The 144179-nt window shown below is 38.4% G+C and overlaps 1 non-coding gene across 1 annotated transcript; it reads left to right on the top strand.

Moving 5' to 3' along the window:
• Positions 1–33395: 33395 nt before the first annotated feature.
• On the top strand, positions 33396–33514 carry LOC120859950. Its single transcript, XR_005720197.1, has one exon. It is a non-coding gene; the product is annotated as a small nucleolar RNA SNORA51 (small nucleolar RNA).
• Positions 33515–144179: the final 110665 nt, after the last annotated feature.

Below are 144179 nucleotides of genomic sequence, written 5' to 3'. Positions count from 1 at the left end.
CCAGGGACCCAAATCCTGCCTATTCAAACCTACTTGTTGGTATTTTTTTTTTTCCCTGCATGGACAGACCTCCCAGAATTCTGACCTCATGCATACTGACTGAATTCCTGTCTATAATGATCCACCCGCAGAATTGGTTGACCTACCCCATTCTGACTGTTAATTCCCAGAATTAACTCTGAAACCTTTGTACCACCTCTTAAAATGAACCCCCACTGCGATTCTCTTCTTTTCTGAGCAGCTCTCTTTGGCAAGATCAAATTTTCCAACCCCCACAACTTCCACTAGCCAATCGACTTTTTAAAAAATTTTTATCCACATGCAAAGGCTCTAATGCATGCTTAGAGCCAAAGACAAAGAGGGAAAACAAAACAAAATAACAACACACTCATAGACACAGCTTTTGGGGGTTGTATTTATAACACGTTGTCTTGGTCCAAGAGTGCTAAATGATCATTTCTACAGGAATGCCTTATCTGTTCATTAAAATTAAAATAGCTATTTTATAACTTTTTATTATATAAATTATATACATTATAATTTATCTTGTATTTTTATATTATAGACTTACTAAATACAAATGCATTTATTTCAAATAATTTAGGTAAATTATTTTAATAGGTTAAATTTTCACTTCATTTTAAAGTATGGATACTATTTGTATTAATCTCCTTTGAAATTTATCCTGAGAAGATTCAAAGTCACAACATGAAGATTCTGTATCACCAGGTAGGGTCTCCTTCAAAATCCTTCTGAACACTTCTCAGGAACACAGAGCATGTCTCAATTTAGCAGCAGGAACTGGGCAATCTCAGCTATTATTAGAATCTTCTCCACAGTTGCCAAAGAGGTACTGAAAGTGAAAAAGTGAAAGTAAGAAAGTTAAAAAAGAAACTAAGAGAGAGAAGGAAGGAAAGAAAGAAATGAAAGACAATATGGCTTTCTTAGTTCAGTTCAGTTGCTCAGTCATGTCCAAATCTTTGTGACCCCATGGCCTGCAGCATGCCAGTCCTCCCTGTCCATCACCAACTCCCAGGGCTTACTCAAACTCATGCCCATCGAGTCGGTGATGCCATCCAAGCATCTCATCCTCTGTCATCCCCTTCTCCTCCCACCTTCAATCTTTCCCAGCTTCAGGGCCTTTTCAAATGAGTCAGTTTTTGCATCAGGTGCCCAAAGTATTGGAGTTTCCACTTCAACATCAATCCTTCCAATGGATATTCAGGACTGATTTCCTTTAGGATTGACTGGTTGTATCTCCTTGCAGTCCAAAGAACTCTTAAGAGTCTTCAACATCACAATTCAAAAGCATCGATTTTTCGGCACTCAGCTTTCTTTACTTACATCCATACATGACTACTGGAAAAGCCATAGCTCTTACTAGATAGACCTTTGTTGGTAAAGTAATGTCTCTGCTTTTGAATATGATGTCTAGGTTAGTCATAGCTTTTCTTCCAAGGAGCAAGTGTCTTTTTATTTCATGGCAGCAGTCACCATGTGCAGTGATTTGAGAGCCTCAAAAAATAAAGTCTGTCACTGTTTCCATTGTTTCCTCATCTATTTGCCATGAAGTGATGGGACTGGATGCCATGATCTTAGTTTTGTGAATGTAGAATTTAAGCCAGCTTTTTCACTCTCCTCTTTCACTTTCATCAAGAGGCTCTTTAGTTCTTTGCTTTATGCCATAAGGGTGGTGTCATCTGCATATTTGAAGTTATTGATATTTCTCCCAGCTATCTTGATTCCAGCTGGTGCTTCATCTAGCTTGGCATTTCTCATGATGTACTCTGCATTTAAGCTAAATAAGCAGAGTGACCATATACAGCCTTGACGTACTCCTTTCCAGATTTAGAACCAGTCTGTTGTTCCATGTCCAGTTTTAAGTGTTTCTTGACGTGCATACAGATTTCTCAAGAGGTATTCCCATCTCTTTCAGACTTTTCCACAGTTGCTTTCTACAGATGCTTTAAATGAAAACAAGAAATGGTTCCAAATCTATTAGGAGGATAGAAAAATTTCTAAAGCAGCTACTACTTGGTAGTTTAAAATATGATGTATATAAAGTAAGTAATAAATCATACCATATGTTACTTTGTATTTTATTTACTAGAATAGGAGTCTGCAAGCTTTTCTGTAAAAGGACAGATGGTAAATATTTTAGACTTCATGGGTTGATCATACTGGTTGCAATCAACTTTGCAACTAATCAACTATGCTGTTGTAACATGAGAGTAACCATGGACAATATGTAAGCAAATGAAAGTGGCAGTGTTCCAATAAAACTTTATTTACAAAACAGAATTGGCCAGTACATGGGACATAGTTTGCTAATTCCCAGTACAGACTGTAAAATCATTTGATTATATTGTGAAATAGATCATTTGACATATGATATAATAAATATTTTCACAGGAAACATCATGTAAAATACTGAATCATGTATAATTAGCTTTAGAAGGAATGGGGATTATCCTATTTCAGGAAACAATTTTGACTGGTCAGTGCTATGTACCCTTTGAGTTTTGGCTGTTTCCTCAGTGGTAGAGTAGATTAACGGAGAAGGCAATGGCACCCCACTCTAGTACTCTTGCCTGGAAAATCCCATGGGTGGAGGAGCCTGGTAGGCGGCAGTCCATGGGGTTGCTAAGAGTCGGACAGGACTGAGTGACTTCACTTTCACTTTTCACTTTCCTGCACTGGAGAAGAAATGGCAACCCAGTCCAGTGTTCTTGCCTGGAGAATCCCAGGGACAGGGAAGCCTGGTGGGCTGCCATCTACGGGGTCGCACAGAGTCGGGCACGACTGAAGTGACTTAGCAGCAGCAGCAGCATCTGCCCACCAGGCTCCTCCGTCCATGGGATTCTCCAGGCAAGAGTACTGGAGTGGGGCGCTGTTGCCCTCTCCAAGCAGCAGCAGCAGAGTTGATTAAATCCAAAGCAAGTTCTTTCAAAGTAAGTTAATTAATAAATAAATGTGCTGTTTTATTGAAGAACAGTGCACAATTTCACTTGTTTCTTTTCTTTAACATTTAAATTACCTATGTGATTTAATTACCAAATTAAGTGGATAACAATTAGAGGCATTTTTAGTTTTTAATGGTCTATTTCCTATCTGCATTTGCTTTTCTCCATTTTAAGCAGAATAAATTAATTAAGCAGAGCTCAATGGACTGAATGTTAACAAGAAAAGCATCTGTGATCATCACACAATACAACTGAATTACCAATACAACTTGCAATTTCGCTTCTGTTGCTCAGTGAAGTCGCTCAGTCATGTCCAACTCTTTGTGACCCCATGGACTGTAGCCCACCAGACTCTTCCATCCATGGGATTTTCCAGGCAAGAATATTGGAATGGGTTGCCATTTCCTTTCCAGGGGATCTTTCCCACCTAGGGGTCGAACCCAAGTCTCCAGCATTGCAGGCAGATGCTTTTACCTTCTGAGCCACCAGGGAAGCTCTTGTTACTCAATAGTCCTCAGTTTTTATGGCACATTCGTTTAATTGTGTGTCTTCCTTAGGACCCCTGAGGTGTCTCTCAAACAACCTTAAGTAAGGTTATATATGCAAAACCTCCAGCATTCACTCCCAAAGTATTAAATGAAAGAAATTGACTCCTTAAGAATGTACAAGCATTCAGATCATAGATCATGAAAACATTAAGTTTTCCAGAATATCAAACAGATGTGATACATATGGACTCCCTAGGTGGCACTAGCAGTAAAAAACCTGCCTGTCAATGTACTTCATGGCAAATAGATGGGAGAAAAAAAACTGGAAACAGAAACAAACTTTATTTTCTTGGGCTCCAAAATCACTGCAGATAGTGACTGCAGCCATGAAATTAAAAGATGCTTGTTCTTTGGAAAGAAAGCTATGACAAACCTAGGCAACATATTAAAAAGCAGAGACATCACTTTGCTGACAAAGGTTCATATAGTCAAAGCTATGGTTTTCCCAGTAGTCATGTACAGATATGAGAGTTGGACCTTTAAAGAAGGCAGAGTGCTGAAGAATGGATGCTTTTGAACTGTGGGACTGGAGAAGACTCTTGAGAGTCCCTTGGACTGCAAGGAGATCAAATCAGTCCATCCTAAAGGAGATCAACCTTGAGTATTCACTGGAAGGACTGATGCTAAAGCTGAAGCTCCAATCCTTTGGCTATCTGATGTGAAGTACTGACTCATTGGAAAAGACCCGGATGCTGGGAAGGATTTCAATCAGAAGGAGAAGAGGATGACAGAGTATGAGATGATTGGATGGTGTCATAGAATCAATGGACATGAGTTTGAGCAAACTCTGGGTGATAGTGAAACACAGGGAAGCCTGTTTTGATGCAGTCCATGGGGTGGTAGAGAGTCAGACAAAATTGAGTGACTGAACAATAACAACAAAAATTGTCTGGGTTACTTCACTTAATATGTAATTTCTAGGCCAATTTATGTTGCCGCAAATGGAAGTATTTCATTTTTTTTTTCCTGAGTAATATTCCATTGTGTATGTGTACTTCTTTATCTATTCATCTGTCAATAAACATTTAGGTAGTTTCCATGACTCAGCTATTGTAAATAGTGCAGCTATGAATATTGAGGGGTGTGTATATATATAATTTTGAATTAGAGGGTTTTTTTCCCAAATATATACCCAAGATCGAGATTGTTGGATCATATGGTAACTCTATTTTCAGTCTTTTAAGAAATTTCCATATTGTTCTCCATAGTGGCTGCACCAATTTACATTTCCACCAACAATGTGGGGAGGATGTCCCTTTATTTTAGCACATTATACTTTCACAAAAAAAAGTCTAGTTGCCTCATATCTCTCACTAGAGCTTCAAATTTCAAATATGTATAAGAAATCTTGTTTTTTTTCCCAGACATGAAGAGGAAAAAATTCATTAATTCTCATTTTTAGTTTTCTGTTTTTTTTTTTTTTCAATTACCAACAAATAATCACCAGTAATCATCAGCTCTCTATGTTGCCCAAACTAATGACTTGAGGACTCTGAAAGTATGCAAGTCCTGTTGGATAGTTTGGTCACAAAGTCACTTGGCATCAGCGTTGTATGTACTGTCTTTATCAGTGCTCAGTAGTATGTCCAAAATGCTTTATAAACTATGTGTACTTCCCCACTGCAGATGTCACAAACTTGTTCCAGAGTGCTCTTTCTCAGTCACGTCCTATCCTTTGCTACCCTGTGGACTGTAGCTAGGGTGCTCTGTCCATGGGATTTTTCATGCAGGAATATTGAAGTGGGTTACCATTTCCTCCTCCCAGTGATCTTCCCGACCCAGGGATCAAACCTGCGTCTCCTGTATCTCCTGCATCACAGGCACACCCTTTACCTGCTGAGCCATCAAGGAACTTGCTCCAGGTGACTAGAAACTTTCATTACAGGGCTCCTTTCGGAGTTTGCCAGAGACTTCACATAACATCTTTTTGTCTGAAATTATAGAGACCTCTAGAAGCATGGGGTCTACTGGATCATATGGTCTTATATGCAGAGCTCCTTATAGTGTCCACCAAGCCATATCTTTCTCTGCACTGCCACTTACAACTAGAGACCTTCCACATCACTTGATAAATGGGTTGGAGTAATGTCCCTAAATGTGGCCTTGAAGTCTGTCAACTTTGCACATCTGTTTTAGTGGAAAGAGATGCAAAGTTCAATAACTTGTCCTTGATGTTAAAAGGTGTATCACTGTCTTCAAAGTCTGATTTCCAAACAACAGGAGTCTAAAATAACACCAATATAGTAGGCTGACTGCTTTAGAATTTGTTTTTCATCCTCTGGAGTGCACATTTCCTTCCAAAGCAACCAGAATTGATATCACCTCCTATCAGTTCCAATCAACATGATGTCATCAATACTGTAGACCAATGAGGGTTCTGCAGAATGTCTAGATGGACCAAGGCATTTTAGGGCTCTATATTGTGACCAAGACTGGGAGATTTAATAGCACTGGAGCAAGACAGTGGGTGTCTGCCTGATTGCTAAGCTGCTACAGTCCTTATCAAACTCTTTTCGATCCCATGGACTGTAGTCCATTAGGCTCCTCTGTCCATGGGATTCTCCTGGCAAGAACACTGGAGTGGGTTGCAGTTTTGTCCTCCAGGGGATCTTCCCAACCCAGGGATCGAAGCTGCATCTCCTGCATTTCAGGTGGACTATTTACCATCTGAACCACTAGGGAATCCCAAGACAGTGGATAAACACCATTAATTATTAGTTGTGAATTATTTCTAATCTGCTTTCCAGTGACTTTGAAAAGAATGCATTCATTGTATCAATAGCCACACCAGAGGCTGTATGAATCTGCTTTAATAAAGATACTGCAGCTGACACAAAACATTGATTTGGAATACTACTTAATTAAATCGCAATGGTAGTTATCATTCTAGTTGTGAGAAACATGATGTAGGATGAATGATGGGGTAGGGTGTTGATATAGCCCATAAGGAGGGAAAGCAGGGAATAGAAGACTATAAGAAGGATTTGTCAATAGTACTTTTAACAGGTTGTGGTGGAGGGTTTCTTGGGAGCCTGGCTGTGATTGTAAAAGTCCCCAGCAGAAAGAAGCATTCCTCTTTAGCTATGGCAGAGCTCTACATAAAACCTCCTAGAAAGGCATTGGTATATGCAGAAGTCTAGGGAATAATAAAATCAAAATGAGCCTCCTACTCTCAGGGAACTGACTAGTTCACAAGGAGATGAAGTGTATTCTATCAGAAATTATGAGATAAAAGTGTGGAAATAGCAGCAAAATAAAGTGTGTGTTTTATTTAACAGAGAGAATGATCAGCATGAGTCATAAGAGACAAGAAGGCAGTGAGGGAGGGGAGGATTGCTTAAGTTGACTGTATATATGTTAGTTTTATCATCGACATTTGATAAGGGAGAGCAAAGGAAATGAAGTTTAAAAAAATGTGCTTTACACTCTTTGACCATGGAAAAGTAATTTAATTGCTCCGAGTCTCCATTTCCTTTTCTGTGAACAAAGAGTTTGACACATGGCTTAACTCAGGTTCCAAAAACAGAGCCTAATATGAAGATTACACACTAATGTTTTGGGGTCTGGGATGAGGGGTGGGAGGCACCATGTGAGAACCACAGGAGTAAGGGATGAAGAAAGACATGGCAGAAAAGGAAGGAAATCTATAAAAGGTGGTAAATTGTTGAATTGGCCAAAGCTTTAAAAGAGAAATATTTGTGGCTTAGACATGAAAAATATCAATAACCTCAGATATGCAGATGACACCACCGTTATGGCATAAAGTGAAGAGGAATTAAAGGGTCTCTTGATAAAGGTGAAAGAGTAGAATGAAAAAGCTGGCTTAAAATTCAACATTCAGAAAACTAAGATCTTGGCATTGGTCACATCACTTCATGGCAAATAGCCGGGAAACAATGGGAACAATGACAGACTTTATTTTCTTAGGCTCCAAAACCATTGCAGATGGTGACTGCAGCCATAAAATGAAAAGACCCTTGCTCCTGGGAAGAAAAGCTATGACAAACTTATACTATGTATTAAAAACTAGAGACATTACCTTACTGACAAAGGTTCATATAGTCAAAGCTATGACCTTTCCAGTAGTCATGTATGGATATGACAGTTGGACTCTAAATAAGGCTAAGCACCAAAGAATTGATGCTTTTGAACTGTAGTATTGGAGAAGACTTGATAATCCCTTAGACTGCAAGGAGATCAAACCAGTCAATCGTAAAGGAAATCAACCCTGAATATTATTCATTAGAAGGACTGACACTGAAGCTGATACTCCAATACTTTGGCCACCTGATGCAAAGAGCTGACTCATTGGAAAAGACTTTAATGTTGGGAAAGATGGAAGGCAGGAGGAGAAGGGGACAACAGAGGATGAGATTTTTGGATAGCATCACTGACTCAATGGACATGAGTTTGAACAAGCTCCAGGAAGTAGTGAAGGACAGTGAAGTCTTTGCTGTGGTCCATGGGATGGCAAAGAATCAGACAGGACTAAGAGAACAAGAACAAGAACAGGACTTGAAGTGTTTCTCCAGGAAGGTCATATCTATAGTTTTCAGAACACAATGTGGTTAAAAAAGGGGGCCAGGACTTCCCTGTGGTTCAGTGGTTAAGAATTGGTCTTGCAATGCATGGGACATTCCTGGTCTGGGAAGATTCCACATCCATGGGGTAACTAAGCCCATGCACCACAACTACTGAGCCTGCACTCTAAAGCTCATGAGACACAACTACTAAACCCCTGAGCCCTAGAGCCTATGCTCCACAATGAGAGAAGCCACCACAGTGAGAAGTCTGCACACTTGAGGAAGCCCGCACACAGCAACAAAGACCCAGCACAGCCAAAAATAAATAATTTTTTTTAAAGAAAAAGAACATATCAGCTGGCTCATTCCAATTTTTTCCAAACTAGTGAAAGTTTACACCGAAGGCTGCTAATGTCTCTTACACTGTTAGGTTCTCAATCCCAGTCTCTTTTAGCTGCCACTAGGGAAGTCAGATCTCACACTCCATGGGTTTTTCTGAGCCTAGAAATGAATAAAAGTAGTGCAGCCAGCGTGGTGCAGTGGGGTCAGACTGGGGTCCCAGCCTCAGTGTGGCTTCCATGTCATTAAGAACAGTGTGAACAGCAAAGAACAGTCTCACTCCCGGGCATGAGGAGTCAGGCACAGAATTAGAAGGCAGACACTGATAACAGATGTCTTGGTCATGACAGGAGCCATGAGAAGCTGGGAGCTGACTTACACTGGGTCAGATACAAATGAAATGATGTCTACGGCTTTTACCAATTTTAGGATTCTACAGCCATATGGGTCTCTGGAATGAAATCCCAGAGCACCCAATAATTAATTGAGAGGATTCCATAATTACAGAATAGCCCATTAATTTCCATTGGAAACATTCCAATGAATAGCAAGAGTTTGTGATGCTTTTTTTTTTTTTTTTCTGTAGTAATGTCTGAGTCCACGAAATCAAGAAGTGAAATATGGAATCGTGTGCTTTAAAAAAACATGTGCTACAGAGGCAAATCTGGCCTCAGTCCTGAATTCCATAGACAGTCCCTTATTGCTAACAGCTGTGCTGGTTTGGGTTTACACAGCAGCCCCACATTCTCCTATATGTGAAGTAGCTAACACGTAGAAATGACTTTCTTGGATCTGCTCAATGTATTTTTCATGAAAAGGTGACTGATTGCACTCCTTCTGCAAAAAAAAAAAAAAAAAAAGTACCGTGTTTAAATGAATGAGAGCTTGAGAACGTTTGATAATATTTTTAGTTTTATAATCTTGTTCTAAACAGTCTTTATGGCTACATGCAAATTCTCAGTTCTAATGAATTTCAGAAAGCTAGTACTCTTGCCTGGAAAATCCCATGGATGGAGGAGCCTGGTGGGCTGCAGTCCATGGGGTCACTAAGAGTCGGATATAACTGAGCGACTTCACTTTCACTTTTCACTTTCATGCATTGGAGAAAGAAATGGCAACCCACTCCGGTGTTCTTGCCTGGAGAATCCCAGAGACGGGGGAGCCTGGTGGGCTGCTGTCTATGGGGTCGCACAGAGTCGGACACGACTGAAGCAACTTAGCAGCAGCAGCAGCAGCAGTCCATTTAAAGATTAAGTGGGGAGAATAGAAATAAATTGAGTAAATATGGTTAATGCCCTCCTTGTTCCCTTGGTTGCTTTTGGTAGTGTGCACAAATAATTGATGTAATAGTCTATGCTTCTGCATGTCAGGGAGAGGAAAACATGACCACCAAAGGCTCCTGTATCTGTTTGCTTCACTCAGTTCTTCCTGGATGAAAAGGGGTGGAAGAAATAGCCCTGTTGTAGATGTCTGTGAATTGCACCTCCAAGATGTGCAGTGCACAACATAGGTAGCCTTTTGGGCAGTCTTACAAAGAAATGTGCCAGTCCCTGTGGCCAACATTATGTCTATGATAGAGATCACTCTGCAAGTGAGGTGATTGGTAGCTAGAAAAATACTGAATGATTTGTTCACTAAAAAGCGAGAATAGTAAATATCTTGTCTTCTGATTCTTGTTCTAGTATTATCTTTTGACTAAACCCTCAGAGAAAAGGAAGTTTAGTGTAATATCATGTATGAATATGATATGCAGTAGAGATGAACACAAATACTGACTAAAATATGACTTTAGACAGCAAGTTGTCCTCTTTCAGGCTACAGTGCAGGCTCAGTCCAGCTACCATTAGGGACAAACAAGACTCCTTCACTTCAGAGAGGAAATTTTATTTCAAGAAGAGGGTGTATTCTGTATTTATTGTTCAACTATCCTTTTGGCGTATATTAATTTTATATCCCTGGGACTATAGTGCAGATTAGTTTTTTGTTGATGTTAGAATTTACAGTCAATCTGAATTTTAGAAATATGAAAGAACTAACAAAACATAAAACAGAAGAAAGAAAGATAGAGGGTAATCCAGTTCAATTTAATCAGTAAAATGACCCTTTCATTAAAGCATTTACCTTAGGAGAGCTTGAAACCATTAATACCAATAATAATCAGGAAGGCTAAAAGCCAAAATAAATCAAGTGGTCTTTTATTACATGGCATGGATCTAAGTGCTCACATATATTATTTTATTCAGTCTTTTTTGAGAAAACAGTGAGGTAGAAACTATCATCCCTTCTTAATAAATGAGACATGAAAGCAAAAAGCTGTGCATGTGTGTGATGGAGGCATAGGGTAGGGGGTTGGAAGAGTCATTTCTATTAATATTTAACCTACCTGTATTGAATCTCTACCATAATACACAGCAACTATATGTTTATTGCTGTAGGGAACAAAGATAAATGAGACATAGTCCCCAGCTCAAGATATTTGCCGTCTAGGGGATTAGAGAGGCATGTACATAATTACAGGATTGTGGACGTAACTTATTCATATTCTCAAAATCTCCCTTTATTATGGAAAATGGATGATCCAATATATAGAAACTAAATGAACTGTAGTTATGGCTGATGATGGTTAAAATCATAAGTAAAATTAATGAACCCATTAAAAGCAAGCCTTCAAGAAAATTCCACTGGTGTGTCAAATAAAAGCATATTAATAACTCCCCTTGACTCACCACACACACAAAAAAAGAAATGGAAACAAAAAGTAAAATTGAGATGCTATTTTTTTTTTCAGTAATCTCTCATTCCATTACCCAAACAAAGTTATTAAACAAATGGAAAGTAGACTTAAAGAGGGTTTTGGAAGGTATTAGCTTCAGAAAAACCAGTTCAGTCACCACACTGCCATATCATGTATCCTCTAAAAGGTGTGGGTTTGAAGCTGATGGCTGATCATGATCACAAAGCAACCTTGTTTGAATGACAAGACACTCAAGTCTCAAAGAGGAGACCAAGAAGAAAATGGCTTCAGGGCGAACTCTACATTCCATTAGAACATTTAGAGTTACACAGCTCCCAGCTTAGAACTGCATCTAAGCGTAGGATATTGCTAGCTTCTTAAATATCTGGGAAAATCTTGGCATTGTGGGATCAGGGCATTTATAACTCCTTGACAGTTGGATAAGAATCTGTCCAATGTGAATGGATCATCAGCAGTCCCAACCATCTTGTTGCACTAGCTCATTGCTTTTGACATTTACAGAGGGTGACCAAACTTTGCAGCATTTTAAACTGAATGATTTTAAAACTGTTTGACTATTTGGGAGAAATCAGCAGCTCATGTTGGTAAAAAAAAATTGGAGAACATGGAAATGAGATTGTGATATGACTAGGCAAGAGCAAGATCATTCTCTCTTTAGGGAAGAGAAAAATTGGCAAACTCTTTAATTGCTTCAGCTAGTGTATGCTCTCATAGCTATACTTTTTATGCAATTAGCTTGAATAATTAAAGTATACATGCTTTATTTACATAATCTCATTCATGACTGAGTCAGCTGAAGTTCATTATAGTTAAAAGCAAGTAGCAGGAATGGAATTGCTATTTTAAAGTAGTGATTCTCAGTCTCTGTTTTCTGGGTTAGAGGCCTCAGGATCCCCTGGAAATTTGTGAGAAATTAACACCTGGCTCCCATGATGGCTCAGCTGTAAAGAATCCACCTGCGGATTCAGGAGATGTGGGTTGGTTCCCCAGGTCAGGAAGATGCCCTGGAGCAGGAATGGCAATCCACTCCAGTATTCTTGCCTGGGAAGTCCCATGGACAGAGGAGCCTGGGGGACTGTAGACCTGGGGTCCCAAAAGAGTCAGACATGACTTAGCAACTAAACAAAAACGCAGCAGGTCCTAACCAAGACCTACTGCTTCCGAAACTCTGGGGATGGGGTTAGCAATCTGCTTGAACAAGCGCTATTAGGTGGTCTCGATTGGGGTATGCTGAAGTTTGAGAACCACAGTTAGTGCTCTCAAAAACCAGAAGGGGTAAGCCACTTTGTGTAACTGGCTTGCAAAATACAATTAAATGGTTTAAGCCATTGGCTTCCTGGAATCTGGGCCCCAGTTAAAAGCACTCACATTCACATTTTGTAAATCTCTATTATGGTCAAACAAATTATGTTTGCTGGTCAAACATAATTGTAGGCTGAATTTGACCCACTGACCCTTAGTTGGCAGCTTTGGTTTTAAAGACATAAGTATTTAGCAACACAATTTTAGAAAAGGTTTACAATTTTAAAGCAGGTTTATCACAATTTACATGATGAAAAATATTTTCCTTACAGTTTACCATCTTGGAAGTTTATCTCATACCTCAAAACTTTTGGAGTTGTAGATGCTCAACTGATATTTAAACTGGTTGCCTGGTCTGATGATGATAAAAAAAATAGAGGAAGTTATGTCTCCCAAGGATCAATGACTATAGGTATGTGTGTAGTTGGTCCAACCAGGATGGGCTGTATAATATTTTAAAGGCAGTAGAAAATTGGACCAAAAAAAAAAAAAAAAAAAAGCTGTGTTCTCCATAGCCCAAGCAAAGTTCACATAAAAGACACAAGTTTAGAAAATAATTATTAAGAATTTCAAGATGGTAACAGAAGAATAGAGCTCTACTGATCATGGGACCTGTGTGACAACACAAATGGTGTGCCTATAGAGTCAGACCTACCTGGATCCAGTGCTATTTCTTTTTTTTTTTTTTTTCCCTGTGGATACTATTTGTCTATTTTACCGAAAAATGAATAGGCAAAATCGGCTCAGGTGGTTAAGAATCTGCCTGCAAAGCAGGAGACCCGAGTTCAAACTCTGGGTCAGGAAGATCCCCTGGAGAATGGCAAACCACTCCAGTATTCTTGCCTTGAGAATTCCATGTACAGAGGAGTCTGGAGGGCTACAGTCCATGGGGTCGCAAGTAATCAAACACAACTGAGTGACTAACACTTATCCTTACTTAAGGACAGGTTGTAGGAAGATAAACTAAAATAGATCAGTTTTATACTATGGATGGGCTTCCCTGGTGGCTCAGCTGGTAAAGAATCTGCCTATAATGTGGGAGACCTGGATTTGATCCCTGGGTTGGGAAGATACTCTGGAAAAGGGAACGCCACCCACTCCAGTATCCTGACCTGGAGAATTCCATAAACAGTATAGTCCATGGGGTAACAAAGAGTCAGACACTACTGAGCAACTTTCACTTTCTCTCACTTTCATACTATGGGATACGTGAATGGGTTTGTTGAACCTTGAAAAGAACTATAAAAATAGAATAGAACATTAAAAAAGTACTGTAATTGATCTTAACATTTACTTCCAATAAGATTTTGCTCTTAGTTATATTTATATGTGGATGATCTTAAGTTGAAAGTTTCATAAGGACAAGAATTTTCTTATTCTTAATTACTTCTATGACATGATTGATATCAATCTATAATGCATTATACTGAGAATGACATTTGATAACCACATCTTCCAAATGAATAAATTAAGCATTTTGGAAGCTTATACAAACTCTTTCAAGTGACATGGATACTGCAGACATCACTGATGGAGTCAATGCATCTTCCAGATTTCCTAAATTATTCCCCAAGTATAGCTTCTGGGAAGAAAACAATGTCAACTGACCACCTCAGATTTAAGCAAAGTAGGTATTTGCCTACTTAGTGAGGTGTAGAGGAACACGGCTCAGAGACTTTCTTTCATGTTAGTGTGAGACATAGCTTTGCATATTGCCTGAAATTTCTTTCCTCGTAGAGCCACTAACTTAATCAAGGCATTACACTGTCAACAAATACATGCTCTTGACTTCATCCTGTGTCAAGGCAGAACATTACTCCAGAACTGAGCAAACTGCAGATTTCACAATAGCACCTTCTTATCCTTGGAGCAAAATCCAAACATCTTATGATGTTTCCAGGACATTTTTTAAAAGTAGGTTCCTCCCTACCTTTCCATCCCATTTCACATCATTCTACCACTTGCAGATTGTTCTCTGGACACACTGTCCTGGAACAGGTGGAGCCTTGTTCTCCCTGACTTTTCACCCAATGACTTTTATTTGACCTTCAAACTGAACCAGAAAAATTTCTCAGAGAGGCCTCTCTTCAACTTTTCTTTCTAATATGCTAATGCTAATATCCCACCATAGGGACCAACCCTCATCGCACTCCATCAGCTCCACAGCAGGCTCCTTTTTAGTAATCACTGCAATCAGTGACCCTCTCTCATTTTTATACTTAGTTATTTATTTAGATTGTTTATCATCTCTAGTATATAAACTTCTTTAAAGCAAGGACCCACTGTCTTGTATATCTCCAAATCCTTAATGCCTATAACAGTGTCTGACTCAGAGCACATAATAAATATATAGTGACAAGTACTGAGTGAAATATACAAGAAGTATATTTGAGTAGATCTTGGGAAGGGGTACTAGAAAAAGAAGATAGGGGACAGGGAATCATGGATAGAAAAGCTAGAGGGAAGGAGACATACTGAAACTACATATAATTAGTTGAGGATGAACTATAAGAAGGTCCTGATGCAGGAATAGGGAGCTAGCAGATCCTAGAGTTTCAGGAAAGAAGGAACAGCAGAAAAGGAAATTGAAAGGGAATGAAAATGCTTGATCCCCCTTACAATAGTTTTGTGAGTAGAGTTTTATTAAAATCTGACAACATTGGGATTTCTCTGGCTATCCGGTGGTTAGGAGTCCTCATGTCCACTGCAGGGGCAGGGGTTCAGTCCCTGGTCTGTGAATTAAGATCCCACAAGCCACATGACATGCCCCCTCAAAATAAGCTGACAAAATTTATGAGAAAGTATTCCCAAAATACTCTCATTCTAAGAGTGCTGGTAATTTACTTTCTTAAGATCCGTGCAAAGCAAGCAATATCCTATTCTGAAGACTGGAAAACTAAAAACTTGATGTGCTGACTGAGGTTTGTAAATCACCAAAATCAGGTTTTCACTGAGGCTCATAGATCTAGAAAGCTTTAGCAGTTTGGGCTTGGAGTTATTTTCCAAAAGAAGATACTTGGTCAGCATTACATTTTCAAAGTAAAAACCATTCTTCATCTACCTCCTTTACGCTCAATTGCAACTTTTTAAAAGTACTTTGAGGAGAAGTTTTCCTTGTTTAGTCACAACTTGGAAGAATTTTATTTTTAGTTTTGACCTAAATCAAATAATGTTGAACCATAGCATTTTTTTTAAGGAAGAGGGGGAAGGGAGCAATAATTTTCCCTATTTTAAGAAACCTGAACTCTATTTGCACTCAGAAAAACAACACTCTCAATAACCTGAACATGTGAACTTCAAAACTTGGCAGTGTGGGAGAGTCTGAATTAAGGAAAAAAAGCAACCAAAGCCAAATCCGTTGAAAACCTGTCTCATACTTTTAAAATCACCCAGATCTAAATAGAATAAAAGAATGTCTTGCCGTGAGAGGGGCCACAATTTCTTTCATTAAAAAATTTTATCTCCTTTTATGATGGTTCAGTGAATGGTAATGTAACTAGAAGGTTTGGTTTAGGATGCCACAACAATGATGATATAAATCAGAGCACTAGTTAAAGTGCCAGACAGCACTCACCAAAAGTCAGTCTTCAGTGATGTTCTCCATCATCCTTTCCCATGAGCAACAGGTGATAATTCAGAAATCATTTTAAAGTTATTTTGAATCCAAAGTCTGACTTCAAGTGTCAAGTTCTTAAAATTATCACTGCATTGATTGACATTTGGAAAAAAACCTACTCAAAGTATATGCTATTTATTATCTCAGGGTTAGGACTTCTTCTAGGAATCAGTTTTTTTTTTTTAAGTTTCTCATTGTTTTGATAGTTTATAAATGAATACTCTACATCAGTTCAGTTCAGTTCAGTTGCTCAGCCGTGTCCGACTCTTTGAGACCCCATGAATCGCAGCATGCCAGGCCTCCCTGTTCATCACCAACTCCCGGAGTTCACTCAGACTCACGTCCATCAAGTCTGTGATGCCATCCAGCCATCTCATCCTCGGTCGTCCCCTTCTCCTCCTGCCCGCAATCCCTCCCAGCATCAGTCTTTTCCAATGAGTCAACTCTTCTCATGAGGACGCCATAACTGTAAATAGCAAAAGAATTAAGATAACTTATAGTCGCATATCATGAGCAAGCACTCCCTCCTAGGTCACTAAGAATAGAATAGGTTACTGCAATTTGTTGAACTAAACTGAATACATTTTACAAAACATCTTATAATTAACATGAGACAGTGTTCCTTTTCGTGGTTGACAGTATACTTATTGTGAGTCTCTATAAGTTCTTCACAGGCTGATACAATAGCAAAATTATTAGCAATTCAGGCTTTAGCATTAAATAAAAGAGTTTTGAGTCTCAACTGTACTACTTGCTATGTGAATTTGGGAAGATTACTCTAGAAGCCTAGATTTCTTTATCTGAAAATCAGGATGATATAATCCTTAAATCCTGAAAATCTGAAAAAATAAGAAATGTTATGAAGTGCTTAACATACATTCTAGCAAACGATAGAATACTTGCACAGTAATGGTGACAATAGTAAGAAGTGATTGAAGCAGTATTACATGGTAGTAGCAGCAATGGTGGAAGGAGAAACGCTTGTCATATCATTAACTATAATACATGTTATAATTACAGAACAATCTAGATTTTCATCACAGTTGCACTATTTAAGGTAACTCATTTTGAATATTTCAGGGATGTCATTTGACTAAAGTAAACTGTACGTTTAAAAGGCATTGTAGGTGTTTTTGGTATCCTGGTCTGTTGACCATGTCTCACTATAAGCTTATTGCTTTTCTGATTCATAAGAAATAATTCTCTGCCATACCCTGTTAACAAAACAGTTTCCAAAAGAAATAAGAAAAGTATGCATTATCTCATGTAAGAGATATAAGGATGAATAAAATATAGCCCCTACTATCAAGAGAAGTTCAAGCCATAGAGTATAGTGTGATAAAGAATTACAGATACAAAGGAAAATTACAAATCAATGTGTGTTAAATGAGAAACACAAAATGCAACAGAGTTAAAAGGGAAAAAAATAGACTTATTTGGTGGAATCAAGAAAGAATGAAGGAGTCAAATGTGGGGTGCATTTTGAAAGATTGAACAAAGAAAAAGAAATAACACGCTGGGAGACAAACCTCCGTGGGTCTCTGGCTTTTCTCCATGTCTCTTGGACACTGGTTGCTTTTGTTCCAGACCACCCCTGTAATTCAGATGGTAAAGAATTTGCCTGCAATGCAGGAGACCCGGATTCGAGCCCCAGGTTGGGAGGATCCCCTAGAGAAGGGAATGGCAACCCACTCCAGTTTTCTTATCTGGAGAATCCCATGAACAGAGGACCCTGGTGGGCTACAGTCCACGGAGTCACAAAGAGTCAGACACGACTGAGTGACTAACACTGCTACCTCTTTTCTCTCCAAGAGATAAGTATACAAATAACGTTGAGGGATACAGTGTGGAGCACAAGACAGGTTTGTTTGCTTCCCAATAAAATAAAGATAATGTTTCCCACTGTGGCAAAGTTCAGACAGGTTTGCTTTCCGCACATTACAAGAGATTTGGGTGTTCCAGACTTAGAGTTCTTCAGGCATAGTGCAAATCTACTGTGTATGCAGCAAACTAAACTTAATAGTAAATAGAAAATTATTATTAGAAAATTAATCAACCTAAATCTTGTCACATAAAGGTTATATCTGATATAAGAACAAATGGGAATGTAAGGAATGTGTTATCATTTAGTAAATCAATGTATAAACTTCAAGTTGCATTATTTTCTTTCTACATTCTAATTATTTGAATTTAAGCTATTTTTAATAACTGATAAATAACTTAAAAATACTTTGAAGGTATAATTTTATATACTAAAAGTTCTTCTTAAAATTATATTTGCTTATAAAACAAATTGATAAGCTATCACTGCACATGGTAAAACAAACATTTATTTGGTCAAACAAAATATATGTGTATATATATATATATGTTTATATGTGTATAACTATATGTTTATATATGTGTGTGTGTGTGTATATATATATATATATATATAGACATGGAGAGAGACTTTGGTAAAACAACATATATATATATACACACACACAGTATGTCTCTGTGTGTATTATAACCAAACAGTAATTTAGCCTTCAGTTCAGTTCATTTCAGTCGCTCAGTCGTGTCCGACAGTTTGCAACCCCATGAATCGCAGCACGCCAGGCTTCCCTGTCCATCACCAACTCCCAGAGTTCACTCAACTCCTGTCTATTGAGTTCGTAATGCCATCCTGCCATCTCATCCTCTGTCGTCCCCTTCTCCTCCTGCCCCCAATCCCTCCCAGCATCAGAGTCTTTTCCAATGAGTCAACTCTTTGCATGAGGTGGCCAAAGTATTGGAGCTTTAGCATCATTCCTTCCAAAGAAATCCCAGGGCTGATCTCCTTCAGAATGGACTGTTGGATCTCCTTGCAGTCCAAGGGACTCTCAAGAGTCTTTTCCATCACCACAGTTCAAAAGCATCAATTCTTCGGCACTCAGCTTTCTTCACAGTCCAACTCTCACATCCATACATGACCACAGGAAAAATCATAGCCTTGACTAGACAGACCTTAGTCGGCAAAGTAATGTCTCTGATTTTGAATATGCTGTCTAGGTTGGTCATAACTTTCCTTCCAAGGAGTAAGTGTCTTTTAATTTCATGGCTGCAAGCACCATCTGAAGTGATTTTGGAGCTCAAAAAAATAAAGTCTGACATTGTTTCCACTGTTTCCCCATCTATTTCCCATGAAGTGATGGCACCAGATGCCATGATCTTTGTTTTCTGAATGTTGAGCTTTAAGCCAACTTTTTCACTCTCCTCTTTCACTTTCATCAAGAAAGTGAAAGCTTTTTAGCTCCTCTTCACTTTCTGCCATAAGGGTGGTGTCATCTGCATATCTGAGGTTATTGATATTTCTCCCAGCAATCTTGACTCCAGCTTGTGTTTCTTCCAGTCCAGCGTTTCTCATGATGTACTCTGCATATAAGTTAAATAAGCAGGGTGACAATATACAGCCTTGATGTACTCCTTTTCCTATTTGGAACCAGTCTGTTGTTCCATGTCCAGTTCTAACTGTTGCCTCCTGACCTGCATATAGGTTTCTCAAGAGGCAGATCAGGTGGTCTGGTATTGCCCTCTCTTTCAGAATTTTCCACAGTTTATTGTGATCCACATAGTCAAAGGCTTTAGCATAGTCAATAAAGCAGAAATAGATGGTTTTCTGGAACTCTCTTGCTTTCGTGATGATCCAACAGATGTTGGCAATTTGATCTCTGGTTCCTCTGCCTTTTCTAAAACAGGATTGAACATCTGGGAGTTCACGGTTCACATATTGCTGAAGCCTGGCTTGGAGAATTTTGAGCATTGCTTTACTAGTGTGTGAGATGAGTGCAATTGTGCGGTAGTTTGAGCATTCTTTGGCATTGCCTTTCTTTGGGATTGGAATGAAAACTGACCTTTTCCAGTCCTGTGGCCACTGCTGAGTTTTCCAAACTTGCTGGCATTATCAGTGCAGCACTTTCACAGCATCACCTTTCAAGATTTGAATTAGCTTAACTGGAATTCCATCACCTCCCACTAGCTTTGTTCATAGTGGTGATTTCTAAGGCCCACTTGACCTCACATTCCAGGATGTCTGGCTCTAGGTGAGTGATCACACCATCATGATTATCTGGGTCATGAAGATCTCTTTTGTACAGTTCTTCTGTATATTCTTGCCACCTCTTAATATCTTCTGCTTCTGTTGGGTCCATACCATATTAAGCCCATCTTTGCATGAAATGTTCCCTTGGTATCTCTAATTTTCTTGAAGAGATCTCTAGTCTTTCCCATTCTGTTGTTTTCCTCTATTTCTTTTCATTGATTGCTGAGGAAGTCTTTCTTATCTCTCTTTGCTATTCTTTGGAACTCTGCATTCAGATGCTTATATTTTTCCTTTTCTCCTTTGCTTTTTGCTTCTCTTCTTTTCACAGCTATTTGTAAGGCCTTCCCAGACAGTCATTTTGCTTTTTTGTATTTCTTTTCCATGGGGATGTTCTTGATCCCTGTCTCCTGTACAATGTCACGAACTTCAGTCCATAGTTCATCAGGCACTCTAATTGTGTTCTGAATCTAAAGTCAAAGTTCTTTGGAACTAACAGAGATGGATGACAGACATTTCAGTTTAACAACATCAAAGGGGCCCCTTGGTAGAATTACAACAAGGAAGGTGGGAGAGAGGAATGAATGGAATGAAAAGAGGGGAGGTCTTTGACTGTCTGTCTACCCTAGTCTACATAGTTCCCTGAGCAGTTAGTTACTAGAGGAAGCTGTCAGACACCGTTGACATCTCATTCTTAAGAAGACATGAGAAAATAGTAACAAAGGCATTACTGCCAGCAGCTGCCAAAGTGTTTATTTCCCAAGATATCTTAATCGCACTCTCTTTAATGACTGGTGCTTTTTATTGTCAGTCTTTTTTAAACCATATTTATTCAGCATGACTCTGAGACTGTGTCCATGGTAGTCTGGGGGAAACTCAAGGGATCTTTTTTGCATTGCCTGGTAAGCTGTTTAGCCAGGAGTCACAAAATTCAAGTAATGATTATTACAATCTGTACCTGCAGTCTGCAGTTTCCTCAGTAAGTGATATTTTCATTTTCCAATCTTCTAAGCTAAGATCATGAGGCACTTCAAGATGGCTGTATAGAAAGATCCTGAACTCACCTCCTTTCACAGAGACAACAAACATAGTCATGCATGAAACAAATCCCTTTGAAAAAAACTGAGCATCTAGCACTTGCTATAAAAGTAAGGACAAAAGGGCCACATGGAGATGTGTAGAAGAAGCAGAGACACATACTTATCAACCCCGTCTCTCCCAGAGTAGCAACTCACAATCTTGAGGGATGTCAAAAATAAACAACTACATACATACAAAAAATGGAGCTTCTTACACACCACCCACCTGAATGCCTGGGACCTGCACCTGAGAGATGAGCCCTCAAAGTGTCTGGCTTTGAAAACCAATGGATATGCTGTTCAGAAGAAACAAAAGGTTATCATGAACGAAGATTTTGCATTTAAAGTGCTCATAGAGACCCATTTGTCCTGGGACCCAGTTTGAAAAGAGCCTAGACTTTATGTGAAGGAGAGTCAGTTACTAACAAAGCATCTGCCAGAGGGTCAGAAATCTCCCGCATTACTCTCCAGAAACAACACTGACAGATGCAGTTAGTATGGGCTCCCTCAGCATTGCTGGCACTGAGGCTGGTGGAGGCCATCTTTTCCTTCTCACTCTGACTTGATTCCAGTGGTGAGTGAACATCCCCTGTCCCCTGCCCACACCACTTGCACCTGGCGCTGCTAGACGCAGACGGAGGGCAGCCTGCCCCCACCATGCCACCAGAACCAGTGGGCAAAGAGATTTGACCTGCCCCATGCCATGCACAAAACCCTGTCAAACCCAACAGGCACACACAGGGGACGAACCTTGAGCTCAGGTCAATAGCAGGAGTAAGATTCTGGACCTCATGGGGCTGAAATAAGTGGAGAGGTAGTTTGAGAGACAACCAAAACCATGGCACGGATAAACACCAAAGCTCATCTCCTACAAAGGGCTACCCCTCTAAGACAGGGAAAGAGGATTGGAGGACTGCTTTTTCCATAATAAATACACACACACAACCACGGAGAGTCAAACAAAATAGGAAAACAGAAGAAAATGTCCCAAATGAAGAAATAAGATAAGACCACAAGGAAAAAAGAAACAATGAAATGGAAATAAATAATTTACCTGATAAGAACTTCAAAATGTTGGTCATAACGTTCATGGAATCAAGGAGAATAATGGAGGTATACAATGAGAAATTCAACAAAGAAACAGAAAATATAAGAAAGTTCCAAACAGAACTCACAGAGCTAAAGAATACAATAACTGAACTGAAAAATACACTAAAAGACATTTATAGCAAACTAGATAATGCAGAAACGGGGATCGTCACTTGGAAGACAGTGACTTCTGTCAGTCAGTCACTTGGAAGTCACTTGGATCAGTCACCTGGAAGGCAAGGTAGTGGATATCACCCAAACAGAACAGCAAAAAGGACAAAAAGAATTCTTAAAAGTGAGGGGAGTTGAAGAGAGCTTTGGAACATCAAGTATACTAACCTTCTCATTACAAGGGTCCTAGAAGGAGACAAGAGAGACAAAGGGGGAAAAGATATATTTGAAGAAATTAGAAAAAAATTCTTTAACCCCAGGAAAGAAACATAGACATTCAGGTGCAGGAAGCACAGTGTGTCCCACACAAGACAAACCCCAAGACATCCACATCAAAGCCCATTATCATTAAGATGTCGAATTTTAAAAATAAGGAGAGAATCTTAAAAGAACCAAATGAAAAACAACTAGCTGTGTTCAAAGGAACCCCCATAAAATCATCTCCTGATTCTTTAGTTGCAACTTTGCAGGACTGGAGTGATATATTCAAAGTGTTGAAAGAAAACTGCCAACAAGGAATACTCTACCTGGCAAGATTATCACTCAGATTTGAAGGAGAGATAAAAGAGCTTCCCAGAAATCAAAAGCTTAGGGAGTTAATCTCCACCAAACCAGCCTTATAAGAAAGTTTAAAGGGATTTCTTTTCAGCTGAAAAGGCTGTATCTAGAAATAAGAAGATATGTAAAAGAAAATGCCTTACTGTGAAAGGCAAATATATAGTAAGCATAGTGGTACAACCACTTTAAACACTACTTATGAAGGATAAAAGTAGTAAAAATCAACTATAACTATAATAATTAGTTACGTTGCTATTTATTCACTAAGTCATATCCAACTTTTTTTGACCCCATGAACTGTAGCCTGCCAGGCCTCTCTGTCCATGGGATTCTCCAGGCAAGAATACTGGAGTGGATTGCCATTTCCTTCTCCAGGGGATCTTCCTGACCCAGGGATTGAACTCAAGTCTCCTGCATTGGCAGGTGGATTCTTTACCATTGAACCACCAGGGTGGGTGTGTGCTTAGCCAGCAGGAAAGCCATAATAATTAAGGAACACCAAAAAAATGTTAATGTAAAATATGACATCAAAAAATAAAATGAGAGAGTAAAAATGAAGATCAAAATAAAATTTTGTTCATTTTAGGTGATTTTAATATGTCATTTCCTGTACCTGGAATATTTTTTTTCAGAGAGCCCATATCAGAGAGGTCTTGCTAATCACAAGTATAACCCAGCATCTGAACTGTCAATTTAACTTTCCCTCTTCCCATTTACCTGTTCTACTTTTCTCTATGTTTCTTATGACATTGGACAGACATTTATTCATGTCCTTATCCATTTAATGCCTATCATCTAACTCCACAAAAGAGAGTAAACATCATGATATCACAGATTTTATTTTCTATCAAACCCTAGAACAGTGCCAGGTACAGGAATAGCCAGAAAGATTTTACTGAAAATAAATTAGGAATAAATATATAATTTAAGCAAGATTTAAGGGAGTGGATGAAAGTGAAAGTGAAGTCGCTCAGTCGTGTCCGACTCTTTGCGACCCCTTGGACTGTAGCCCATCAGATTCCTCCATCCATGGGATTCTCTAGGCAAGAATACTGGAGTGGGTTGCCGTTTCCTTTTCCAGGGGAATCTTCCCGACCCAGGGATCGAACCCAAGTCTCCTGCATTGCGGGCAGGCTCTTTAACCACTGAGCCACCATAGCCATTCCATTCTCCAGGGCATCTTCTTGAACCAGAGATCAAACCTGGGTCTTCTGCCTTGCAGGCAGATTCTTCACCATCTAAGCCACCAGGGAAGCCCTTTTCTTTCACATAATTTAAGCAAGAGTTAAAGAAACAAAATTGTAGTATACTTATTTAAGGGGATATCTACTCAGCACTTTCATTTTTCTGAAAACTGTTTTGCTCCTTCATATTTCACCTCTCTTTGAATCTATCCTTATGTTTCTTTGGGGATTCCCTCACAACTCATTTGATAAAGAATCTGTCTGCCACGCAGGAGACCCCCGTTTGAGTCCTGGGTCAGGAGATCCAGGAGAAGGAAATGGAAGCCCACTCCAGTATTCTTGCCTAGGAAATCCCATGGACAGAGGAGCCTGGTGGGATACAGTCCATGCGGCCGTGAGAGTCGGACATGACTGAGTGACTAAACCACCACCCTACGTTTCCTACCAACGCTCACATGTGTAATTAGTTCCCTAGCTCTTGTCCATAACAGCTTTGTGGCCTAGTGGTAAAGAACCTGTCTCCGATGCAGGAGATGTAGGAGACTGGGTTTGATCCCTGGGTCAGGAATATCCCCTGGAGGAGGATATGACAATCCACTCCAGTGTTCTTGCCTGGAGAATCCCATGGACAGAGAGGCCTGGCGGGCTACAGTACATGGGGTTACAAAGAGTCAAACATGGCTGAAGCAACTTAGCACATACGCACAGCGATCATTGTCTGACCCAAGATGGTCAGTCTCTTTCTCCAATATTCCACACCTGGACATAATTGATTGATTAGAAATGAGTATCTGTCCTGTGTTAGAATTTTTAGGAACAGTAGCAAGTTGAGTCTTTTTTTCCTTATGTGGTTAAAGTTTAGATAGTTAAGGCTCCTGTTGATGGCTTATTTTATTCAGAAAGATAGCCAGTTTTGGGAAAACACAAGCTAAAATCTAAAGACCATAATGCAAAATGGTGGACTCTTAAGTCAAAATCCAGAATCCTGATTTCCTGAGTAGTTCCTCAAGCAATAAAAACAGTTTTCAACAAATTCAGGGAAGAAATAAATTAGCACTTAATTCTTGAGCTGAAAAATATTAAACCATGACTTCATTTTTAGTGTTGCTTCCAGCATTTGTCTCTTTAGACGTAAGAGCAATGCATCTATTTTAACATGGGTGTGATTTTTCTACAACTTCACCATTAGTTATAGCTTGAGGTCAGAAGAATTAGTTCTATTCTCTATGGGAATATCAAGGCTGCGTATTTTATTGTCGTTGAGAAAAGAACAGCAGCTGATGTAACTAACTAAATGCAAACATAGTGAGGCACATTTCATTTCATAGTGATCAAGTTATTCGTGGAATTTTATGTAATCATATCCTGACTTAACGGCTGAAAGAAGTGGATAAAAATGACCATTATCTTTATTTGGAACAAAACAATAATAGTATCAGTGGTCCTAGAGCCTAGTATCCAACTCCTGGAGAAATTAAACTGTAACTTACTTTTCAGTGCAGGATACAGGATGCTTGGGGCTGGTGCACTGGGATGACCCAGAGAGATGGTATGAGGAGGGAGGTGGGAGGGGAGTTCAGGATTGGGAACTCGTGTACACCCGTGGAGGATTCATGTTGATGTATGACAAAACCAATACAGTATTGTAAAGTAAAATAAAGTAAAAAAAATTTTTTTAACTTAAAAATTAAAATTTAAAAAAAAATGTCAAAATGGGCAGTAGAATTTAAAAAAATAAAATCATTCTTAACAGCAGAGAAAGATGTCTCGATGCAAAATTTTTCCATTTCATAACTTTGTCAGAGCCAATCCATTGTGTCATAACCACTGTCAGAATTATATTCTTCCTACCTATTTTTACTTTTTAATTTCCCTTCATAGGTGTTGAATCTACATGAACAACAGTTAATTATCTCCAACCATTATGTATGTTTGAACAGCTTAGTTGCTCTCCCTTTTCAACTCGTCTGTGCATAGTTTTAAGAGTTTAATGGGGCTTCCCTGCTGGCTCAGTGGTAAAGGACCCACCTGCCAAGCAGGAGACACAGGTTTGATCCTTGGATTGGGAAGATCCCCTGGAGAAGGAAATGGCAACCCACTCCAGTATTCTTGCCTGGGAAATCCCATGGACAGAGGAACCTGGGAGCTACACTCCATGAGACTGCAAAAGAGTTGGACATGACTTACCAACTAAACAACAACAAACATGAGTTGAACAATGTTCTTTAAATTTTTATCCCTTGAAGTCCTAGCTTCTAGGACACCCGAGTATGACCTTATTTGGATATAAGGTCTTTATAGACGTAATGAATTTAAAATAAGGGCAGTAAGTTGGGTCTTCAACCAATATAATTGACGGCCTTTTCAGTTCAGTTCAGTCACTCAGTCGTGTCCGACTCTTTGTGACCCCATGAATCGCAGCACACCAGGCCTCCCTGTTCATCACCATCTCCCGGAGTTCACTCAGACTCATGTCCATCGAGTCCGTGATGCCATCCAGCCATCTCATCCTTGGTTGTCCCCTTCTCCTCCTGCCCCCAATCCCTCCCAGCATCAGAGACTTTTCCAATGAGTCAACTCTTCTCATGTGGTGGCCAAAGTACTGGAGTTTCAGTTTTAAGAAGAGGAAATTTGGGGACTTGCCTGGTGGTCCAGTGGTTAATATTCTGTGCTGCTGATGCAGGGGCTGTGGGTTCAATCCCTGGTCAGTGAACTAAGACCCTACATGCTGGGCAGCATGTCCAAAAAGGTTAAAAAAAAAAAGAAAGGGAAATTTAGATATAGAAATGTAGAGAGGGAAGACAATGTAAAGATACACAGAGAAGATAGCCATCTACAAGCCAAGGAGAGAGGCATGGAACAGATTCCTTTTCAAAGCTCTCAAAAGGAACCAAACCTACTAATTCCCTTGATCTCAGACCACTAGCCTCCATAATTATTTCTATTGCTTAAACCAATTAGTTTGTGGCATTTTGCTATGGCAGCATTAATAAAGTAAAACATATGATTAATCTTCTTATCCTTCAAGCGCAAAGGAAGTGTTCATAGCTCAGTTTGTCTGACTGTGATTCCACAGACTATATCCTGCATATAACCTGCCAGGCTCCTCTGTCCATGGGATTTCCCAGGCGGGAATACTAGAGTGGGTAACCATTCTCTTCTCCAGGGGATCTTCCTGACCCAGGGATCGAACCTGGTCGCCTGCATTGCAGGCAGATTCTTTACCACTTGAGTCACCAAGGAAGCCCTAAATTTTGGCAGCACTGCACAACATGCTGGAATTGTGCAGAGATTAAACCTGAGATCCCTGCACTGGGAGTGCAGAGTCTTAACCACTGGACCAGCAAGGAAAACACCATCTCAGCTCTTTATCCTAAGCATGTTCATAGATTCAGCTATGTGTCTTCCTACATGTGCTCTCAGGTCTATGTACAAACCTTTCATATTCTCTGTAACAACTCCATCATCTGGCCCCTGAGAACCTATTTAGTCTGCTATGTGCCACATTCCATTCTTTCTCACTACCATGTTCCAGCTGTACCAAACTACTATACTTTTCATTCCACAAATGGTCGCGACTCTTGTGCCTCCAACTTTTCACTCATGCCCTTTCCTCTGCTATGACTCACTTCTAGTCCCTCTCATTATCCTCTTGCTCTTTTCGCTAACTGAATTTTAATAATCATTTGGTCTCAGCTTATACACCTTCCTCTTGGAAATTTTCTCTGATGTCTAATTGCGACCTCATGGGCTGCAGCCCACGAGGCTCCTCTGTCTCTAGGATTTTTCAGGCGAGAATACTGGAGTGTGTTGCCATTTCCTTCTCCAGCAATAACTAGCTTACATATCTACTGTTACCAAAGCACAAAAAATTATCTTTAAGATAACACTATTTCCTTGTTTTTGCCTCTCAAAAGATGTAAACCTCCTTGTAGCTAGGAATGTGTTCTGTCATGTTATTTCTGTGATCTAAAATAATACTAGGCTAGCAGCACATAATAGACACTCACTTTCTAAAGCAGGTACACCTTTGTAAAACCCTACCAAACTATTCCAGGTTTTACTATTCTGAATCCATTGTAATTTAAGTATTATTATATTTGTGTACTTGGTCAAAGACTTGTAAAGCATCTCACTTTTCATATGCCATTGTTAGTCAAACATTTAGTTTACCTGCCTAACTCTACGTAACAGTTTTATGAGAAAATAGTGTCTCACCTTTTCCATATTTTGTTGCACAGTTCTCAGTGTATTATAAATATTCAAGATATTCACAAAGTAACGATCACAGAGTAACGATCTCATAAAGAAAAGTAAGTTTCTGTCTTGGTATTAGAGCTGAAAGCACCTTGGAATGACTTCTGTTTAGACCCATTCTAGCAAAACTTAAAAACACACATCAAAGGGATAAAACAAATCTGCAAGCACTTGAACTATCTACCAAAACAAAAGTCACACTCTTTAAGAAACATTAAAAAAATTTCAGACACTCAACCATCCGATTTCACAATAGTCAACATCTAATCAAAAAGCCCCAAACATTCCAAGAAGCAGGGAGATACTCCCACAGCTAGGAGAAAAATCAATCCAGATAAATGTGGATGCAGAGATATCTTAACAACCACATTTTCTAGTTTCTCTATTTGGTCCTGGGGCCTTGCTGACCCTGGAGGGACGCCCCCTCTGGGAGTCAGCCACTTCCTAAAGATAGTAAAAGACTCATCTTGAAACACAGCTTTCACATGCAAACTAGCAAATCCTGAGTCCACATACAAACCAGCTTCTTTCTCAGGCTCTCTCAGTTCAGTTCAGTTCAGTCACTCAGTTGTTTCTGACTCTTTGCAACCCCATGGGCTACAGCACACCATGCCTCTCTGTCCATCACCAACACCCAGAGTTTGCTCAAACTCATGTCCATTGAGTCAGTGATGCCATCCAACCATCTTGTCCTCTGCTGTCCCCTTCTCCTCCTGGTTTAAATCTTTCCCAGCATCAGGGTCTTTTCAAATGAGTCAGTTCTTTGCATCAGGTGGCCAAAGTATTGGAGTTTCAGGTTAAGCATCAGTCTTTCCAATGAACACCCAGGACTGATTTCCTTCAGAATGGACTGGTTGGATCTCTCTGCAGTCCAAGGAACTCTCAAGAGTCTTCTCCAACACCACAGTTCAAAAGCATCAATTCTTTGGTGCTCAGCTTTCTTTATAGTCCACCTCTCACATCCATACATGACCACTGGAAAAATCATAGTTTTGACTAGATGGACCTTTGTTGGCAAAAGGCTCTCTCAGGGCCTCTATTTCACTGCTGAAATAAAAAACTCAGGGCCAGGTATGCACCAAAACTAGCTTAAATTATTCAACCTTGCCATGCTCAAGCATTCTTACACCTCTTCCACCATGCTTTCCTACAGAAACCACAATAAAAGTCCCCATGTTTTCCCCTCATTCTCTGTGTCCTGTGACTGACCCAGTGAGGCCCCTCATGGAATGGGATGCACCTTTTCCTCTTGAGACTGTGACTACAGCAAACTCTCTTTTCAATGACAGCTGTCTTCTGATTCAATGGCCTCGTCATAACTGTAAAATTATATTAAAAACATGTGTATGGAATCTAGAAAAGAGGTACTGATGAACCTGTTTTCAAGGCAGGACTAGAGATGTAGACAGAGAGAACAGACTTGTGGAGCTGGGGCTGGGGGGAAGAAGGTGGGATGAATTGAGAGAGCAGTGTTAAAGCACATACGTAGCATATGTAAAATAGCTAGCTAGTGGGAAGCTGCTGTATAACACAGGGAGCTCAGCCTGATGCTCTGTGATACCCTAGATGGGTGGGATGGCAGGATGCGAGGAAGGCTCAAAAAGGAGGATACTGATGTATATTTAAGGCGGATTCATGTTGCTATACAGCAGAAACCAACACAACGTTGTGAAGCAATTATACTACAATTAACAAAAAAAGAATTTGAATTTTAAAACAACATCAGAGATAATGTATTTAGCAGTCAAGCATGTCCAAAAACCTTTTATAATGATATTCAAGTACTCTACTATTAAAAAAAAAAAATGATGAGAAGAAAAGAGGAGAAAAGCTGAGACTTAAAAGGTGGAAATAGTAATAAAATCCATCCAAAATGAAATGCAGAGAGAAAAGGCTAATAAAAATGAATGACTTAAGGACTTTGGGAACAATATTAAGTGGTTTAACATCTGTGTAATAAAACTGCCTCAAAGAGGAAAGAACCAGAAAAATATTTAAAGAAATAATAGCCATCTTTTTTTCTAAATTTACTGAAAACTAACAACCGACATTTCCAAGAACATCAACAAACACTAAGCAGGGTAAACATACATGCACAGAAAAAAGAAGAAGAAATTGCTATGCAAGCCTGAAGACTTTTTTCTGTGTTCATGTACAAATGCATTCTGCACAGAGAAAGAGAGAAGGGAGAAAGGAAGGGAAAACCACTGAGTCATCTTATCAAATTACTGAGAACAATTATAAAGAGTAAATTTTAAAAGAATTCAGAGAGAAAGGACACATTACCTTCACATGAATAAGCATGAAAATAATTGCATTCTTCTCAACAGATATTAATGAAGCTAAGAATTGCATTTTTAACATCGAGAAAGTAAAACCGTGTCAGCTTAGAATTCTATATCCTATCTCCCACACTGATAGAAAAGTCAGGCCTCCTAAAACTTACCTGGAAGAGATCCTTTGACTTCAAGGTAAGTAGAAAAAGAAAGAATAAAAAAAGTTTTTAAAAACAAGAAAGCAAATAGACAAGTAATATAGTTGGGCTTCCCTGGTGGCTCAGATGGTAGAGAATCTGCCTGCAATGCAGGTGACCCAGGTTCGATTCCTGGGTCAGGAAGATCCCCTGGAGAAAGGAATGGCTACCTACCCCAGTATTCTTGCCTGGAGAATTCAATAGACAGAGTAGCCTGGAGGGCTACAATCCATGTGGTAGCAAAAAGTTGGACACAACTGAGCAACTAACATTTTCACTGATATAATACTAGTTCCCTAGTCTCTGTATCATCAACTAATTTACCTAAGAAGTGGGTGGAGCTCTTTTATTACAAGTATAGTCTTTACACCAGCAACAAATTAGCTGAAGCATCAACTTTGGTAAATGCTACTACTACTACTACTACTAAGTCGCTTCAGTCGTGTCCGACTCTGTGCGACCCCATGGACTGCAGCCCACAAGGCTCCTCCATCCATGAGATTTTCCAGGCAAGAGTACTGGTAAATGCTAGATCATCCCAATTTATGACTATATTGCATGCCATCAGTTTTTGTTAGAAAAAAATGCCAAGATGTCATAAAACAACTAGTTGGAAAATAAAACAACATATAATTCAATAAAGACACCAGGCAAATGCTTGGTCATGCAAGTCAAACCTTTACCAAATATCAGATTGTTATTATTTCTTAGCAAGAAATAGATCAGCTTGAAAAATTACTATATATCCTATTTCTCTCAAAACTGTGTTTAAAATAATGCCTACATATTATTTATATTAGGTATCAATAACATAATGCTTCTGCAAACCAAAGATACATACACTCATAAACATACTGTGTTAAGTACTGAGGAGGGCTAGGTTAAAACAAGAATGCCTGAGTCAGATTGCTTGTGTTCCATTTCTGTTCCACAGTTACATAGCTCCATGACCTTGCCAAGTTACCTAACTTCTTTGAGCCTTACTTTTCTTGTATGTAAAGTATTAATAATAATAACACATATTTATATTATTTTGAAGTTAAAATTGATATAAGTATTTCATGTACTATAGTTAGCCCATAGCAAGTATGCAATTAATATTAACTACTACTATTACTCTTGAGAGTTCCTTGGACAGCAAGGATAACAAACCAGTCAATCCTAAAGGAAATCAACCCTGAATATTTATTGGAAGGACTGATAGTGAAGCTGAAGCTCCCATAATTTGGCCACCTGATGAGAAGAGCCAACTCACTGGAAAGACCCTGATGCTGGGAAAGATTGAGGGCAAGAGGAAAAGGGGGTGACAGAGGATGAGATGGTTTGATGGCATCACTGACTCAATGGACATGAGTTTGAGCAAGCTCAGGGAGACAGTGAAGGCCAGGGAAGCCTGCCATGCTGCAGTCCATAGATTCACAAAGAGTCGAACCTGACTTAGTGACTGAACAACAACTACTATTACTGCTGTATTGCTGCTACTACCACATTACTGGGCTTCCCTCCTAGCTCAGTTGGTAAAGAATCTGCCTGCAGCACAGGAGACACTGGTTCAATTCCTGGGTTGGGAAGATCCACTGGAGAAGGGATAGACTACCCACTCCAGTATGCTTGGGCTTCCCTTGTGGCTCAGCTGGTAAAGAATCTGCCTGCCATGTGGGAGACCTGGGTTTGATCCCTGAGTTGGGAAGATCCCCTGGAGAAGGGAAAGTCTACCCATTCCAGTATTCTGGCTTGGAGAATTCCATGGACTGTATAATCCATGGGGTCGCCAAGAGTCAGACACAACTGAGCGACTTTCACTCACTCACCACAATTACTGTTATCACCACTATTAATACTGGTACCTGGTAAAGGGCATGGCAACCCACTCCAGTATTCTTGCCTGAAGAATCCCATGGACAGAGGAGCTTGGAGGGCTGCAGTCCATGGGATCACAAAAAGTCAAACACAACTGAAGCGACTTAACACACAAACACAATACTGGCAAGTGTGGAACTCACTTTTTCCTTTTGGAATGCTGGAGGATATTTAGGATTTTTTTTTTTCCAGTTTTCCAGAACCTTTTCAATGTCCACATTTTTGTAAAAAACTTGATCAAGTCATATATTATTTATTCTAAATCTAAGACTTTTATCTGTTTAAAGCACCAGAGATATTTGTTTATTCAGTATTTCTTTATCTTGAGTTTGTGCTCATTCCAATCTATTTCCTTCTGCAGATTATTCTTATCAGATAATTTACAAGAAAAATGAGACTAAATCAGCCCTTTTTTTAATCCCTCAATGTTACATTACTGAATATAATGTTTATTCTTTTCTAGTTCATTATATTGTTTTAATGGAAAAAATATGGTCTGTATGACCCTGCTCTATTGGGTTATGTCCCCCTTTTGACCATCTTAGCATATATTTAGTAATTTTGTAACATTCTTTGCTATTTGTATTCTATTACTTTTTCTTTTAAGTAATACCTTGAGGCTTCCCAGTGTTTACCACAGGCTGTTTGCTTACAATGACTGTACAAAAAGGGCAGAATAAATCTATTCTATAAACCAGGTCCTCTGCCTGGTCAGTGTTGTGAATAGGAAGACATAGAAATGAAGCAGACAACTAATAGTAATGTCTATAATTTATTTTTTTCTACATATGAAACTTGGTATTCTGGTAAGTTCTCATTTTATTCTCACTAAACCCTAAAATGTAGATAAAAGTATATCCTCTCCTTCTTAGAAAGATAGGGCATGGCTATCCTTTCCAGTATTCTTGCCTGAATAATTCTGTGGACAGGGGAGGCTGGTGGGCTATAGACCTTGGGGTCGCAAAGAGTTGGACACCATAGAGTAACTAATACTTTCACTTTCACCCACAGGCATTGAGAGGTTAACTTGACAGTATCTCCCATGAGTGAATGCAATAATTAGCATTTAAACTTAGACAGCCTGGTTCCAAAGTCTAAACATGTTATGTTATTTTATTTCTATAACTTCATTATAGAGATACCATTTATAAATATTCATCTCCCTTTATTTTAGAATTGATAATATCTGTGATTAGAATTAGAACATTTTAAAGTTTACCTCTCCTCTTGAAACATTTTCTCTTTCAGAATTTCAAGCTATGAAATTAATTTATTCTGAGCACTTTAAAACCTATCTTCTTGAAGACAGCAGCTCACATTGGACTCTTCCTTCCAGCCCTTTGCTATTACAAGCAGTAAAGTAAAATGATGGGACTTCCCTGGTGGTCCAGTGGTTAAGACTGTGCTTCCAATATAGCGCACACAGGTTTGATCCCTGGTCTGGAAACTAAGATCCTATATGCCTCATTGTGTGGCAATAAATAAATAAATAATAAAATGCGATAGCAGTAGCATAGATTAAAAAATAAAGTAAATAAAATAGCAAGGTGTCTTCTCCCCAAGTTCATAATTTTCCAACCAGGAACTAATTAGTAACTTCCTGTTGATGAGAATCATATAAATTGATGTAATTATTCTAATTCTTTCTGGTTTTTTCAAACAGGTTGGAAAATGAAGTTTTTCAAAAAATTGAAGTTTTCAACCTCTTTGCATTTAGTGGCAAGAGATTTGTGCAAATAAGCTTCCCTGAGGCTCCTTTTTAAGAATTCTAATTCATTTTATATCCAATAATGTCTCCTTCATTTCTGTTAGTTGGCTAGAAATCCAAAGTGAAGTCTTACATCTATTCTCTTTCTCTCTCCTTTTTGTCTGGACATGTCACACTTTATTTGTCTTAAAGTCATGTTTTATGTGATTCTATGCAGGTGTGTGTGTGTATGTGTGTGTGCTTTGTCATGTTTGACTCTTTGCAACCCCATGGACTATATCCCGCCAAGCTCCTCTGTCCATGGAAGTTTCCAGGCAAGAATCCTGGAGTGAGTTGCCATTTCTTCCTCCAGGGGATCTTCCTGACCCAGAGATCGAACCGGTGTCTCTTGCATTTCCTGCATCAGCAGCAGACTCTTTACAGGAATGATTGGAAAAGACCATTCCTCTTGGATAAACAGGCCTTAGATGAACCTTAGACCCTAGATCATCTTCAGCCTGTGGACTCTTCAGCAAAATGCAATCTTCCCATTTTTGAAAGTTAATAGATACTTATCCACTATAGTGATTCAAAATCTGTGCTAAGCATTTTACACATATTATTTCATTTAGCCTTCACAACCATACAAACAAGATTCTATAATCATTTGAAAGTAAGGAAACTGATGTAACAACCTTGTAGTTACTGGTTGGGACTCTGACAACTTATCTGGTTCTAAGTCCAATTTTTTCCCCTTTAAACAATACTTTTTTCCCAGGTTTGTTGTCCATCCAGTGAAGGACTCTCAGCCCTACTAGTCAATGAATCTAAGAAGTCAGTAATCAAAAGAACCAGATACCCAGAATAGAAACCTTTATTGAAACTGGTGACCTAGGATCTATCTTTGAGAACACATCAGCCAAAAATGAGAGCAGGGAAGAAAATATATGGCCTGAGTGGTAGGCAAGTAAGTAATCTTACTTCCTTGGAAAGATGGTGAAAAAAGAGAGAAGTGAGAACAGGGAAAGAAAATAGCAAATATTTGGGTAAAGTGAAATAAATGCTATGTAAAGAAACTGCCAGTGAGAAGGGGAATTTGTATTGATTTGCAAAGCAAATAGGAAAGGTGGGAAAGATCGGTAAAATTCATAGCAATTAAGCAGTTATTAAACCAGGGACCTTTGATGAAGACAGAAAAATTGACACATAAGATATTAGTGAAGTTGGATTTTTCTCTCCTAGTCGAATTCCATCTCTTGGGATAACAATTGGTGGTATAACCTACAACCACAATGTTGTAGCATTTTCAATATCAATTGCTTTTCTAAAACAAGAATAAATTGCCTTCTATTTTCTATAAAAGCATTATATTTTTCCTTTTTTATATGGATTTCATATTTTTGCTTATTAACAGTTCTACTGTCTGCAGACCAAATGATTTTGGGGATGTTAGGATAAGGAATTAAAATTAAAATATGCTTTTGAAAGTTATATTTGTCCAAAAGTAATCATTGTGTACTATTCAACTTACAGTAATTCTGAAGGACTTCCCTAACTTCTATCTAGATAATTCCATAATTACAGTAAGAAAAGCAGCAAAGTGGGCAAGAGTTGGCTCCCTGTTTTCCCTCAGATGATGTTTAAAGGATACTGTATTGTCATCATCGATAGTAATAAAGAAATAATTTGCTTGCAGTATTTTCTTATTGTCCTTTTTTATTATCAGTTGAACTAAAAGAATCAATTATCAAAAAGCAACAGAACCTCTGGAAGCGAAGTCTACAAGATCCTCATGCTTTTTCATAAGTCTGGAATGTCAGAGTAAAGTCAGATAGATAGGGGGATGGCGGAGGGGGACACTGGATGGCCTATAAACAGAAACCTCCTGCAAAGAAAGTCTAGTAGTTTTCCACTCATCTTTGAACCCTAGTAGAGGTAAGCAGACAGAAAAAAAAAAAAGTAAGTCTTAAACATTTGAAGAATAAACTCTGAACTTCAAAGAATACAGCCTAACTTATTAAAGAGAATGATTAAGAAGAAGGGAAAAAAAGTGAATATGCTCATTGAAGACAATAAATTTTTATTTTTAAAATGGTATTTATAAAGCAATACTGCAAATAATTTACAGCTTCTGAATCCCCCTCCATCACATGATATTTATAATAAAAAAAATAAGAATTACAGATGTTTATTAAGGAAAATTATGCAATCACATATTCCAGTCTTAGGCAATCTTTTATCTGTTGTTTTACCATTTCTCATAAATCCACAGGTATTACAATACACATGCTATTTTAACGTGACTCCGTTTTGAAATCACAGTTGATCTTCCCAGTTCCATTAGCAGCTAAAGAAAAAACATGCCATACCTAAAAATCTAATTCAAAGTATCAGTATTAAATCCATTATGGGACATTATAAAATGAACTCAATGCTTCAGTAGATAAATTTACTTATCCAAGCCGAGAGAGTATTCAGTTCAGTTCAGTTCAGTTCAGTCGCTCAGTCGTGTCCAACTCTTTGCGACCCCATGAATTGCAGCAAGCCAGGCCTCCCTGTCCATCACCAACTCCCAGAGTTCACTCAAATTCATGTCCATTGAGTCGGTGATGCCATCCAGCCACCTCATCCTCTGTCGTCCCCTTCTCCTCCTGCCCCCAATCCCTCCCAGCATCAGAGTCTTTTCCAATGAGTAAACTCTTTGCATGAGGTGGCCAAAGTACTGGAGTTTCAGCTTTAGCATCATTCCTTCCAAAGAACACCCAGGACTGATCCTTTAGAATGCACTGGTTGGATCTCCTTGCAGTCCAAGGGACTCTCAAGAGTCTTCTCCAACACCACAGTTCAAAAGCATCAATTCTTCAGCACTCAGCTTTCTTCACAGTCCAACTCTCACATGACTAGTGGAAAAACCATAGCTTTGACTAGACGGACCTTTGTTGGCAAAGTAATGTCTCTGCTTTTCAATATGGTATCTGGGTTGGTCATAACTTTCCTTCTAAGGAGTAAGCATCTTTTAATTTCATGTCTACAATCACCATCTGCAGTGGTAAATATAAATTGTCTTTGTATTAATTATTTATTTGTTAAGGGCCAACCACATATTGCAGTTGGTAAAGAACCCACCTGCAATGCAGGAGACCCTGGTTTGATTCCTGTGTTGGAAAGATCTGCTGAAGAAGGGATAGGCTACCCACTCCAGTGTTCTTGGGCTTCCCTTATGGCTCAGCTGGCAAAGAATCCACGTGCAATGCAGGAGACCTGGGTTCAATCCCTGGGTTAGGAAGAACCCCTGGAGAAGGGAAAGGTTACCCACTGCAGTATTCAGTTTATTTGTTAAATTATCATTTTTATTATCATACCATTCTTCAAGAAGGAACTTGGAAAATCAACTTCCTCACCAATGTTCTTTACCTATGAAAGACAGAAGAATGATGAAGGCTTAAAATATTCTGAGATCAAAAGCTATTGCCCATATCTGTGACTTTCTCAAATGGAGATATTTTCCTTTCTGAAATCCATTTCTAAAGAGTAGTAATCAAGTTTTCTAATAGCCAGATAGAAGCAAGATTCAAAAAAAAAAAAAATCTACAAAAGCACCAAGGAAAATACCTATTTGTAAACTGTAGCTACTCATTTCAAATCCAGTTAATTTTTAAGAATTCATCAGCCCAGTTTCCAGCCTTAGACAGTTTAGTTGAGAAGGTATTGAATGAAGACTTCCCAGTGTGATTCTATTGATTTTAGCACCACTTGAAAAATTGGGAATACAAATTCCCAGACAGCATGCCAGGCCTACCAAGTCAGAATCTCTTATAGTAAGATCCAGAAATTTGTATATTAACAAACTTTCCCTGTGATTCTTATGTGTTTGTGTGTATGTGTTTGTGTTAGTCACTCAGTTCAGTTCAGTTCAGTTGCTCAGTCCTGTCAGACTCTTTGTGACCACATGAACCACAGCACACCAGGTCTCCCTGTCCATTACCAACTCCCAGAGTTTAAACAAACTCATGTCCATTGAATCGGTGATGCCATCCAACCATCTCATCCTCTGTCATCCCCTTCTCCTCCTCCCTTCACTCCTTCCCAGTATCAGGGTCTTTTCAAATGAGTCAGCTCTTCGCATCAGGTGGCCAAAGTATTGGAGTTTCAGCTTCAACATCAGTCCTTCCAATCAACACCCAGGACTGATCTCCTTGAGGATGTACTGATTGGATCTCCTTGTAGTCCAAGGGCCTCTCAAGACTCTTCTCCAACACCATAGTTCAAAAGCATCAATTCTTCAGTGCTCAGCTTTCTTTATATTCCAATTCTCACATCCATACATGACTACTGGAAAAAGTCATTCAGTCATGTCCAACTCTTTGAGACCCAATGAACTGTAGTCTGCCAGTTTCCTCTGTCCATGGGATTCTCCAGGCAAGAATACTGGAATGGGTAGCCATTGCCTTTCCCAGGTGGTCTTCCCAACCAAGGGATCAAACTCAAGTCTTCTGCATTACAGGCAGCTTCTTTATCGTCTGAGCTGCCAGGGAAGCCAATGATTTTAGAGCTATGTGAAGTCAGAAAGATGAAATACTGAAAACAAAGGAACTAGCAATATAAACCGTCTTCTAATATTATTTTTCACTTTATCCAACCATGTCTTTAAGTTCTCTCTTATTACAGATGGCTTGTATAAATACCTGTGTTTTAGCAGCTGCGTGGTAATCTCTTGATGACAGGAAATTCCCAATTAGCTGAAAATTGTTTTTCAGGAAGCAATGTTTGTTTGTTAAATGGCAGTGGTGATCAAGATGATAACAATCCATCTTCTTATATTGTTATGTGGCTTCTGAAATTCTTCATTTAAAATGAATCACTGGTCTGTGTAGCCATGAGGCTAAAACAATACATCCCAGAAGTACCAGTTGTCTGCCTCTTGTCCGGGTTGCTTTTGAATGACAGACAGAGACAATTTGGCCCACAAAGTAAAACATATTTATTATCTGGCTCTCTGGAGAAAAAGCTTACTAACTCCACCAAATCTAACATATCCAAGAACAAACTCTCTAATTACATTTTCATAGTTTTTCCTCTTAAGAGAAAAACAAAAGTACATTCCTAACCTAGAGTACACTGATATAAGATTTGGATTCCAGGAGAATGAGATTAAATTCCCCAAGCAAGATCCTTGCTATTTATAACAGACCTGGGTGGATTCTAATAACCATGCCCTATTCTATTTTAATGACATAAGTAATTTAGGGACCAACACTTGGTGGTCAGGTCCTATTCATTCCTAAGAGGACTGTTGATATTTTGATAAAAAATAGACATTCCCACTGTAGAAACTACTCAGCCTGAATAAAAATGCAGTTTCCAGCATCATTAAACTGTGTTTATCCTCTATTAAAGAATGCTCTGAACTTGCAAATAGCCATGCTGGATTTGATAGATATCTGCTTCCAAATTCTCCTAAGACCTTATAAATATGTCAACAAAGATTGTGGTTTTTTTTTCCCCCAAAAGATCATGCACCCACAAAAATAAAAAGTAATGGCAAAGATTAAATGATTAAACAGCAGCAAAATTTGAGAAGTGGGAAAACTCATGGGCAAATCCTAACTGAATTAATAGGCCACAGAAAATGGACACCTAAGGCAGTTATGTGAAATCCTTCAGCAAGCCCAGTTCCAGAAAGCCTCAGAAGCTGAAGACACCAGATGGGAGGAAAATCTCAGGACGATAGCTACAAGTTAGAATTTTATTTGAAATTTCCTGCTATCCTAGAACCATAGTATTTATTATTTCTTTTGAAATATATAATATATATTAGTCTATAGATCACTAGTTACATCTAAAGATATTCACATGATCATGCAAGAAATACCTAACCATATTTCTGATGATTATTTCTAGGCCTATCCTTTTATAACTTTTACAGGTAATGACATGCATATTTCATCAGAAAAATAACATCCCACTGAAATTCAGGGACTACACAGTGTGAAAATTCAAATATATTATGTATTTCTTAAAACTCATATCTTTAAATTGTATTTTAAAACATAATTGTATTTTAAATCTTTTGTTTGCTTTTCTCTGATGATATTGAGCATCTTGTTTATGTGCTAATCAGGCACATACGTTCTTTGATCAGGTATACGTTCTTTGGAAAAATGTCTATTCAAGTCTTCTGTCCAGTTTTAATCTAGTTGACTGTTTTGTTGTTGTTGTTGTTGTTGTTGTTTTATTTTGGACTGTATTAGCTGTTTATATATTTTGAAAATTAACTCCTTATAGGTCATATCATTTGCCAATATTTTCTCCCAATCAATCAGTAGGTTGTCTTTTGGTTTTGTTGATGACTTTGCTGTGCAAAAACTTTTCAGTTTAAATAGGTCTCATCTGTTTCTTTTTGTTTTTACTTTTGTTCCTATAGGAGACAGATCCAAAAGAATATCGCCTCACACCTGTCAGAATGGTTATCATCAAAGAGTCTACAAATAACAAACATTAGCAAAGAGGCAGAGAAAAGGACTCCTAGTACTCTGTTGGTGGGGATGTAAATTGGTTCAGCTACTATAGAAAACTGTGGGGGTTCCTCAAGAAACTAAATATAGAACTACCATTGTTGCCATCATGTTCAGTTGCTAAGTCATGTCTGACTCTTTGCAACCCCATGGACTGCAGCCCACCAGGCCTCCCTGTCCCTCACCATCTCCCGGAGTTAGGCTCATTTCCACTCAATCGGTGATACTATCATATGATCCAGCATACCATGTGATCCAGCAGTTCCACTCCTTGGTAAACATCAAAAGGAAAAAAAAAACTAATTAGAAAAGATACATGTACCCCAGTACTCACAGTGTGATTATTTAAAATAACTTGGCTATGGAATCAACCTAGGTAAAAGTTCATCAACAGATGAATGGGTAAAAAAGTTGCTGCATGTCTATAATTACATATATATTTATTTTTAGCAATAAAAAATGAACAGACCCACAGATACAGGTAACAAACTAGTGATTACTAGTAGGGGAAGGGACAGGATCAAGTTAGGGGCAGAGGATTAAGAGGTACAAACTACTGTTTATAAAATAAATACACAATGAAGATACATTGTTCAGCAAGGGAAATACAGAAATTAATTTGTAATAATTTAAATGAAGCATTGTCTGCAAAAATATTGAATCAGTATGCTGTATGCTCAAATTTAATATTGTAAATTCATTATACTGCAAAAAATCAATATAAAATATAATGTGTATATCAAATTGTCTGATATTGCAAAGGGAACATGATATTTAGCAGTGGAACAATACTAGGAAACTGCTTCTTGCTTAGAGATGATTCTGAAAATGTTGTTCAATCACTTCAGCTGTATCCAATTCTTTGCAAACCCATGCTACAGTCATAGCATGCCAATCTCCTCTGTCCTTCACTATCCTGGAGTTTGCAAAAATTTATGTCCATTGAGTCTGTGATTCTATCTAACCATTTCATCCTCTGCCAGGTCCTTTTTCTTGCCTTCAATCTTTCCCAGCATCAGGGTCTTTTCCAGTGAGTCAGCTCTTTGCATCAGGTGGCCAAAGTATTGGAACTTCACCGTCAGCAACAGTCCTTCCAATGGACATTCAGGTTGATTTCCTTTAGGATTGACTGGTTTGATCTCCTTGCTGTTCAAGAGGCTCAAGAGTTTTCTCGAACACCACAGCTTGAAACAATCAATTCTTCAGTGCTCAGCCTTCTTCATGGTCCAACTCTCACATCCATATGTGACTACAGGATAAACCATAGTTTTGACTATATGGACCTTTGTCAGCAAAATGATGTCTCTACTTTTTAATATGCTGTCTGTTTCTGAAAATATAGACTCCTTATTTAATTATGGATCTTATTTTCCCATATCCACTAAATGAGTCTTAAGACATCCTTAATTTCTATCTGTCTTCTTTGGTGACACAAAAAACATGTTGAGTTACTTCAGAAGCATATCCGTTTCCTTAACTTCATCATTCTAGTTACTTCTGTATTTGGTCTGCACCCCTTCCTGTTTTCTGATCACTTCAATTAATATTTTATCATTTAAATTTTATGAAACAGATATCAAATTTTACTTCACATTCATAGAGTTGATAGAGGAGTGGAGAGCTAGAAAGAAAAGATGCTTCACTAAGAGTTTTCTCATGCTCCTTGAAGGTAATGATCATACAAGGGTATATATAAGAAAGTTAAAGAAAATTAACTACTGTTCATGTAGGTCTGTACTTTTTATTCAGACCATGGGTAATACTATAGGGTGACCAATTTCTCATAGATATAGTGATAAGGGAAACATATACAAAACAAGATATCAGATACAGCTTCAGAATTTTCTACCATTCATGAACTCCTCCTTTAACAGCTAATTATTGCATCCTTGAGGGCTTCCCTGGTAGTTTAAATATACTTTTAAAGACACAACTTTATAAGTTGTGTGGTGATTTGGAAAAAAAAATCTCTGAATAAATCAGTCAAAGGCCAGTTAAAATGTGACATGAACTGAGTTAACTAAGAAGGGATCTAATATATTGATATTAGTGGAAAAAAAAAAAGAGAGAACACAATTCAGGATCTCTCATGATTACTACAGAGAATAAAATTGTTTAATGGGCAGGAATTCCAGGTTTCTGGGAGGATGCAGCATTTAAGAAAAGTCCCAGTCATGAAACATATCTGTGAAATGAGCAGTCTTCCAATTAGTACAACACCAGCAGCAGTAAGAAATAAAACACAGCATTTCAATGGCTTAACATAATGGAAATGTAACGGGTTGGCTCCAATGTTCATTTGTATTTTTCCATGACATCTTTCAGAAAACCTAAACAACATTTTTTAGTCAATCAAACGTTACTGTTTCACATAATATACCAATGCATGTATTCCTAGGGCTTCCCTTGTGGCTCAGCTGGTAAAGAATGTGCCTGCAATGCGCGAGATCTGGGTTTGATCCCTGGGTTGGGCTTCCCTGGTGGCTCAGGGGGTGAAGAGTTTGCCTGCAATGCAGGAAGCCCAGGTTCGATCCCTGGGTCCAGAAGATCCCCTGCAGAAGGGAATGGCAACCCACTCCAGTATTCTTGCTTGAAGAATCCCATGGACTGAGGAGCCTGGTAGGCTACAGTTCACGGGGTCACAAAGAGAAGAACACGACTGAGCAACTTCCTTTAAGTATTCCTCAGTTGTACGCTTCTGCTCCAGCTTCTTTTTAGGTTGCTAGCTGATTTTCAATGATTGACTTCTCAAATTGTCTTGTGCATGAAAAACAGTCAAGGAGTAAGAAAGAAAATGTGGACCCTCATACTAGAAATCACACACTTATTTCTGCTCACATTCCATCCATGACCCTGCCAAAATGCAAGTGAGCCTAGGGAATAAAGTCCTTGGGCAAGAAGCTGTTCCCTACTATCAGCTCTATATCAGGGGCTGGAGACTTACAGTCTTGGGCCACATCCAACCTGCTGCCTTTTTTTTTTTTTTTTTTTTTAATGTGTCCTGCAAGTTAAGAATGTGTTTTGCATTTTTAAATAGTTGTTGTATAAGTACCTACACTGTGTTCTGTCTTTTGCCCCTTGGCCTGCAAAGTATCAAATATTTACCAGTTGGATCTTGACAGGAAAATTTGCTGACTCTTTCTTACACTACAGGAAAAAAAATAACACTGACTTGGGCGTTTAGTCCTTCTAAGCTTTGCATTCTCTCTCAGGGAACCACATTGTGTGTGATCCAGATATGACATCCAGCTCAAGGTAGGTACTATCTCTACCTTCTGGTTCACATAGGGCTGCTCCTGATCTAGAAAATCATAACGGGCAAGTTGTTATCTCACCTCTCCTCATTTCTTCATGACCAACATACAATGATGATGTGAGATTAGCACAATAACCATTTTCATCTATGACAAGGAAAAACAGGAGACTTAACAGCAACATACAGAGAAATAATGAAAAGCCTCCTGTAGGTATTAACGTCCTAGTGCTGGAAGCATTTCCTTAAGTAGACCCTGGGGAATGTCCTTGTCCTTGTCCTTGTCTCACAGCTCTTAGCTCTGACTTCTGGAAGATTCTTCCTAAGCATTATTCTCCATGGCCACATCTGAAGTAGACATTAGGAAGCAGTGCCTTTCTAGTGGGCTTCTCAGATTTCCTAACTTACAACCTTCTCATGCAGTTTTGAAGCCTAAGTCTTGGTTTAAAATCTCCAATATTTAATGATTTCTTTCATTTGGGCTCATGGCTTCTTCATATTACAGTTCCTTTCAAAAGACTGAGAGTCTCTGAATTAAGGTTGCCAGATAAAATACAGGATGCCCAGTGAAATTAGAATTTCAGATAAACAACCTAACATAAGTGCGCTCCCTGTAGTAGTTTCTATAATAAATATAATATGTATTTGGTGTATACTTGTTCTAAAATATTATTTGCTATTTATCTGAAATTCTAATTTAGCTGAGTATTTTACATTTTCATTTTTAAATCTGGCAACCCTATCCTGAATTCTTCACATTCATGTTTCAATAATAAGTCCCAACATTCTTTCTAGATACTACCCCCAAACCTGACTCATTCATTGGTTTCTTAGACCCAAGAGTTCTTCCTTCACATCTGTGGGGGCCATATTGCCACTGTACCAATAGGATGGAAGAGAAGATCCACAATTCACAATGATCTTTGATGTAGTGCTGAGTCTTAATGGGTCCTTAAAACTAAAAGATGTTTATGTCTGTAAACATTGGGTGATGGAGGCTTCTGAACCCATACAGAGGGACCCTACCTTCTTGAACAATTTTTATTCTCTTCTAAGTATACTCAGCCAAATCAATTATAACTTGAGCTCATCTCCTTCTAAACTGCTAAACTCAGCAAATGACAGCCAACATAAGCTGTTAACAGCTGACTTTCCCATTTTCTCCCCTATAGACTTAGTCAACAAGTAGTTGGTGTTCCAAGGTATTACAGGCAAAATTTTACAGAATGTTTTCAGTATTTTCCCATTACGAGATATGGTTCCTTTGGCAACATAAGTTCTCTCTTTGATTGCTGCCTGATTGCTAAGTCAATACCATATTTTAGGTTTTTATTAAAACAACACCCACCAAATATAGCAATTTTTATATAGTTTAAGAGTAATGTCAGCTGCTTTACAAATGAACCATACAATCTCAGTGGTTTGACCCAGAAAAGCTATTTCTCAATTAAGTAACAGTCCCCTAAAGATGCTTTATCAAGAGGACTATGAAGAAAGTACCTCTGCCTAAGAATTAATGCTTTTGAATTGTGGTGTTGAAGAAGACTCTTGAGAGTCCCTTGGACTGCAAGGAGATCCAACCAGTCCATCCTAAAGGAAATCAGTCCTGAATATTCATTGGAAGGACTGGTGCTGAAGCTGAAACTCCCATACTTTGGCCACCTGATGCGAAGAACTGACTTTGAAAAAGCCCCTGATGCTGGAAAAGATTGAAGGCGGGAGAAGGGGATGATAGAGGATGAGATGGTTGGATGGCATCACCAGCTTGATGAACATGAGTTTGAGCAAGCTCCAGGAGTTGGTGATGGACAGGGAAGCCTGGAGTGCTGCAGTCCATGGGGGTCGCAAAGAGTCAGACACGACTGAGTGACTAAACTGAAATGAACCTCTGCTCCATTCACTCAGTTAGGGTTTCAGGTAGATAAAGATACATGATCTTCAGTAAGATGTTGGCTTGGGCTTTGGCACCCAAGATGCAGAAAGGAAGAACCAAAGGAGAAGGTACATGTGCTTTTTCCATCTTTGATCAAGAAAAAGCACACTAGCATACTGTGACAAGGAGAAAGAACCAAATGCCCTGCGTAGATGCAAGAGGACTGAGACATGTAGACCCTGATTAGGCAACTGTGAGTGGAGATATGAAATTTTGATGGATACCTGATCATTTAAGCTACAAATGTATCTTCTCATCTCATCCCAAACAGTCATACACAATGGAAACATCTATTGAATGCCTGTTATTTGCAAAGTACTGCAGTGAATGCTAAAAAAAAAAAAAAAAATCAAAGAAAAACAAAATCGATGGTCCATGCTGGACACTAGTTATATGCTGTGTTAGTTTGTTGGTACCACTATAAAAATACCACAGACTGGGTGGCTTAATCAACAGAAATTTATTTTCTTACAGTTCTGGAACCTAGAAGTCCAAGATCAAGTTGTCCAAGGTTAGTTTCCTCTGAGGTCCGTGGGAGAAGGATCTTTTCCAGGTCTCTCTCCTTGCCTTGCGGATGGCCATCTTCCCCATGTTTCTTTACATGGTCTTCCTTCTGTGCACATGTTCGAATTCCCTCTTCTTGAAAGCCCATCAGTCATGTTTGGCTTGTGGCCCACTCTTCAGGCCCTTTAAAGACGCTGTCTCCAAATACAGCAACATTCTGAGGTACACGGTATTAGGAATTCAACATACTTTGGGAGGAAACACATGTCTTAAAAAATATATTTCATTACTTTATTTTTTTATTCCTTTTCCTACATGGAATGACTTACAAGAATTATTCCTCCAAGTTCAACATCTTGTGATGGTTGACTTTATGTGTTAACTTAACCGGGCTAAGGGCTGCTCAGAGAGTTGGTAAAACAAGATTTCTGGGAGTGTCTGTGAGGGGGTCTGTCTCTGGAAAAGACCTCTCTGCTTGAGCTGAGATATGAGCTGAGATATCCATCCAACTTCTTGGGCCCTCTTTTTCTCCACAGGTCCCTAACTAATACACTTCTAAAGTTATTATCTTTTTAATTAGAGGGAAAAAAAATTTCTTAGAGAAGAGAGGAATAACATTCCTAGATAAGAATAATTAAACTACAGTTAACTTAGAGAAAAAATAAATAAAACCAACAATAATGTAAGTTACTCTCTCTGTACCTTTAAGGATTAAAAAAAAAGAAACTGTTAAAACAGTGCAGTGTCAAAGAACAAAGTTTGACTTTTCAATAGAGAAAAAATACAATAAATAATATACTAAAGTTACTTTGTTTAACAGGACTAATTTTATTTCTTTTAATTTGTAGTTTATGTAAAGAGCAGACTTTCTAAGACTTTATCATGAATAAGTACTTCTAATGAGTAGAATATCTCTTCACGTTAAATATCTCCTTGTGTTAAACATTTCAGATATGGAAGAGGCTCCAGATTGTGTGAACTTTTTGTGGTCTTGAGTTCCAGGATAGCTATTACATATAGTCATTATAATAATTATACAAAAATCACTTTTTAAAACTTAAATAGGATTACAAAGACCATACAACCAATGTGTAAACAATTTGAAAGCAGAGAAATCAGACTTAGAATCCATGACTACATTTGAAGTTCCCTCAGATATAACGTAATTTAATTACAATTAATCCTTAAGTCTTTCCAGAAGAGTGATAAAGAACTCTCACGCCAAGTGGGAAGAAACATCTGGGAAAGAAATGTAGAGAAAACTCTACCGTCTAAAATTAAAATGTAAAAACACGCCTGCTGACTCTTACAAAAATCCACTGTGATTGTCTCACAGTAATGAGGGCATGCATCTTACTTTGTTGTTGGTTTTTTTTTTTTCCTAGTCTTCTTAATAAGTCTACCCACTTCCCATCATCTGTTTCCGTTTTACGTCCCTGGCCATACATATCCACATTTCTGAGCTGACCCTTAGGTGTAGGTGTCAGATCTGTGGCCATAAAATAATTTCCCTGTGGCTGAAACAATCCTGCCTACATAGGGAGGAAAGGCACAATTTTGGTCCATGTAAAATAATCTCTACTGTGCAAGGCTATTTGGCTCAATCTCTATAATCCATGAGAACAACTAAACAAAAACAACAGAGCAGTAGCTGACACGGCTCACTTTACATGCTGCAGTATTTATTTCATCAAATTCTTTAACAAAATCCTCTTTCTGCAGGGCATTGTTTTAACCAATGAATATAGAGTGAGATGTTTTCTCTGAGCTAATAGGAAATTGACCCAGCAGTGAACTATAGCAAGAACTTGATTTGGCACATAGAAAAGAAATTTTCTGACCACTCAGCCAGAATCCATCATTTCATTGCCAGATTTTAAAAAAAGGATCCTAAGAGTTACACAGGTGCTGCTGGTAGACTAATTATAGGTGCCAAGTCAAGTGAGTCTTCTTTGGCATCAAGCTGGTTCAATTTTATGATGCCTTGACTCAGTTATAAAAATACACCCTTCCATTAGCAGGAATGTTACACAAAATGTACAGCTCAGTGCTGTATGGAGTTTAATTCACCTGAAGTTTACCAGTCAACTTTGCACCTTCCCAATTAGGTAACAATAACATTGTCCAGAGATCTACAGATAAATCCACCTTCATAAAACTGCCATCAGACTAAATGAGGGCTTCTCAACCTCATCACTCTTGACATTTATGGTCCAGATAACTCTTTGTTGCAAAGCACTCCACTGCTCATTAAAAGATATTTAGCAGCATCCCTGGACTCTATCTGGGGCTTCCAATGGTTCAGAGGGTAAAGAATCTGTCTGCAATGCAGGAGAAATAGGCAATGCCAGTTAGATCCCTGGATTGGGAAGATCCGTGGAGGAGAAAAATGGCAACCCAATCTAGTATTCTTGCTTGGAGAATCCCATGGACTGAGGAGCCTGGTAGGCTATAGTCCATGGGATCACAAAGAGTCAGACACGACTGACACATGCACCCATTGGTCTCTATCTAGCCAACAGATGCAAGTCTTGTACTTCCAACTGAGACAATAAAAAATGACTCCAGATATTGCTAATTGACTCTGGGGGCAGGGGGTAGGAGGGAAAACCACTCTCATTAAGAATTATTTATCTAACTGTGAAGTTGGGATTAGCATATTCACACAGTTATATATAGATCACCAACAAGGACCTCCTGTACAGCACAGGGAACTGTACTCAACATTTTTTAATAGCTACAAGTGAAAAGAATCTGAAAAAGAATATATATGTATTATATATATATTATATATAATATTCATTTATAAAACTGAATCTCTGTGCTGTATACTGGAAACTAACAATGTTATAAATCAACTATGGTGGTGGTGGCAGTTTAGTCACTAAGTCGTGTCTGACTCTTTGTGACCGCATGGACTGTAGCCTGCCAGGCTCCTCTGTCCATGGGATTCTCCAGGCAAGAATACTGAAGTGGGTTGCCATTTCCTTCTCCAGGTTTCTTCCTGACCCAAGGATGGAACCTGGGTCTCCTGCATTATAGATAGCAAAGTGAACTATACTTAAAAAAAAATCCCCCAAAACATGGTAAAAGCCCATTCATACAAAATAGGCTTACTACACAGGAATCTCTACATAGTGTCTGGGGCCCAATGGAAAATAACCATCTGGGCCCCTTTCTCAAAAACATTAAGAATTCTAACATGGCCACAGCAAAGCTTTAAACTAAGCATTGAATCTTTCCAAGCACAAGGTCTTACATGACTACATAAGTCATAAACTCATGAAACTGGCTCTGAGGCTACATTATTCCACCCTGTTCCTTGAGATCCCAATGCTAATAACACACGTTTGTACAGTTGTAACTTACAGAGACCTGGCTCACAGTTGTTTTCCACATGCTTCTCCTTTGTACTAATACGTATAATATTAGATAGCTTCTTCACCACCACCTTCATTCTACCACCTTAATGTCCACATTCATACTGTTTACCACCTTCCCAGGTACTAACCTCTTTACTTTTCCCCCCATTTCTTCATTTATGTGGTTACTGGAACTGGACAAGAGCATTTACCTTTACGACTAGTTCTCCTTCATCCATCAGTCCACGGCCAACTTTCCACCCAATACCGAAGAGTCAGGCTGTCTTGGGCAACTTCTTATCCTCACTCCATGTCCACCCACCTCCCACAAAACGCTATGCACATCCCTACATCCCTACCACAGCCCTGCCCCTGAGGACTCCAAAATAACTGACCCCAATCAGCTTGATGAACACAATTCCATAATGGTGACTATTTTGTATTAACCAAAACTACCACTTGTTAAGTTCTTTCTGAAGTGGTAAACTATAGACTTGAAATACTATTATATCAGCATTTTGCAGGTGAAGAAATCAAGGATTTGCACAGTTTAATAGGAAAACTAAAGCTTGCCTAAGATCACACAGTAAAGCATAGGATCTGAAGTCATGTTTACTTAACTCCAAACCTTGAACTTAACCACTGTCTTACTTCCCCTTAACATTTCTCTTGATTACTGAGTATGTTTTATTATGATTCCTCCTATCTGTTAGCTGTAAAGATGTGTGTCAAAACAAAAGGGAGACTATCAGAAAATTTTTGGCTTAGTATTAGTAGTGATTATTCAACAGGAAGAAAATATAGTATCAGGCAAGCCTGACACTGATGTTTTATTATTTTATCACACTTGTCAAAATAGGAAACAAAGCTGAGTAATCCCCAAACTGGCTTTTTTGAAGATATCAGCACTTTTTAACACAAAACTTTGCTTCTGTTTCACAATGGATCAACATTAGTAGTTGCTTTCCAAGTATATGTTATTATCAGCTCACTCAGAAATATAAAAATAATTTAAAAAGTGAAATATATTTGATTTCACTTTTGTACTACAGTAATCACAGTTTCTAAGATATAATTTCCTATGTATTTGTTCTTAAGTATTATCCTATATTTTCACACTCACATCTAGAACTTTTCTTGATAATTTTATCTCAAAAGTTTTACACTGTTAATGAAGCATTTTTCCTTCTGAGACATACATGTATTAACTTTATACTAAAATTTATTTCCTTGTTTATAGGTGACTGGCATTTTAGAAATCTGTTCTGTTTAAATAAATTTCTGTACCCTGAACGGCTATGCCTCCAGTCTTTTGCAGTAAATGCTGATCACTAAATTTAGCCATTGTGAAATAATCCCACGAGAAAAGAAGGGAAAGTGTAGAATAATATAATAATGAACATCTTTGTATTTTTTTCAGTGTATTGAATCTGCCACAGCCATCTGTAGGTCACAGGCCCTGCATGGGAAAAACGCTCCATGGTTCAAGAATGTGTGAGAAAGTAAAGCCATTCAACATTCAACGTCAGAAGAGTCATTTGTTTCGTGCATATAGCCATTCCAAAGTCTTGAGAAGTCAGGAAAAATCTAAGAGGAAAAGAAATTCTTTTGTCAATTGAAATGGCTAAAATATGAGGAGCGTCTCTAAGCACTGGACGAAAGATGTCCGTCCATGGATCTCACCACTGTGGCAAAATGCGGAATTGTATATACACAGAAATGAAAGTTGGGAGATAGCTGAGCAAGGACTATAACATGGGGTCTGGATAAATTTTTATAAATAATGAAAATGTGGTCTTATATATTACTATTCACAGGACCAAAAAGCATGAGAAAGGAAAAAGATAAAGTAATCAAAAGCCATTTATTAACATTTTAAATATTCATATAGAGTTTAAATGCAGAAGGAAAACTTCAGTATTACTCTCATGGTAGGTGTTTTAGGCCATTCATTTTTCTATGAGTTTTATCAACTTCCCTTTTTCAGAAATTGTTGAGATTGTTAACATCTCCTTTTGAGCCAATTTCTCATTTCTTCAGCTTATTAACTGCATTTTAGTTTACATAGCTCAACCATTCTGAAAAAGTAAATAAAAAATTAAAAACTCTCTTTCTTTTCTTCCCTTCATACTTTTACAATCAAATTTCTACAAAGAATATGTGTATTATCACTTTTATACCCATTTTCTCCTCAACCAATTGAAATCTGGTATTTGTCTCCATCATTTCATATGTATCAAATTCTTTCTAGTTCTTAACAATTTTGTATTATTTATATTTTTTATAAAGACTTTAGCTGCGGTCCCCTAGATGTCAAACTTGGCTCTGATACTTGCTTTCTGTGAGATGGTAAACAAATTATGTAATTTCCAAATAAATAAATGGGATCTAATTAAAATTAAAAGCTTCTGCACAACAAAGGAAACTATAAGAAAGGTGAAAAGACAGCCTTCGGAATGGGAGAAAATAATAGCAAATGAAGCAATTGACAAACAACTAATCTCAAAAATACACAAGCAACTCCTGCAGCTCAATTCCAGAAAAATAAACGACCCAATCAAAAAAATGGGCCAGAGAAATAAATAGACATTTCTCCAAAGAAAACATACAGATGGCTAACAAACACATGAAAAGATGCTCAACATCACTCATTATCAGAGAAATGCAAATCAAAGCCACAATGAGGTACCATTTCACACCAGTCAGAATGGCTGCGATCCAAAAGTCTACAAGCAATAAATGCGGGAGAGGATGTGGAGAAAAGGGAACCCTCTTACACTGTTGGTGGGAATGCAAACTAGTACAGTCACTATGGAAAACAGTGTGGAGATTCCTTAAAAAACTGAAAATAGAACTGCCTTATGACCCAGCAATCCCACTGCTGGGCATACACACCGAGGAAACCAGGATTGAAAGAGACACGTGTACCCCAATGTTCATCGCAGCACTGTTTATAATAGCCAGGACATGGAAGCAACCTAGTTGTCCATCAGCAGATGGATGGATAAGAAAGCTGTCGTACATATACACAATGGAGTATTACGCAGCCATTAAAAAGAATACATTTGAATCAGTTCTAATGAGGTGGATGAAACTGGAGCCTATTATACAGAGTGAAGTAAGCCAGAAAGAAAAACACCAATACGGTATACTAATGCATATATATGTAATTTAGAAAGATGGTAATGATAACCCTATATGTGAGACAGCAAAAGAGACACAGATGTATAGAACAGTCTTTTTGACTCTGTGGGAGAGGGAGAGGGTGGGATGATTAGGGAGAATGGCATTGAAACGTATAATATCACATAAGAAATGAATCGCCAGTCTAGGTTCAATGCAAGATACAGGATGCTTGGGGCTGGTGCACTGGGATGACCCAGAGAGATGGTATGGGGAGGGAAGTTGGGGGGGGTGGTTCAGGATTGGGAACATGTGTACACCCGTGGCGGATTCATGTTGATGTATGGCAAAACCAACACAGTATTGTAAAGTAAAATAAAGTAAAAAAAAAAAAACAGTGATAATAAACAACCAAGATGGTTATGTAGATTCAACAAGGCAGCGTGAGCAAAACAATCATCACAGTCATGACACAAAATTGCAATGATTACTGATGGCTTTGTTAATATTATTAACGCAATTAATAGATTACTAATAATTATTACTTTTGAAACACCCTTGCTCCTCGAGTTCTAGGACAGTAACCTTCCTGCTTTATTTCCTGTTTTATCATCTCCTTTGTCACCTCCCTTTTGCTCACTCTTAAAATATTAGGATTGCCAGGCCTCTGACCCTGAGTATTTCTTTTACACTCTGCATGCTCTCCCTGGCTCCATCTATTCCATAGATTTCAACTACTTCCTCAGTACTGATGATTCTCCAATTAATACCCCTGCCATAGTTTTTCTTCTGAGGTCTGGTTCTACATATAAACAGACCAATGGAATCTTCACCTCATTGTCCATGAGTTCCTTACAAATCCTCCTAACCCTCTGCCTAATAAAAGATAACTCATTGTCCCTAGTCACCATTACAGAGAAAGCCATGATCATTCCTCTAGTCACTCCAACTAGAAAGATGGTCTGGAGGAGTAACAGTCATCCAGGATTCCTCTCTTGCCGGCAAGCCCCCAAACCCATAAATTACCCCAGTCATCTGTCATCCCTTTGACAGCTCATTCCTCCTCCCCATCCTGCTGCCTGAATTCAGCCTTTCATCAACTTTATCCAGACAAATGGGAGTTCCTTCACCTGTCTCCCCATCTCTGATCTGAATTCCAATGGCACTCCTTCTCTCTTGCTGCCAGAGTTAATTTCCTAAAACCCAAATCAGATCACAGAATTTGATGTGACACCTAATTATTAATAAATATTGTTACATATCTTCTCATTCCACAAGACGGTATAGCACTTAAAGCCCTGGCCTGGGCTTTGTTAATGTGTCCTCCCTTATTCCTTGCAACCTTTCAGCTCAAAGATGATCTCATCTGTGACACTTGTTTATCTTTATAGGCTTGTGCTCAGTTGCTCAGTTGTGTCTGACTCTTTGCGACCCCATGGAGCATAAGTCATCAGGCTTCTCTGTCCATGGGATTTCCCATGCAAGAATACTCGATTGGGTTGCCATTTCCTTTTCCAGGAGATCTTTCCAACCTAGGGATCTAACCCATGTCTACTGTGTCTCCCACAATGGCAAGAGAATTCTTTACCACTCTGCCACCCTTGATAGACTCAGAACTGCTCAGATGTCCCATATTCCCCAGCTGAGATTGACATGGCTAATAGCCTTCAGAATCTTGGCTGTAACCCTTCCAGCTATTTGACTTTAAACAAGTTAGTTTTTTTTTAGGTCTCATAATTTTATATGCTTTTTTTATTCAGTTACTATTATGCCATAAGCATTTCCCGCTTTTTTTTTTAATTTTTATTTTTACTTTATTTTGCTTTGCAATACTGTATTGGTTTTGCCATACATTGACATGAATCAGCCACGGGTGTACATGAATTAGTTTCAATCTCTGTTTTTTAGTCCTCGTTTGTAGAATTACTATAATTATACCACTTACTTCATAAAGTTGCTCTGAGGTGCAAATAGCATAACTCATATTAAAGGATTAGCACAGTATGTAGCGCTTTAAATAACTCACCAAATGTTAATTATGATGAATACAATAATGGCTTGCATATGCATCTTTCCACCAGAGGATTACTTGTGTATTCTGTGCAATTTAAACACTCCCTGGCACATAATTTCAATTCATTATGTTTGTTGAGTATATGAAAGAAACTGATAATTGAATGAACCACAATTTTAAGTCAGTAAGCAGAAATCAAATATTTGGTCAGTGCCCAAGAAATCTTTCATGTACTTTGCTATTGACTGTTAAGATTTATTTAAAATTTTAGCATTTATCTAGTTTCCCTGCCTCTCTGACTTAAACTAGGAACTTGAAAATGTGCCATAGAAATTGGGTAACCATCATCCTTTCCTCAAGTAGAAATATTGGTGACAAGATGAGGATTTAAAGAAGACTCACCAAATGTTAGGAGTCTTACTTACAAAATAAGTATTAGTCAAGATTCTCCAAAGAAACAAAATCAATAGGAGATAAATATAAACATACATATTTATATATACAGAGGGGGAGAAAATGACTTGATCATTTGTTTCAAGGAATTGGCTCATGCAATTATGGAGACTGGTAAGTCCAAAATCTGTGTGGCAACCTGGCAAGCTTGAAACCTAGGAAAGTGCTCACAGTGCAGTTCAAGTCTGCAGACTGTCTACTGGCAGATGATCAGAAGGACTCTAATAGGGGAGTTCCATGGCTTTCTCCTCACAGATGAGAATATTCAAGCTAAGAGTGATCACAAAGCTAGTTAGCAACAGAGCTGCAATGCAGTCTCTCATCTCCCCGATTATTAAACCAAGTCACTGCCATCAAACCATACTGAAGCTCTCCAGTGACTATACACTCTCCTGGAGAGAAAACTAGAAGGAAATAAACATTCGCAAATAGCTTTCTGAAAATAAAGAGACATGAATTTGAGTCTTTTTGTATTTTCTTTGTTCCTAAATGAATAACCACAAAGAACAAGCTATTTCTGGCATGTCCATGGCAAATAGACGGGGGAAAAGGGGTAACAGTGGCAGATTTTATTTTTAGGGGGTCCAAATCACTGTGGAACATGACTGCAGCCATGAAAATTAAAAGTCGCTTACTCCTTGAAAGGAAAGCTATGACAAACCTAGACAGAGTATTAAAAAGCAGAGAACATCATTTTGCTTACAAAGATCCATGGAATCAAAACTGTGGTTCTCCAGTAGTCATGTATGGATGTGAGAGTTGGACCATAAAGAAGGCTGAGGGCTGAAGAACTGATGCTTTTGAACTGTGATGGTAGAGTCCCTAGGACAGCAAGATCAAACCAGTAAACCCTAAAGGAAATCAACTCTCAATATTTTTGGAAGGATTGATCTGAAGCTGAAGCTCCAATACTTTGGCCACCTGATGCAAAGAGCTGACTCATTGGAAAAACCCTGATGTTGGGAAAGATTAAGGGTAGGAAGAGAAAGGGCAACAGAGGATGAGATAGCTGGATGGCATCACCAACTCAATGGACGCTCTGGGAGATAATGAAGGACAGGGAAGCCTGGTGTGCTATAGTCCATGGAGTCACAGAGTCAGACATGACTTAGCAACTCAACAACAACAACTTTTAGTAATGGCTTTAAACCACACTGTGCAAAGCAGTTTATTCCCTAAATCAGTCTGCCTTTCAACCAAGTCAAACATTTCTGTCTCTGCCGGGGCTTCTATATGATTTGGAAACAAGAGTTGGAAGGGAATGTTTTGACTTACCTCTTACATAGGATGAGCTTCCCTTGTGGCTCAGCTTGTAAATAATCGACCTGCAATGCATGAGACCTGGGCTTGATCCCTGGGTTGGGAAAAAACCCCTGGAGAAGGGAAAGCCTACCCATTCCAGTATTCTGACCTAGAGAATTCCATGGACTGTATAGTCCACGGGGTCACAAAGAGTTGGACACCATTGAGTGAGTTTCACTTTCACTTCAAATAGGATAATTCATCTCTGCCCAAGATATTCTTGTCTCTTTCCTTGTACTATTTTATCCTTAATATTCTAGCCAGATGAATGTCCTCTTCAAAATCGTTCATCTCTTTGTTGATTTGGAGGAAGGATTGTGTTAGGTTTAAAAATGAGATGAAAAAAAGAATTCAGCCCACTGAAGCTAACAGAAAACCAGAGACAACTACCTTTATTAAAATATTAGTCTTTCTTGCAAAACCTTCTGTCTTGCTGTTAATGAACTCTGTAGTTAGGATTGTTTCTCAGCCTCTCAGCATCTGATTGATACTAGAGATAACAAAATGAAACAAGCATGTAGGTCCAGATGAGAAAAATAAAAAAGACACAGTAAGCATTTAGCTGTCGTCACCAACTTTTAGCCATAATTTGGAAATTTATGCTGGGAGTTGGAGGGATATAAACCTAAGATTCTTTCTCAGAGACTTTAAAGAGTCTATTTACATCACAGTGGACAAGGTAAACCAGAATGAAATGGGCCACCCAGGAGATGAGTAGTCAGGTTCTGTATCACCATTGAAATAATTAGTTAAGTGTTAGCATTTCATTAAAGTGAGGATATTTGCTTCATTAAGCAGCATATGATGCTTATGACAATGAACAAGTATACCTGGCAACTTCCAATCATGGTGGCATAGCATTAGACCCAGCAGCCTGTCACACAGATAAAACAGCAAAATCAACAGGGAAGCAAGTTCTAGAAAGTCTTAATTCCTGGAGGTACCTCATTTCTCTCAGTGCGTGCATCCTAAGTAGCTTCAGTTGTATCCGACTCCATGTGACTATATGGACTGCAGCCCACCAGGCTCCTCTGTCCATGGGGTTCTCCAGGCAAGAATACTAGAGTGGATTGTCATGCCCTTCTCCAGGAGATCTTGCTGACCATGGGATCAAACCCGTGTCTCTTACATCTCCTGCACTGGCAGGCAGGTTCTTTACCACTAGCACCACCTGGGAAGCCCTCTCTCAGTAGTTGTACAGAAAGCTTTAGCAAGATCTCATTCAATCAACTATGTAAAATAGTTGTGTTCAGAGAATAAGGCTTTTAGGGTTTAAATGACTCATCCAGTTTTGCTCTTTAAAATAAACATTTATGGAAACAAGTTTGTTGATATTCATTGACAAGCACAAAATAAAAGATACGATCTATAGGAACTCTACAGGTTCAGAGACTAAACTCGGAAAAGAAAATGACTAAGAGATTTCAAAAACAAGATTCTACTTTAGAATGAGGGAAGGCAGCAGTTACTTCTCTTTAAGGAGAACTTGGAAACTGTGAGCAGGGAAGCCCAGATGCTGGGAAATGCCCTCTGGGCTGCAACTCCACTTCTTTTTAGGTATGTGAGCTACCAAAGAGCAACAACAATGCATTTCCAAATGTTTCAGGGTATTTTTAGTTTAAAAGCATAGAATATTTTTTCTGCCTGTCATAGTAAGTATTGAGTGATCAGTGACTTGGTACTATATAAATGCTAGGGAATGCAAGGCGAAGTAAGGGTGCCCATGTCCTACCTCCCAGGACACCGGGCAGAAAAGATATGTCTTCCAGAAATAGACACTCAGTCAAAATTTGACAAGTCACTAGGTCAAAACTTTGACAAATGTGATGGTGTATCTGTTCCTAAATACTTGCTCCTTAGTTTCCCGTTAAGAACTTTGAATTCACGTGGTGGGATAAGTAGATAGACAGGGAGATAGATAGATAGATAGACAGACAGATATGTATTCAAATGTATATTGTCATTCAAAATATTGCCGCTTGAGATTGTATGTTTTTTATGATAGTGTCTACTCACCACACATTGGGAACTCTTCTTGGGGAATTGCCTCCCAAACAAATTTATTAGTCACAAAGCATGCCTTCTCTTCACAAATGTAAGTTTTGACCAAAAACAATAGCATTATCCAAAATGAATTGGTAATTTAGTTTATCAAGCTTGGTTACAATCAACTTTTCTACGTTAAAGGAAAATCGACTCCACTCTTGAAGAACAAAATATCTTCTTGTTGAGAATATCCAAGAGTGCTATGAAAGGCAAATCTGAAGTGGGAATTTGTACACAGTTTAATTCTTTTAGCAAGTGGCAGAAGTATCAATGAAGGAAATGTAACATCTCTCAAAATTAGTACTCTGAAAAAAATTATCACATTATAGTTCAGGGATTTAAAGCATATGTAGAATTTCGGGCAAATTCTTTTCTATCCTGAACCTTAATTTCTTCATCAGTAAAGTGGAAATAGTTGCACTTACCTCTCATTTTATCTCATGTGAGTACTGAATGAGGATATTAGTGGTTTATGATGCCTCACACCTACAAAGTATTCAGCAGTGCTCTTTATTATCATTTGATAATAGGTACCTTGCAGCAGGCTTATTAAAAATACCCTGTTACTTTATAGTCATGCATGCTTGTGTGTTAAGTCACTTCTGTCATGTCTGATTCTTTGTGACCCTGTGGGCTGCAGCCCACCATGCTCCTCTGTCCTTGTGACTTTCCAGGCAAGAATACTAGAGTGGGTTACCATGGCCTCCTTCAGGGGATCTTCCCAACTCAGGGATTGAACCCACATTTCTTACATCTCCTATGTTGGCAAGTGGATTCTTTACCACTAGCACCACCTGGAAAGCCCCACTTTATAGTCATACTTCCCATAGATTCCCTGGTGGCTCAGCTGGTAAAGAATCTGCCTGCAATGCAGGAGATCTGGGTTCAATCCCTGGGTTGGGGAGATCCCCTAGAGAAGAGAAAGACTACCCACTCCGGTATTCTGGCCTAGAGAATTCCATGGACTTTTTAGTTCATGGGGTCGCAAAGAGTCAGACACGACTGAATGACTTTCACTTTCCCATAGATTATGTATCAAAATTTGTACAAATTAGAAACTCTGAAATAAGCCCATATAAGGCACATTCAGTTATTTAAAAATATTTTAAAAACTGAGCAAAATGTTTTGGTCCCCATCTGTGGAAGTTTGAGAGTTAAACCATGGCTCTCCCTAAAATATGAGACTGAGGCTTATCACCAGGTTGGGACTTTGTTCTGGCAGGCACTAGCACAGACTCTGAGTTGAACTTTGTCTATAGAGTTTGTCCTGATGTAACTGTGTCTGTATGTTCTAACTGCACAGTGGTCCCACTCATGCGAGCCCAAACACTTTGTTAATTAATTGTATTTATTCATGTACATTGTTTTGCTTCCCAGGTGGCTCAGTGATAAATCTGCCTGCCAATGCAGGAGATGCGGGTTCCATCCCTGGGTCAGGAAGATCCTTTGGAGGAAGAAATGGCAACCCACTGCAGTACTCTTGCCTGGAAAGTCCCATGGACACAGGAGCCTGGCAGGCTACAGTCCATGTGGTGGCAAAGAGTTGGACAACTGAGCATGTAAGGGCAAGCTGAGAGGCGCGCGCGCACACACACACACACACACACACACACACACACACATGCACATTGAGTCATTTAAAGCTCTAAGAATTCTATAAGATTGGTTTTGAGAAAGAGTAGAGGATTAATATTTTCCAGAGAATATGGAAAATATCCTTTAATAGATAAATTTTACATTTACATCAGTGGTGGCTAATGTTATGTGTTAACATGACTAGGTCATAGGAGTGCTCAGATGTTTAGCTAAGCATTATTTCTGCATGCATCTGTGAGGCTGTTTCTGGATAAGATTAACATTTAAATTGGAAGGCTGTGTAAAGCAGACTTCCTTCTTAAAGTGGGTGAAGCCTGAATAGAACAAAAAGGTAAAGGAAATGAAAATCCATTCTCTGCCTGACTGATGAGATGGGACATCAGTCTTCTCCTGCCCTCAAACTGGGACTTATACCATCAGCACTCCTGGTTCTCAGGCCTGCAGACTGGGACTGAAACAGCACCTTGAGTCTCTAGCATGGAGATGTCAGATTGTGGGACTTCTCAGCCTCCCTAACTATGGAAGCCAATTCCTTACAATAAATCTCTTTATATATATTTATAATCCTAATGGTTCTGTTTCTCTAGGGAACTCTGACTAATAGCACGTCTGTGCCTCTAAATAGCATGTTTAAATGCTACACTTTAGATGTTTTCAACTAGTTGCCTTTCCGTTAAAAATAAAGATTGACTTTGTTCACATTCATTCATCTGATAAACCCACCACACAAACACTTTGCCCCATCAATCCATAAGAATTATATTGTAGTTTAGACCAATAAATACTATATTGTCTATCTTAAGCTGAGCAATGTAGACAGTAATTATTTTTTCCTTCTGAAAAACATTTTTCTTTTCCTGAAGTTTATATTTGCCTTCTTTTTCTTTGTTTGTTTAGTTTACTCCCTTCTTATCTTTGATTTATTTCTAGATGCTGTCCCAAACATATAAATCTCTCAGTATGGTGCATTTAAACACATTAAGCATCCTAAAAATTTAACCTTAAAAAGTTCTTTCTCAGCTCATTCTGATGTGCTCCAAATAGAAAGTGGTTGATGTAGGACTGTGTAAAGCTGGAGTCTTAGGACTTCTTCCTGGGAATTCCCACTGCCTCCCTCTTGTGTTAGACTATGACTTCCTGTTTCTTGGTTTCGTCCCTGACTTTAGCAGAACACAAAGTCTTGAAAAGTTTCATGGCTGTGGAAGACTGTTTTTGAGTTCTTGCGTATCTTAAATTATCTTGTCCTTAAGCTTACCTTGGATATTCACTCTAAATGGTATAAACGTTTCACTGTACATCATTTTTGCAAGGAGTTTTGAAAGTATTTCTCCAATGTCTTCTGATTCCCAACTTTTTATTAAGAACTTTGATACCTTCTGATACTTCATTTGTTGCATAAAATGTTCTTTCTGGAAGCTTCTAGAGAATTTTCTTTGCCTCAACTTCTCTAAAGTTTCACAATTGTGGTTCTTGGTCTGGGTTTATGTTTATTGTGTGGGACACTTGGTGATCCCTTGTGATTAGGAAACCTCTGTTCTTTTGTGCTGAAATTATTTTTGAAATATATTTCTTTGATAATTTTCTCCAATTTTCTCCAATTTATCATTCTGAAACTTCTATCATTTGGATGTTGGACGTCCTAAACTGATCATATAATTTTCCTATTCTTTTCAATCCTAATTTCTATTGGTTATTTTGCTCTTATTTCTACATATCTTCAATGTTATCTTTCAACTCATCTACTGAGCTTTTCATTTCTACTGTCGTGTTTTTAACTTCCAAGATCTCCTTTATATTTTCTGAAATGCTTCACAGTGTATGTTTCCTGACCTGTGTTTGGTGATCTCTCTTGGAATCCTAATCATATTTCTGAGATGTTATTCTACTATACAGCTCATTAACTGCTTGTCCTCCTTATTCCTTTTTCCAGAATTGCATCCCTATTGACTGATATCCCTTTCTATGTGTCTTTGCCAGTCCATTGTTTTACAACAAATTATTTGACTGCCATTCTGTTAAGATTTGTAAAGTACTCCAGGCCAATTTACACATTCATTCCTCCAGTTTTCACTAACTCTTTTTTTTTTAATTTATTTATTTTTTTTAATTTTACTTTACAATTCTGTATTGGTTTTGCCATACATTGATATGAATCCACCACAGGTGTACATGCGTCCCCAAACATGAACCCCCCTCCCACCCCCCTCCCCACAACATCTCTCTGGGTCATCCCCGTGTACCAGCCCCAAGCATGCCGTATCCTGCATCGGACATAGACTGGCGATTCGATTCTTACCTGATATTATACATGTTTCAATGCCATTCTCCCAAATCATCTCACCCTCTCCCTCTCCCTCTGAGTCCACAAGTCCGCTATACATGTCTGTGTCTTTTTTGCTGTCCTGCATACAGGGTCATCATTGCCATCTTTCTAAATTCCATATATATGTGTTAGTATACTATATTGGTGTTTTTCTTTCTGGCTTACTTCACTCTGTATAATAGGCTCCAGTTTCATCCATCTCATCAGAACTGATTCAAATGTATTCTTTTTAACAGCTGAGTAATACTCCATTGTGTATATGTACCACAGCTTTCTTATCCATTCATCTGCTGATGGACATCTAGGTTGTTTCCAAGTCCTGGCTATTATAAACAGTGCTGCGATGAACATTGGGGTACCTTATGACCCAGCAATCCCACTGCTGGGCATACACACTGAGGAAACCAGAATTGAAAGAGACACATGTACCCCAATGTTCACTAACTCTTATACATTTGTCTCAAAAACCCTTCTCAACTCTCATGGTTCAGAATTTAAATTCATATTCATCTCCAGTATAATTAGGTTAAAGCCATTTATTTGGTACTCTTGTTCTTCTTTCTTCAGGTACTGAATCCCCACTACATAGCTGAGTGCATGATCTATTTTTCTTTCTCTTTTCTTGTTCAGTTTGTACATTCAAATATCTAGACTTTTTTCAGAGTGCTCTTTCAAAGGCATGTTTCCATTTGAAAATGTTCCTTGTTTCCCTGTTATATATACTATGCCAGTGCTATCTAGTAGAAATTTAATGTGAGCCACAAATGTGAGCCACATTTGTAACGTAAAAATTTTAGAAACCACATAAAAGAAACTAAAAAGAACAGATAAACATAACTTTAGCTTGTATATTTTTGAGATTAGTCCTTTGTCAGTTGCTTCATTTGCTATTATTTTCTCCCATTCTGAAGGCTGTCTTTTCACCTTGCTTATAGTTTCTTTGGTGTGCAGAAGCTTTTACTTTTAATTAGGTACCATTTATTTTTGCTTTTATTTCCAGCATTCTGGGGGGTGTATCATAGAGGATCCTGCTGTGATTTATGTCAGAGAGTGTTTTGCCTATGTTCTCCTCTAGGAGTTTTATAGTTTCCAGTCGTACGTTTAGATATTTAATCTATTTTAAGTTTATTTCTGTGGATGGTGTTAGAAAGTGTTCTAGTTTCATTCTTTTACAAGTGGTTGACCAGTTTTCCCAGCACCACTTGTTAAAGAGATTGTCTTTTCTCCATTGTATCTTCTTGCCTCCTTTGTCAAAAATAAAGTGTCCGTAGGTGTGTGGATTTATCTCTGGGCTTTTTATTTTGTTCCATTGGTCTATATTTCTATCTTTGTGCCAGTACCATACTGTCTTAATGACTGTGGCTTTGTAGTAGAGCCTGAAGTCAGGCAGGTTGATTCCTCCAGTTCCATTCTTCTTTCTCAAGATTGCTTTGGCTATTTGAGATGTTTTGTATTTCCATACAAATTGTGAATTTATTTATTCTAGCTCTGTGAAAAATACTGTTGGTAGCTTGATAGGGATTGCACTGAATCTATAGATTGCTTTGGGTAGTATACTCATTTTCCAAGCAATTCCTGCCACTAAATTCCAGAAAAATAAACGACCCAATCAAAAAATGGGCCAGAGAACTAAACAAGCATTTCTCCAAAGAAGACATACAGATGGCTAACAAACACATGAAAAGATGCTCAACATCATTCATTATCAGAGAAATGCAAATCAAAGCCACAGTGAGATATCATTTCACGCTAGTCACAATGGCTGCGATCCAAAAGTCTACAAACAATAAATGCTGGAGAGGGTGTGGAGAAAAGGGAACCCTCTTACACTGTTGATGGGAATGCAAACTAGTACAGCCACTATGGAAAACAGTGTGGAGATTCGTTAAAAAACTGGAAATAGAACTGCCTTATGACCCAGCAATCCCACTGCTGGGCATACACACCAAGGAAACCAGGATTGAAAGAGACACGTGTACCCCAATGTTCATCACAGCACTGTTTATAATAGCCAGGACATGGAAGCAACCTAGATGTCCATCAGCAGATGAATGGATAAGAAAGCTGTGGTACATATACACAATGGAGTATTATGCAGCCATTAAAAAGAATACATTTGAATCAGTTCTAATGAGGTGGATGAAACTGGAGCCTATTATACAGAGTGAAGTAAGCCAGAAAGAAAAATACCAATACAATATACTAACGCATATATATGGAATTTAGAAAGATGGTAACGATAACCCTGTATGCGAGATAGCAAAAGAGACACAAATGTGTAGAACAGTCTTTTTGACTCTGTGGGAGAGGGAGAGGGTGGGTTGATTTGGGAGAATGGCATTGAAACATGTATAATATCATATAAGAAATGAATCACCAGTCTAGGTTTGATACATGATACAGGATGCTTGGGGCTGGTGCACTGGGATGACCCAGAGGGATGGTATTGGGAGAGAAGGGGGGGGGGTTCATGATGGGGAACACATGTATACCTGTAGTGGATTCATGTTGATTTATGGCAAAACCAATACAATATTGTAAAGTAATTAACCTTCAACTAAAATAAATAAATTTATTTAAAAAAATAATTTTAGCAATGAAATTTATTTAATTCAATATACCCTGAATTTTTAACATGTAATCAAAATTAAAATAATTAATAAGATATTTTGCATTCTTTGTGTGTGTGTTAGCTCTTCAAAATCGAATGTGTATTTTATATGTATTGTGTCCTTCAACTTGGGCCAACTGTATTTTAATTCTCAATAAACACATGACTAATGTGTACTATATTGGACAGCATAGTTCTAGGCACTGGCAGTATAAAATCTAATAAATCATGACACCTGCACAAAATAACCAAAGTCAAATAAGTCAGATACACAAGAAAAAAAAAACAAGGAAAACACTGTGTAATAGTTGCAGTGTTAGGGACTTGTCCAGAAAACCATCTAAATGAGATTGTAATTGCAGCAAAAGCATTCTTGAACAAGGGATGTATCCTACGAGTGCTAAAACTAACTTTTCATTTCAGTTCAGTCATTCAGTCGTGTCTGACTCTTTGCGACCCCATGAAGCGCAGCACGCCAGGCCTCCCTGTCCATCACCAACTCCCGGAGTTCACTCAGACTCATGTCAGTGATGCCATCAGTCATCTCATCCTCTGTCGTCCCCTTCTCCTCCTGCCCCCAATCCCATCCAGGATCAGAGTCTTTTCCAGTGAGTCAACTCTTCGCATGAGGTGGCCAAAGTATTGGAGTTTCATCTTTAGCATCATTCCTTCCAAAGAACACCCAGGACTGATCTCCTTTATAATAGACTGGTTGGATCTCCTTGCAGTCCAAGGGACTATCAAGAGTCTTCTCCAACAACACAGATCCAAAGAATCAGTTCTCCGGCGCTCAGCTTTCTTCACAGTCCAACTCTCACATCCATACATGACTACTGGAAAAACCATAGCCTTGACTAGATGGACCTTTGTTGGCATAGTAATGTCTCCGCTTTTTAACATGCTATCTAGGTTGGTCATAACTTTCCTTCCAAGGAGTAAACGTCTTTTAACTTCATGGCTACAGTCACCATCTGCAGTGATTTTGGAGCCCCAAAAAATAAAGTCTGACACTGTTTCCTCTGTTTCCCCATCTATTTGCCATGAAGTGATGGAACCAGATGCCATGATCTTAGTTTTCTGAATGTTGAGCTTTAAGCCAACTTTTTCACTCTCCACTTTCATTTTCATCAAGAGGCTTTTTAGTTCTTCTTCACTTTCTGCCATAAGGGTGGTGTTATCTGCATATCTGAGGTTATTGATATTTCTCCCAGCAATCTTGATTCCAGCTTGTGCTTCTTCCAGCCCAGTGTTTCTCATGATGTACTCTGCATACAAGTTAAATAAGCAGGGTGACAGTATACAGCCTTGACGTACTCCTTTTCCTATTTGGAACCAGTCTGTTGTTCCATGTCCAGTTCTAACTGTTGCCTCCTGACCTGCATATAGATTTCTCAGAAGGCAGGTCAGGTGGTCTGGTATTCTCATCTCTTTCAGAATTTTCCACAGTTTATTGTGATCCACACAGTCAAAGGCTTTGGCATAGTCAATAAAGCAGAAATAGATGTTTTTCTGGAACTGTCTTGTTTTTTTGATGATCCAGCGTATGTTGGCAATTTGATCTCTGGTTCCTTTGCCTTTTTTAAAACCAGCTTGAATATCTGGGAGTTCACAGTTCACCTATTCTTGAAGCCTGGCTGGGAGAATTTTGAGCATTACTGTACTAGCATGTGAGATAAGTGCAACTGTATGTTAGTTTGAGCATTCTTTGGCATTGCCTTTCTTTGGGATTGGAATGAAAACTGACCTTTTCCAGTCCTGTGGCCACTATGAGTTTTCCAAATTTGTTGGCATATTGAGTGCAGCACTTTCACAGCATTATCTTTCAGGATTTGAAATAGCTCAACTGGAATTCCATCACCTCCACTAACTTTCTTCATAGTGATGCTTTCTAAGGCCCACTTGACTTCACATTCCAGGATGTCTAGCTCTAGGTGAGTGATCACACCATCGTGATTATCTGGGTCATGAAGATCTTTTTTGTACAGATCTTCTGTGTATTCTTGCCACCTCTTCTTAATATCTTCTGCTTCTGTTAGGTCCATACCATTTCTGTCCTTTACTGAGCCCATCTATGCATGAAATGTTCCCTTGGTATCTCTAATTTTCTTGAAGAGGTCTCTAGTCTTTCCCATTCTGTTCTTTTCCTCTATTTCTTTGCATTGATCACTTAGGAAGTCTTTCTTATCTCTTCTTGCTATTCTTTGGGACTCTGCATTCAGATGATTATATCTTTCCTCTTCTCCTTTGCTTTTCACCTCTCTCCTTTTCACAGCTATTTGTAAGCCCTCCCCAGACAGTCATTTTGCTTTTTTGCATTTCTTTTCCATGGGGATGGTCTTGATCCCATCTCCTGTACAATGTCATTAACCTCCATCCATAGTTCATCAGGCACTCTATCTATCAGATCTAGTCCCTTAAATCTATTTCTCACTCCCACTGTATAATCATAAGGGATTTTATTTAGATCATACCTGAATGGTCTAGTAGTTTTCCCTACTTTCTTCAATTTAAGTCTGAATTTGGCAATAAGGAGCTCATGATCTGAGTCACAGTCAGCTCCTGGTATTGTTTTTGCTGACTGTATAGAGTTTCCCCATATTTGGCTACAAAGAATATAATCAATCTGATTTTGGTTTTGACCATCTGTTGATGTCCATGTGTAGAGTCTTCTGTTGTCTTGTTGGAAGAGGGTGTTTGCTATGACCAGTGCATTATCTTGGCAAAACGCTATTAGTCTTTGCCCTGCTTCATTCCATATTCCAAGGCCAAATTTGCCTGTTTCTCCAGGTGTTTCTTGACTTCCTACTTTTCCATTCCAGTCCCCTATAATGAAAAGGACATCTTTTTGGGGTGTTAGTTCTAGAAGGTCTTGTAGGTCTTCATAGAACTATTCAACTTCAGCTTCCTCAGCATTTCTGGTTGGGACATAGACTTGGATTACTGTGATATTGAATGGTTTGCCTTGGAAATGAACAGAGATCATTCTGTCATTTTTGAGATTGCATCCAAGTACTGTATTTCAGACTCTTTTGTTGATATTATTATAATAGTAAAGGGTACCTGAAGGACATAATGTGGGAGAATCAATCAATGAGAAATTTCATCAGCATTGCAGGCTAGTGTAATAGTTTGAAATTTAGCTTGAAATTATAGAGAATAAATAATTTTAAAAGTGGGAAATTTATGATTAAATGCATGATTGTGAAAATATTCTAATTGTGCAATACAAAACACCATGAGAAAAGGGCCGGATTGGAAGGCAGGAAATCAGATAAGAATCTTGGCTGGTAGGCAAGCAAGAGATTGCATGAGACTGAATTGAAATAATGATTGTACTAGTGGAAGGTGAAGCAGACTGGAGATTTTTGAGCAAGGTAGACTCATAATTTAGTAACTGTTTGAATGGGGTCGGAGGAGGGAGTGAGGACATTATTATCACACTTCATGTCTGCTTTGGGAGGGAGGAGGATGGCTTCATACATCAACACATGAATTACAAGAGCAGAAAAAAGTTACCAATGATGTGCTGTCTTTGGAGAATGATTTCCTGTTGGAAAATCCAGTAGAAATGCCCATTACTAACTAAAAGTGGATCTGGAATTAGGCAGAAATACAGAAAGATAACCATGTCAGTAGCCAGTACACACAAACAAGAATTTTCAGTGGCCTAAAATAAGCTAGGATCTCACGCACAATATGGATGTTTTCAAATAGATGAAAAGTGAATTGAAATCAAAGGAAACCATATAAGAGTCTTCAACACAAACATTAGACTCAGTATGCAAAAATATAGACATGAAACATTTTCCCAATGACTTGCATGTATATTTTACTTGGCAAGACATTAAATTTTCCATGTTAACAATATAGTAGATAAGTTTGTTAAATAAACCAAACAGACAGCCAAAGTCCTACTATTAAATTTTCTCAAAAGATGATTTAAAATCTATTTGTATAGTTTACCAACTTGTGTTCAGAGCAAGATTATATAGCTGAGCAAGGGGAAGATTTGTCTCCACTAGTCACCTCGTGTTAGCTTTGTGTGCCTCTGTGCTGTGTTTACACTTGACAATTCAACACCAAATAAAAGCGTTCTTTTCATCCAAACACCACATACATGAGATATTAGAAAACAATTTGGTTGGGCTCTTCCAAGCACAGTCCAGTTTGTTAATGCTTCAAGCAAAGAGGTCACTTGGGGCATGATGAAATAAGCCTGTAGTTGAGAAATCCGAATTTACATGTCTCTTGTGTGCAATTATATGTATACAATAGGCTTGTCACACTGAAGAGGAATTAGAAAACAATATGACAACATATGATCATCTAAACCATTATGGGAAAGAAAAAACAAAAGAAAGCAAAGGGAGCTGGGTTTTAGACCCCCAAACTGAACAGTCGAGCCGTGACCTGCTTGGAAATGTTCAGACCTTTCATGGAGAACTTATTAAAGCATGAAATTAGCCTAGAAATGACACCTTGCAAAGAAAGAAGGGAAGAGCAGAGTAAAAGCCAGCTACCTCCTTTCTTCCCCCAAAGGTATGGGTTATACCAAGCTGAGGAGGAGAGTTCCATGTCCCATGCTTCCGGATTAGTTCATGGTATGGACTAAAACATGATCCTGTGAAAGTGCTACACTCAATATTCCAGCAAATTTGGAAATCTCAGCAGTGGCCACAGGACTAGAAAAGGTCAGTTTTCATTCCAATCACAAAGAAAGGCAATGCCAAAGAATGTTCAAACTACTGCACTATTGAACTCATCTCACACACTAGTAAAGTAATGCTCCAAACTCTCCAAGCCAGGCTTCAGCAATACGTGAAACATGAACTCCCAGATGTTCAAGCTGGTTTTAGAAAAGGCAAAGGAACCAGAGATCAAATTGCCAACATGTACTGGATCATCAAAAAAGCAAGACAGTTCCAGAAAAACATCTATTTCTGCTTTATTGACTATGCCAAAGCCTTTGACTGTGTGGATCACAACAAACTGTGGAAAATTCTTAAAGAGATGGGAATACCAGACCACCTGACCTGCATTCTGAGAAATCTGTATGCAGGTCAAGAAGCAACAGTTAGAACTGGACATGGAACAACAGACTGGTTCCAAATAGGAAAAGGAGTACATCAAGGTTCTATATCGTCACCCTGCTTATTTAACTTATATGCAGAGTACATCGTGAGACATGCTGGGCTGGAGGAAGCACAAGCTGGAATCAAGATTGCCAGGAGAAATATCAATAACCTCAGATATCCAGATGACACCACCCTTATGGCAGAAAGTGAAGACGAACTTAAGAGGAACTTAAGTGAAAGAGGAGAGTGAAAAAGTAGGCTTAAAGCTCAACATCCAGAAAACTAAGATCATGGCAACTGGTCCTATCACTTTATGGCAAATAGATAGGGAAACAGTGTAATCAGTGGAAGACTTTATTTTGGGGGTCCCTCAAATTACTGCAGATGGTGACTGAAGCCATGAATTTAAAAGACGCTTCCTCCTTGGAAGAAAAGCTATGACCAACCTAGACAGCATACTATAAAGCAGAGACATTACTTTGCCAACAAAGGTCTGTCTAGTCAAAGCTATGTTTTTCCAGTAGTCATGTATGGATGAGAGAGTTGGCCTCTAAAGAAAGCTGAGCACCGAAGAATTGATGCTTTCGAACTGTGGTGTTAGAGAAGACTCCTGAGTATCCCTTGGACTGCAAGGAGATCCAACCAGTCCATCCTAAAGGAGATCGGTCCTGGGTGTTCATTGGAAAGACTGATGTTGAAGCTGAAACTCCAATACTTTGGCCACCTGATGTGAAGAACTGACTCATTTGAAAACACCCTAATGCTGGGAAAGTTTGAAGGTGGGAGAAGAGGGGGACAACAGAGGATGAGATGGTAGGATGGCATCACTGACTCAATGCATGTGATATAAGCTCTGAGAATTGGTGATGGACAGGGAGGCCTGGCATGCTGCAGTCCATGGGGTCACAAAGAGTCAGACAGGACTGAACAACTGAACTGAACTGAACTGAACTGAATGCCAAAGGGAAACCTGAAAGCATCCATTGTCTTGACATCACATACTATTGAAGCTGGAAAGACTTTAGAACCATTTGGTCCAAAGCCACCACATTACAACTGAAGTCTACAGAATTTGTGTTCTTGCCAAAATTTACATAGTCAGTTCATGACAGAGGCAGGCAAAAGACCTGGTGTACTTAATCTTATTGCTCCTTTGGCTACTTTCTTTCCAGAAATAGGTTTCCCATATGTAAAAAATAAATCTTCCAGCATCTCAAATGATTTTATTTATAAACTAATATCCGGAAATATCATTCAAAAAGTCCATTCATGTACCTGGTGAAAGCTCAGTTCAGTTCAGTCGCTCAGTCATGTCTGACTCTTTGAGACTCCATGAATCGCAGCACGCCATGCCTCCCTGTCCATCACCAACTCCCAGAGTTACTCAAACTCATGTCCATTGAATCAGTGATGCCATCCAGCCATCTCATCCTCTATCATCCCCTTCTCCTCCTGCCTCCAATCCCTCCCAGCATCAGAGTCTTTTCCAATGAGACAACCCTTCGCATGAGGTGGCCAAAGTATTGGAGTTTCAGCTTTAGCATCAGTCCTTCCAAAGAAATCCCAGGACTGATCTCCTTTAGGATGGATTGGTTGGATCTCCTTGCAGTCCAAGTGACTCTCAAGTGTCTTCTCCAACACCACAGTTCAAAAGCATCAATTCTTCGGTGCTCAGCTTTCCTTATAGTCCAACTCTCACATCCATACTTGACTACTGGAGAAACCATAGCCTTGACTAGATGGACCTTTGTTGGCAAAGTAATGTCTCTGCTTCTGAATATACTATCTAGGTTGGTCATAACTTCCCTTCCAAGGAGAGGGAAATGGTCAAAATACAATTGCTTCTGGAATAAGGTGGGTATACATACAGTAACAGAACAAAACAGCACCTTAAATGTAAAGATCACACTTGTTCAATCTGGTGATTATACCTTCTTGCTGTGGTGCTTATTAATCTGGTTTCACCTAATCTTGTTAGTTCTAAAATTAAGGGCAAAAAATAATTACTTTCATTTGGTTTTTAAATAAATAGGAGCAAAAGGGAGGAAATGATTCATTATAAAAGACAGTCATTATTCCTTGGCAAATTCATTCGGTAAATTTTGCCACCATATCTCTATCACTTTATTCCATCCCAGGCTCCATGGACCTCGATTGCTGCTAAGTTGCCCCAAGAATATAATTTTCTTCATGTCAGTCCAACTGTACTTCGCTCCTGTTCCTGGCACTGATTCTTGGAACAGAGTGAAACTAAAGCTTTCTTAAGATATTTGACATTGAGAATACACTCTAACACCTTGGGGTTAGCATTTATCCAAACCATTGGGTCTCAAAGGGATAAATGATATTATTCCTGAAGAAGTCCTGACAACAGTCACTGGAATAGGAAGGGAAGAAAACTGCCCTCATATATTTCAGACCTAACACATATGTGTGTGCTCAGTCGCTTCAGTAATATCTGGACTCTTTGTGACCTGTAGCTCACCAGGCTCCTCTGTCCATGGGATTCTCTAGGCAAGAATACTGGAGTGGGTTGCCATTCTCTCCTCCAGGAGATCTTCCCAACCCAGGCATCAAACCCACATCCCCTGCATCTCCTGCATTGCAGGCAGATTCTTTACCACTAAGCCACTGGGGAAGCCCACATATGGAGCATTGCATTCAGTTGAGATTCAGTTGATCTTGAACAAAACATAGTCCAGCAAAATGAACCCATTTTTCTGTTTGTTGATAATCCTAACTGTAAGTTTACAATCTTGACCTCTGAAACATGCATTAGCCATTTTTTTCTTAAGTTACCTAGTTGCTACCACCTATATAAGTAACAGTATTATAATGTGATTCATATCCACTATAAAAACAAACCTTTTAAAGATGGTGAAATGGAAGGCTATAAAGTGCTGTGCTTCTAGATGATATGGCTGAACTTTCAAAATAATCCTAGACCTGCCACCTCTGGAGTCTTTATTAAGCAGATAATAATTTTTCTTTTACTTTTGTCTGTGTCCACTTTTACTGTTTTACTTTGAATCTGAAAATATTCTTATTTGACACAGGGTATAGATGATAAATAAATGTAATATAATTCTTGGATATTATACATAAATACTTTGTATTTAAAATTTCACATGGATTATTCTTTTTCTATAGCATCAGAAGGTCTAAGGATAAAGGGGAGAGTTTAGAAAATTATTTGTTTGGCTGGTATGGCATGCTCTCCAGGCTTGACAAATGTTTGAAGATTACTCTTTATCTCATAGAAACATCTGCAAATTCTTTGGAGACTCCTTTGCCTGCTGCTGCTGTTGCTAAATTGCTTCAGTCTTGTCCGACTCTGTGTGACCCCATAGACGTCAGCCCACCAGGCTCCCCTGTCCCTGGGATTCTCCAGGCTAGAACACTTGAGTAGGTTGTCATTTCCTTCTCCAATACTTGAAAGTGAAAAGTGAAAGTGAAGTCAATCAGTCGTGTCCAACTCTTAGCAACCCCATGAACATCCAATTATAACTTCTCTGGTATAAGCAGGGCTGATGGGATCTCAGCTCTAGTTTAATCGCAGCATACTTTACACAGAACTCTCTATTGGGAGAGATTCTCTTTAGAAGAGACAGCTGCTTTGGGACTGGTTTTGGACCGCACTTAATTAATGGAAAACACGCACTAACCCTTAGCCATGCTCCCAGCGGACAGTGAAGTTTCCCACTGAGTCTATTACAGGATCCCTGATATTCTCAGGAAAATATCAGGCACAAATGTGCCAAGTCCTCCAGCTTTATACCCCTCAGGATCTCTGAGCAATGCTACTGAAGCCATTCACATTATACTTTACTTCAGTGGTAAAGGCCTGGACTTTCAGTTTTGTGAATCAGGTGGGACTCAGCTCTCCCACAGCCTTTTCAACAAACCCTCCTTACAAACTCTATCCTTCAAGTCAAGAAATCAAAATCTTTTCACACCAAGAATTTGGGGAGTTAATTGATTTTGATTACTAGACATATTGTAAATATTAACAATCTTGGGGATATGAAAGTAAATCTTTAGTAAATGGAATAATGTTATGATGAAGAAGAGAGACAGCATTCCAGAAAAAATAGGGGAAATGATATTCGTATCTTAAAATGAGATATAGCAAGCTAACAGATATGGATTAACATATAGGCGCCACTATGTGTAAAATAGATAGCTAGTGGGAACCTGTTGTACAGCACAGGGATCTCAGCTCGGTCCTCTGTGATGACCTAGATGGGTAGGATGGGGTATTGAGTGGGGTAGAAGTCCAAGAGGGAAGGGATACATGTATACCTATAGTTGATATACTTTGTCATATACGGAAAATAACACAACATTGTAAAGCAGCTATACTCCAATTAAAACAGAAACAAAAACTGGAGACATAATAGTACAAAGCTAACCACTTGAGAAACACAAAATAAAAATAATACAGCTCTCAATATCTGGAGTAAAAAACACAAGATGAGTAAGGTTTTTGAACTAAATCATCATCATGTATAGAGATCAATACCACACTGGAAAAGAAATTTCCAATTGGTGTAGGGAGGAAGGAGGTTGGTGCTGTGATTCATACCCCTCTACATTATGGAATGGCTTATGTATATGTATTAATTTGATAAAGCATAACCTTTAGAAAACAGACATAAATGCTTGCTGAATGGATGGAGATTATTTTCTTTTGTGATTACAAATGCATAAAGTAATCTAAACAAATGAGCAAAATTTCATCATTTTAGAGGTAAACCACTAAAAGTAAAAAAATAAAATAGAGCAACTTACTCAATGAGAGTTATACTTGTTACATTATTATTATGTAAAAATTCAAGTATATTAGGCAAAAACTAAAAATTTAAAGTAGACTTCATAAAACAGTATTATTCATTCATATGTATATGTATTCATTAAATGCATCACTCTAATAATACCACATCTTAGGATTTAACTTAAAGTTGAGTACAGCTTTTTGGAGTCGTTTAATCAAATTCCGGATATAAGTGGAAGCACATGGAGATATAGAACATGCTGAAATCGTTGATGAGACAAATCTGCATTTTCATCTTCTGGAAATACTGAAAAACTGCAGGATGATAGGCCTGATGGAGGTGGGGAATTGGGACTTACCAGAGGGAAACCAAGGCCATCTCTGTCTTAAAGAACCAACAAACACAGCTCCAAGATTTGCTGCTGAATCCTGATCTACCAACAAGATATTTCTCTTTTTTTAAATATTAAAGTGTGTTTTCTAGAAAAAAAATTATATTGTTTCCATATTCCCTGCTCTTTCTAACCAAAATCCCAGCCAACCCATTTTCTCATTGAAATGTTTTCCTGTGAAAAAAGAGAGAAATGATGATTGTGAGGCACATATATTCTTTTGACAAAATCATATGTCTTACCTTAAACATGGAAGAAAATTGCAGTGCGGGCGGGACTCCTCGTGCTGGCAGTGTATGAACAATTTCAAATTACTGGGAATAATATCTATAGGATCACTCTCCCAGCAGGAGTGGGACGGGAAGTCCAGTGGCTCACTCCACACATCCTCTGGTTCTTTCACATCCCAACAAAGGTAGAGTCAATGTCTTGGTTGACCACGAGTCCTCAAAGCATCATCTCAGTACACTTTTTCTTTAGACTTAAAACTGATACAAAATACTGAGGCTACATTACAGTCCATAAAATTTACTTTTATTAAGATTAGGTTTTCTTTCTCCTCAAACCAAAACAAGTCATACATCTCCTAAAAGTCTCTGTATACATCGGGAATGGGGTTCGTGTTTTCACTGAAAAAAGGAATAGATTGGTTTTCCATGGAAGACTGGGAAATCTAGTCCCAGAAGTTTTGCTAGAATGAGGTAACTTTACTACCTGGATTCCAAAAGCTGAGCATCCATTTTAGGAAGTGCAGTAAGGAAGAACTTTTGGAAAGTTCTCTGAACACTTAGGAGGCTGTCTTATTCTTCTTGTGTATCTTCAGCAGTACCATCAAGAGTGCTGAATTCACAAAAATTGCTCAAAAAAACACTTCATTGATTAAGACGCATATAAAAGTCATAAGGTTAATGCAATTTTATGATTAATATTTTATAAAATTGATATTTACTCATGTATCAGATGCATTCTATGAATAGAACAATGTTGACATATAATGCATATTTTAGGTATATAACTAGATGCAAAATTTCCTGTCAGAAGAAGTCTACTGATCTGTCTTATCTCTTCATACAGAGTAATGTTTTGAGCAGCATTCTTACTTAATGTGAAGTAGTCAGTGATATAACTGTCTGGATATATATCTTAGTCTTGAACTTATGACTTTTCTCTGGGTTACTTCTAATTTAATGTATTGAAACATATGCGCCCTTCCCATACAGCTGAAATTTCCCCCAACAAGGGGCCACTGTGAGAATCTGAACGTGTTAGTTTAATGCAGTAGCCATAGAACTAATCATGATGTGATTTCAGAAGTGAACTCCCAAGACAGGATAAGAAAAAGACTCCGAGGTTTGAGTTTTCCTTTTATTCTAACATAAATCAAGTGACTGAGCATTGTATTGCAATTCCCCTCAAACTAAATTTATTTTGGAATGGAGACAAAACAAGGATGTCTTAGGAACTGAAGGACATTTTCCATTATACTCTGAATATATGTAAACAATTCTCTTTGGAATGAGACTGAAAAATCTATGTGTTTTCTTGCCTAGCCTTAGGGAGCTTTTTCATTGAAATGGTTTGCTACTACATAGAAAATAACCAAAACAAATTAGCCTCAGGGAACAAAAGAAGCCATGTAACGAACTCAAGTGAGGAGTAATGAGATCTCATAGACAGCAATTCCTTAAAAGGAGCTTTCAAAATCCCTTTGTTCTAGGTTTATCAGCACTGGGAGCTTAATTTCATGAAGTTTTAGAGAGGAGGAAAATTGTAGCACTACTCTGCTAAGTTCAGATCTCTTAATCCTTCTAAATTGCTCTGTCTTGTTTAGAAGATCTCCTTACAACCATCATAGTACAAGTGTAAACACAAGAGCTCTCAGATCCTTCTCTGTGCTTCAGTTCTGCCAGACATCATTCATGTCTCATTTTACAGGCAAAACCTTAGTACCACCGCAAGCTTCTTTAAAAAACCAAACCCTAACGCAAGGCGCATGTACAAATCTTTGCATGTCTGGGTTTCCCTATAAGGGCATTGGGTTTTATTCCAGTCACAATTCTTGTTTATAGCTCACTGAATTTATAGCCATCCTCTTAAACATCTGCAGTCATCATTTTTTTTTCTCTTTTTTTCTAAGGAAATCACAACTCTCTCTATAGGACATAAAGCAGGTATTTTCTCCTATTAAACCTGAAAAGGAGATGTTCTTTCTGTGTGTGTTTTTTTTTTTTTTTTTTTTTTTACCACTGAACTAAGTAAAACTTAAGCCTCCAAAGCTGTCAAGAGAATTAGGATAAGGCACTTGCCACTAGATCTTTAATATTTCTGGAAATTTCCATCAACTCCAAGTCAGGAAAACAGGGTCCTGAACCCACACTTTTATTAATATGCTGTGTGACTGACAGCAAATCTCTTCATTTTCCTCGTGCTCCTTAGAAACACAGACCTTGAATGCCAGGAGGAACTTTAGGGTTTCATGTAAAACACAGCTCAGAGAGAGGGTCCCTTATCCCAAAATGTGAATTCAGCCTCCCACAGGGAAAGCACGGGCACTTCTCTCCCGATCTTCTAATTTCACAGTGTGTTTACAGTCTGTCCACTATGCCATGAGCCAGTTTCCTCAGCCAAGGCTTAATGACAGGTTTCCTATCACACAAAATATTTGACCTGGAAGTCTATCGAAAGAACATTCAGTGGAACCCAGATGGAAGCTGTTGCATGTCTCAAACTTAGTAATGGCCACAAAATGCAAGATTAAGTGCTCATTTAAGAGTTACTTTCCAATTTTTATAATCATATATTGTTGTTAAGAAACAGATCATCTTACACATTCTCATCATTGACAGGAATCTATAATGCATGTATTCCATATATATTCCTTACATATATGGAATTGCTGTGAACTGAATTGTGGATTGTGCCTCCCTTCATTCATATACTGAAGTCCTAATCCCCGATATGATTGTATTTGGAGACTGGGTCTTTAAGAAGGAATGAAGATTAAACAAAGTCATATGGGTAGGGCCCTAATCCAATAGATCTAGTGGCCTTATGAGAAGCAAAACAATCTCTCCCTCTCTAATTCTCTCTCTCTCCACACTCAGAGACAATGAAAAGGAACATGAGGATGAAACAAGTTGGCAGCCATGAGCAAGCCAGGAAGGGAGTTCTCATAAGAAACTGAATCCACAGAACTTGATCTTTGATTTATAGCCTCCAGTACTGTGAGAAAATAAATTGTTTAAACCATTCACTCTGTGTAATTTTGCTATAACAGAGTAAGAGGACTAATATGCTACTTCAGAGGAGACTACAGAAAAATGTAATTTAAGAATTATATTTTTGATAGATTGAAAAATTGATCAGTTGGAAAATTCAAACCTCTGCTGAAAAGAATTTGGAAATATCTAAAAGATCAGCTGTATAGGTCCTTTCCATGTCACTTCCTGATACATCTAGGTTTTAGAGTTTACCAACATGATAAAGAGCTGACTCGTTGGGAAAGACCCTGATGTTGGGAAAGATTGAAGGCAAAAGGAGAAGGGAGTGGCAGAGGATGAGACTGTTAGATAGCATTACTGACTCAGTGGACAAGAATTTGAGCAAACTCTGGGAAATAATAAAGGATAGGGAAGTCTGATGTGCTGCAGTCCATGGGGTCTCAAAGAGTTGAACGTGACTTAGTGACTGAATAACAACAACAACAAATATGACATTCAGTATGATAATAGCAAAGATCACACAGTCCAATCAGATTCTTAGAATCATGGTTACATTTAGCAGAAAAACTCAGCATGCTTTATTCTAGAGCTATCAAAAATGTGGTTGTTGTATTGTCATTCTTTCTTCCAAAAATATAGCAGTGTGGGAGAGAGAGCAAAGAAGCTCATTCTTTCATCATTAAAAGAGCAACAATATCCTTAAATAAAAAAATTTTCTTTTGTTGAGTCACCTCCTCCTACTAGTGAACGCTGGACTGGTCCCTAGTTGGAGCTGGTGATAGGAGACCACAATACTCAAGCCCTTTCACCCAGTACCAAGCATTTTAATAGATGAAACAGCCTGAGTAGTAATTATTTTCAAGGAGTTCCTTTCCTCTTCCTCTCAAGCTTTAAGTTTCCAGTGTAATTTCTTTCCCATACTGTTTTTTTTTTTTTTTCTTTTTAGCTGCCAGAAAATCCAAGTTCTTTCTCAAAGATTAGACTATCAGCCAGTGATTTTTCTTTGTTGAAAGGACAAGCTTTCTAACAAAGGAGGTGCCTTTCAGGTAAAACAAAATGTCTTAAAGCACTGGATCCCAAGGCCAAGGTATTTACAAACTTCATAAAGCTAAGCAAGCTTGTAAACTGTTTTACCACAGATGTTAGTACTAATTTCAGTCTTTCTTCTTGGAAAAAAAAAAAGAGAATGAGAAAAGAAAAAATCCTCTTATCCCTCCCTGGCCCTCCCAAGAAAAAGCTATGCTATCAATAGCAAGTTTCTCTAATTTAAAATGCAATGGATTTCTTTACCATTTACTTACTACAAAAACTGAAAAAATTTTGCATCAAATAAATTGACTAATCTTCATATTTACGCTCCAGTGATTAAGCTCTTGATTATTTTCATCAGTTTAAATTGTGTAGTAAAATCTAACAAAAATGGGAAAATGTGGGCAATTTAGAACCTCCTCAATATTTTTCCCATGTATTTATTGCAACCACAAAAATGTTAAAGGATTTTTTCTTTCATATCAGGAAGCACATGCTATTAAATTAATACATATCAAAAGACATTCTCTCTCCACTGTTTATTGCCTTGCCTGGAGTAGATTTGGAAGAGAACCATGGAGCATTAAGAAAAAATTAAAGAGGAAACATGGTATTCTTGCCAATTTCCTTTGCCCAGTTCTAACAGAAGATGGTTCATTCAAAGTCCTATCTCAGAAAGGCAGAGATATCTGCTACAGTGGAGTCTTACAACCCATGACTCCTTTGATATGATGCATGACTTTCTCTCCAGTCCCTGTCAGCCTCCTTAGTCTCCATTGCCCTATCCCAGTCACAAAGCCATCCCTTATCTTTCCATCTGAGCATCACTTTTTGCCTCCCTCTCCTAAAACCAAACTAAGACTTATACAATGCAAACCCTTCACTCCTACTTAGCCAACTTTCTCTAAACTATTTTGCATGGTAACTTGAACTTCCAGCTCCAAATCTCTCCCTTAATCTCATCTCTTTCCCCCTTCTCAAATTCTATCCTTTCACCAACAGTACTCCTTTCTCAGACAGACTCTCACTCATAGGCCCATAACTGCCTCAGACACTCAGTTCCAAATTTGAGTAACTCATTTCCATTTCCATCCCTGACAGAACTTTCTCATTCTTTAAGCCCTCCCATTTCTTGAAAGATTGCAAGAACCTCAGGGCTGTCTGTTTTTCACCTGTTTATTCCCAAGTCCTACTTGTGTCCTCTCAGCCCCTTACAACTAGGGCCATAGCTCTGTCCTGCTGTGATTTCCTCCAAGCCAAAATATGTTGTTTAAGTTCAGTTCAGTCGCTCAGTCTTGTCTGACTCTTTGTGACCCCATGGACTGCAGCACACCAGGCCTCCCTGTCCATCACCAACTCCCAGAGTTCACTCAAACTCATGTCCATTGAGTCAGTGATGCCATCCAACCATCTGATCCTCTGTTTTACGTTTTTCCTCCTTCCCTCAATCTTTCCCAGCATCAGGGTCTTTTCTAATGAGAGACTAAGCACAGGCAGCGGTGGTGGCCCCACGTCCAAGGTCAGGGGCAGCGGCCTAGAGTGCCAGGCTGCGACTGCGCAGGAACGGCCTAGAGGAGCTACCCCACGTCCGAGGTCAGGGGCAGCGGCTGGGAGGAGCAACCCACATCCAAGGAGTGGTGGCTGCCCGGGTGCAGGAGGGCCTAGAGAAGCCATACCACGGTGAAGGTCAGGAAGGGCGGCGGGAGGCGATACCCCTCATCCAAGGTAAGGAGCAGCTGTTGTGCTTTGCTGGAGCAGCCATGAAGAGATACCCCCACGCCCAAGGTAAGAGAAACCCAAGTAAGATGGTAGGCATTGCAAGAGGGCATCAGAGGGCAGACACACTGAAACCATACTCACAGAAATCTAGTCAATCTAATCACACTAGACCACAGCCTTGTCTAACTCAATGAAACTAAGCCATGCCCGTGGGGCAACCCAAGATGGGCGGGTCATGGTGGAGAGGTCTGACAGAATGTGGTCCACTGGAGAAGGGAATGGCAAACCACTTCAGTATTCTTGCCTTGAGAACCCCATGAACAGTATGAAAGGGCAAATGATAGGATACTGAAAGAGGTACTCCCCAGGTCAGTAGGTGCCCAATATGCTACTGGAGGTCAGTGGAGAAATAACTCCAGAAAGAATGAAGGGATGGAGCCAAAGCAAAAACAATACCCAGCTGTGGATGTGACTGGTGATAGAAGCAAGGTCCGATGCTGTAAAGAGCAATATTGCATAGGACCCTCGAATGTAGGGTCCGTGAATCAAGGCAAATTGGAGGTGGTCAAACAGGAGATGCCAAGAGTGAATGTGAACATTTTAGGAATCAGCGAACTAAAATGGACTGGAATGGGTGAATTTAACTCAGATGACCATTATATCTACTACTGTGGGCAGGAATCGCTCGGAAGAAATGGAGTAGCCATCATGGTCAACAAAAGAGAGCGAAATGCAGTACTTGGATGCAATCTCAAAAACGACAGAATGATCTCTGTTCGTTTCCAAAGCAAACCATTCAGTATCACAGTAATCCAAGTCTATGCCCCAACCAGTAATGCTGAAGAAGCTGAAGTTGAACGGTTCTATGAAGACCTACAAGACCTTCTAGAACTAACACCCAAAAAAAGATGTCCTTTTCATTATAGGGGACTGGAATGGAAAAGTAGGAAGTCAAGAAACACCTGGAGTAACAGGCAAATTTGGCCTTGGAATGCAGAATGAAGCAGGGCAGTCTTGCCAAGAAAATGCACTGGTCATAGCAAACACCCTCTTCCAACAACACAAGAGAAGACTCTACACATGGACATCACCAGATGGTCAACACTGAAATCAGATTGATTATATTCTTTGCAGCCAAAGATAGAGAAGCTGTATACAGTCAACAAAAACAAGACCAGGAGCTGACTGTGGCTCAGACCATGCACTCCTTATTACCAAATTCAGACTTTAAATTGAAGAAAGCAGGGAAAACCTCTAGATCATTCAGGTATGACCTAAATCAAATCCCTTATGATTATACAGTGGAAGTGAGAAATAGATTTCAGGGCCTAGATCTGATAGATAGAGTGCCTGATGAACTATGGAATGAGATTTCTGACATTGTACAGGAGACAGGGATCAAGACCATCCCCATGGAAAAGAAATACAAAAAAGCAAAATGGCTGTCTGGGGAGATCTCACAAATAGCTGTGAAAAGAACAAAAGCAAAAAGCCAAGGAGAAAAGGAAATATATAAGCATCTGAATGCAGAGTCCCAAAGAATAGCAAGAAGAGATAAGAAAGCTTTCTTCAGCGATCAATGCAAAGAAATAGAGGAAAACAACAGAATGGGAAAGACTAGAGATCTCTTCAAGAAAATTAGAGATACCAAGGGAACATTTCATGCAAAGATGGGCTTGATAAAGGACAGAAATGGCATGAACATAACAGAAGCAGAAGATATTAAGAATAGATGGCAAGAATACACAAAAGAACTGTACAAAAAGGATCTTCACGACCCAGATAATCACGATGGTGTGATCACTCATCTAAAGTCAGACATTTGGAATGTGAAGTCAAGTGGGCCTTAGAAAGCATCACTATGAACAAAGCTAGTGGAGGTGATGGAATTCCAGTGGAGCTATTTCAAATCTTGAAAGATGATGCTGTGAAAGTGCTGCAGTCAATATGCCAGCAAGTTTGGAAAACTCAGCAGTGGCCACAGGACTGGAAAAGGTCAGTTCTCATTCCAATCCCAAAGAAAGGCAATGCCAAAGAATGCTCAAACTACCGCACAATTGCACTCATCTCACACGCTACTAAAGTAACGCTCAAAATTCTCCAAGCCAGGCTTCAGCAATAAGTGAATCATGAACTTCCAGATGTTCAAGCTGGTTTTAGAAAAGGCAGAGGAACCAGAGATCAAATTGCCAACATCTGCTGGATCATGGAAAAAGCAAGAGAGTTCCAGAAAAACATCTATTTCTGCTTTATTGACTATGCCTAAGCCTTTCACTGTGTGGATCACAATAAACGGTGGAAAATTCTGAAAGAGGTGGAAATACCAGACCACCTAACCTGCCTCTTGAGAAATCTGTATGCAGGTCAGGAAGCAACAGTTAGAACTGAACATGGAACAACAGACTCGTTCCAAATAGGAAAAGGATTACGTCAAGGCTGTTTATTGTTAACCTGCTTATTTAACTTATTTTCAGAGTACATCATGAGAAACGCTGGACTGGAAGAAACAGAAGGTGGAATCAAGATTGCCAAGAGAAATATCAATAACCTCAGATATGCAGATAACACCAACCTTATGGCAGAAACTGAAGAATAACTAAAAAGCCTCTTGATGAAAGTGAAAGAAGAGAGTGAAAAAGTTGGCTTAAAGCTCAACATTCAGAAAACGAAGATCATGACATCCGGTCCCATCACTCATGAGAAATAGATGGAGAAACAGTGGAAACAGTGTCAGACTTTATTTTTGGGGGCTCCAAAATCACTGCAGATGGTGATTGCTGCCATGAAATTAAAAGACATTTACTCCTTGGAAGGAAAGTTATGACCAACCTAGACAACATATTCAAAAGCAGAGACATTACTTTGCCGACTAAGGTCCATCTAGTCAAGGCTATGGTTTTTCCATTGGTCATGTATGGATGTGAGAGTTGGACTGTGAAGAAGGCTGAGCGCCGAAGAATTGATGCTTTTGAACTGTGGTGTTGTAGAAGACTCTTGAGAGTCCCTTGGACTGCAAGGAGATCCAGCCAGTCCAAGATCACCCCTGGGATTTCTTTGGAAGGAATGATGCTAAAGCTGAAACTCCAGTACTCTGGCCACCTGATGCAAAGAGTTGATTCATTGGAAAAGACTCTGATGCTTGGAGGGATTGTGGGCAGCAGAAGGGGACGACCGAGGATGAGATGGCTGGATGGCATCACTGACTCGATGGACGTGAGTCTGAGTAAACTCCGGGAGTTGGTGATGGACAGGGAGGCCTGGGGTGCTGCGATTCATGGGGTCGCAAAGAATCGGACACGACTGAGCAACTGAACTGAACTGAACTGAGACTCTTTACATCAGGTGGCTAAAGTATTGCAGCTTCAGCTTCAGCATCAGTGCTTCCATGAATGTTCAGGACTGATCTTTAGGATGGACTGATTGGATCTCCTTGCAGTCCAAGGGACTCTCAAGAGTCTTCTCCAACACCACAGTTCAAAACCATGAATTCTGTGCTCAGCTTTCTTTATAGTCCAACTTTCACATCCATACATGACAACTGGAAAAACCATAACTTTGACTAGACAGAGCTTTGTTGGCAAATTCTTTAAAGACAGGATTGTCATTGTTATTCAGTCCCTCAGTCGTGTCCAACTCTTTGTGACTTCACGGACTAAAGCACGCCAGGCTTCCCTGTCCTTCACCATCTCCCAGTGCTTGCTTAAACTCTTGTCCATTGAGTCAGTGATGCCATCCAAGAGTCTCTGTTATCCTCTGTCATTCCCTTCTCCTACTGCCTTCAATCTTTTCCAGCATCAGAGTCTTTTGTAATGAGTCAAGACTTCGCATCAGATGGCCAAATTATTGGAGCATCAGCTTCAGCATCAGTCCTTCCAATGAATATTCAGGGTTGATTCCCTTTAGGATTGACTGGTTTGATCTCCTTGCAGTCCAAGGGACTCTCAGGAATCTTCTCAAACACCACAGTTAAAAAGCATCAATTAGTTGGTGCTCAGCTTTTTTTTTTATTATAAATTTATTTATTTTAATTGGAGGTTAATTACTTTGCAATGTTGTTTTGCCATAAATCAACATGAATCCACCACAGCTATACACGTGTTCCCCATCCTGAACCCCTCTCCCACCTCCCTCCCTGTACCATCGCTCTGGGTCATCCCAGTGCACCAGCCCCAAGCATTCTGTATCATGCATCGGACCTGGACTGGCGATTCATTTCATATATGATATTATACACGTTTCAATGTCATTCTCCCAAATCATCCTGCCCTCTCCCTCTCCCACAGAGTCCAAAAAACTGTTCTATACTTCTGTATCTCTTTTGCTGTCTCACATACAAGGTTATCATTGCCACTTTTCTAAATTCCATATATATGCCTTAGTATACTATATTGGTGTTTTTCTTTCTGGCTTACTTCACTCTGTATAATCAGCTCCAGTTTCATCCACCTCATTAGAACTGATTCAAATGTATTCTTTTTAATGGCTGAGTAATACTCCATTGTGTATATGTACCACAGCTTTCTTATCCATTCATCTGCTGTTATACACAGTGCTGCAATGAACATTAGGGGTACACGTGTCTCTTTCAATTCTGGTTTCTTCAGTGTATATGCCCAGCAGTGCGATTGCTGGGTCATAAGGCAGTTCTATTTCCAGTTTTTTAAGGAATCTCCACACTGTTCTCCATAGTGGCTGTACTAGTTTGCATTCCCACCAACAGTGTAAGAGGGTTCTCTTTTCTCCACACCCTCTCCAGCATTTATTGCTTGTAAACTTTTGGATTGCAGCCATTCTGACTGGCATGCAATGGTACCTCATTGCAGTTTTGATTTTCATTTCTCTGATAATGAGTGATGTTGAGCATCTTTTCATGTGTTTGTTAGCCATCTGTATGTCTTCTTGGGAGAAATGTCTATTTAGTTCTTTGGCCCATTTTTTGATTGCATCTTTTATTTTTCTCGAATTGAGCTGCAGGTGTTGCTTGTATATTTTTGAGATTAGTTGTTTGTCAGTTGTTTCATTTGCTATTATTTTCTCCCATTCTGAAGGCTGTCTTTTCACCTTGCTTATAGTTTCCTTTGTTGTGCAGAAACTTTTAAGTTTAATTAGGTCCCATTTGTTTATTTTTGCTTTTATTTCCAGTATTCTGGGAGGTGGGTCATTGAGGATCCTGCTGTGATTTATGTCAGAGAGTGTTTTGCCTATATTCTCCTATAGGAGTTTTATAGTTTCTGGTCTTACATTTAGACCTTTAATCCATTTTGAGTTTATTTTTGTGAATAGTGTTAGAAAGTGTTCTAGTTTCATTCTTTTACAAGTGGTTGACCAGTTTTTCCAGCACCACTTGTTAAAGATATAGTCTTTAATCCATTGTAATTTCTTGCCTCCTTTGTCAAAGATAAGGTGTCCATAGGTGCATGGATTTATCTCTGGGCTTTCTGTTTTGTTCCATTGATATATATTTCTGTCTTTGTGCCAATACCATACTGTCTTGATGACTGTGGCTTTGTAGTAGAGCCTGAAGTCAGGCAGGTTGATTCCTCCAGTTCCATTCTTCTTTCTCAAGATTGCTTTGGCTATTTGAGTTTTTTTGTATTTCCATACAAATTGTGAAATTATTTGTTCTAGCTCTGTGAAAAATAACACTGGTAGCTTGATAGGGATTGCATTGAATCTGTAGATTGCTTTGGGTTGTATACTCATTTTCACTATATTGATTCTTCTGATCCATGAACATAGTATATTTCTCCATCTATTAGTGTCCTCTGATTTCTTTCACCACTCTTTTATAGTTTTCTATACATAGGTCTTTAGTTTCTTTAGGTAGATATATTCCTAAGTATTTTATTCTTTTTGTTGCAATGGTGAATGTAATTGTTTCCATAGTTTCTCTTTTTATTTTCTCATTATTAGTGTATAGGAATGCAAGGGATTTCTGTGTGTTGATTTTATATCCTGCAACTTTACTATATTCGTTGATCAGCTCTAGTAATTTTCTGGTGGAGTCTTTAGGGTTTTCTATGTGAAGAGTTGACTCTTTGGAAAAGACTCTGATGCTGGGAGGGATTGGGGGCGGAGGAGAAGGGGACGACCGAGGATGAGATGGCTGGATAGCATCACGGACTCGATGGACGTGAGTCTGAGTGAACTCCTGGTGATGGTGATGGACAGGGAGGCCTGGTATGCTGCGATTCATAGGGTCTCAAAGAGTCGGACACGACTGAGCAACTGAAATGAACTGAACTGAACTGATCTGAACTGAACTGATGTAGAGGATCATGTCATCTGCAAACAGTGAGAGTTTTACTTCTTCTTTTCCAATTTGGATTCCTTTTATTTCTTTTTCTGCTCTGATTGCTGTGGCCAAAACTTCCAAAACCCTATTGAATAGTAATGGTGAAAGTGGATATAGTCCAACTCTCACATACTCACATCCATACATGACTACTGGAAAAACTATACCTTTGACTATACAGATTTTTGGCAAAGTAATGTCTCTGTTTTTTAATATGCTGTCTAGGTTTGTCATAGGTTTTCTTCCAAGAAACAAGTGGGTTTTTTTTTTTTTTTTCATGGCTGCAGTCACCATTGGCAGTGATTTTGGAGCCCAAGAAAATAAACTCTTTCACTGTTTGCAGACACAAATTATAACTGTGTGAAGTCTGGACCAGACCATCATGATAAAAATTATATTGAAGTCAGAGTCACAGGACATTGGTCCATAAAGGACTGGTTTACGTTTGCTGTTTGAACCTTAAAGGAGTTACCTAACTTTCTTGAATGTTCTCAGATTGTCCAATGACAAAAAGGCTTCAGTCTCCATCTGCTCCATCTCCCATGGATCACAGAAAAGAGAGCTGGGACTACTTTCCCCAGCATCCTTTTCTCAGTGTGGTTTCTAGTTTCTATCCCACAAAGACAGGTAAACATAGTTCATTGCTTGAGGATACTGTTTGGGACTGTTAGATTGGATTTTGAGGCCAGTGTACACAAGAGGTGCTTGCCTTATGTATGGCAGTGTATTCTCAACTCTGGTTAAGAGGAATCCATCAGACCCTAGGCATGACAAGTGACCACTGATGTCAGGTTTACATCTATTTTTAGGTAGGAGGAGGGGGATCAATTGACTGCTACTTAAAGACCCCCATGGACTGCACCCTACCAGGATCCTCCGTCCATGGGATTTTCCAGGCAAGAGTACTGGAGTGGGGTGTCATTGCCTTCTCCTTAAAGACAGAAGGGGTCATATAACAAGTAGTGGTCAGTGTGCATGGATGGAAGTGACACATAAAACAAGATCTGGTAGACATTTGCTTTTTTCCTACCACAACCAGAAATGCTCTAGATAGTGGAGTCACAGACTGAGTGAAAATGGTAACCTCACTGATTATGTAGGATGAAGGGGCAATTTTTTTTTTGTTTTAAGTGCTTTTCCAGCTTTATTGAGGTATAATTTATTAATAAAAGTGATGTATTGTTAGTGTATGCAACATGATGATTTAGTATACATGGTGAAATTATTGACATAATCAAGTTAATAAACACTTTCATCACTCCACATAGCCACTTTCTTGCACATGTGTGTGTGAGAGGTAAGAATACTTAAGACCTATTCTTTTAGCAAATTTAAAATATGTAATACAAGAGTATTAACTATAGTCACCATGCTATACATTAGAGGCCCAGAGTATATCTTATAGTTGAAAATTTACCCCCTTTGACCAAAGTATCCCCATTTCCACCACCCACTAGCCCCTTAAACCATTGGATTCTAATCATTTGACATTCCCCAGTCCTGTCAAAGAATATGCATTTGTACTGAAGAATATCAGAGAAATTTGGCATTCATGACAACTAGTCAAAATTGAAGGTAGGATAACATGCTGAGAGCCATTAGATAAAATTAAGTCTGCACATTGAAAGGTAGTTCAGTCACTCAGTTGTGTCTGACTCTTTGCAACCCACAGACTGCAGCACACCAGGCTTCCCTGTCCATCACCATCTTCTGGAGCTCGCTCAAACTCATGTCCATCTAGTCGGTGATGCAATCCAACCATCTCATCCTGTGTCATCCCCTTCTCATCCTGCCTTCAATCTTGCCCAGCATCAGGGTCGTTTCAAATGAGTCAGTTCTTCACATCAGATGGCCAAAGTACTGGAGCTTCAGCTTCAGCATCTGTACTTCCAATGAATATTCAGGACTGATTTCCTTTAGGATTGACTGGTTTGATCTCCTTTCCTTCCAAGGGACTCTCAAGAGTCTCCTGCAACATTATTGTTCAAAAGCACCAATTCTTCGGCATTCAGCTTTCTTTATGGTCCAACTCTCACATCCACACATGATTACTGGAAAAACCACAGCTTTGACTAGACAGAACTTTGAAAGGAAAGTAATATCTCTGTGTTTTAATATGCTACCTAGGTTGATCATAGCTTTTCTTCCAAGGAGCAAGCGTCTTTTAATTTCATGGCTTCAGTCACCATCTGCAGTGATTTTTAAGCCCAAGAATACAAAATCTCTCATTGTTTCCATTGTTTCCCTGTCTATTCTCCATGAACTGATGGGCCCGGGTGCCATGACCTTAGTTTTTCTGAACGTTGAGTTTTAAGTCAACTTTTTCAGTCTCCACTTTCACTTTCATCAAGAGGCTTTTTAGTTCCTCTTCACTTTCAGCCATAAGGGTGGTGTCATCTGCATATCTGAGTTTATTGATATTTTTCCTGGCAATCTTGACTCCAGCTTATAGTTCATCCAGCCTGGCATTTCTCATGATGTACTCTGCATATAAGTTAAATAAGCAGGGTGACAATATACAGCCTTGACGTACTCCTTTCCCAATTTGGAACCAGTCTGTTGTTCCATGTCCAGTTCACTGTTGCTTCTTGACCTGCATACACATTTCTCAGGAGGCGGGTAAGGTGGTCTAGTAGTTCCATCTCTTTAAGAATTTTCCACAGTTTGTTGTGATCCACACAATGGCTTTGGCATAGTCAACAAAGCAGAAGTAGATGATGTTTTTCTGGAACTCTCTTGCTTTTCCTATGATCCAGTGGATGTTGGCAGTTTGATCTCTGGTTCCTCTACTGTTTCTAAATCCAGCTTGAACATCTGGAAGTTCTCAGTTCACATACTGTTGAAGCCTGGCTTGGGGTTTGAGCATTACTTTGCTAGTGTGTGAGATGAGTGCAATTGTGTGGTAGTTTGAACATTTTTTGGCAATGCCTTTCTTAGGGATTGGAATGAAAACTTTTCCAGTCCTGTGACCCCTGATGAGTTTTCCAAATTTGCTGGCATATTGACTGCAGCACTTTCACAGCATCATCTTTTAGAATTTGAAGTTGTTCAGCTGAAATTCCATCATCTCCACTAGCTTTGTTCATAGTGATGTTTCCTAAGGCCCACTTGACTTCACATTCCCGAATGTTGGCTCTAGGTGAGTGATCACACCATCGCGGTTATCTGGGTCATTAAAATCTTTTTGCATAGTTCTTCTTTGTGATCTTGCCCCTTTTCTTAATATCTTCTGCTTCTGTTAGGTTCATACCATTTCTGTCCTTTATTGTGCCCATCTTTGCTTGAAAATTTCCCTTGGTATCTCTAATTTTCTTGACGAGATCTCTAGTCTTTCCCATTCTTTTTTTTTTTTTTTTCTCTCTCTCTCTATTTCTTTGCATTGATCACTGAGGAAGGCTTTCTTATCTCTGCTTGCTATTTTTTGGAAGGTTGAAAGGTAAGACAACACTAGATCTCTTTACAAATAGCTCCCCAAATGAGCAACCTAGATTATAACTTGAAGCAAGGAAATGAGACAATTCCTTTCCTGAGAAATACATCACCTAAGAAAACAGCCAATTCCGACTTTCCAATAGGGAAATTCATCAGTGGGCACAGTTTACAAAAATATTGTCACATCCTCACTCTTAAATATTTGTTTAAATTTTTTAGAAACAGAAACAGTTCATGGAGCAGAAAAGAACTTTCATGAAAAAAAAAATTGTGGAGTTCTACAGAAAGATACTTACAATAAGAAGAGGAGGCCATAAAAATAATGGAAACATTTAGCAACAACAACAAATAGTTCTGGAAATTAAAAATATGAAAGCAGAAATAAACATCTGAAGAGTTACAGATAAAGTTTAAGAGAAAATTATTTGTTATTGAGAATTATCTAGCCAATTTAATTCTCAATAAAGAATGGATCTAATAGCAATCAGAACTGAGAATAATTATCATAAACTTGGCTTTTCACAGTTGGTAGAACAGTGAACATGCCAGTAACCCAGTATGATCACTGGAGAGTGAAAGGGGATGATGATACTGTGTTTTATATGATTATGTGTGTACACATGACAGAAAATGAGTGTGATGAAGAGATGAAAAGCAAGATGCAGCATGATGAAGAAACTGAAGTTTTGCAAAATTAAATGCCCAAAATGATACCACAGACCTGATGTAAAATGCACAAATAATTTGCATGAAGTTGTTTCTAGTTGACCTCCACTTGTTCTCCAAAATGAGTGATTTATTTAGAAATTACCTATTTTAATAAATAACACAGGGGACTCTACTCAATATTCTCTGATAACCTATATGAGAAAACAATCTGAAAAAAAGAGTAAATATATGTATATGTATAACTGAATCATTTTATTGTACTAACACAACATTGTAAGTCAATAATACTCCAATACAATTAAAATTTTAAAAGACAGAGATTCTCCAAGAAAAAGAATGGAGATACAACAAAGACAATTTTGAAAAAAGATCACCCCCCAAAAAACCAAATTAACTCCCTTTCCTATGCACACTTTTCACAAGTCTAAGAGTATACATTCCACTATTCAAGGAAGAAAACTTAGAAGAGAAAGACTTGAATCAGGAAGCAGAAGATCCAATTAAGAAAATAAAGGAGAGGGGCAGCATGAGCGACTACATGAAGGTAAACCCCAAATGACAACTGGTCAATGGGCCCAAGTGTAGACCACATAGGTTGGAGCAGGAAGGCAGTAGGCTCCAGAAGACTAATCATTAAATAAAAAGTTTGTGTTGAAAAATATTCTTGGATATTTTTGAGCACATTATTTGGAGATTTGGACTTTTAGTACAAGGGACTACATTACTGGCAATCACATTCAAGACTAAAGTTTAAAAATGAAGAAAATTAAAGAAAATATACTAAAGAAAGAAAGTATAACCATGACTCACCTGAAAAGCAAATTTATATAAGCATACATTATAACTGTTAATTTTGGAATTTTCAAATTATGATACAATTGTGATGAGGGTTGGGGGTAGATGTGTGTGTTTGGAGGACAAAGTAGGTTTATGAAAGCCACTTTTCAAATTAGAAAGTCATGAATAGTACCTTAATGAAAAGAAGGAATAGCACATAAACGTGTTAGATGGAACATGGAGGACAGTATTCGGAGAAACAGCTGAAGGATTGGAAAATGACCACATCTGTGGAATAGGAATCAAGTTTGCAGCAGAGATGCTCTTTTTTCTCATAACATTCAAATTTAGTTTAGTTATAAACTCTAGAAAACAATTAGACATTTGACACAAAGCACATTTTGATTTTGATTGAAAAAAATACAGATTGTTTAAATCTTTTTTTTTTTTTTAATTGGGGTATGTGCTTAGTTGCTTGGTCATGTCTGATTCTTTGAGATCCCACAGACTGCAGCCTGTCAGGCTCCTCTGTCCATAGGGATTCTCCAGGCAAGAATATTGGAATGGGTTGCCATGCCCTCCTTCCGGGGATCTTCCCAACCCAGGGAATGAATCCAAGTCTCCCACATTGCAGGTGGATTCTTTACTACCTGAGGCACCAGGGAAGCCCTTATGGGGGTATACTTGCATTCTAATATTGTGTTAGTTTCCACTGTACAATGAAGTGAATCAGCCATAGGTATACATATATCCCCTCCCTCTTGGGCTCACATCCCACCCCTCCAGGTCATCACAGAGCACCAAGCTGAACTCTTTGCACTATATAGCAATTTCCCACTAGCCATCTGTTTTATACATAGTAGTGTATATCTGTCAATCTCATTCTCCCAATTCTTCCCATCTCCCCTTCCCCTCATGCACATGTCCATTCTGAACAAACTGCATCTCTATTTCTGTTCATCTGTATTATTTTTTCTATATTCTATATATATGGATTAAAAGATTTAAAATGTTTATATATATTATTCATATATATACATATATATGTATATATATATATAAAGGGGCTGCTCAGGTGGTACTAGTAGTGAAGAACTTGCCTGCCAGTGCAAGATACATAAGAATTCAGTTCAGTGCAGTCACTCAGTCGTGTCCAACTCTTTGCAACCCCATGAACCACAGCACGCCAGGCCTCCCTGTCCATCACCAACTCCCTGAGTCCACCCAAAACCGTGTCCATCGAGTCAGTGATGCCATCCAACCATCTCATCCTCTGTCATTCCCTTCTCCTCCTGCCTTCAATCTTTCCTAGCATCAGGGTCTTTTCAAATGAGTCACTTTTCACTTTAGGTGGCCAAAGTATTGGAGTTTCAGCTTCAACATCAGTCCTTCCAATGAACATTCAGGACTGATCTCCTTGAGGATGGACTGGTTGGATCTCCTTGCAGTCCAAGGGACTCCCAAGAGTCTTCTCCAACACCACAGTTCAAAAGCATCAATTCTTCTGTGCTCAGCTTTCTTTGTAGTCAAACTCTCACATCCATACATGACCACTGGAAAAACCATAATACACAGGTTCAATTCTTGGGTTGGGAAGATCCCCTGGAGAAAGGCACAGCAACCCACTTCAGTATTCTTGCCTGGAGAATCCCATGGACAGAGGAGACTGGTGGACTACAGTTTATAGGGTCACAAAGAGTTAGACATGACTGAAGCAACTTAGGGGAGAAGGAAATGACAACCCATTCCAGTATTCTTGCCTAAAGAACCCCATGGACAGAAGAGCCTGGTGGGCTGCTGTCCATAGGGTCGCACAGAGTCGAACACAACTGAAGCGACTTAGTAGCAGCAGCAGAAGCAACTTAGCACAGCACATATATATGTTAAAGAATCTGAGACACAGTCTAACATGGAGTATACCCGGCACTAGGAAAGATACTCAGCAGGGAGAACAGTGAGGAGAGAGGACTGGAGAGGCATAACCTTAACAATAATGATAAGACCACCTAAGTGCTCAAAAAAGACATATATTTTGAATTATTTGAGTGTTAGTCACTCAGTCATGTCAGACTCTTTACCACCCCGTGGACTGTAGCCCTCTAGGCTCCTCTATTCATGCAATTCTCCAAGCAAGAATACTTGAGTATGTAGCCATTTCCTTCTCCAGTGGATCTTCCTGACCCAGGGATTGAACCCAAGTGTCCCTCATTGCAGGGAGATCCTCTACCATCTGAGCAACCAATAAAGATATTTATCAGTCATCTTAGAAAAATCTCAAAAGCAAATGAAAGTTAACTGTTCTTTAGAGAGTTTCTAAAGTTTTTATTAGGGGTATAAAAATCATAAATTAAAAAAAGATAGAGAGTTAAATTGTTAATTTCTGAATAGAAAATAGAATCCTAATTTCTATTCAGATTCAATATTCTGTCTCATGTAAACTTATCAAGTGTGCATGTCCTTGAAAACATGAGACTTTAATAAAGTCATGCTCTTTATAGAAATCTAAATAGATTTCTTTCATCATCTGACCCCCATGGAGATGATTTTTGAGAGAAGAAATGTTTTTATTTCAGGGAGTAAATATTTCCTGCAAATTTTGATGATCACTTTAACTGCACTCCAACACAAACAACATTTATTGCATGACTGATGTTTCACCTCCTTTCCTTGATTTAAATTTTGAGTTCATAATAGTTCCTAGAGCTCAAACTAACATAAAGATAACTGGTCTAATCCCATCATTTTTCAAATGAAGTCCAGGGAGGAAAATGGACTTGCCAAAGGTTATATATCTAGTTACTGATAAAAGATGAACCCAATTCTTTTTCTTAGTTCAAATCTCTTACCTATACATCAACTCAACTACTTTATTTACTAGGTAATATGGACACATTTTCTGAGCCCTGCTAGTTTTCCAAAGACATGTAAGAGTGTTTGAGACTAGAGTGGGATATTGTTGACTTAAAAACATTTTAAAAAAGTGCAAGCCTGAAATGCATAAATATATTATTAAATAAATACATGGCATTAATTTAGGTCAAATACTAGTTACAGCAAGAGTTACAATTTTATATAGTCATGTAAATTTTATTAAATGAATTACCTGTTTATTATTACATAGAATTGGGCCTACAATCCAATATAAAACAATCCTGATTCTGTTGTACTGGTTGATTAAAAAGGGTTTTTAAAATCAATACTATCAAAAATATTCATGTGTACAAACACATAGACACACACACCACATATAATTTTCCAGGTTGTGTTTATAGTGGTCTAGTTAAAAAAATCTAATTCAAGTTTTAAACTCTATCTATATAAAAACTCCAGGTAATTAAAAGTCATCAAGTTTGGGGGTTTTTTGTCCTGGTTATCTGGTTTGCCATTCTAGGGTATTGGGCACATAAACTATTCGATCTCAAAAGTTCCTATGGTTCTAAATTCTCATAATTCTGTTATGATCTTTCTCTTATGAAGATCAATCTTCAAGAAGGAAAATCTTTCCTAAATCCCTGGAGGGAACACAGGGGTGGGTTGGCTATTGTTTTTAATGTCCTGAGTTCCTTCCTCTTCATTGCCTCGTGCATTTGCTGATGTCAGGCCTTTGACTGTGAAACATAAACTGCCAGTGCCACAGATTTTCCAAATGTTAACATGTTAGGCAAATGCATCCTTTGTGGCAGCAGCAACTGCTGTGGTAAGGGAAATCTTGGAAGCACATTCCAGTTGCAGCCTGATTTAATTGAGGTAGTAAACATCATGGGAACGATGGTTGACATTGGCCAGGCTCCACCATAAGGCGGTGCACAGAGTCGCAGGAGGACCAAAGGGGAAGTGCAGAAAATAAGGCAAAACATGAAGCAGTGAGAGGAGGAGAAGGGAGAGGGAATGCCAAGAAATCCAGACACATAAACAAATGAGTAATGCTTTTCATTGGTTGTTCAAATGTGTGTGTGTGTGTGTGTTAAAAGCTCAGAGAGCAATTTATGCAACAGAATATTCAACAAATTATTGTCTTTGAGAGAAGAAATTTTCATACTATTTTAAGATGCTTGTTCTCAATACTCTTTTAAAAAGGATTAATTAACACAATTTACAAATTACAAACACATTTACACAATTAAATCACAACATTTTAACCAAGCCAATCTCCTTGCCTTTTCTTAGTATATGTGAATTTGTGTGCCCCATTAAAGAGTTTCCTTTGATCTCAAGGCTGCAATAAACTGATCAAGATGCTGAAAAGGGTATAGTTTTTTTCACTCAAGCTTAAAGTATGCTTTTTCCCTCCTCCAACAATAGCATCTTTGACACGTTAATAATTTTTTTTAAGATTATGAGTTGTTGTTTTTTCTCTCTACTTTTAAAAATACCAATATTTATTAACATTCTTTATGCATTCTTACAATCAATGTCACCAAAACTCTATTTTTCCCTTTGCTTCAATAATTTAGTATCTAGCAGTTCAGTAGTCTTGAAATCTCATATCTTATTCCAATTATCCACATATTATGAATTAATAATGGTTCATACAAAGAGTTTGATAGTTGCTCTGTGCTATCTATTCAAACTTCTTCAATTTCTCATGTTGGCTCTTTCCTGTGTTTCTAAATATATAAATGCTTCAGCTAACAGATGGCAAATGGAAGCACCAATGGGCACAAAAATCAATCCAAGGCTGTTAAGCATGAAATGTCCCTGAAGCAAGCAGCACAAGGGAAAAAAGGGAAGCTTAGATATTTTCAAAGGGAAGAAAGAACTGACTGTCCTTCTTTGTAGATTGGGGAGCCATTTAATAAACTGGCCAAATAAAATTGACCAACTGAGAATGAATTCATTTTATTGCCTGAATCATGTTAATAAATTACATTGAATGTGGTACTAGGCTTTTGGTTACCCAATATGGTAAAATCTAAGTAATAGACTCTCATCTTGAATGCTAAGAAACAGTTTCATTGACATGAGGACCAATGTATGGCTCTACTTTTAAGGATTTCTGTGAGTGGCTGTATTAAAGCCTTCCAGATTCTCAGTGTTTTTAATGTTTTAAGGATGATATTTACTCAGTCTGTGGAGTCTTTGCAACTGTTAAAGAAAAGGTAATAAGATAATCCTGAAATATGACCACTGCTGATTTTCTTTCCTCACTAGTCATTCATCCCAGATGACTCTCTTTTTAATATATGACTCTTTTTAATATATGTTTGAAATAAACAGTCCATGCCAAAATATTTGAAATAATTTCAAGTGTCCTTCAGGCTGGACGTGATGGCTGGTGAAAGAGAAAATTATGCTGCGTTCTTTTATTAGCCAAGAGTCCAACTCAATATTTTGAAGCACATTTAAATTTTAAATGTGATGTACATTTCACATTACAAAAATTAATTCCTAAATTATGTCTTCACAATATAAAACTGAAGGAATAAAAATAAAACTATACTAAGAACAGCAGAAATCAGAACTAAAGTTCTATAATGACATCAATTTTGACTTGCTCTTTGTTGTAATTCTTTTTTTCTTTCTTCTATATACTACTTGAGCTTTGTAAAAATTTAGATTTCATCTTCTAGAACTACAAAGAGATTTTGATAACAAATGCATTAACTTATAGAATGTTACAAACAAGGATAGTTCACCATGGTTGGTAATGTGGTACAGCGGGAATCCCTGGGCTCCAGGTTGGAATCCTGGCATAACCAGGTCAATAAGAGAGGTAGATTTTTTTTTTTTTTTAAGTAGCAGTCCAATAATTCAAATGATACGAAATTACAAAAGTACTCTGAACATAACATAGGGTTAAGGTATCTAATTAGGAGTTAGGGAAGAACTTTATTATTATATAGAAGTTCAAGAAAGTCAAAAGTATGACATGAGGCTAGCCATGAGAGGGGAGGGCACGAGAATGTGCCAGCAGAGAGATCAGCACGAACAAAACCTCAAGTCGACAAAAGCTTCACTTAGTTCAAAAGTTAGAGCTCTTTAAACAGCAGAGAAGCACAAGGGCAGAATTAAGAAGTAAGCAGAGGGCTGTCGATTGTATTAGTAGCCAGAGGAATTTTTGTATTGAAAAAGATTGAAGAGTTTTAACATAGGAGTATGTGTTGGCTATCTATTTCTATCTAACATGCACCCCCCAAATTTAGAGGCTCAAACAATATGTATCACCCCCACAATTTCTATAGTTTTCAGAGTCCAGGCAGAGTTTACCCAAGACCTTCAGTTCACAGTCTGTCATGAGGCTGTAATCAAAGTGTTGGCTGGGAATACAAACATTTTGAGGCTCAACCAGGGAAAGATCCATTTCCAAGCTCACTTATGTGATTGTTGGCAGAATTCAGTTTCATGTAGACTGTTGAAGGCCTCAGCTCCTTACTGGCAGTTGGTTGAAGGCCACCCTTGCTTCCTTTTCCCATGGGCCTCTCCATAAGGCAATTCGCAGCATGGCAGCTTGCTTCGTTAGATGGTGTAATTGAGAAGAGCTTGAGAGAGAGAAAACAAGATAGAAGTCATAGCCTTCTGTAACCTAAGCTCAGAAGTGACATCCTATTACTCTTACTATAGTCTATTCATTAGATGCCAATATGTCCACCCAACTCTCAGGGGAAGGAATGGCACAATCACATGGATATTAAGAGTTGGAGGTCATTGTGGGTTATCTTACTTAGCAGGCTGCCTACTACAAAATATCATTTTATATTTTAGAGAAATTACTAGTTCTCTGTGAGGAATGAGCCATAGGATTCAAAAGTGGAATTAGGCAGACTATTTAAGTATCAGCCTATAGTATTTGCAGATGTTTTAGATGTGCAGAGTTAGTGCAAGAGAGAATTCAAGAGCTTCTGGCTTTGGCAAATGACTTAATGATGATGTCATACTTTTGGATGGAAAAGACAAACTTAAAGTCTAATAGAAATTAATTGGAAATTTATGAAAAGTCAAATATATGTTTCAGAAATGTTCACTGAACACAATATATTGCATAGTTTATCATGTACTCAATTGTTTTTCAATTTGAATTTATCTAGAAGACCAAAAATATTGTAAACAGTTAAAAATATATGTGGCTTTGTTTGAAATTAAACTTTTATTCTATGTGGCACCCCAGGGGAGAATTAAAAACAATAAATATAACTTACAGCAAAACAGGTTTTAGATTAGTATAACAGTCTTCTAATAACTTAATAGAAGTCTATAAAAACTTAATAAAATGCCCCATAAAATAATGAATTTCACATCTTTAGAGGTGTTAAAAGAGCATTTAGAAAACCATTGACAATTCTATGTACAATTAAAGCTGAATTAACTTATTTTAAAAGATTCTCAAACCTTCTGTTCAATAATTCCATAACATATTGGGCGGAATTACATAAAATTATTAAATTATTGTATAAATAGAATGTCTTTTATTTTGCTTAAGTAATATCACATGCATGAATTCTTTACATATGGACCTGTCATAGGCTATGCTCAGCCACAGATTTTGATTGTAAATGCGGCAGTAAAGTAGCATAGCACTTTCAGTCTAACTTCCGTTATGCTTCATCTCATGTGCTGGTGAAGTGCATCATTATGAGTCACACAGAATATGTACACATGCAATGCACAGAGCTCCATAGTCACTGAGAGGACTGCTATCCAAAAGTTCTACTATTGAGCAAATACATTTCAGGCCAGTGATCCTTTCCACATCAAGTTCACTTCGAAAATATTACTGAGGAATGGTAAGGCCATTTCCCATTATGTCACAAGTATAAAGGTCCAAAATGTCTGCACTTATGCAATTTGAGAAGGTGAGAAATTTGACACGAGGAATGCAATGTATTAGCACCATATCTAGATAGTTATACATCCTCATCTCCTAAATGTGAAAAAAAAAAAAGGAATATGTGGCAGCTACAACTATTTCTTGTCCCTTTTAAAATTTCTTTTAAATAATTTCAATTAATTTTGTCTTATTTCTTTTATTGTGCATTTGGTTGAATCATATCATACGTACTTTGATATTGATATATAACGATAGCCTTGATTGTGATCACTTTGACTTTATTTTTTAAGGTATAATAGACATGTTTATAATAATGTCTTCTAGCTCATGAAAATGTCTTCTCTATTTATATATTATTTTCATTTCTCTCAATAATTTTTTACATTGTAAGTATCTGTAGAGGAGTTTTTTTCCTACATCTTTGATTTATTCATAGGTTTCTGGTTCCTTTTGATACTATTATAAATAGATAAATAGTATTATACATGTAATCAACATTCCAAAAGACTCCTGGTACAAATTTGCAGGAATTAAACCATCAAGGTAACCACAGTTGTGACTTCTAACATCACTGACTGGCTTTATTTTTATTTTTTGAAACTCTATATAAATGAGATCATAAAGTATGGTATACAAGCTTATTTTTCACAGTCAAGTTTGTAAACCTACTCACCTTTATTGTAGCCATGAGAATAGTCTTCAATTTTGGAGGGAAGTTTGATTAATGTACCTTTCACATTTAGATCTTCAGTTCATCATGGAATCTTCATTCCATCTGGAATTAATTTTTATATATGACATGCGATGTGAGAAAAAGTTTAATTCAGTTTTCTTTTATTTGGATTTTCAACTGACCTAGCATCATCTACAAAAAACGTGAAGTTTCACTTTTTTCCCACAGAAATATCCAATTTATCCAACATCATATATTGAAAATATGAACTTTTCTTCCTTACATTTCAGTGACACTTCTGTTATAAACGGTGTGAATATTTATCATTCTGTACTTTGCCGACTAAGGTCCGTCTAGTCAAGGCTATGGTTTTTCCAGTAGTCATGTATGGATGTGAGAGTTGGACTGTGAAGAAGGCTGAGCGCCGAAGAATTGATGCTTTTGAACTGTGGTGTTGGAGAAGACTCTTGAGAGTCCCTTGGACTGCAAAGAGATCCAACCAGTCCATCCTCAAGGAGATCAGCCCTGGGATTTCTTTGGAAGGAATGATGCTAAAGCTGAAGCTCCAGTACTTTGGCCACTTCATGCAAAGAGTTGACTCATTGGAAAAGACTCTGATGCTGGGAGGGATTAGGGGCAGGAGGAGAAGGGGACAACCGAGGATGAGATGGCTGGATGGCATTACTGACTCGATGGACGTGAGTCTAAGTAAACTCCAGGAGATGGTGATGGACAGGGAGGCCTGCTGTGCTGCGATTCATGGGGTCGCAAAGAGTCGGACACGACTGAGTGACTGAACTGAACTGATTCTTTCTATGGTCCTTCTGGGCAATTTATCTGATTGCATCAATGCCACACGGTCTTAGTATAGAGACAAAAGAAGGCATACAGTTTGCTAGTTTAGGATTGTCTTTGCTACTCTTTACTTTGAATTTTCACATTCATTTTTAACACACACACACAAATGCAGGGATTTTGATTGGTTGTATTAGGTTGTATATACCATTTGGGTAGAAAGTAGTAGATAGTCAAATCTATAAACAATGAGTCTCCAGTACATAAACATAACGTTATTGTCTTTATTTGTCCTTTTTCCTTTCTTTCAGTAATGTATGTTTTGTAATTTTCAGTGTAGAGGTTTTTCATATGTTTTATTCCTAGTATTTGCTACATCTAATTCTATTTTATTGAAATATCAATAACCTCAGATATGCCCATGACACCACCCTTATAGCAGAAAGCAAAGAGGAACTGAAGAACCTCTTGATGAAACTGAAAAAGGAGAGTGAAAAAGCTGGCTTAAAACTCAAAATTCAAAAAGCTAAGATCATGGCATCTGATCCTATCCCTTCATGGCAAATACATAGGGAAACAATGGAAACAATGAGAGACTTTTTATTTTCTTGGGCTCCAAAATCACTATGGATGGTGACTGAAGCCATGAAAACACACTTGCTCCTTGGAAGAAAAGCTATGACCAATCTAGACAGCATATTAAAAATCAGAGACATTAATTTGCCAACAAAGTTCTCTGTAGTCAAAGCTATGGTTTTTCTAGTAGTCATGTATGGATGTGAGAGTTGAACCATAAAGAAAGCTGAGCACCAAAGCACTGATGCTTTAGAACTGTGGTATTGACTCTTGAGAGTCCCTTGAACTGCAAGGAGATATAACCAGTCAATCCTAAAGGAAATCAGTCCTAAATATTTATGGAAGGACAGATGCTGAAGCTGAAGCTCCAATACTTTGGTCACCTGATGCAAAGAGATGACTCATTAGAAAAGACTTTGATGCTGGGAAAGATTGAAGGCAGGGGACAACAGAGAATGAGATGTTTGGATGGCATCACTGACTCTATGGACATGAGTTTGAGCAAGTTGTAGGAGATGTTGAAAAACAGGGAAGTCTGGCATGCTGCAGTTCATGGGGTTGCCAAGAGTTGGACACCACTGAGCAACTGAATGACAACAATTACATTTTTGTCAGAAAATGCTATTTGTCAGAATATGCTAATTACATATTTGTCTGAAAATGAAATAAATTTCATTTTAAATTCTTTGCTGTTTGTTAGGACTTGCATTGTGGTCCAGCATGTGATGACCTATTTTGGTAAATGTTTTATGCACACTTGAAAAGAATGCATTTTGCAGTAGTTTGAATACAGTGTGTGTGTGTGTGTGTGTGTGTGTGTGTGTGGAGAGAGAGAGAGAGAGAATTACATATACTACATATGATATGTATATTACATATAATGCATATATACAATATCAAGTTGTTTAATGTTGTTTATGTAGCTAAAATACCCACACTGAAATTAGTCACTGAAGGTGGTATACATAAACATCAAATTATGACTGTGAATTTGTCTCTGTCCCTTTTTAGTGACTTTGAGAACATAGATTTAGTGGTATACAGATTAAGGCCTTGCATACTTTTCCGCAGAATAAATCTTTTGAATATTTCTATTAGTAATCACTTCCTTCAACATTTGATATTAATATAGTTCTTCAGCTTTATTTTAGTTACATTTGCAGTATTCACATTTCCTGGGCAGCACTAGTAGCAAAGAACCTGCCTACCAATGCAAGAGACATAAAAGACACAGGTTTGATCCCTGGGTGGGGAAGATCCCCTGGAGGAGGGCATGGCAACCCCCTCCAGTATTCTTGCCTGAAGAATCCCATGGACAGAGGAGCTTGGTGGGCTACAGTCCAAAGGGTGGCAACTGAAGCGGCTTTTCCAACTTTTCCTCTCTTTTTCTTTCAACTATTCTGTGTCCTCATATTAAAGATGTAGCATATGTAAGCAATGCTGTTGGAGGAGGTAATTGAGGGGTCATGACCTCTGGTTGATCTGCAAGCTGGACCCGGGCAACGAGAGGCTCCTCCTCATCTCCCCTTCTTTGACTGTACATTCCGCCCCCAGTTAGCACACTAGCAGTGTTCCAAGGATGCAGCCTTAAGAAAGCTAGGTGTTGAGATCATCTGGACTAGTACACCACTGACCCTCATCATAGTCTCTATAATCTTTTGAGATTCTGGCAGGCTGGTGCAAAGATCTACTCATCCTGTGGCCACCAGGATGAGCCTCATATGTTGCTTTTCAGACACTCCAGCCTGTCCCACTCTTTGCGACCCCATGAACTCCAGCACCAGCTTTCATGGTAGCTCAGTTGGTAAAGAATCCACCTGCAATAGACCCTGGTTTGATTCCTGAGTCAGGAAGATCTCCTGGAGAAGATATAGGCTGCCCACTCCAGTATTCTTGGGCTTCCCTGATGGCTCAATTGGTAAAGAGTCCGCTTGCAAGGCTGGAGACCTGGGTTCAATCCATGGGTTGGGAAGATCCCTGGAGGAGAGCATGGCAACCCACTTCAGTATTCTTGCCTGGAGAATCCCCATGGACGGATGAGCCTGGTAGTCTAGACTCCATGGGGTTGCAAAGAGCTGCACATGGCTGAGCAACTAAGCACAGTACAGCACAGAAGAACTGCAGTACTCCAGGCTTCCCTGTCCTTCACCATCTCCTGAAGTTTAATCAGACTCATGGCCATTGTGTCGATGCTGTCAATCAACCATCTCATCCTCTGTTGCCTCCTTCTCCTCCTGCGCTCAGTCTTTCCTCCTGTATTTCGCTGGCTTATTAAAGCTGCCACCTACCAATCTGAAAAGGCCTCTTTCTTTGGTTTCTCTTTGCTTGCTGCATGAGAATCGGTTCAAATTTCACCCAGGAACTCCTCAAGCTGCAAAACAACAAATGTATAGTTTTTTTCATTTCTTAATTCAATTTTCTGATTAATACTGTTTATTACCTTGCATATGCTCAGTCATGTCTGACTTTTTGACAGGACCCCATGGGCTGTAGCCCACAAGTCTCCTCTGTCCATGGGATTCTCCAGGCAAGAATACAGGAGTGGGTTGCCGTTTCCTCCTCCAGGAGATCTTCCCGACCCAGGGGTCAAACCTGCATCTCCCGCATTGGCAAGTGTATTCTTTACTACTGAGCCACCTGGGAAACCCATTTTTTATTGCATTTGGATATATCTCTATCAGCTTGCTATTTGTTTTCTAGTTTGTCCTATCAGTTCACAGTTACTTCTCTCTTTTTTTTTTTAATTTCTTACCCTTTCTGGATAAACTATTTTTACTTTTTCGCTCCTCATCCTCTATTACCTTGTTAGTAATACATGCTATTTTTTTTATTGTTATTAAGATTCTTTTAATTGTGGTAAAACATACACAACATAAAATTTACCATTTTTAAGTGTACATTTCATTGGCATTAATTACGTTCATAATGTTGTATAACCACCCATTGCCAGAACTTCTTTGATCTCATTCCACAGTCATTAAATAATAAATCCTCATTCCCTCCTTCACCCAGTTCCTGACAACTACCATTCAACATTTTGTTTCTATAAATTTGACTACCCTGGTTACCTCGTATAAGTGACTAACTTATCTCAGTATAATGTCATCAAGGTCCATCCATGTTGTACATGTGAAAATTCTTTTACTTTTTAAGGCTAAATATTTCATTGTATGTGTACATTACATTTTGTTTACCCATTCATCCCTCAGTGGGCACTTGAATTGCAGCCACTTTTTGACCTTTGTGAATAATGCTATTATGAACATGAGAGTACGGATGTCTGTGTCACTGCTTTCAGTTCTTTTGGATGCATACTCAGAAATGTAACTAATAGGTTACAGATACAATTACCTTCAATTTTTTGAGGAAGCAGCATACCATTTTTCACAGCATCTGCACCATCTTACATTCCTACCAGCAATATATAAGATTCCAGTTTCTTCGTATCCTCAACATTGTGTATTTCTTCTTTTTTGATAAATAGCCATTTTAATGAATGTGAAGTGGTATATAATTATGGTTTTGATTTACATTTCCACAATGATTAGTGGTGTTCAGCATCTTTTCATGTACTGACTGATTATTTGTATGTCCTCTTTGAAGAAATATCTACTCAAGTACATTACCCATTTTCTAATTAGGCTCTTTTTTAAAATTGTTTAATTGTATCATTGTTCTTTTTATTGTTATGTTAGAAGCTATGATATGTATCCATGACTTACTGGATTTCACATTAAATTCATACTTCACCACTTTCTAGTCAATGTAATGACCTGATGGCATTTACTCTGTTTAATTTTTATACTATTTTATTATGACTTTTAATTCTGCATTTGTATGATTTAAGAAAACATATAGATATTATTATTGATACTATTAATTATTACACTAAACAGTGAGTTTTAATTTAGATCTACCTACTTAGCTATGAATTCTCATGTTTCTCACTTATGTCTGATTTACTATGCTTCCATCTGGGATAATTTAATTCTGCCTGAAAATGTAGTATTTTAGTGTTTTCAATCCTTCCTAAAGGGCGTCTTAATGTTTTCCCTTTCATTGTTTTTGTTGAAGAGCTAGATATCAATTTTATTTTTGTTCCTTTGAAAGTAATGTATTTTTTCCCTTTGGTTGCTTTTAAACTTTCTTTTTTTTTTTAATGGCTTTCAATAATTTTGCTATCATGTGAAGAAATATGTCTGTGTTTTTCATTGGTTTGAGGGTTCACAAAAGTTTCTAAACCCATGAGTCAAGGTCTGTAATCAGTGTTGGAAAATTCTATGCCATTATTTCTTAAAATGTTTTTTTTTTTTCTCTTCTGTAGGTGACTCTAATTGTATGTACATTAAAACTTTTCATTTTAACCCACGTTTTTGTTTTATTATTTTCATAGCATTTATTTTGTTTGTTTTTAATTATAGAATTTCTGTTTGATAGTTCTCAATCAATTCAATTCTCTGATGATATTCCTCATCTTTTACTCTATTTTTTTTAATGTATTGGTAATGTACCTTTTTATTTCCAGGTATGATAATTCTATAGCCCTAGTTGTATGATCTGTGCTTATTGTCTGCTTTGATTCCCACATTTCTCTTATCTCCTCTCCTTCAAAATCGGCAATATATCTGGGAAAGAATGATATATAATATGTGATTGTGAATAATTTTTGAAACAAAGTATGGATTTCCAAAAGAATGGCTGACAACTAAAAAACAAACAGCCAAAATTCACAACAAATATTCAAAAAACTGAAGCTAAGGGAAACTATAAGATTAACAAAGTTACTAAACTTACAATTAATCTTATCTCAGTGAGAAAAAAGTAACATTTTCAGAAGTCTATCTATTTATCTATCTGTCTATCTAAAGGAATTTACTGAGCTTCCAAGGTGGCACTACTGGTAAAGAACCTGTCTGCCAATATGCTGCTGCTGCTGCTAAGTCACTTCAGTCGTGTCCAACTCTGTGCAACCACATAGACGACAGCCCACCAGGCTTGGCCATCCCTGGGATTCTCCAGGCAAGAATACTGGAGTGGGTTGCCATTTCCTTCTCCACTGCCAATATGGAAGACCTAAGTAATGTGCGTTAGATCCCTGGGTCAGGAAGATACATGGAGGAGTACATAGCAACCCACTCCAGTATTCTTGTCAGGAGAATCCCATGGACAGAGGAGCCTGGCAGGCTACACATGGGGACACATGGGGTCACACAGTCGGACACAACTGAAGTGATTTCTCATGCAAAGAAATTTACTATTAGGATTTGGCTTACATGATCATGGAGGCTGAGAAGTTCAAGATCCTCAGTCACTAAGCTAGAAGCGCAAGAAAGTCAACAGTATAGTTCTAGTCCAAGTTGGAAGAACTGAGAACCAGAAGAGTCAGTGTCTTAAGTTCTAGTCTGAGTTTATTCCACAGGCAGAAGAAGACCAATGTCTCAACTCAAAGATAGTCCAGAAAAAAGAATGAACAATTTCTCACTATTTTCTTCTATTCAAGCCCTCAGCAGATAAACGCCCTCATAGACTTACCCCAAAATAACATTTATCCAAATATCTGGGCTCCTGTGACCCAATAAAGTTGATATATAAAATTAACCATTACACCAAAGGTTGCATTTTGGTTTTTAACTTTAAAAATTCTTTTTAAAATTTGAAGTATCAGTTCAGTTCAGTCTCTCAGTCATGTCCAACTCTGTGACCCCATGGACTGCAGCACGCCAGTCCTCCCTGTCCATCACCAACTCCCGGAGTCCACCCAAACTTATGTCTATTGAGTTGGAGATGCCATCCAACCATCTCATCCTCTGTCGTCCCCTTCTCCTCCTGCCCTCAATCTTTCCCAGCATCAGGGTGTTTTCAAATGAGTCAGCTGTTCGCATCAGGTGGACAAAGTATTGGAGTTTCAGCTTCAACATCAGTCCTTCCAATGAATACCCAGGACTGATCTCCTTGAGGATGGACTGGTTGGATCTCCTTGCAGTCCAAGAGACTCTCAAGATTCTTCTCCAACACAACAATTTGAAAGCATCAATTCTTCGGTGCTCACTGTTTTTTATAGTCCAACTCTCACATCCATACATGACTACTGGAAAAACCATAACCTTGAATAGATGGACCTTTATTGACAAAGTAATGTCTCTGCTTTTTAATATGCTGTCTAGGTTGGTCATAACTTTCCTTCCAAGGAGTAACCGTCTTTTAATTTCATGGCTGCAATCACCATCTGCAGTGATTTTGGAGCCCCCAAAAATAAAGTCAGCTACTGTTTCCACTGTTTCCCCATCTATTTGCCATGACAGACTGGTTCCAAACAGGAAAAGGAGTATGTCAAGACTGTATATTGTCACCTTGGTTATTTAACTTACAGGCGGAGTACATCATGAGAAATGCTGGGCTGGAGGAAGCACAAGCTAGAATCAAGATTGCCGGGAGAAATATCAATAACCTCAGATATGCAGATGACACCACCCTTATGGCAGAAAGTGAAGAGGAACTAAAGAGCCTCTTGATGAAAGTGAAAGAGGAGAGTGAAAAAGTTGGCTTAAAGCTCAACATTCAGAAAACCAAGGTCATGGCATCCAGTCCCATCACTTCATGACAAAATTTGAAGTATAATTACCAAGTATTGTTTATTTGACAAGAATTGGATCTGAAAAGTATAACCTTGTATATAAAGTTATTTGTTTTTTTAGTTGTCTATCCATGACACATTGTGGACAGAGAGTAAGATGTCAGCTCTGATATCTACTATATACATATATATATATATTTATATAATTAATATATATGATTTATTTATATATAATGTTATATAAATCAATTAATTATTTATATATAAATAAGTATATTACATCATTCATATGATTGCATCTGTTCTTTGGGTAGGGTGTTTCTGTGGGCTGCTAATGGACCCATTTAGAGTAGAGAAGAATATTTGACTATTACATCATTAACACTCTAGTTTATTAGTTTAAGAGTCATGAGGTGTCCAGATTAAACAGATTATATTGATTGCTACTATTTCTGTTTGGACCCAAGGCTTCATGTCACCTTAGGGAAGTATTTGGGTTTCTCTGCAAAACAAACTCTAAAAAATCTATTTTCAAAGATCTTATTAATAAAAAGATTTAGCCAAATATCCCCAAAACTAACAACAAATAAAGTAACAGTATAGTAATAGTGTATGACACTAAGATCATGTTGCCTTAGTGAAAGAGCCAAATAAAGTGAATTTAATTTAAATTAGGTGAAATAGTTTTATAAATTATTTGTTTTTAAATTTTGAAGTATTATATATTTTATATAAAAATTTTAATGAAATTTTATAAAATAATTTTACAATATATATTTTATAACAATAACATTACAAATTTATCGTAAAATTTTCCTATAATGTATGACTTGTAAGTCTCTCAGTCATGTCCAACTCTTTGTGACCCCAGGGACTATAGTCTGCCAGGCTCTTCTGTCCATGGAACTCTCCAGGCAAGAATACTGAAATGGGTTGCCATTCTCTTCTCTAGGATATCTTCCCTACCCAGCAATCGAACCCAGATCTCTTGCATTGCAGGCAGATTCTTTATTATCTGAGCCACCAGGGAAGCTTATAATATATAGCTAACTTTAAAATATTATTTGTCTATTGAAATTAAGAAAATTTTATAATACAATTATGATAGCTATTATCTATAAATTTAAACATTAGGATATTATTCTTCAATTTAAATTAAGAAAATTTCTACACTTGATAATGAGGGTTCTTTACCTTCTGGAAAAATATATTTCTCAAGGTTACATTTTAAGAATATATTTGAAAGGATAAAACATTCCATGATGAAATCACAACAAAAGTTATGCATTAAAAACGACAGCTCCTAGGTGAAATATTTCATCAGGAATTTCAAATGCTCTACTAAAATGTCTGGCATTTCTGTAAAACCCTGGAAGGTATTTTTGATATAAACTAACATTGCCTCAAGGAATTCCCTAAGCTGTCCCTCTTCACATCTGTTAACAAAGTTTTTGTCAAACATGGTCATGAAATGTGGTCTTGAGAGCTCCAACTCTTTCAATCAAAACTGATGATGCAAAGTTGTCATACAATATTACAATTGTGTCCCCACAAGGGAACTGAAAGAGTATTATTTCAATCCCTTTAAAATTCCACATGAAGGAACAAATTTAGAGAAGTGAAGATATGTGTTAGGTTTAAACAAACAGTTTGTAGCAGAACTAGTCCAAAAAAAAAGAAAAGATGCTGCTCATTAGTTTTCAAATCTTTCCCACAGACACACATTTAGAAAAGAAATGGGACTTTGGATCAACTCACCCCTCTCCATAGACGCATCAAAAATATATCCGCTCATGGAACAATTCTCACTGAAAAGTAACTGGAAACTGGCAGAAAGGCCAGTACCACCAAAGCTGTAACAAAGATCCACAGAGCACTGGAAAGGAAGGGAACTGAAGCAAGGAGGTGGAGATCTGTGTCCCTGGGCCGGAACTCAGAGGAAAAGGGAAAACACACCAGAGGAGATCTGCCCAGGAGAGTGAGCAGTTTAGTCACATATTGGATGCCCCAGTCCTGGAGTCCAACACAGAGAAGAAAAAAACCCCCTTGGCTGACTGGAGGGCCACGAAAACTAGCAGGAGGGCTATGGGGAGACTAGACTCCACATGAGAGGAAGAGCGTGAGAGGGCTGGCTTGCTCCCCAAGCAGAGCAGAGAAGCTAGATTGAGATCTTCTCCAGTGGCTGCCTGGTTTTCCATAGCTGTCTTAGAGCATGTCCCAGTCTGAACTGAGCAAATGCTTCATCCTACTCACTTCACCTCACAAAAGAGCAAGGGCTACCAGCACAGGGAGAGGGCTTGGCCGTGGAACGCAAATACAGCCTGGAACTGCAGTGGCCTCTGATGCAGTGGGGACGGCCATTGCTGGTGCTGACTCAGGCGGCCCAGCAGAAGCAATCCTGATCTCTGACGGCAGTTAGACCACCACAGTCCACTCCGTGATAAAAGCTGACGGGCCAAGGGAGTCCCACTTGGCCCTGCAGAGTGGCTCCCAACAGAGCAGAGGCCAAGTAGACTGAGAGGAATCACTGGGTGGAGGGACAAAGGAAACTCAGAGGCAGTGGGGTTGCCATTGCTGGTGACTGCACAGAGAGTGTGACGAACCCAGCCTCGATCGCTGTCTGTGGTTGACCCACCACAGCCCACGCCTCTTCACCAGCTGAAAGCCCTCATGGGCCCCCTCTTGCCCTGGCACAGCTTCCCTCCAGAGCAAAGGTGCTGGTGCTAGGAGATGAGAGATCACACACTTAGTGAAAAGAGTCAGCTCAGACCTGACCCTCAGAACTTCTGCTCCTTCAACTTGGGATCTGACCCCACACCCAAGAGGGTGGTAACAGCCACTGAGCAGAGAGAAAGTCCTACCTCACACTTGCTCCTGGATCTAGCTCCTCTATCTCCAGCCCCACTTCCTACCAAGGTGACAGCTGACAGTATACCCTGAGGAAAGATGTCTTCTTTGCAGGTCAGATCCAGTTCTGCCACCAAATATTTTGGGCCTATGAAGACTGTGGACACTCCTACAAAATGATACCCTTTCAAGACTGCAGCAGGCAATGGTTTCATCTAAATATGTAGAGACTGAGAAAGTTAGACAAGGTAAAAAGACAGAAGAATTAGTCTCAAGTATAAGAGCAAGAGAAAAAATAAATAGTGAAACAGAAATAAACAGCTTACCAGATAAAGAATTCAAAACATTTGTAATAAGAATGCTAAATGAATTACGGGAAAGAATAGATAAACACAATAAGAATTTTAATAAGGAATCAGAAAGTAAAGATAACTGAAAATATAATAATTGAAATGAAAAACACCCTGGAAGCCATGAACAACAGCCTAAGTGATACAGAAGAATGTATAAATAATCTGGAAGATAGAATAATGGAAGCAATTCAATCAGAATAGCAACACTTAAATTTTCTGGGATAAGATTAAAAGTACAAGTATTCAAATTATTTCTGATCCATTATTTATTTTTTCAAGAAGTGGTGCTGGGAAAACCAGATGGCTACATGTAAATGAATGAGATTAAAACATTTCCTCACACCATATACAAAAATAAGGAAAAAATGAATTAAAGATCTAAATGTAAGACCTGAAACCATAAAACTCCTAGAAGAGAATATAGGCAGAACATTCTTTGACCTAAATTTTTACAATATTTTTTGGATCTTCTTCTTAAGGCAAAAAAAGAAATAAGAACAAAAATAAATAAATACAATCTATTTAAACTTAAAAACTTTTGCACAAAGTTGAAAATTATTAACAAAACAGAAACCTACAGAATGGGAGAAAATATTTACAAATGACAAATTGATAAGGGGTTATGGCCTCCTGGATGGCTCAACTGGTAAAGAATCTGCCTGCAACAAAGGAGACACAGGAGATGTGGGTTTGATCTTCATGTCAGCGAAGATCCCCTGGAGGAGGAAAACTGCAACTCACTCCAGTATTCTTCTCTGAAAAATCCCATGGACAGAGGAGCCTGGTGGGCTCCAGTCCACAGGGTCACAAAGAGTCAGACACGACTGAGCAACTAAGCACACACACACAGACATCCAAAATAAACTAACAGCCCTATAGGTCAATTTCAAAAATTAAACAACCCAATTAAAAAATGAGTAGTAGCTATGAACAGGCATTTTTCCAAAGAAGACAAACATAACCAATAGGCACATAAAAAGATGCTCAACGTCACTAAAATTAAGAAATGCAAACTAAAACCACAATATCACCTCACACTGGTTAGAATGGCTATCATCAAAAGGATCACAAATAACAAATGTTAGCGAAAATGTGGAGAAAAGGGAACACATGCACACTGTTGGTGGAAATATAGGTTGGAGCAGCCATTAAGGAAAACAGTATGGAGGTTCTACAAAAAACTAAAAATAGAACCACTGTAAGGGACAAGGTGGGACGAATGGAGAAAGTAGCAAGGAAACATAGACGCCATCATGTAAAATAGATAGCCAGTGGGAATTTGCTGTATAAGTTGGAAACTTACACTGGGGTTCTGTGACAATCTAGAAGGATGGCAGGGAGGTTCAAGAGGGAAGTTCAAGAGAGAGGGGGCATATGTATATCTATTGTTAGTTCATGTTAATGCATGGCAGAAACCAACGCAATATTGTAAAGCAATTATCCATCAATTAAAAATTTTAAAAAGGACGACTGTATGATCCAACAGTTCCATTCCTGGGTATACAACCAAAAAATTAAATACACTAACTAGAAAAGATATATGCACTCCAGTGTTCACAATAGCATTATTTTCAATAGCCAAGATATGGAAACAATCCAAGGGACCATCAACAGATGAATAAATAAGAAGATGTGGATAAATTATACATAAAGATATATAATATTCCATTATATATACAATGAAATATTAGCCATAGAAAAGAATGAAGTTTCTGCCATTTGAAGCAGTGTAAATGGACCTAGGGAGTATATGCTTTCAATGCTTATTGAAAAAGGCCAGACATAGAAAAACACTCTATGTTGTCACTTACATATGGAGTCTGAAAAAAGAGCACAAATGTGAACATGGATGAATATATAGATAGAACAGAATAGAAAAAGACTTAACAGATAAGAGAACTAGTGGTTATCAGTGGGGACAGGGAAGGCGGAAGGGGCAAGATAGGGGTAGGGGGCTAAGTGATACAAACTGCTATATGTAAAACAAATAAGCAATAAAGATATACTGTAGAGCACAGAAAAATATAGCTATGATTTTGTAATAACTTTAAATGGAGTATAATCTGTAAAGAATGTTGAGTCACTTTAAGATTCCTCTGAAACTAATATAATAATTGAAAATCAACTATGTTTCAATAAAAATTTAAAAAAATAAAACAGACGAAACAGACACCCTGAAGGTCTAGACTTATAAATGGTAGTGATTCATTCACAAGAAGCAGAAAATTTCTTGGAGGTTTCTAGAGCTGTGTGAATTTTTCAGCCAATGTGAAAAATATCTTTTTTAATGCAAAAATGTTTTATATTACTTTACTGTGTTACCAGTAAAAAGGAAAGAAAATCCAGGCAGAATTAAAGACAGTTAATACAATACTGTAGACATAGAGTTCAGATATTTTTATCCTTGGCAAACTAATACGCCTTCCAGAGCCTACATGCATCCAGGTTTTAGAAACAAAGAATGACAACCTATTTCCTATATCATTAATTTGATCAAGTCAGAGTGTGTCTGTGGATTGGGGGTAACTTTAAGAAGTCTAGAAAACAGTATAAATGATACCAGATCTCAAAATAGACATTGGCAAATCTAGACCAATCTAAAATGGCATAAGTTTTTATTAAATTCTACTATTCCATTAATAAACTGAATTATTTGGCACATTTTTTCTCATAATATAAGCATCAAATATAAGGTATGGAAAAATGAAATTGTCCAACCCAGAGCAAAATCCTTAATGCCCATCCTTGCTGTTTTGCATTTCTGTACCTAATCTTTCAGGGTCTAAAACCTATCATTTTGCTTTTGCTTTTTAGATTTATAAGGCCCATAGACTGTGAAGAGGCACCAAAGTTGTCCTTCTCCAAGTTTGCATGGTTAGAAACTATCTTTTCTTTCTTTTTCTTCCATTAAAACTTCCTGAAACTTCCCTGGCAGTCCAGTGATCAAGACTTCATGTTTCCAGTGTAGGGGGCACAAGTTCAATCGTTGGTCAGGGAACTAAGACCCCATATCCTGCAAGGAATGACCAAAAAAAAATTCCTATCTAATTTCTGCACATTTCAAGCAGATATTAGGAGGAAAGCAATTTGATTAAGTAAATTCAAATATCACATATATATATTCAGTGATATGTATATACATATATAAATGCTATTAATAGCTTGGTAAACCCTTCCTAGAATTAGATGTAATTTGAAAGGATGGCTTATCCCTAGTTTGAATGAATTTGCAATGAGCAGAGAATCTGAAACTTTAATCACAGCAGTAGGTCAAGTGGCGGGTGGGGAGTGGGAGTATGCTGGCAAAATAGCAGGACTGCCTCAGTTCCAGAATTTTTTCTAAGATCTCTGTCTTTCCCTGTGTGATTTGCTCCTGCACTTTTCAATGCTTGGGAAATCATGGTTGCCTGTTTCGTTACCCTGTAGATATTTTTTTGTGAGATTATGTTTCCTAATCTCTTTCAAGTTGATGCTGCTCATGGACTCGGGGATGAAAAAGTCCTTGTCTTTTGGGGAAAAAGAGTCCTGAGCAGGCTGTCTTCAAGTAGTACTTTGGCATAGCCTTCAGCTTCTCAGACAAGCATTATCATGGTGTCACGCATGGTTTCACTATTGTAGCCTTTCAACTGGTTGCAAGGAATGAGAACAATTCATTCCATTGGTAATATGAGGGCAGCCGGGAGGGTTCACTTGATACGATAAAAGTTTTCTGTAAAGAGAGGTTATTAATGAAAACTGCTGATTTGAGTCCACATGTATTCCTTGAAGAGTTAAGTCATTTCACCTGCCTACTAGCCAATACAGATATGGATAATTAAAAGCAGACATTTCACAAAATATTAACAACCAGAAATTTGAAATCTATAAGAAGGGTGTTGACCTATCTTCCCAATGTTTCCACCCTTTGGATACTCTGGAGAAATTAAGAAGAATTATTGGCTGATACTGATCCTTGCTGTAAAGACAGCTTTTGTGGGTTATTCTACCGAGAATCTGTTGTTCTAAGCAATTTGCAAGGAATGCCCGATTGATATGCATTCTCTCTACTTAAGTATTTCTGGTTCAAATTATTCCTTGCAACAATAAGTTCTGGCAGAGTGGTGAATTTACAGTGTACTTGTATTTAGAAGGTAGGAGTGGGAGGCTGTTTCAAATTCCAAGCTATATTGAGGAGTAATTAGGTGCCGCGGAATAGATCTTTTCAAAGATAAAGTCAATGACTTCCTCTTTAGAATGCTTTTCATCAGCAAGAATGTTTTCTTTTAAAAGTAGTCCATCACCATTCTCTTTTGTGTGTGTGTGTGTGTGTTTTTTCCATTTCTCAACTCCTAACAAAGGATATCTTGAAGGTTACATTTATAACAGATATTTCTTTACATGTGTAAAAGTACATAGTTATATCTGTTGTTTTACATACCAATGTACCAAAAGATTTTACCCTACAGTTGGGGCGAAATCTTAGTTTTGACTCTGTACTTATACAATGGAGGATATTTTAAACTCTTTATTACTCATGTTTCTCAGCCAGAGAAATTTAGTGACCTACAAACATTCTTGCACCATTATAGGAGTCTTATTTCCAAGAATTTCAGATCTTACCCGTTTTGCAATTACTAGAAATGAAACTGTTAATTAGACTTTTTTAAGGCTTGATGTGGTGATAATATCATTTTCTTAAATTAAACCACTTATCTAGAACAACCAAAAAGAATCAGGTTTTTACCATTATTTTGGAATCTAGGTTTATAAAAACTCTACAATGGATTTAACTACTCTTTCTCTGTTGAAGATTTAGTCACTTTCATCTTCACCTCCTCTTCAAGAAAATTCAGATAAAGTACCAGCAATATTGGTGCTCTAATCTGTTCATCTGAACTTGTTGTTGCTGACTTATTTACACTTGAAATAAAATTATTTGAATTAGTTATACAAAGAACGTATTTTTTTTTCTCCCAGTGTGTTCAGACATCAAACCAATTGAAAATTTGCACTTATACACTGTCTAAAATAAAAGTAAAATTTTAAATTTGCTAAACTTTTATCCTCTACCAATTTTAGATTTATCCATTATAATCATAATCCAATGATGCCACAGAAATGATGCAGGGGTATGATGAAGTTAGAAATATAAGGATAATATATTCCTCATCTTACCAATAGCTAAAATAATTTCAATAATAAAGATTAACTAATGAAAATACATTTATGATTAATCTAATTTCTACCAAGTTTATGAAAATATTATATATATATATTTGTACTTAATCTACAGATAATACAGGAAAAATAGTGTTAGCTTTTCCCCCTAAGACTGATACAGAAACTGAACATCAGAGAAGTTGCAAAATTTTTCTAAGGATTTTCAAGATGGGTAAGTAGGAAGGGACTTTTCTGGCCATATTCCTCACCTCATACTGTCAGATTTTGTGTTGATAAAAATAATGTTCTTTAGTCCCTCCTAACAAAATGTCATCAGTGAATTCCATAAACAAAGAATATAAATACACATAAAATGTGAAACTATCAATCATCTAAGTAAGAGAAATAATTATGAAAGGGAAGAGAGAATAGATCCTCAGGAAAAAAAACAAGGCAAGGAATTAGGAGATGGCTTGGGATGAGGACTTCCATTTTAAGAAAAGTGAACTAGGGCAGCCTCACAAGGAAGTTGTCCTTGTGAGTTAAGTCCTATGGCATTTGGGGAAAAGCAGAATAAACCTGAGGGGCAGGAACTTCCAATGCAAAATCCCTAAGTAAGAAATTAATGCAAATTAATAATGAGAAGTTTTCTGTTCAGGGCAGCATTGATATCTATTGAAATAATTCAGTAAATGTAATCCTACTGGGAAAACATCTCAATTAGTATGTATTTGAATAATTATTAATTAACATATATCACTGAATGATAAATAAAATTCCTTAATTAAAGAGCTCTGCCAGGACTTAATAGTTTGTTACTTATTTTAGCCTAAAGCTATTTAGACTAAAGCCCTAACTCAACAAGAACGCAAATATTTGGATGACTAATAACAGCAAAGGAAAAATTCGGTTTGGATACCTCTGTTTTTTTATATTTATTTAGAAAACAGAATGACAAAAATAAATTTCAGTCTGTGTAAATGTATGGTTATTAACTCATTTATAGTTACTCTTCAGAATAACTGCCTTTTTTTAAAATCTCTTGATAGGGAAAACAAAAAACAAAAAAGAACTCCAAATGTGTCAATTAACAAAGCAAAATAAAGTTGACACATTTTCATAAAAGGAGAATAAATGAATCTGTACATTTGGTTGGGCAGTCTCCTCTCCGGTCAGTGACTGAAACCATTCTGTGTTCCTGTGGTTTTTCCCTTTGACATTGTTTACTCTGATTCTACATATATCATATTTTTCTTACCTTTACTATTTTCACAGATCTTGCTAAAATTTTGAGAATTGTTCAGCCAGCACATAGTTACAAAATTAGGGTTGGTAGTGTCATAGCTGTTTCAACAAAAAATGAAGGTGAATATGGATTGGTCACAAATACACATGTCTTCCTGCTGCCTTATAAAGTACAAACTCCCTGCCCTAACTAGTGAAGTGGAGGGTTATTCCAAAGTATTCATGAGTGAGGACTCTCCTTTTAAAATATGTGTTTTATTACACTTTGAAGAGTAGGAGGATCTTAGAGCCTGTCTTAGCATGACTGCCAACAGGAACTGCTTGTGGCTCAGGCATTCCTTCCCACACAAGCCCCAAAAAGCAGCTGTCTCCATAACAGGTTAATGCATCCTTAAAAATGTTCCCTTGTCCTGAGTGACCAACATGAAATTTAAAAAGAGTCAGAGTAGGATGTGGGAAGGAAACAGTACCAAAAAAAAAAAAAAAAAAGTCATGTAAACAGCTTCCACTCTCAGTCTCATCTCAAATGCTGAGCTTTGGTTCACTGCTTCTTTTCTAATCTTCAATGAAGAGAATAAAAACTGACCATCAATGGAGTTCTTTCAATGAATTATAAAAAAACTTCCCCCCTCTACCACTTCAGATCTGACATGTATGTTATTGCTTTATGCATATTTTATAGAAATGACAGAGAAAGAACTAGCAACCCACTCCGGTATTCTTGCCTGGAGAATCCCATGGACAGAGGAGCCTGGTGGGCTACAGTCCATGGGGTCGCAAAGACTCAGACACAACTTAGCATGCACACATAGAAATGGCATCAGAGACCCATCTGTACCAGAGGAAGTAAATTTTGTTTCAGACATTCATTATGGAAGCCATATACAATTTATTGATAGTTCACCCTTTATCCTTCAGTTGTTGTGTGGGATGGTGATTCTGCTGGACTAAGTCTCCTGAGGGAATCTATCCTATGGATAGAGTAGTGCCATATCCTATCTTATGATTCCTTCCCTGTAGAAAAGCATGAAGGTAAGGGAATATGTTGGAGTAGGACACAGCAACTCACTGCAATATTCTTGCCTGGAGAATTCCCATGGACAGAGGAGCCGGGCAGGCTACAGTTCATGGGGTCACAAAGAGTCAGCCATGAGTGAGTACTCACTTCATGCCAAGAGAATATGTATTCCCAACAGTTAGCATAGATTTTTTCTTTTAGGCAAAATTAAGCAGCTAAATTCATTCCCATTTTTTAAGTTTTTCAGACTCCTAGTCTTTCTCTAGGAGAAGGCAATGGCAACCCACTCCAGGACTCTTGCCTGGAAAATCCCATGGATGGAGGAGCCTGGTAGGCTGAAGTCCATAGGGTCACTAAGAGTTGGACACGACTGAGCAACTTCACTTTCACTTTTCACTTTCAGGCATTGGAGAAGGAAATGGCAACCCACTCCAGTGTTCTTGCCTGGAGAATCCCAGGGACAGGAGAGCCTGGTAGGCTGCCACCTATGGGGTCGCACAGAGTCAGACACAGAAGTGACAGCGGCAGCAATCTTTCATTAGATATGAATGTCCCTGGGTCGCCATTGAATTTAAAGATTTTATCTAAAACTAGTTAAGTGGATAAGTCACTGGTAAAACTTGTTGTTGTGTTCAGTCACTCAGTCACGTCTGACTCTTTGCGACCCCATGGATTGCAGCATGCCAGGCTTCCCTGTCCTTCACAGTCTCCCGGAGTCTGCTCAATCTCATGCCCATTGCATCAGTGATGCCATCCAACCATCTCATCCTCTATCGTCCCCTTCTCCTGCCCTCAGTCTTTCCCAGCATCAGGGTCTTTTGCAATGAGTCAGCTCTTCGCATCAGGTGGCCAAAGTATTCAGTGCTTTGCTTCAGCACCAGTCCTTTCAATGAATATTCAGGACTGATTTCCTCTGGATGGACTGGTTTGATCTCCTTGCCGTCCAAGGGACTCTCAAGAGTCTTCTCCAGCACCACAGTTCAAAAGTGCTAATTCTTCGGCTCTCAGCCTTCCTCACGGTCCAACTCTCAAATTGTTACCTATAACTTAACCATGCGAAACCTTTGAATAGGGCCTGTTAGGTCCTCCCCTACACACACGCACATACACACACTCACTCACTCACACACACCTTGTATTTCACTATTAAATGTTCCAGACCTTGCTTAAATATTTCTAATTGCATATCAAAAGAGTTTCTTTCCTGAATTAGTTGAATCAGAGTACAAAGAGGAAGTGTTGTCTGAGCTACTGAGTTTGGCTCAAGCTTTTCTAACAGCTTTAAAAATAAGGTGACTAAAAAAAAAATTAAAAATAAAAAAATAAATAAAAATAAAAATAAGATGACTGCAACTGAATATATTGGTTGACTAGGACTGCTATAACAAGTACCACAAACTAGATAACTTTAACACTAGAAATTTTCCAGAATCTACATGCCCCAAATCAAAATGTTGGCAGGATTGGTTCCTTCCAAAAACTGTGAGGAGGAATAAATTCCTTGCCTTTCCCTTAGGTTCTGGGGATTTGCAACATTTGTCCTCCCTTGACCTGTGGTAACATTATCTCCAGTCTTCTCATAAAGTACTCCCTACATGCCTAACTGTTCAAATTATTCCTTTTATAAGGTCATCCATCATATTGGATTAGAGATTCACCATACTCCAATAAAGCCTCATTTAAAATAAGCTCATCTGTAATAGTCCTGTTCCCAAACAAGTTGACATTCTGAAATCTGGGAGGTTAGAACTTCAGCATATAAATTTGGGGGAGACAAAATTCAGCCCATTAACTGGTTACTATGTCCTCAGAAGTAACAACTCCTTGATTTATTATTTGATATTGTTTCTAGTCTCCCAAATTCCAGTTGCTCCAGCTATTACTTATTTACATTCTTGAATACACAGAACTCCAATGCATTTTCATTTTCTTTTTGAAACCAGAACAGTCCTTTATTTAATTATTCAGTGAACATATATTTATATCTTCTAGTACAAGTTACATAGTATCAAACAAACTCTGTCCCAGCTCTGATAGACTTAATGGTCAAATTAGAGAATTTGAAATAGTCAAAAGAGAATAGAAAAGCTTAAAATCAAGAAATTTTAGATAGTAAAAAGAATGCACTATGCTTTTTCTTGGTACAGAACACTAAGGAGGAGGTCAAGAACTTGCTTACTTTTCTTTTCACGACTTTCCCAAAGCCTAATTTTTATATTTAGTTATCAGTCTAGGGGACAATCAACATTCCAAAAGGATTAGTTCCTAGCAAGAGGAAACAGACTCCACAATAGTGTACTTCAAGGGATCACTGAGCATCTGTGGGTCACCAGTCACAGGATTTTTTTCCTGTCCTTAAGGCTTGAAGTAAATACTGCTCAGTAATATGAACAGAAAAGATTCACTCTAGAAATAATTTTCCTTTTATGCTTTGTTCTTTGCTGCATGCAATTTAAGCAAACCATTCTTTAAGTCACACTGGGATGAAATCCAAATGAACCATAGGGTGGATGAGACTCATGCAAATGAGGAGAAAGAGGAGGAACCCACTAAGTACCAAAACAATAACAAGGATACAGAGAAGCTAGGCCAGACTGGATTCTCTGGTTTCATGGTGACCATGACCCAGATGAACAAGATCCAACTATTAAGAGTAGGCAGCTTAATATCACTGCCTGTTGTGTATTATTAGGAAATATCCGTATGAAGCAGAAGGCTTCCCCAGTGGCTCAGCAGCAAAGAATCCACCTACAATACGGGAGAGGTTCAGGAGGCACAGGTTCTGTCTCTGAGTGGGGAAGATCCCCTAGAGGAGGGCATGGCAGTCCACACCATTATTCTTACCTGGCGAATCCCATGAATTGAAGAGCCTCGTGGGCTACGGTCCATGCAGTCACAAAGAGTCAGGCATGACTGAATCGACTGAACACACACATATGAAAGATGTGCTGCCTTTGAGTTTTTTGTTGTTGTTTACAATTTTTTTTTAAAAAAAAGCTATTATCTTTAAGAAAGTATCTGCAAAAGAAACAAGTTTCATTCTTTAAGATTTAGGAGGGCCCAAATATCTCACATCAGTGATATTGGTAGTTCCAATGCAAAGGTATCTTCCTATTTTTTAAGAGGGTCTGATGCTGGGAGGGATTGGGGACAGGAGAAGAAGGGGACGACAGAGGATGAGATGGCTGGATGGCATCACAGACTCGATGGACATGAGTCTGAGTGAACTCCGGGAGCTGGTCATGGAAAGGGAGGCCTGGCGTGCTGCGATGCATGGGGTCACAAAGAGTCGGACACGACTGAGCGACTGAACTGAACTGAGGCAATGAATGGTAGTCCAAGACACAAAGCTGAGAGTCTACAGCAACTGAGGCTGAGATAAATTAAAATACATTAATCATCAGTCTGAAAGGAGAGAAAGTGGCTAACATTGGGAAGATAATATAACCATAGCTTAACTTGACTAGGTATTGTCATGTTGCTCTGAAGAATGGGTACAGCAGTCTTCAGTTCCACTGGAAATATGTGAAAGTTCCCTTAATTCCATGTGGGTGAGGACAGATGGATACTTCTGACCCATTAAACATGAGTAGATGTGCTGTACCATTTACTTGCCTTTGCAAAGCCCATTCCTTCATCCCAACTCCATCTCATCCCCAATCTCTACCCAGAGAGCTCTTCTTTTCCTATGTGCCTGGTGATCAGCAGTGGTTAATGGGTTGTGCTCTAACAGCCTGGGTTTCTGAGTCTAATGGACCGAGGGTTACCTTCAACACTGTAGACACTTGTGCATCCTGAGCAATAAATAAACTTCTGTGTTTTTAGTCAGCAGGACTTTGGTGTGATTCATCTTGATAGCTTTTATTAGTTTACCCAGACAGATTCCAAAACCATCCCAATATTTGACATTACCGGGATCTGTAAAGTTTCCCAGTTTTAGATATATAAATGTATATTCTAATATTATCCTAATGTGCTTTTCTCTGATACCAAATATTCTAATACTCTGTGTCTCTCATACAATTGTAAGATTTTGTGTTTCCTCTACAACTTTCTTACTCATGGATAATGCCATTTTATATTTCATGAGTTATTCAAGTTTTTTGTTAACCCCTTTTCAGTTTCAGACGTTTCAAATATTTTCTTCCACTCTGGCAATTTATCCTCAACTTCATCTGTGATTTTGCCATTGATGTTTTACTTAAGAAAGAAAGTGAACTGAAAGTCACTCAGTCCTGTCCAACTCTTTGCAACCCCATGGACTATAGAGTCCATGGAATTATCCAGACCTGAATACTGGAGTTGGGTAGCCTTTCCCTTCTCCAGGGGATCTTCCCAACCCAGGGGTCAAACCCAGGTCTCCCACATTGCAGGCAGATTCTTTATCAGCTGAGCCACAAGGGAAGCCCAAGAATACTGGAGTGGGTAGCCTATCACTTCTCCAGTGGATCTTCCTGACCCAGGAATTGAACTGGGGTCTCCTACATTGCAGGCAGATTCTTTACCAAATGATCTTTCATCCTTTCCAATTTGTAGGCTTCTAATAACATTATAGTTTTTTTCTTCTGATATTCAGTTCTTTATTAGTCAAAAATTTAATTTTCTTCCATGGGGGATGTAATATTCTCTACACCATGTGTTAAACAATCTGTCCTTTACCAATGATCTGTAGAGCCAGATAGTAGTTGTCATTATTTAGTCACTGAGTTGTGTCCAACTCTTTTGTGACCCCACTGACTATAGCCCGCCATCTCCTCTGTCTGTGGGATTCTCCAGGCAAGAATACTGGAGTGGGTTGTCATTTCTTACCCCTGGGGGTCTTCCAGATGCAGGGACTGAACCCTAGTTTCCCACATTTCCTGCATTGCAGGCAGATTCTTTACCGTTGAGCCACCATGGATTTTTTACCAGAGTCAGATATGATTATTGATTAAAATTTGTTAAATGTTTCCCCTTGAGCTCTCATTTGGCAAAGCCATCTCCTTTTTTTGTTTTGCATTTGCTGACTGTCAGTTCCTACCTACAAGAAATGAGAGATATGCAAATGAATACCTACAACACTTCTATCATGCATAACCAAGAGCATTTGTTGATACCCATTTATATTAGGTTAAATAGATCAGCTAAATACCAACACTGCCTGAATCTTATATCCTATGTCAGAGAATGGTAAAGATTAAAATATCCTAAGGGTATTGCTTCACCTTCCTTAAAAGAAGACCTCAAGACAAGAGTTTGCACACAAGTCCTTTAATTTTTGGAGGTAAAAGAGCCTTGGTAGGGAAGTAGGAAAGTGAGACAAACAGAGAAGGTAGTTACTAAAGGTGGTTACCACTATGGGCCCTAGAGCTTAAGTCCGCTGAGGAAATTCTGCAATTGAATGCAGAACACAAGTTTTACAGCTATCATACATGAGGGGTGAAAAATCTGGGGTATTTCTAAACAATAATCATAGAGCTGTATTCCTAGTCTTCAGAAAAAGATCTCCAGAATTAGCATAAAGCTCTTAGGCACGGATGCTGGCAGTTGGTAGGAGGCAGGGACATGTTATGAACTGAGAAGAAAAGGTAATGGGAGCCTGGTGGACCACCAAAAGTGATGGGTCTCATGGTGAACGTAGATCAGTACTGAATGGCCCTGTTTAGTAGAAAGGGAAATACAGAAACTTAGAGCAGAGCTTCTGAAGCTTGATTAACAAATCAACACTTTAGGAATCCTGATAAAAACTCTACAAAGTGGATACAGTTCATATTCCTCTTTTATATATGAAAGACTGACATATAGGGGGATTGGAATTTCAGAGCCAGGTTTGATCTTTTACTACTTTTTTTCAGGAAATCAAATCATTGGGATATTGAGACTTATTTTCACTATTTGTCTGGATTCTCTCATTACATTTGCAAAATGGTCTGTGGGAAAAAAATATAGGCATGTCAGTCATGAAAATAATAGGTAAAAGGTGAAACCCAAATGTTGAATTATTTTACGAATGAAATGTAATGACACAAACAGGAAACCTTATGCAAGCAGTGAGTGCATCTCCTATTTAATGTTCTCTTATTATTTCCTCATACTACCCACAATGAAAATAATCTTGCAAAGCTCTGCCCTGAGAGGATATTTGCTACACTCAGTCCATAAAAAATCCTGTATTAAATCTTGATTTTTAACTTTTCTGATTTAAACACAATGAGAGATGCTAGTGATTTGAGAATACTATTTTCCCGCACTCTAGTGTTTACTTAGAGTAATCCACTGCTCTTTCTTAAAAAGAATGAGATAGTGTGGCAGACTATCATCTTGTTTATGTAGCTTCATATTCTATGTTGGACCTGCTGCCAAACTCCTTGCAAAATAGCCCATGATAGACAGTTTTCTCAGTCCTCTACTTGTATTATTTCTCTTGGATGAACAGTAGGTTCTGAAATTCTTCTCTAGATTCTATTATTTTAAAAATAATAAAAGGAGACATGCATTATTTTTAGTCATTAAAAAGAACTTTTAACATGAAATACTACAAAATTTCATAGATTAAAAAAGTTTTCCTACAAAAAGTGGTTTTAGTTGCCAATATTTCATATATTGTTTTCTACACTCATATGGCATGGTCTCCAATCCAGAGTACCATATAATGACATCACTGGTGATGTGATATATCTTTATTTTTTTGTCTTTATGTGTGGATGTGTGTGTAACCAAGATATTTTAAAATAGATTATCCTATTTCATCATCAAAAAAATGTATTAGACTTTTAACCAAAAAATTAAAATATCTAGGTAGTTGTCTCAGAATCAAAGAAGACTAGTAATTGCAAAATGTACTAGCTAAATTCAGGACTGCTAACTCTAATATTAATGTAACATTCATATTCTTTCCAATAAGCCATGTTTCAAGACTATGTTTCCAAGTGAATTATGGGACACTGTAAATTTAAAATATAAATAGCCTGGATAGGCAATCTCATAGAAGTTCCTTATGTTGATTGTAAGTGATCATTAGTTTCTGGGTATTTGCTCCACAAATATTTCTGCCAAGTGAGGCATGAAATAGCACTTAACAAAAATGAGATAGTTGTGTGATAATTACCACAAAGAATCTCTCTCAGTGATTTTTATTAATGAGGCAGCAAAAGAAAAATGTGCCATGAAGTTTGTCAGCTAGAAGAATATATTGAAGAATAATCTGCTCTCAGGAAGTAAGTGGTAGTGAGAGTGAATTAAATGACTAATATTTCCTATATATTGTTATTACTTGCCTGTTGTTTTAAGACATACTCTGCTGCTTGTTAAGTCACTTCAGTCGTGTCTGACTCTTTGCGACCCCATGGACTGTAGCCCTCCAGGCTTCTCTGTCCATGGGATTTCTCAGGCAAAAATACTGGAGTGGGTTGCCATTTCCTTACTCCAGGGGATCTTTCTGACCTGGGAAGGCAGATACTTTACCACTGAGCCACCAAGGATGCCCAGTAGGGTCTGGCAAATGTATGAAGAGCTAAAAGATGTCATCTTTGTCATCAGGAAACACAGGTCCATGCACACACACCTGGACACACACACATATAAAACCACAGTGAATCAGATGTGCTCAGATATGTTTTGGAAATTTAGAAGAGATATTTCTATAGACTAGTAAACAATGGTAGTAAGACTACAGATTCTAAGAATGAGATTTTCTGAGAAAGAATAAAAAAAGAAACATAGGTACTTGATGGCATCTCTCTCCAAAAATTTCATTCATAACTAATTAAGAGAGCTACACAGAATGCTTAGCCAAGGGGAGGTGAAATAATAAACACAAATCTACCATAAGCATTACTTAATGCGTAGTCTTTATTTCATGTTAAATGCTCCCTGAAATTCAAGGACAGAATGCTGACAGGGCCATTAAAGAAAAGCTTAGCCTCATCTGCTTACATTGCAGAAGGCTGTAGCTATGCCAAAGACTTGTGCTAAAAGGAAAAGGTCATCATTTTATGGGGTAGGAACCAAATCCTTCTAACCCATCTTAAGCTTGTCTATAATTTTCTGATGGCATCTTTTAGTAGCAGGTTATTTGCTTTTTTCCAACTAAAAAAAAAAGGTAGTGTAATAAAATTAAATTTTATTACTCAAGCTAAAAAATATCATTAACATTTTTGTTTTAGATATCTAAATTGGATAAGAGGGGAATTCACTGAAATTCAAGTGGATATTATTCTGGAGATGTGTATTATATGTTATCTTTTATGTTTTGGGGTTACTTTATTCTATATTCAAATGATTTTGTGATTTTCTTTTTTCTTATGTCAAAACTGTTTTGCTTGGAGAGAGGACTCAGAATGGTAATGTAGGAAGATCCTGAGCTCACTTCCTCCCATGGACACAACAAATCTGCAACAATATTTTGGAATAAGTGTTCCCAGAAGACACATGAAAACTGATAAACAGACCCTCCACAGCAAGGGCTAAAAGAACACCTAGAAACAAGGAGGAGAGGCAGAGAGCTGGGCTCATCAAGGAAAATGCCACACTCTAGCTGTAGTAATCCACAGTTGAGAGGAACCACAAAGTAAAGATCTTTTCCATGAGAAGTAAGGGATTCAAGCTCCAGATTAGGCATCCCAACCCTCAAATTTTGCACAAGAAAGACAGGCCCCTAAAGCGCCTGCCTTTGAAAATCAACAGGGAATACATCCAGGAAAGCTATAGAGTTTCAACAAATAGAAAATTCATCCTTTAAGGACTTATACACAAACTCACTCAACCTGAAAACCACTGCAAAATCTTCGGAGTGAAAAGTACGTGGACTACAGGTGAAGAGAACAAGCTTACTAATGAAGCCTCTGCCAGAGATGTAGGAACAAGCTGGGATGCTTCCTGGGGACTGAATCACTGCTGGGAGCCATTTATGTGGTTCACCAGTACCTTGCTAATATTGGACCTGGCAGGCATCATTCTGGAAATCTCCATAAAACCTTTTAGCACTAGTGGGTGTGCCCAACCAAAAACACTGGCTGCCTCTGCACCTTGGCCAGACCTCATAGGCAACCAAGGAACAGCCCTGCCCACCAGTGCACTGTGGCCTCCGCTGAGCCCCATGACCAGTCTGGGGTCAGCTCCACCCATCACCGCCCATGGAAGTCACAGCTTCAGGAAAGCACATGCAGCTCACCTTGCTATGTTGGTCGGGCAGAATTACACGTCTGAGTCCCTAAATAAGGGACTCTTTCAAGGTTGGGAGAAAGTAGCGGATATACCCAATACCCAGAACCAAGCATGAGGATTTAAGCAAAATGACACAGGGGGACATATTCCAACTGAAAGAACAACACAAATCTCAGAAAAAAAGAACTGAAATGGAGATAAGTGATCTACAAATTCCATGCAAACCCCATCAAAATTCCAATGGCATATTTCATAGAACTAGAATAAATAATTATAAAATATGTATGTAACAGCCTGGATGGACCTTGAAGAGATTATGCTAAGTGAAATGTCAGACAGAGAAAAATAAATGCTGCATGATTTCACTTATAAGTGGAACCTGCATTAAAAAAAAAGAAAAAGAAAAGAAACAGATCAAATGAGCAAACAAAATAAAAACAAACTCACAGAAACAGAGAAGAGATTAGTGACTGGCAGAAGGGAAGGAGATTGGAGTATGTGAAATGGATGGAGGTCAACTCTATATTGATGAATGGCAACTAGATTTGTGGTAGTGATCCGTTTGTAGTGCATACAGATGTTAAATTATAATCCTGTTCATTTGAAACTTATATGATAATAAAAATATAATTAAAAATAATACTTCCCGGTTGCTTGCTATCTCTGAATCAGAGTTGGTAACATGTGATAATTTGATCATTAGTAAAACACACCCTTCTAGTCAAGGCTATGGTTTTCTTGTGGTCACGTATGGATGTGAGAGTTGGACTGTGAAGAGGGCTGAGCACCGAAGAATTGATGCTTTTGAACTGTGGTGTTGGAGAAGACTCTTGAGAGTCCCTTGGACTGCAAGGAGATCCAACCAGTCCATTCTGAAGGAGATCAGCCCTGGGATTTCTTTGGAAGGAATGTATTAAAGCTGAAACTTCAGTACTTTGGCCACCTCATGCGAAGAGTTGACTCATTGGAAAAGACTCTGGTGCTGGGAGGGATTAGGGGCAGGAAGAGAAGGGGACGACAGAGGATGAGATGGCTGGATGGCATCACGGACTCGATGGACGTGAATCTGAATGAACTCTGGGAGTTGGTGATGGACAGGGAGGCTTGGTGTGCTGCGATTCATGGGGTCGCAAAGAGTCGGACACGACTGAGTGACTGACCTGAACTGAAAATACACCCTACAATCATTAAATAAATTGAAATAGCCGTTATCTAAACAAATTAATCCAAATTTTAACAGCAAAACTATTCAGTCATCAGCTTGGAAGAAATTAATTTTCCTTAGTCTGACACCTCACTATGTATAAAAAAAATATCCTGAACAAGCAATATTATTTGTTCTGAGAAAGCCGAATTCAAAGATCACCCAGGTATTTTACAAATAGTCGTCAATTACTAAAACTGTGTTTCACATTCTTAGAGGCACAGTGAAGAAAAAGGTAAAGTCCTGTCCATTGTGGAATTTAAAGCACAGGGCAGGAAGTTGGTCAAATACTTAACTCGTTTTCTATGATCAATAAAGATTAAGTTCATGCAGTATAATTAATTTCTAGTTTTCATTTGAAAGTGAAAGTGAAAGTCGCTCAGTCCTGTCCGACTCTTTTCGACCTCATGAACTATACAGTCCATGGAATTCTCCAGGCCAGAATACTGGAGTGGGTAGCCTTTCCCTTCTCCAGGGTATTTTCCCAACCCAGGGATTGAACCCAGGTCTCCCGCATCCTGCAGGCAGATTCTTTACCAGCTGAGCCACAGTAATTCATTATGATAAAATGAAGGATCTATCACAATAAGACATAAGAATCTTACTGTTGTTTAGTCACTCAGTTGTGCCCAGCTCTTTGTGACCCCATGAACTGCAGCAAGACAGGCTTCCTTGTCCTTCACTGTCTCCTGGAGATTGTTCAAACTCATGTGCATTGAGTCAGTGATGCCATTCAACAATCTCATCCTCTGTCTTCCCCTTCTCCTCCTGCCCTCAATCTTTCCCAACATCAGGGTCTTTTCTAATGAGTCAGTTCTTCGCATCAGGTGGCCAAAGTATTGGAGCTTCAGCTTCAGCATCAGTCCTTCCAATGAACAGTCAAAGTTGATTTCCTTTAGGATCTCCTTGCTGCCTGAGGGACCCTCAAGAGTCTTCTCCAGCACCTCAGTTTGAAAGCATCAATTCCTCAGCACTCAGCTTTCTTTATGGTCCAATTCTCACATCCATACATGACTACTGGAAAAATCATTGCTTAATCTTACAGTGATCAAGAACTTATGCATGGCACAACCACTTTCTATTTCATAAACTGCTGGCTTATGGCTAACTCCTGCTTTGTGTACTGTCTGTTGAATGAATAGGTACTGGGTGTTAGAATTTAGAGGCACCACAGCTGCATTATGACTATCTTCCATGTACCTAGGGTTGCAATCAATATCCCAGGTTTTACGGTGAGAATTTCCTTGACTTGATAAATATTAATATGCTCAAGGGGTGATCCAAGTTTTGGGAGTCTATAGCTTATTTATGAGGGTCTTTCAAAAAAAATAAAGACAACACATTTTTAAAACAAAATTTAAAAGAGGAATTTCAAAGATGCTACAATCTGCCTGCCTAACGCAGGAGACACAGGTTTGATACATCAAAGAAGCTACAGAGATGTTCAGTTCAAAAGTATCAATTCTTCAGCACTCAGCCTTCTTTATGGTCCAATTCTCACATCCATATATGACTACTGGAAAAACCATTGTTTAATCTTACAGTGATCAAGAACTTATCCATGGCACAAACACTTTCTATTTCATAAACTGCTATCTTAAATTGCTATCTTAAACAGCTATCATAAACTGATACTTCTCCAACAGAGAAGGAAATGGCAACCCACTCCAGTATTCTTGCCTTGGAAATCCCATGGAAAGAGAAGACTGGCAGGCTACAGTCCATGGGGTCACAGAACAGTCAGACACGATTTGGCAAGTAAAAACAACAATGTAAGGGAAGCTCTGAAAGTCAAGCTTCATTAGCTTCACAATAAATGTTTCCACTAATAAATAAGAACAGAGTACACAGTCCCTCACACAGACATACTCATATATACATACAGTCAAGTGTAGGACTCATCTATAAATAAATTATGAAAATCCTATGAAAATATTAGCAGATTTAATCCATCTGTAGAGTACAAATGTATTATGAGAAACCACCAAACAATCTTCCAAGTTGTACCGTTTTATATTCCCAGCCACAATGAATGAGATCTCCTACCTTTCCACAGTCTCACCAGCATTTGATGTTTTCAGTATTCTGGATCTTAGCCATTCTAATTATTGTTTTAATTTGCATGTACATGACGATATATGCTGTAGATCATCTCTTTGTGTGCATATTTGCCTTTTGGTAAAATGTTCACTAAGGCATTTTGTACATTTTTTTTTCTTTTAATTTCATTGTTTTCTTATTGAATTTTAACAGTTCTTTGTATATTTTGGACATGGTTCTTTACCAACTATGTCTTTGGGACATTGTTTTCTATGTCCAGTTTTCCCCCAGTCTGTGGCTTGTCTTTTCATTTTCTTGACTGTGTCTTTCACAGAGCAGAAACTTTAAAAAGGTCAGCTTATTAAACCTTTATTTCATGTATCATGCCTTTGGTGTTGTATCTAAAAGGTCATCATCAACCTAAAAGACATTTATATATATTTTCCTATTTCCTATAACATAGTCTTACATGGGATCCAGCATCATATTCCTTGGTATTTACCCAAAAGAGCTGAGAAATTCATGTTCGCACCAAAACCTGCACAAAGATGCTTATAGCAAGTTTATTCATAATTGCAAAAACTTGAAAACAAGCAAGAGCTCTTTTAGGAAGTGAAAGGATAAGCAAACTCTGATACATAGAAACAGTGGAATGTTATGCAGCACTTAAAAGGAATGAACTATCAAGCCTTTGAAAGATATGGAGGGACTCTAAATGCATATTGCTAAGTGAAAATATCCTATCTGAAAAGGTTACATACGGAATTATTCCATTTATATGATATTCTGGAAAAGGCAAAACTGTGGAGACTGCAGTGGTTGCCAGTGGTTAGAGGACAGTAAAGGATGAATATGTGGAACACAATGGGTTTATAGAGCAATGAAAATACTTTGTGTGGAAATAAAACATATATGTATGTTCAGACCCATAGAAGGCACAACACCAAGAGTGAACCCTAGTGTAAACTATGGACTTTGGGTGATAATGATGTGTCAAAGTACATTCATCATTGGTAACAAATGTATCACTCCTTGGGGGATATGGATAATGCAGAAATTTGTACGTTGCATTCCACATTGTTGTGGATCTAAAATATGTCTATTTGCAGTATACATTATAGCTATATAAAATTTATTCCAAGAATAAAAAAAATTAAGAAGTATTTTATTTTTAAAAGTATACAAATTTAAGTTACAATATTAAAACACTGAGGAAAATGATATATTATCAATTCAATAGGTGACAGAAATCATTTACTAATTTAAATATCCATTCCTGATGATCAAAAAATAAAATAGTGTTCTTAGCAATCTAGACTTATCTGATAGACATCTACTAGAAGCCCATGTTATGATTAAGATTAATATATTAAGCTATAGTTGAATGTAGACAAAATGCATTTGTGGGTGTGGATATCTAAATAAAAGATACAAAGTAAATCTGGGGAAATTGTTGACAATGGTTGTCTCCAGGCTGACAAGAGGGTTTAAAGGTTTGGGGAAGCAGAGATTTAAGTGGTCCCCATGATTCTCATTTCTTCTTGTTCATAGCCTCACTCCTAATATGAGCTGGAACTTTGACTTGCTTTTAGTGAATAAAATAAAGCAAAGGTGACGGGATGTTCCTACTGTGATTATTTTACACTGCATACCACTCTTTGCTAGCTGACTCAGTCTAGAGACTCTCTCCCTCTTTGTCTCTCCACTTCTTCTGCCCCCATTCCTTTTCCCCCTCCTCCTTCGAGCTGGCTTTGAAGAAGCTGGCTACCGTTAATTCTACAACTACAAAGAAACAAATTCTGCCAGAAAACTGAGGGAGCTGAGATGCACATTCTTTCCCAGCAGTCCAGCCTCTGATGAGACCACAACCCGAGCCAACACCTGGACTGCAGCCTGGTTAGACTGAATCAGAGAGCCCAGCAAGACAGTGTGGGACTCCAGACCCACAGAAACTGTGAGAAATAAACATGAGTTGTTTTAAGTGTGTCATAATTTGTTATACACTATAGAAAACTAATGCACTTTTTTACTCTAAATGTGTATGATTTGTGTTTTTACATGGAAAATGGAGATAAATGTAGCAGGGAACTAACAATAAAACCCACGGTGTCCTTATGGAATTACTCTTATCCCCATTCTCTGAGAAGTCTCTTCATTCTCAAACCTCTTAAAGAGCAACAGCAGATACATCAGAGCCTCAGAGAACTCTACTACAACTAAGAACAAGGTTCCTATCTTCATAATAGCAAACTACCACATAGTTTTAGGGAACAAAAAAGAACTACCTTCTTCAACTCGGAAAATTTAGAATGGCAAGAAAGAGAACACTTTTTCTCAGTAGAGTAACAGCTAATAAATTTAGAAAGAATGATGTGATTTGAAAGTTACTATCTGGCAACCATAAGAATAACAAATAATTAGGGCTTTCCTGATAGCTCAGATAGTAAAGAATCCGCCTGCAATGCAGGAGACCTGGGCTCAATTCCTGGATCACTAAGATCCCCTGGAGAAGGAAATAGCTACCCACTCCAGTATTCTTGTCTGTATAATTCCATGCACAGAGGAGCCTGGCAGGTTACAGCACATGAGGTAGCTAAAAATTGGACAAGACTGAGCTAATTATACTTTCACTTCACCTTCTGATAGGGTAATACAAGAACAGATTAACACTTTCTGTGAAATTCTTCCCCAAAATGGGAAATCTGAGTCTAATAATGAAAAAAATGAGGAAAAAAAAAAAAAACTAATTGGGGTATAGGAGCAAAACAAAAAATATAATCTGTAATTTTTAAATGTGCCAAGGCCTGAAAGTCAAGAAAAGATTAAATTACTCGTCCAAACTGAAGGAAATTAAAAAGACATGATCAGTAAAGGTAATGCATGATCCTTGAATGGTTCCTTCTGCTTTGAGGGACATTATTGAGCAACTGAAGAAACCTGAAGACATCTGAGAATTTGACAGTAATTATGGCACCCCACTCCAGTACTCTTGCCTGGAAAATACCATGGATGGAGGAGCCTGGTAGGCTGCAGTCCATGGGGTCTCGAAGAGTTGGACACAACTGAGTGACTTCTCTTTCACTTTTCACTTTCATGCATTGGAGAAGGAAATGGCAACCCACTCCAATGTCTGGAGAATCCCAGGGATGGGGGAGCCTGGTGGGCTGCCATCTATGGGATTGCACAGAGTCGAACATGACTGAAGTGACTTAGCAGCAGCAGCAGCAAGCATCATGATTGCCAGGAGAAATATCAATAACCTCAGATATGCAGATGACACCACCCTTATGGCAGAAAGCGAAGAAGAACTAAAGAGCCTCTTAATGAAAGTGAAAGAGGACAGTGAAAAAGTTGGCTTAAAGCTCAACATTCAGAAAACGAAGATCATGGCATCCGGTCCCATCACTTCATGGAAAATAGATGGGGAAACAGTGACAGACTTTTTATTTTGAGGGGCTCAAAATCACTGTAGATGGTAACTGCAGCCATAAAATTAAAAGACACATGCTCCTTGGGAGAAAAGTTATGACCAACCTAGACAACATATTAAAAATCAGAAATGTTACTTTGCGAACAAAGGTCCACCTAGCCAAAGCTGTGGTTTTTCCAGTAGTCACGTATGCATGTGAGAGTTGGACTATAAAGAAAGCTGAGCGCTGAAGGATTGATACTTTTGAACTGTGCTGTTGGATAAGACTCTTGAGAGTCCCTTGGACTGAAAGGAGATCCAAACAGTTCATCCTAAAGGAAATCAGTCCTGAATATTCATTGGAAGGATTGATGATGAAGCTGAAACTCCAATACTCTGGCCACCTGATGCAAAGCACTGACTCATTTGAAAAGACTCTGATGCTGGGAAAGATTGAGGGTGGGAGGAGAAGGGGACAACAAAAGATGAGATGGTTGGAAGGCTTCACTGACTCAGTGGACATAGTTGGTGATGGACAGGGAGGACTGGCGTGCTGCAGTCCATGGAATCGCAAAGAGTTGGACACGACTGAGTGACTGAACTGAACTGATGCCTCAGTATTAATTCCCTGACTTCGATGACTACACTGTGGTTATGTAGGACAGCTTCTTTGCTGAAATTATACACTAAAATATTCAGAGTTGATGGGGTATCAGCATTAACAGCAATTTATTGGGAAAGAGTTAAGGGTTAAAAAACTCTGTTTTACTCTTGCAACACTGCTGAAAGTTTAAAAGTATGGGGCTGGTGCACTGGGACGACCCAGAGGGATGGTACGGAGAGGGAGGAGGGAAGGGGGGTTCAGGATGGGGAACACGTGTATACCTGCGGTGGATTCATGTTGATGTATGGCAAAACCAATACGATCTTGTAAAGTTATTAACCTCCAATTAAAATAAAGAAATTTATATTACAAAAATAAAAAAAGGAAAAATAAATAAATACAAGTTTTTCAAAATAAAAATGATTTTTAAGAATTTTAACCAAATCACAACATTTTCAAAACAGCCATATCTGTGAATATTTTTGTCCTTGCTCTTCAGTTGCTAGGTTGTGTCTTACTCTTTGTGACCCCATGGACTGCAACATGCCAGTTCCTTTCCCTGTCCTTCACTATCTCTGAGAGTTTGCACTGATTCACATCCGTTGGGTCAGTGATGATACCTAACCATCTCATCCTCTGCTGCCCCCTTCTTTTGCCTTCAATCTTTCCCGGGATCAGGGTCTTTTCCAATGAATTGGCTCATTAATGCTTATCAATTGGGAATTCTTTCAACCCCAAACCAAGACATTATTATTAAAGAAGTTTAATTTTAAAATCTGATTCTCTTTCAAAATGTTTTGATATGAGTAAAAGTTTCCATCACCATCCACCATCCCATTCATCATTATGGAGCTAATAATTCACTTGAAAAGCAATTAATTGAATCCTTGTATTGTGAAGGTCTACATAGGAAAGAATCTGGGGATTAGGCAATGGCCTCTTTACTTTGAAATAACTATATGTTAGAAGTAAAAGTATCACTTTACTTAGAATCATCATAATCGTTTCCACTTCTCTTCTATTTGATCACTGTATTCAGAAAATCTGTAAATAAAACCACTTTTTTCAGATTTCAAATTGCACTGACATACACACACAATACACACATTTATATATATCCATTATGCCTGCAATTGTAATAGGACTATGCCTTTCAAAATGATAGCAGTCTTTACTGTAACCCACCAGGCCACTAATATGCTTATGCTTGAGTTAGGGATGAGCAGATTCTCAGATCCCTGTGGTTTTATAAGCTAGTGCCATATGTTTACCATTGAACATTTCCTAAGGCTGACTTCTCACCACTTTTAAGACACTCCATCAAAGGGAATATCCAACTGCCCTCCTAAACAGTAAATATTGTACAAATCATGCTACTTTAGCAAGACATTTTATTCTTCATATTTCATGTATTAAAAGCTGTATAGCAAGGGCAGAAACAACAACCAAAAAAGTGTAATTGCTAAGTAGCAAAAGAAACGGGTTTTTATTATTGCTGTAGTTTACCCATTTAGCATATTTTTTCTCTTACTTCACAATAGCTCCAGCTAGCCCATCATTCATAATTGTTAGGATCTTAGCTAAAAAAGTTTATTTTACACTTAAGGACAGTTTGATTTTAGCATGAGCTTCTAAATAAATTAAAACCCCTGAGACTTGGACAAATAAATATACTTTGGAGAAACGTCAAGAACCCTAATTATTTGGTGAAAGAATATTTGGAGCAGGAACCTTCCCAGAAATCACACTGAGATTATCCCCTGCTTGACTCCAGTCACTAATCTAGGGGTAGTATGGCTGTGGAGAAAGAGGCTTGTTTTAGCATCAGAAGGAATTAGGGTATTGACTACAAATATGACCAAGGACAAACGATGAAACCATTCTGATCGTTAGTTTAGTTCAAAGCATAACGAGGATAAGAGGCTACCAAGGATAAGAGGATATGGTATAAAGGTGGGGGGGATAAACTGGGAGAGTAGGATTGACATATACACACTACTATATATAAAATAGATATCTAATAAGGACCTACTGTGTAGCACAGGGAACTCTACTCGCTACTCTGTTATGGATTATACAGGAAAAGAGCTGAAAAAGAGTAGGGATATGTAGATGTACAGTTGTAAACCTTAAAACTAGCATAACAATGAAAATCAACTATGCTCCAATAAAAATTTTTAAAACTTAGTAAGGTACAGGGAGGGAGGTGGGAGGGGGTTTCAAGATTGGGAATACGTGTACACCCGTGGTGGATTCATGTTGATATATGGCAAAACCAATACAAAAAAATAATAATAATAAAAAAAATAAACAATAAAAAAACAATAAAATTTTCAGTTTTGAAAAAGGGGATATTTTTATAATTAATCATTGTTAAACATAGTGTTCCCATTTGCCTTTTTGCATTAAAGAGTAAAAATGTGATCTGAATTGTCATAATTTGGATTCTCTCAACAACTTTATGACTATGTTACCTAATCCAAGTTCTTATTGTTTACCACTTAAGGACAGTTGGACAGGCCAATAAACCAATAGAGGAGATCCTGAGGCAAAGAATAGCAACTTTCTTCAGAAATCAGTGAACGAGTGCCCCAGTGAACCATTTTACCAGAGCTAGAATTCAGGTTTCAGTAATCATATCAATTGTTTTATGGCTGGGGGTATGACACACCTCGTGCCATCCTATCTCAAAAATGCATATTGTGGGAGAGGTGCCTTGAGGTGTCTCTCTTATCTAATTAATAACTTTCTAACAGACATAAAACAGCTTGCTAAAACTAGCAAATGGGAGCACTCTTCATCACCCTTCTGATGCCTATGTCAGAAGCTTTCTTTGTCCCTTTTTACACTTGAATAAAACTCTGCTATACAAAAGCTCTCGGGAGATCAAGCCTGGTCTCTGGTCCCAAAGTTTAATCTCCTTCTTCGGAGATCACAAATCCAACCCTGTTCACCGTAAGCTATCAAAGAGATCTCTAGTCTTTCCCATTCTGTTTTCCTCTATTTCTTTGCACTGATCACTGAGGAAGGCTTTCTAATCTCTCCTTGCTATTCTTTGGAACTCTGCATTCAGATGAATATATCTTTCCTTTTCTCCTTTTCCTTTCACTTCTCTTCCTTTCTCAGCTATTTGTAAGGCCTCCTCAGACAACCAGTTTGCCTTTTTGCTTTTTATTTTCTTAGAGATGGTTTTTATCACCGCCTCCTGAACAATGTTACAAACCTCCGTCCATAGTTCTTCTGGCACTCTATCCATTAGGTCTAATCCCTTGAATCTATTTGTCACTTTCACTGTATAATTGTAAGGAATTTGATTTAGGTCATACCTGAATGGTCTAGTAGCTTTCCTACAAGACAGCTATTATTCTACGTTCTGCAACTTTTTATCTCCATATAAACAATAAGTCTTATGCCTTTAAAGGTCAAGCATGGGAGACAGAACCCTGAGAATGGGCTGTCTTGTGTATTTCAGGCTATCAGCTACATCCTTTTATAAAAGGTTCAGAGCCAGATGCTTAAGCATAGGCAACAGAGTACAAAGGTTAGAGCTAACGGATAGATCTAATATGGAGTCAAATTTGTTCTTGTCAGTTACAAGGACAGCATAATATTCTACTCTTTAGAAAATGAGGTATTCATAAATTTGAAGTGAACTTAACTGGAAATTTGTTGTTGCTTTGTTAATTGGAAATTTTTCTCAGTAGTAAAAACATGTTAATTGCTAAGTGCTTTCCATTTCTACTCGGAGGTGGCATTTGTATTTTAGTATAGATGATATGGACTTGCCAGGTGGCTCAGTGGGTAAAGAACCCACCTGCAGTGCAAGAGACACAGGAGATATGGGTTTGATCCCTGAGTTAGAGAGATCCCCTGGAGAAGGAAATGGCAACCCGTCCAGTATTCTTACCTGGAGAATTCCATGCACAGAGGAGCCTGGCGGACTATAGTGCATAGGGTCACAAAAAGTCAAACATGACTTAGCAACTGAGCACACATACATACACACACAAACACACACACACACACATAGGTGACATGAGAATTCTGCTGCTGCTGCGGCTAAGTTGCTTCAGTCATGTCCATGGACTGCAGCCTACCAGGCTCCTCCATCCATGGGATTTCCCAGGCAAGAGTACTGGAGTGGGGTGCCATCACTTTCTCCAATGAGAATTCTACATGGTTCCAAATTTCAATTTTTAATGTCTAATCTGAGAAGAAAATGAAAGAGGGAATGACTATAGATAAGATTTTATGTTGTCAATAAGTTCAACATCATTAAATTTTGCCTCTATTCCATAAACCGTATCTATTTTCTTAACAACACTTTATTTGTAAAACTAGAAAGTCAAAAACAGGGATAGGATGGAAAGGAAATATAGTTTTGTTTTGGCTTTAAAATTCTTTTGAAAGTACCATTGTCACACACACCCTAAACCTAACCCTATTTTGTGAGAGAATAAGATCACAGAAATTTTCTATAAACCATATATCCATAAACTATGGCTATCTCACTATATCAGAATGTGAGCCAAGTTTCCCAGGGAATTCCATGGACAGAGGAGCCTGGCAGGCTACAGTCCATGGGGTCACAGAGAGTTGGACAAAATTGAATGACTAACACTAGATAGTTCTTAAGTTATGCTTCCAAACTATGAAGAAACTAACATTTATTGATATCAAAACTTTGTTTTGTTTTGTTTTCCTAAGTAAGTCCTGCTTTCCAGGTGGCACAAGGGATAACAAATCTGCCTGCCAATGCAAGAGATGCAGGTTCAATCCCGGGGTCAGGAAGATCCCCTGGAGGAGGAAATGGCAACCTACTCCAGTATTCTTGCCTGGAGAATTCCATGGTCAAAGGAGTCTGGCAGGCTACAGTGCATGAGGTCACAAAAAGTCGGACATGACTTAGCAAACACACACACACACACGCACACACACACACACACACACAAAGTAAGTCTACTTTGAAGAGTCTGAAGTCAGCTTGGTATAATTTCTGTGAGCTGATTTTTTGTGAGTATTCAGCATGAAAAAATACAGTTACCATTTCAAGCTTTTTTCTGTGCCAGATAACGTTCTAAGCACCTCATTTAATCCTTAGAACAACCTGTATGATAAGTATTACTACCCTCACTTTTTAAAAGGAAAAAATTGATTGTTTTTAGAGATGAAAAAGCTTCATTGTTCCAACATCACAAGGGTCGTGCCAGGACCCAATTAATCTGATTCCAGAGCTTCCATCCTCAACTCCTCTGACAGTCATGCGTGTTTGCCCCATAGATTCCATTCATTTTCAGGTATGCTTTTAGCAGTGCTCTCACTTCTCTGCAAGCTAGTGGTAGAGTCACCAGCCTCAGTTATGGTAGAAGTGCCAAAAATTATTTGACCTTTAAATAATTCTCAGAAAAGCCTGCCATGGCTTCACATGGGAAAACTTCCAGAAAGTTAGAAAACAAGGTAAAGGCATTATCCAAATGAAAAAAAATAAAGCCACCTTCTAAATATTTCTGGTGCACATTCCTTAATCAGATTAACTAGTTGGCATCATGAGGAAGGATTCTGTTGTTAGCAAAATATTTCCAGCCAGGAAAAGGTAGCACTAATAAGGCTTTCATCCTGCCCCAAAGGAACAAACCTAAGAAAGTAAAGTAGAGGGTTAGGCGCTATGGCAATAGAAACAAAAGATAATACAAGCAAAGGTTAACCCCTTCATGTTTTCATTAGGATCATCTCTACTCACAACTAAAACCTTGGTGAGAGTATAGTTTGTGTAAAGTATTATGTACACTTAGATTTTTTTTAATTGAAGGATAATTGTTTTACAGAATTTTGCTGTTTTATGTCAAACCTCAACATGAATCAGCCATAGGTATACATACATCCCCTCTCTTTTGAACCTCCCTTCCATCTCCCCTCCATCGCACCCCTCTAGGTTGATACAGAGCCCCTGTTAGAGTTCCCTGAGCCATACAGCAAATTCCCGTTGGCTTTCTATTTTATACATGGTAATGTAAGGTTCCATGTTACTCTTTCCATTATCTCACCCTTTCCTCCTCTCTCCCCACGTTCATAAGTCTGTTCTCTATGTCTGTTTCTCCACTGCTGCCCTGAAAATAAATTCTTCAGTGCCATTTTTCTAGATTCTGTATATATACCCTAAGCAAACCAGAACTGAAAGAGATTACCCATATATCCCATTGTTCATTGCAGCACTGTTTACAATAGCTAGAACACGGAAGCAACCTAGATGTCCATCAACAGATGAATGGATAAAGAAGTTGTGGTATATATATGCAATGGAATATTACTCAGCCACAAAAATGAACAAATTTAAGTCAGTTCTAATGAGGTGGATGAACCTAGAACCTATTATACAGAGTATAGTGAGTCAGAAAGAGAAAGATAAATACCATATTCTAACACATACATTTGCTTAGTTTTGACAGAGACTTTGGTGTGAATGTCCGTGCTTAGGAGAAATATGGTAAACCTAATGGATAGATGCCAATTTTTTTTTCAACAACTATGTATAGTTTTATTTGCATAGAATTAATCTCTCCATGTATGCCCGCATAGTCATCCTGGAATGCAGATAGAAAAAGAATGTGTATGTGACATGACAAATATCAGATATGAATGAATCAATTGGCTTACCCCAGATTACTTTGCCATTTGATAATTTTAATAAAATAAGACAGAAGTTCTCAAACTTCTAGTCTGAACAAAATAACGGCAGATTTCTTTTACCTTCTTTTTAATAATTTTATTCATTCATTTACTTATTTTTGGCTGTGCTGGGTCTTTGGGTCTTTGTTGCTGCACTGACTTTTCTGTAATTTCAGAGACTGGAGGCTACTCTATAGTTGCAGTGCCCAGACTTCTCACTGTTGTGGCTTCTCTTGTTGTGGAGCACAGTCTCTAGGGTGTGAGGGCTTCAGGATTTGTGGCTCCCAGGCTCTAGAGCACAAGCTCAATAGTTGTGGCACACAGGCTTAGTTGTTTTGCAGCATGGGGGATCTTCCCAGACCAGGGATCTATCTGGCCTCTCCTGCATTGGCCGGCAGTTTCCTTACCATCAAGGCACCAGGGAAGCCCAACAGTGGATATCTTTCAATTCAGATTTCTAGGTACAACAGTAGAGATTCTTATTGCTGGGCTAAGGCTCTAGGATCTGCATTTTTAACAATACCTCAACTGTTTTCATGGCAAATTACTCAGAGCCTGTCTTTGAGAAACACTAGCCCAGTGAGCTTCTTGGCCCACAGATATTAAACTGATTAAGGACAGGCTTGGGGAATAATTGTGGCCTGAAGTTTCCTGGAGTGTTGGTCTTCCTTATGGAAATATTATTTACAGGACTTAATAAACTGTTTATAATGGCTTAAATCAAGCCATCTGCTAAGGAAATCCAGTACAAGACAGTGAGCAAAGGCAGGGGCCTCAAATACCAGTTTCCAAGGACATCACAGGGAAGTCCTGTCCACAGAGAGTGAAGGACAAGTTGATCACACAACCAGCTGCCTTATGCAGACCACCCCACATCCTTGGGCATTATCAGGTCGTGGTGTACTCAGGGTCAATTTTGGGTTTGCGGTCTTCTCCATTTTTCTCTCTTTAGGAATTTCTGCCTTTTTAATGAAAACTGTCCTAGGGGAAAATTTTGGTGTTCATAGGAAGCACTTGGAGGAGAATTAAACCAAAAATCTTTTGAAAAACATTTGACATTTTCTCTATAAAGCCTTTTCCTGAGTCTGCCAGCTGAAAGCAATCCTCTTTCTCTCATTTCCCGTTGGATGTTCACCTCCAGTTGACACCGTGATTGCTCTGTGAGGCATGTTTATTTAGGTGCCTTTTCTCTCTCTGAACATGACTGTGGGCTCGTTATGGACGAGATCTGCAGTGGTTCAGTGT

This window comes from Oryx dammah, unplaced genomic scaffold (genome assembly GCF_014754425.2).
Source record: "Oryx dammah isolate SB20612 unplaced genomic scaffold, SCBI_Odam_1.1 HiC_scaffold_2, whole genome shotgun sequence".
NCBI classification, from domain to species: domain Eukaryota; kingdom Metazoa; phylum Chordata; class Mammalia; order Artiodactyla; family Bovidae; genus Oryx; species Oryx dammah.
This window is presented reverse-complemented; position numbering and strand designations above follow the sequence as displayed.